Below are 105063 nucleotides of genomic sequence, written 5' to 3'. Positions count from 1 at the left end.
CATTTTTCATACTTATGAAACACAGACCCTCATCTGTGGCCAAACCACACTAAAGTGGTCTTATTCGTCAGTGCTGCATTAGTGTTTGTTTGTGCCTTTAAAATAAATGTTAAAATAAAAGGTATTTTGATCATTTCAGTAACAAAAATTACCTTAAACACCACACAATAAGGGCTATTGTAAAATATAATATTGTAACATTTTATACATCAATGTAGACTGTAATCTGTCAGCGGGTGCACAGCTGGAGGATCTGCGGTGGAAGTGGTCGACAGCTACAGGTACTTAGGGGTGCACCTGAGCAGCAACCTCACCTGGAGCAACAACACCTCCACTCTGGTCAGGAAGGCACATCAGCGGCTCTACTTCCTCAGGAGGCTGAGACGAGCTGGACTCGGGAGCGCAGTCCTCACCTCCTTCTACAGATGTGTGGTGGAGAGCGTCGTGTGCTCCAGCATCAACGTGTGGCATGGAAGCTGCTCTGCTGCAGACAGGAAAGCTCTGCAGAGGGTGGTGAAGGCTGCACAGAGGATTGTTGGAGTCAGCTTCCCCAGCACCATGGACATCTACACCTCCAGATGCAGGAAGAGGGCCACCTGCATCAGGAAGGATCCCACCCACCCAGCACATGCACTTTTTGTCCCGCTTCCCTCAGGACGGAGGCTGCGGAGCATCAAGTGCAAAACAACCAGACTGAGAAACAGTTTCATTCCGGAAGCTGTAAGACTCTTAAACTCCACTTAACAACACACTGCACTGACACACAAGGACAATTACTGCACAAACACGGTCACTTTACCCGCACTGAGACACTTTATTTTCTACTGCTCTAATTCATTTCATGCTGCTATAGCACATTTGCACTCTGGACTTGTTGTTGCAACCTGTCTACTCTTTCTATTTATTTCATTGGGGTATTTATCTTTAACTATTTTGTATATTCTATTTTTATTGTATTCCTTTATTGTACTTTTATCTATATATCTATTTAATAACAGCTCCTGGGTGTAAACTGGATCGTGAGATAACAATTTCGTTCCACCTCATGTACCACATAAGATGCGAATGACAATAAAATCTCCTTGAATCCTTGAATCCTTGAGCTAATCAGCCATTAAATACCTAAATTATCACTCAGTTTGGTGCTGGAATGCTGGTGCTTACTTACCGCCCAGTATACTGCAGACGTAGAAAAAACTGATTCAGTTGTTCATCTATGACAATAGGTTTGAAAATTTATTCTCATAACTATGAAATAATTGAGTAATGTAATTATAAAATAAAATACATTTTAATTACATTTTTTAAGGTAACTGCATCAAGACCCACTATGGGGAATACACCAAATGTTTACACCTACTGTAGGAATCAGATAGAACATCATTGATTTTACACAAGCTTTATAAAAAACAACAAACTAACACAAACCAGCCTCAACGCAGCGCTAATGAATAAGACCACTTTGCTGTGGTTTGGACTTGGGGGGCTGTAAATAAATATTTTGCCAATAGCTACATAATCAAAATACCTGAAATTTGTATTTTAACCGCACAAACGAGCAAACACATGGCTGACACGGCTGAGTTTGGCCACCATTGAGGGGCTGCGTGATGTCTCCCGGTAAATAATTTAACCTAATATCTCAATAACGATAAACGTGCAATTTGGTTACAGATGAGAGGCTGTGTTGCATAACAGGTAAGACATAAAACGTTTAATATCTCAATAAGGATAACAGCACAAACCAGCACTAATGCGGTACTAATGAATAGGAACATTTTTGTTTTGTTTCTGCTTATATGAGGGGCAACTTTACGGATACTTGAGTACTGGATCAGAGCGTTACTAAAATAGGGCTGTTCACTGTATAGCACCTATACCTCTTCAATACGCAACTGATCCTCTCAAACACATTAAGAGCAAGAAATGAAAGTAGTTATTGACTCATGACCAGTTCAGCACATCTTTTAACTGAATCATTCCTGGTACCTTATAAAGTTGACTGTAAATAAAATTGTGTCTGTCATTTGAGTTTGATGTTCCTAGTTTAAAGAACATAAAATATATTCTCGTTTGTTTACACTTTAAACATTTTTTTGCTTACTAAATAACTCCATATGTAAACAATGCATAACATAAAGAAATGTCACTGATTTTTATTAACCGTCCCTACTGACCAACTCAGCTAAAGACCAGCTTTTGCTGGTAGCTGGTTGTGGATGGTGCGTTTGTTGCTCGGGAAGTTTGTAACAATGCATTTGAAAACGCGCGACGTGCGTAAAAGTGCATGCCGTGCGCAAAAGTGCGTAAACGTGCATGCCGTGCGTAAATGTGCATTCCGTGCGTAAAAGCGCATACCGTTCGTAAATTCCCGCGCCGTGCGTAAAAACGTATTTTTTTCCTGGTAGCTGGTTGTGGATGGTGCGTTTGTTGCTGGGGAAGTTTGTATCAATGCATTTGAAAACGCGCAACGTGCGTAAAAGTGCATTCCATGCGTAAAAGTGCATTCCATGCGTAAAAGTGCATTCCGTGCGTAAAAGTGCATTCCGCGCGTAAAGGCGCGTGCCGTGCGTAAAGGCGCGTGCCGTGCGTAAAGGCGCGTGCCGTGCGTAAAGGCCCATTCCGTGCGTAAAAGTGCATGCCGTGCGTAAAAGCGCATTCCGTGCCTGAAAGCCCGCGCAGTGCGTAAAAGCGCATTCCGTGCTGCGTAAAAATGTATTGGGTACATAAAAGTCCGCGCCGTGCGTAAAAAATTATTGCTTGCGTAAAAAAGGCGCGAACACCATCCCAAACCCCAACAGAAAAAAATATAAATAGAGAATTTCTTCTCAAAAGTTGATTATTCAATTATATTTTATTTATACTGATATGTATTTACCTGTATACTTACTATAAACAAAAGATCTAGTTTACCAACCTGTAGCTCTAACTGGTGCCACATAGAATCACTTTAAAGGTTTTGTAGAGCTTTGTGAAGATTGACCAGCAGATAAGAATCTCCTAACCAGGCAAAAAAGTATTAAGATATCATTAAAGCATTCAGGTGATTCTTTGAGATGTCATGGTTCTGCACTGAACCGCTGTTTTTACTAAAGAACCTGTGAAGAATTGATTGCTTGAAGAACCTATCTGCTTTTCAAGAAAAAAGCATTAAAGGCTGGGGAGGCTAAAGAGACGGACTGAAGGAAGCTACAAACTTCAGCTGGTTAGACCAGAGAATTTTTACAGAGGAGAGCATCCACTTAACAATGTCTGCCAGGCCACAAGAGGGCACTCCAGAGTGAGTTCAAAATGAATGAATTCATATAAAGCAACTGAGACAAAGGTCGTTTATATAATGTAGTTTATAAATATATACGTATTTTAATTCTGAAAAAACACTTATTTCCTAAACAGAAACAACAATATCTAATGTTTGACTGCAGAAGACATCATTTTTATAGTTTTAAACTTATAAACCTGTTAAATGTGCATCAGTTCACCAACCAGTCAGCTCACAATAGCAGTAATGCCATACGAATCTTTACTGTTTAAAACCCGTTTGCTGTAGAAAAAAATGGACAAATGTAAGTTGCGTTTCTTTTCATTTTTAGCAAAATACATCATTATTTTTTATCATTTTAAAGGGATATTGGAATATACAAAAAAATTCATTATGAAATTACATATTTGTAAAGTATGACAGCATCCTGTATCATTGCTACATCTTTGCTGTTTGTAACAAACCAACCCGTGTGAAAATCAGATAAAAAAATTGTGATTTTGTGATTGTGGTTGTGTGTGAGTTGTGATTTTTATCATCGCATGGTTGACTCCTCTATGGAGGCCGGCTGTTAAGTCATATATGCGGCGTCTATTTATGTTTATGCTGTGAGAATCCGCTTTGAAAAACCGAAAAAAGGAAGAAGAAAAAAAGTTTCCTGAAGGTCCCAGAAGCACATTAAGGTGATCTTCCACAGTTTCAACAGTGAGCACTGCTTCAGTACTCAAGATAGTGATGTTAAACCTGGACATTTGGTGTTAATTCTGTTCCAAAGTAGAAACCTAACATAAAGTAGAAGAACCACCTCCAAGTGTCGTTTTGGACATCTCCAAGGAATAAACCGAATCAAAGCACAAAAAGAAAGATTTACCAGCAGAGAAACATCTTCTAACCAGTCAAAAAAGTGTTTCAGTTTTTTTCTCGAAAAGCGAAAAAGTCCTGTATATTGTATAATTCACACAGTAAGGGAGAAAACTAACCAACTGCATCGTTTGTCTCTGTTCCCTTTTGTGTTTCTCTACCTTATCAGACCCATAAACGTGTGCTGAGCGTAAAAACACATTCCGTGCCGGCTTTACGCACAGCATGTGCTTTTACAACGTTTTTAAAAGCGGAATGCGTTTTTACGAACGGCGCGCGCTTTTATGCACGGAATGCACTTTCACGCACGGCGCGCGTTTTAAAGCGGAATGCGCTTTTACGAATGGCCCGCGCTTTTACGCACGGAATGCGTTTTTACGCACGGCACGCGTTTTTAAACGCGGAATGCGTTTTTATGCATGGAATGCGGTTTTACGCACGTCACGCGTTTTTAAGACCACTTTACGATAACAGCAAATAAAATGATTAGTTTCTCAATAACGATATTTGCTGCACAAACCCAGCAAAAACTTACGAGATCACTTTGGTGCGATTTGACCACAAATGAGGGACTGTTACATAACAGATAGGAAATTAAATTGTTTAATTTCTCAACAAGGATACCAGCAAATAAAATGTTAAATATTTCAATAACGATATCAACACAAACGCTGATTTTTCAGCACAAACACAGCACTAACAAATTGATTTTTTTATTTAGTTTCTGATTTCGTGAGGGGCAGCTTCTCGCCAGGTTTGAAAGAACGCTTGAAGCTGGAGTGGTGGGCGTAAAGGGTAATTCATTGCCTCAAGTAATGCTTACCTAAAACTTAAGTAAATTACTCTGAAAACCTTTGGTTATTATTCGTAAATTCGTTAATTTAATTGATTATTTTTTGTTATATCAATCACTCTAATTCTACTTATTTTTCTAAAATATTTTTTAAAATTTTTTTAAGTTATCTTCAAAAGGATTAGAATCTCAACACCTTTCAGATTTACGAACAGATTTAAATACATTTTTTAAAAAGAAATACATAGCGTTCTTCAAAGATTCAAGTTACTGTTCAGTTGGGGTGGGGCAAACCTGCAAAATAATATTCATACTTGGTGAAAAATATCAAAATTTTATTGAAACATACAGTTCTGGAAAAAAATAAGAGACCACTTAAAAATGACAAATTTCTTTGATTTTACAAAATTGAAAACTAATTGCACCAGGAGTGGCATAAGGTCACCCAAAATCAGTGTGTAAGACTAGTGGAGAAGAACATGCCAAGAACAGGGTGGGTTATTTCACCAAATATTGTTTTCTGAACTCTTAAAGCTTTATAAATCTTTATGAATCTTTGCATCATTTGAGGTCTGAATGCTCTGCAAATAAATGCTCTAAATTACAATATGTTGTTACAATGGAATTTGGGAGAAATGTTGTCCGTAAGTTAATTGAATAAAACAACAATGTTCATTTTACTCAAACATAAACCTTTAAATAGCAAAATCAGAGAAACTGATTCAGAAACTGAAGTGGTCTTTTGTTTTCTTTATGGAGCTGTAGCACTCTTAACTCCCTTAGACCTGCCCCTAATGTGACTACCTAAAGTTACTGCTTCATTACTCCACGTGGTGGCGCTAATTAAGTGAACAGGGTAAACCTGCAGTAAAGATTACTGGCTGTCAAATTCTGTGAAACTGACACCAATAAAAACATAATTGCTGGTATTTGCTTATTTAGCCAATAGTAACACAGATGCTGTGAACTATAACAGGAAATGGCCTTGCAAAATATACATTCTAAAGCAAATCAACCACTTAAGCACCAAATATTCACATAATTTTCTAAATGGAAATAAAAAACACTTCTCAAAAGATTCTAAGAATCACAGTCACAATCTTTTAAAACTTTAATCCCCTTTCAAAATATTTTAATCACATTTCAAAAGACTCAAAACTCACTTTTAAAAAGATTAACAATTTCTATTCACTTTTCAAACGATTCAAATCACCTTTTAAAATATTTCTTTGAAACACTTGAAGATGATTTAAATCAGTTTAAGATTTTTGTCAATAACCAGTTTAAGACACCATAGTCTATTATTGGGCACACAAAGTTTTATCAGACCGAAACACTTCACAGCATCACTCAGCGACCCACAAGGGAATTTAACATCTGAATTTAACTCGGTTATGGCAGTAAAACCACTTTCTGTGAGATATTACAGTATTAAGTAAAATTTCTGCCATTTCTGATCATGAGCTTAAATCCAAGAAAGGGCTCAAAAGATGTTATGTGAGGGGGTCAGACCCTGTTATTGAGAGGGGTAGCGGTAGGTGAACTGGCAGTTCAGGGGAACTGTGGAGGTCAAGATGAGATCTTCTACAGGCTAACATATTAGACCATATGCTCAGATTTATACACAGATATTAAAACACATTACATACATGCAGTTCTTCCCTTGAACATGTTTGACATCAGTAACAAGTAGAATGTTGGTGCTTTATCTCAGCAGCTGTTTAAACTGACAGCAGCCTGTAGTTCCCTTAATGACTCTTCCTCAGTGGTTCTGCAGACTATAGCTGAAAGAAAGGCTGTTCCTTTGAGGCTTCCAAGAGTTTCAGATCATACATGTGACTTTACCCTCCACTCTACCATCAATAATACCAGTGTAAAGTCTTGTTCTCACGAGAGGACCTCACTGCCTTTACCTGCAAACATGACCTGCAGTCAAGAAAGAGGATCAACAGGTCTGATGACACTACTCTGAAAAAGATCCACACAGGCTCTCTCTTTCCCTTTCAGTCTCTTCTGATCTGACATATTAGAAAAATGCGTATACACATACTTCCTCATATCAAATACATACCTGCAGTATATTTGTTCTTCTTAATTATCTGGAAGTGCAGGATTTTAATAAGGATAATAGCAGTATGTGGGTTCAGGTATAAGAAGCTCATAAATCTTTAATTTTACATTGACATGGAAAGACTGATTTAAAACTTTTTTTTCTGTTAAATCATGTAAATGCTTTAATTAATCCAAACCCAAAGAACGTATGTGATTGGCCAGGACACAATTCAGCACACATTGTTAGGTTTACCATAGAACACTGCCCCTATAATTCTAATTCCTCAACTCTACACTAGGGCAACATGACATTGAAGAAAACTCACATTGCAGTATGTTTTTTTTTTCTGCAATATTTATTGCAATATTACACAAACACAAGAACTTTTCACCAGATATCTTTAGAAGTCAACATGAAGTCACTGATCTGTCATAATATTTATTATACACTATTATGTTTTTATCTGTTTGTTTGATAATAGGCTAGATCGAAAGACAAAACTGACTCAAAAATGTTTTTAAAGATATTTATTAGGCCACAAAACAAAATCATGTTTGTGTTATATTCCCTTTATAACTTTCCATTTTTTCATTAAAAGGTCCCTTATGCAAGATGATGTTCAGGAGAAACAGTGCTACTAAAGGCCCTGAAAATACATCCTCACTGTCCATTAAAACATATATTTCCATTGTTTTCCATTGTTTTGAACTGTCTATATCATATTGAGCTGCCATCTACCTTTTAAACTGACATAGCATTTCATATGACAGCACAAACACAAACGCTTTTAAAATACTTAAGAGACAAAATCTTGATACATCAACTTATATTGGGTTACTTTTATCGTGCCTCAATTGTGAAGTCCAAGTTTTTTTTTTTTTTAGACAGTGAGGAATGTTTAAAAAGTTAGTGGAATCTACAAACTGGCCAGTGCTTAAAATGTTTCCTTGATGGACCAGAGTAAAAAAAAAAAAGAAAATTAAGCTATACATAAAATGCCATATTTTGTAGAACATAAAGATCAAATTTAAATGCTAAAGATACAGTGCATCACATAAATGTAAAATGCTCAACTGACTAAAGAAACAGTCTTAAAGAAAAAAAAAAAAAAACCCTCCACCCAAATGACTGTATATCTGTATGTCTATGAATTACACTCTTAAAATAAAGGTTCTAAAATGTCTCTGTGGAGTGATAATACTGGATTCCCTAAACTAATGGTTCTCAAAGGAATCCCAGCCAGTCCAGATTTTTACTGCATCAAAACTGTCTACACACTGTGTAAAAAGTAGACTGTTGACACTTTAAAGAGTCTTTATATAATATAAAGCTCTTATACCAATTCAAGTTTTTATAAAGAAACATTTCACAACCCTTCTTACACTAAAATGTACATTAAATCACTTTTGCTTTGTTTACATGTAAAATAAATTCAAAAAGCATCTTTCTGCAAAACACTATTTGAGTGCCAAAAACATTAACACCGTTAACAATTTGGATATGGATGAAAATAAAATGTTTCATATAATCTAAAATACTATATTTTATGTGTAGGTATTCAAATATATAGTGCAGTTGATTATAGATTATAAGTGATTTTTTACAATTATATACAATAAATATATATACTTTGGGAGCACTCCAATTGGCCTTTTCATCATGTATTTTTTTATCCAAATATAAAGAACAACTGTCACATTCTGCCAAACTTAAAAAGCTGAAAATCAAAAAGAGATTATATTTTTAAGCTGTCAGTAAAGCAGTAGGCTATTCCTCATTGGAATTTTAGCTTCATTACCAAATTATTCTGTTAAATTATACTGGGCCTAGTCATAAAGGGGGAATTCAGACAACACTGCTAATGAAAAACAAAACAGTGCCATAAAACCTACAAAGGCATAAAAACACTTAAGCAAAGAAAGCACAAAAAAATCCCTTTGTGATTTGCCACAGGAGAACTGAAAGCACTTTTTGCATTACAATCTACGCTTTGTACCACATAACATGATTGCACAATTTTAAGTTAAGTACAAACTGTATCTGCCATAAAAGCAGCAGTGTTTGGTGCCTGAATTAAAGGTCGTCAGTTTTCACAGATCAGGTTTTACCAAACAAAAAAAAAAAAATCCCTTTTCTATCCTGTTCTGGAGTTCAAATTCATAAACACATGTAAATGTAAAATTGCTTGTTTTAAATGGCACTAAAGACAGAGGTGTATGCCTTTGTGAACTGGTGGAGCGTTTCAGAGAGTCTGGTACCCATCTGTTCTCTTTCTCCTGCTGATGATGTAAGCGATGACCACGATGACGATGAGGACGATTAGGACTATGCCTACAGCAATGGCCACGCTGTAGTTCGGCTGGTCAGCCTTGCACAGGTCAACTGTGGCAGACAGACAGAAAAATTTGATTAGACAAACATATCTATGGAGTTCTTTCACACAAATATATATTCTGATTCATTTGGCTACCAGAAAATGTAGTCTGGAATATCCTCATAACTTAAATTTTACAATTGTTGCACCAATTAAAAAATATTAGATAAGCTAAAATGTGATGTTGCAACTGGTGTGCTCTGGTTGTAGGCAATATTACACGTTATATCACAAACCTCAAGTGTATTACTATACCATTACAGATAAAGAGGACAGAAAAACATGATCTGTGTGTTTATCAATATTCTGCGAGGTAAAATAGTTCTATTATATCAGACAGTCTGCTGAAATAAGGGAGAAAGACCCCTAGATGTGGATGTGTGAGGGTGAAATGGGAGAATGTAGCTAGAAGTGTTCTTTCACTTTCACTTCTCCCAAACCGTTCCACTCAAGCAGCGCAGATAAAGCCCCCTATCTGAGATGCTGTGTATTTGGTATATGGAGGAGATCATGCTATGATTAATGTGTGCTGTCTTTATGCATTTATGTGATGGAGTGATACTGGGAAAGCTAACTGTTACAGTGCCATTATCGTGCACTAACGGCACTCAAAAAACCTTTCTCAGCCAATCACATTGCAGGGTCTGAACTAACTGTGGTATAACTGTCCCAATCGAAGTAGAAACTGTGCTTAAGCACATGATAAAATGAAACTTTAAAATTTGTCAAAATTTATCACTGCAAAATTACACATTATCTGAAAAAACAAGTGGACATTCACTTATAAAATCAACTTTTTTTTTTTTACAATTTTACACAAATTAGTAACTAGGGTGTGGAGAAGGGAGGAGCGATACATACAAGAAAACTTGACAGACAATCAAACAATAAACATGATCAAATTCAACAAATGAAATAAATGAATAATAATAGATAAAATAATAATAATTTTCAATTATTAACTGTACGGTTATTAAAAGTATGGTCCTTTCCAACTTTTAAATAATTTAAAATATTTCAAATTTTAAAAACATATTTTCTGAAAGTCTCTCTAAAATGTTCTTTTTATACAAGTTTTATATAAGTAATGTGAATTAAATGCTCCTATTGCAGCTTTTTTATTACTATTGCTTACTCTTCCAGAATGTATTGCCCTGCTCAACTTTTCTGAGATGAGCTGCTGCCAGCAAGTTCTAAATAAGTTATTTTTTTCATTAAACTGTGAAATGACTAACTTTCAACATCTGATCTGTGTTTTATACATTCTAATGTGAAGCAAATAAGCTCTAAGAGATTTGCAAATCAATGCATTTGTTTTTTATTTATATTTATTTACGTGAATAATAAAGCTACCGTGGAAGTTTTGTTACTTTGCAACATTCCCTAAACATATCTACAAATGTTGCAAAAATAACCAGAAATTTGTTTCATTTAGTATCTCCTACAGAGTGTCACATAAATTATTTTGTAGAAGATACACATTTTCTTTTTGAAGTTAATTAAAACCCAGTCCACAAACGGGCTCTCCAAAATAAAAATCATCATAATTATAACTGAAGGTTAGAAGTAGGACAGCATGAGGAACTAACTATTGTCTGTTTTTAAAGCAGTAGGTTGAGTTTCAGTGCAAGACCTAACATCTCATCAAACCGGACAGGCCAGGTAATAACAGTCTGAACAGTAAATGACATGACCCAGCAGGCCTTGGCTCTACAGGAGTTACAGGATATGAACAGAAAAAACCTGTCTACCAAACAACATGAGGGCACAATAAAAATCTATCTGTATGGGGGGAGGGGGTAACATGTTCTGACCTTATCAGGCAATCTCCAAGATTATGTCCTATAAAGTGTGTGCATAACTGGGCTGACTAGACTGATATCTGAAACCTGTTGCCATTAACGACAAGGAAATATGACAGCAAAAAAGGCTTGGTGAAGCCTTCTAAAACAAAGACTCAGAGAAAATATAGTGACGCAGGTGAACTGTAGGCTCCAAATACACTATATGGACAAAAGTGTTGGGACACCTGCTTAATCATTTTTTCTTCCTAAATCATGCATATTACAAAAAAAAAATGTAATTGTTTCTTCTACCCAATAAGGGTTTTCTACTATTTTATTCTCAATTTTGAAGCATTGCTGTAAGAATTTGACTGAATTCAGTGACAAGAGCATTAGTGAGGTCAGGACGCTGGATGGACCAACATTTAACATTGCAAATATATTGGAAAGTGCACAATCACTGCAGAGAGCACTCCACTGAGCTGCTCCACTGCCACACCTGACATGGCATGGTGCCAATATCTGTTACAGAGAGTTCTATTTTATTAACAATACTTTAACCTTTACAGGAACTAGACAAGCTGTGTGTGTGTGTGTGTGTGTGTGCGCGCATTTGCACGTATGTGTCAGAAATGGGTGCAACTTAAAATAGTAGCTGAATGCATTTATTATAAGGAATATTTATAAGCATTTGGACATACAGTGTAGTTATTGGATAAATGGATCATAGCAACAAATATGGTTGTTTTCCTTTTTGTTATTTTTCCTAATTCTCAACACTTATTTACAATGGAGATGTACCAGTAAATAAGTACATTTGTCCCTGTGTTCAGACTGCAGGCAATCAGATTGGTTTCTCAAATTAGATCTGTTGAAATGACTGTCTCCACTGTTAACTGCAAGTGATCAGATCTGATTAGGTGCTTACACTTTTTTCACTAGATTAAATTGTTGTTTGTCATGTGTCCTGTGTGGCACAAAAGACAAAATGAAATGCATCCAGACTGAGACGTATCTGTAGAAATCTAATTGTAATTTTCATGTGGATTATATGTGGTTTCTGGCTGTTCAGACAATCACAAATCATCCTGGATACAATCCAGACATACAAAAAAAGATTTGCGCTGACAGTCTGAACTAGGGGTGAAACGATTACTTGAGTAATTTGAGTTACTTGATTAAAAAAACTGATCATTTCATTGTATGTGCCTCGAGGAATCGTTTAATTAATTTTAAAACGCAGAGCATGGAATTTAGCGCGGACAAGAAGCAGGTGGAGGAGGCGGAGGTTTTTGGAGCAGTGGAGCCGAGAGCAGGTAAATTTAACTTATAATAAATCAACGATATTAACATTAATATACCTTAATAAAATATAACGACAGCACTGCGGAGTGCTGAGTATTAGGAATACTGTCTATTGTGTGTGGTTATTTTATTAGAACAGAGACAAGTTCTTGACTTAATATAAGCTTAATGAAATCAGTAAACACAGTGCTGTGGAGTTCAGAATATAAACAAATACAAGTTAAAGTTAGCTGAGCTAAAGTTACTCTGGACGGAATACACGGCCATTAAATTACGTATGTATTGTGTCATTTAGTATTATTTATGTAAATTAATTAGATATGAGTAGTAAAAAAATTGTTGTCACAAGTACTCCACGTCTTCCCCAGTCCAAGAAAGAGAATCCACTGACTTGGCGGGAAAAGAATGCAAGTCTCTGCTGTTGTGAAGCTAAGATGCACAGCATAAAGCCAATGTTTTTGCCTTTATTATTGATTTATGCCCTATATTTATTACTTACAAGAAATCCTATGCTGAAATAATTTAACTTAATTTATGAAATTATTAATTATAAATTATTACTTGTGGCATTTATGTTTATTTTGTGTTTTATTAATTTCTATTTGTGTTTGCAACCTGGAAATGTATGTTGTGAAATTAAAAATTAAACCAATTGGTCATTCATTATAAAGTGAAATTTCTTATTTTCTCTTGTGTATTTTGAATTGCTTTTTAAGCAAGCAAATATGTTTTGTCCGATTACTCGATTAATTAAATCGATTTTTTAGTAGAGTACTCGATTACTAAAATAATCGATAGCTGCAGCCCAGCTAGTCTGAACATAGTCTTTGTTTCATAAAAAACACACATTTTCACAAGTTTTCAGTTTATCAAGCTGTGTATAAATTGCATAGGCTACTTACTTGGGCCGAACTGTCCATCTTTGCCAAAGTCGAATGCCTGCAGCCTCTCCTGGCTGAACTCCAGATTGACGCCATTACCCATATACACCATCTCCGACTTGCAGGAGTAGGAGTGACTCGCACTCATAGTGAAAACCTGCGTTGATCCATTCACGTTACTAATAGTGGTCCTGACTGCAACGAAAGAAAGGAGGAAAAATGTAATAAAATAAATACAACATAATCTTTTTAAACCTTTATGCCAGGACAACAAGGGTGTAGGCATTGGTCCTCAGCTCTGAAAGGACTATCTGATTAAACTGTACAGGTTGAAACATGCTGGTATGGGTCAGATTTGGCCTTTGATAGGTGTCATTCAACCTGTATGTCAACTAATTTTATAATACAGTCAGATGTGACCTGAGAACTGTAACCTGATCCAATGCAGAGTGTGTTAAAATTTGTTTTAAATTATAGAATTTTGTTCTGTAATACTGTATCAATTTTCAAAAAAACACATGTTAAGATTGGTGTAAGACAGTGGTTGACTTGGTGTTGTGTTTAAACCTTGACCACTAGAAAGCAGTGTTTTACTTGTCGTTAGATACCACTGTTCTAGTTGCATTAAACATAAACTTTTCTTAAACTCAGATTGTATCAGTCTGAAAGTGTGTTTTTATACCATGACAATTTATATGAAGGCATATAAATTAATCATACAATCAATATATACTTAAGAATCCACAGCATGCTTATGAACTTTATATGAATGTTTATATATGTATGTGCAATAGGATTTTCAAAAATACCAGCTATCATGTCCTGTGATAAACTTTTACAAACACAATACTTTTTTTACCCTATGTAAAATTTTCTTCTGAATGTCATTTAATTATTTGAATTGATGGCAGGCGATATTTCAGGCAAGCATTTTTGTCTATTTTCTGCCTGATATTACACGCCTAAATCTTGAGGATTTCTATTCAAGCATTACATAAAAAGGTTTCATATTCGATAAGGAACATTATTGAAAGTATAATAAATGAAAAAAATAATAAATAAAATTGGAGCTTCTATAAATTCATTTCAAATCAATATTTATGTAAATAAAATCCAACAGCTCATGTCCTCCAACTCTTTTGTTTGGTTACAGTTGTCTTGTTTCTAATTTGTTTCCCATTTTCTCCAAATTTACCTGGCCAATCACCCGACCTGCTCATTAGGACTCCCCCTATGACTAGTAATGCCCCAACACACCAAGAGGGTGAAGACTAGCACATGCCTCCTCCGATACATGTGAAGTCAACCACCAGCTCTTTTTGATCTGCTGCTGATGCAGCATTGCCGAGTATCATCACTGCGCACTCGGAGGAAAGTGCAGCGACTCAGTTCTAATACATCAGCTCACAGACGCCTTGTGCTGCAGACATCACCCTTTAGAGTGATGTGAGAAGAGAGCGTCATCTACCCACCCAGAGAGAGCAAGGCCAATTGTTCTCTCTCAGGGCTCCGGTAGCCAATGGCAAGCTACATGAACAGGATTCGAATCTGTGATCTCTTGATCACAGTGGCAGCGCCTTAGTCTGCTGCACAACTCAGAGCCCCAGTTGTCTAGTTTCTATGTCTATTTTCAAACATGCAGAATTTGTCTCTCTTACTGATCTGAATTTAGTAAGTGAAGTAGAGAGTAGACAGGCAGCTTCTCCAAGTGTCCTGTAGGAATTTCCAAAGCCCTCAATATTTTCAGAATGTAAATAACTAAATTTAGTGCGTAAAAAAGGATTTTGTATCACCTACACTTGTAGCACGTATATGAACCAAGGCCTGGTAACAGGTTAACAATATCGTATCAAGAGAATTTTGGACCTTTTTACGATACCAAATATTCATCACAATATTTTATATGCAATCAAATACATTTGTATCAGCAGCAGATTCTTAAACAGTGCTAATTAAATTCTCTTTCATACTTAGTAGTGCACTTCCTTTATTTATACAGTATTAATGTCAGAGTTGTTTGATATGTGTGAAGTAAGTGTGAAGTTGGTCAGTGTTTTTAGGCACAGAAGTTATTTTTTTTACTTTGCCACCCTCTACTTTGAATAATTCGGTCGTTGCTATCCAAGTCAACATGTGAATTTTGCTACATGCAAATAACACTTGTGCACACTGAACTGACCTCACCAAAATACCCTAGAAAAACCTGCCAGCTGTGTAAAATGAGGTTATCATTCAAGTGGTTGTTAATGAGGTTGGTGTAAACTAGTAGATAAGAATGCTGTTGCTGATTCCCAGGGTTTCCCAGGGTTTGATTCCCAGGCTCTGCAAGTTCACAATGCTACAACGACAAAACAACTAGCCAGTCATAGTGCTTTGTTAAGACTCTTGTTCAGTTATACAGTACCAGTCAAAAGTCTGGACACAACACTTCTCATCCAATGTGTTTTCTATCTTTTTATGATGTTCTAAAAATGTTCTATAAAAATGTTAAAGACTATGTTAAAGCTATACAGGAACACATGTGGAATTATTTCGTAAACAAAAAGTGTTAAACAAAGCAGAATATGTTTTATACTTTAGATTCTTTTAAGTACCACATTTAGCCTTGATGAGTTTTGATTTGCAAACTCTTAGTATTTATATCTCAGTGTCTTCATGAGGTAGAGTCACCCGAAATAGTTTTGTCAGATTCTTGAAGTATAAGAGTTCCTGGAGGTGCTGAACCATATTTGGCTGCTTTTCTTTTTTGTGCCTTAAAGCTTCGGCTCATTCCAAATCACCTCAAATCACCATCTCAGTTTGGGTTTAGGTCAGGGAATTGTGGGGGAAAAAAAACGCTTTTTTGTTTACTATGTACATATGAGTCCCTTAATTGTTTTCATGTCTTTAATAATAATCTACAATGCAGAAAATAAATTCTTGTCAAGTGCTGACGTGAACTGCTGTTGTCGTCTATACTTGATGCTTTATTTATTTTTTTTAAATGCAGTATATACTTAAATAGCAGTTGATGTGCAGTTAAAAAAAGGACAATTTGAAAATAAAGAACAGCTGTTGCATAATGGTTGCACACCCTAGCTAGCATCATTTGCAATGTCTTAAGTATGAAGCTAGCTCAATGCGTCTTTTCACCTACCTGAGTAGCATGGTTCAAATGCAAGTCACTCTGGATAAGAGCTTCAGCCTAATGTCATAAAAGCTGTTGTTAACTATGACTCCAACAGTTGTAAAGCGTCTTTTTAGTAGCGCGTGTTATACAATACTGTTAAAGTTTAGTAGTTGACCTACATTCATGTGGCATCATGTCAATGTGGAGCTGTGTTTGCTTGCCTATTAATGATCCAGTGGAATAGACTACTGTTTTAATAGCCTCATAGTGCAAATGGAAAACCAATAAACCAATCTATTTGGGACTCAACAATATTTGTGGCAAGGGCACATTATATAGTTTTTAATTGTGTTTTTGTGCTGTTCAAGGTCTTTCGTAATCATTACATGTACTGTACACCTCCCTGTCCTTTTCAACAGATAGTGTCGTTAGTTACTGTATAGGTGCTGCCAAACTGGATAAACCGCATTGCAGCGTTTGCTAAAAAGAACAGTTAATTTCCTTCAATTCCTTGCAGTGATCACAACTGCAGTAAACACAACACAAAAAGCAGCTTTTTAAATTGATTGTCGACCTCCTACATGTTAGCTTCAGTTAAAACTTCAATGATCAGGTCCCACTTATAGCTGAAGTGATCTCATAGTTGAGAAAACGAACCACTTACACCATTATCTCAGTCACATTGTATCCAGCAAAAGATTCAGTTAAGATTGTTCTAATACCTCAAACTAGCCTGTCCTCATTTCACAGCGTGTTTACTCTGCTTAATCACGTCGGCGAGGTTCACACCCTCACGAAGCACGAATATAAAAACAAGCTAATAATGTTGCTCATGTGACCATGAGCCTCAGCGAGATGTTTTGAGCCATAAATGTGGTGTTATCATGATGTGCAGCCGAGGAGACACACCATACCTCTGGCCTATAAAATGTAATACTGATTTTAAAAAATGTAGCATTTTGAGTTCCTTTTTAATTCTTGCGTAATTGTGTAAAACCCCAAAAATGAAAAATGAAATGGTAAACAGCTGCAAAACAGTAAAGCTAAAAGAAACCATCTGTTCAACTGAAAAGCGTCAAGACAAGTTGTAGTATGATAATGCTATATTTTATATCAGCTGATTCACAAAGTAATAATAATAAACACAAGGTTTATTAAAAATGGTGTGTGTTTAATTTATGCATAGGGCTGTTACACCTACCTCCAGAAGTGAAGGCGTAGGTCAAGTTGACAGCCACAGAGTTAGCATAGACAGTCTTTGTGGTCTCATTCTGGAAAAAAAAAAACAAAAAAAAAAACGGATGAGCAGTTACCTACAGATCACAATGGCTCACACATACACACACACACACACACACACACACAGTGGATGATTCATACGAGAAGGACTTCATATGACATGTGACAAAGTCATGGTCAACTGAGATGTTGCAAAAGGCCTTTGATAAGACTGAGCACATTTGTGTGGGGGTTCTAATAATGATATGGTCATTAGTAGAACATAATAGTCAATCTAAATAAATTACCATATACATCAATCAAACATAACATTATATTTTTTTAACTTTCAACACCATTATTCACTTTAGCTCTCCAGTTTTAGCTCCACTGATCATTTAGGAGCACTTTGTAGTTCTGTAATTACAGAAGCTCATCTGTTGCTGCACAGTTTGTGTTGCTCATCCTCCAGTCTTTCATCAGTTGTCACAGGATACCGCCCACAGGTCAGTTGTGATGGATATTTCTGGTTGGTGGACTATATTTAGTCGAGCTGTGACACTGAGATGTTTAAAAACTACAGCAGCACTGCTGTGTCTGATCCACTCGTATCTGCACAACACGCACAAACACAAACTATCCACCACCTAAAAAAGACCTGCTTTGTGGTGGTCATGTGGGATCATGACCATTAAAGAACAGAGTAAAAGAAGGATAATAAACTATGAACAGAAACATACAGACTACAGTCTGTAATTATAATTATAGAATTACAAAGACCTCATATATGCTCAGTAGAGCTGACAAAGTGGATGATAGATGTAGAAACATAAATGTGGACATAATGTTATAAGTTACCATACATTGTAATCTATATGACTCCCTTTTATAACACAGAAACAAAGCACGTAATCACAAACGCAATGCTGTATGCCATCTGTGCTCAACTGGTTTCTGGTAGGTTGTTAAGGTGTGTTGGAGCGAGAGAAAAATAGCACTTTTATAGGCCTACTTCCTCTTTAGGGGACAAAGTTCCTTTTTTTATTTTACAGCACCCATCAGTGACTAATCAGCATCTACAGTGTTTAATGTTAGGATCGAGTGAAGAGTTTTACTTCTCCTCTAGACTTCTAAAAGAACATTCAGCTGTGCAGCGCCATTTTTACAAAGCACAGCATTACAGATTAATTCCTGTTTAGTCAAAATCCTTTAAAGCAGAAGAGAGTTTTGTGAAGTTACACTATTTAAACAAACTTATTGGAACAACTGTTTCTACATTGATTGTTCTGAAATCAATGGTTTTAAATAAAGTGTGGATGTTAAACGATCACTCCCTACCTCATCTACCTCCAACTCCCCAATCTCATCCATAAAGTATTGGATGGAGCACCATCGTTCCGGTGAATATAACTGCTCTACTGCTCAACTGTTGGGGTCTTTATACTCCTGTAGCCCACATCTGTGAACTTAGAATGGTGCTAACTGGTTCATGTCTATCTGCTCCACACAGTCCTGTTCTATTGTCAATACTTTACTTTTCTGCAGTGACAAGACAAGCTAAAACCTAAAAAATGTGGTGTATACTATGGTTTTGACACATTTTATTGTTTCCATTATGTAAAATTCAGCAAAAAGGCAGAAAGATCATTCGCTTTCCTTCTTATCAGAACAATGCCAACTATATATATTTATATATATGTGTGTTTTCCTGTTAAAGACTAAACTTAATTTCAGTTTGAAAGTCAACAAAACATGTAATTTCTCTAGGAATGGCCAAACTATGTACACACAACTGTATGGCAATGTGTCCTGATCCCGAACACATAATTGTTAGCATATTAAACTGTTCCACATGTGAGTAAAACATACTCTGTCCTACCTTCACGAAATTTAAGACGATGACTCCCTCATTGAAAGAAAGTCCCAGTTTGCCAGTTTTGTCATTTTGACACTGCCCGTAGGATGTAGTCATACTTGGCTGAACGATAAAAGTGCCATTCCCCTACAGAGAAGAAAAAAAAATTAGGGAGCTTTAATAAGTGTGTATTAATTGGTACACATCATTTTACATTTATAAGAATACTTCATAGATGAAGGTGATCTCTGCTAACTACAGTTACGACAGCTGGAGCATGCTGTTTTGACAAAACAGTCAAACTAATGATCTGATACTGCTATCTCTGCAGTCTGTTATCACCAGATCACCTGTACAGACAGCTCCATACCTTAGAGTTGTTCACGTGGATCTGAATTGCAGCCTTGAGCACAATGCACAGGAGGGATCCTTCACTAATGTTGTAGTTGCCCAGGGTGAGAGTGGTTGACTTTGTCGGTCCAGGTAGAGGAGTGGTTGTTGCGTGGGTGGTTGTTGTATTAGTGGGGGCGTGGGTTGTTGTATTAGTGGTGGTTGTTGTGTGGGTGGTTGTTGTATTAGTGGGGGCGTGGGTTGTTGTATTAGTGGTGGTTGTTGTGTGGGTGGTTGTTGTATTAGTGGGGGCGTGGGTTGTTGTATTAGTGGTGGTTGTTGTGTGGGTGGTTGTTGTATTAGTGTGGGCGGGGGTTGTTGTATTAGTGGTGGTTGTTGCATGGGTGGTTGTTGTATTAGTGGGGGCGTGGGTTGTTGCATGGGGGGTTGTAATAGGCTTATCAAATTTACCAGGGGGCACGATAGTGGCAACAGGACGCTTATTTTCCTGAGCTAAAGTGAGTGCTAGAGAGAGCGAGAGAAAAAGAGAGAGAGAGTCAATTGCAGTTACAGCTTTTTCATTCTGTGTAAAAAGGAAATGCAGATTAGACACATTCAATAATGGCAACTACACTCAGATTAAATAAAGCCACAATCATGTGACAAATAATTTGCTTATCTTAAAAATGAATCTTTATATGTCCATTTATATCTACCAGGCCTTGTTCAAATCATCCACCTATTTCACAAATATTAACTTGTAATATTCTTAAACCTTTACACTGACATGCCAGCAATCATCGAGCAGAATATAAATTGATCATGAGCTGTTATCTCAGGGGATGGCTTGGGAACAACCAGATCAATATTATTGTGAGGTGTTATCTTGTGACTGAGGTTGAACACTGGTAGGGAGAATTATTAAGCGAGGCCTGATAGTGGATGTCAAATAGATCCACACAGTACATTCCATTTCTGAAGTTGTTACAGGCAATTTAAGTTCCTCGATCCACAGTGTCACATGTGTACCAGGAATACGTCCTTGGAGGCATTACCACTCACAGTGGACAGCACAGTGGGTGGTAATGACTGTGACAGGTGGCATCTGCAAAGAATTGTCCATGCGAACAGATGAGCAACTCTTGCAGAAACCACGTGATCATTCAATACAGAACACCACACATGAATATCCCAAAGGTCAGTTTTGCATTCTTTTGCTTCCTTGAGACCTGACAAAAGTCATGGCACATGACATTACTTCATTTTCCATGTCCCGAGGCATGTCAGTGTTCTATTTATACATTTTGCTATTGATTTAACATTTGATTTGGCCCACTGGGAAGTTACTGTAACCTACACTTACCAAGCCTTCATTGAACTAAGAATATTCTTATATTTAATTTTTTTAATGCTTTTCTGAAGCAGTTAAACTAAAAAACACATTAATTACATCAAATATGATAAAACACAATTTTCAGACCAACCTACCTTCAATACATGTGTATTGTTTGATAAGAAAAGAAAAAATGAGGAAGCATAATGTTTATTCATGGTATAGTTACTACACTTACAGAAAAGAGAAAGGCTGTGTTACACACACACACACACACACACACACACATATATATATATATATATATATATATATATATATATATATATATATATATATATATGAATTACATTTTTTCAAGAATACATACTGCAAAAAAAAGAAAATTAAATGTATTATTACATACAACATGATATGGCACACCCCTAACTGAGATATAAAAAAATACAAGAAGTTTATCAGATTTGTAACAGAATGATACTGAACGATCCAGAATGTCATTAAGTAGCTCAATAAGTAGTATGTTTTCTCTTGATTTTGTTTTATCAGGGATGTAACCCTTAGCTCTGGAACAAATGTAGAGACCACTTCAGTTTCTGAATCAGTTTCTCTGTATATGTTTGAGTAAAATGAACATTGTTTTATTCTATAAACTACAGACAACATTTTTCCAAATATAATAAAAATATTGTCATTAAGAGCATTTATTTGCAGAAAATAAGAAATGTCTGAAATAACAAACAAGATGCAAAGCTTTCAGACCTGTAATAATGCAAAGAAAACAAGTTCATATTCATAAGGTTTTAAAAGTCCAGAATATTTTTTTTCTTAATTTCTTAAAAAAATGTTTTTTAAATCACAGTTTTCATGCATCTTGGCATGTTCTCCTCCACCAGTCTTACACACTGCTTTTGGATAACTTTATGCCACTCCTGGGTCAAAAATTTAAACAGTTCAGTTTGGTTTGATGGCTTGTGATCATCTATCTTCCTCTTGATTATTTTAAATCACAGTTTTCATGCATCTTGGCATGTTCTCCTCCACCAGTCTTACACACTGCTTTTGGATAACTTTATGCCACTCCTGGGTCAAAAATTTAAACAGTTCAGTTTGGTTTGATGGCTTGTGATCATCTATCTTCCTCTTGATTATATTCCAGAGGTTTTCAATTTGGCAAAATTAAAGAAACTCATCATCTTTAAGTGGTCTCTTATTTTTTTCAGAGCTGTATATATATATATCAGTCACATGAAACAAGCTGCACGTGATCTAGACGGAAACCTGCTGGACGGACCTGTTGTTACATGATCACCAGTTAAGATTTAATTCAGACCTCTGTACTTATTCTATATATTAATAATTACTATTTACTGTGCTTAATTATTAATAAACATTATTACAGCTAAATCTAAGAAAATTGTTCTCTTTCTCTCTCTTTCTCTCTTTTTCTCTCTCTCCCTATCGTTCTCGTTCTTTCTCTCTCCCCCCCCCCCCCTCCCCCCTCTTTCTCTCTATCTCTCTCCCTCTCTCTTTCTCTGTTTGAGGGAATGGAAAGTTTAGGCAGTTTTCGCAACACCTCTTCACGAGAAACTGAAACTGACCCCCAAATCTTAAAATATTTAGTTTAAAAAAGACTAAAACGCAGCATTAAAATAAAGTTATCTAGCTACGTTTTACCCGTTTTATTTATCAGCTTTATTAAGCACAGGCGGTCTGATTTTAGCCTAAATGTCAAAACCCTGTGTTAAATTGCTGTGTTAAACTGTTGCACAGCTGACAGACAGCTACAGCCTACTTCTGTTTTTTACTGTTTACTCTCAAACAGCAACATCAGTAACACCCAGTAAACCCACAGCAGCCCTGCAGCCATGCGCATTTCTCTCCTTCCCTTCAGTTTCCTGTCAGAAATGGAGTGTAAAACTGGAGTTTACCTGCAGCCAGAAGAAAGGTGGCCACCAGAAAGCTGACCGCTCGGTTCCTTGTCACAGCCATGGTCCTCAGTCAGTGTTCAGTCTCCTCTGCAGTAACTCCTGGTCTGAGGGTGAGGCAGGCTGGAGCTCCTGAAGTCTGCCGCGACAGAAACGAAACTGAAGAGTAAAGGAAGTGCAGACTGTCACATTACTGCCAGGAATTACCCAATCTCAGCCCAAGCTCAGCCCCAACAAACTGACCTCCAATCCACTGTGTTACTGCAGGAATACCAGTAAACCCACCCTCACACTGGGAGATGTGGTTAAAACCTGCTGTTTTATATAATAAGCAGTAAAGACAAAACTAAAAGGAGCTAAAGTCAACAGATTCAACTTCACTTTTTTTTAGCCACTGTGCTTTTTCATAGGGGGCGCCATTTTCTGTTTCACTGCGGTAACTCATGCGTTCTCAAGCCTTTTAGACAATGTAACTACAATGTAACTACATGATTTAAAACTTGCAAATACCCTGTAGAAAAAAACAATAACACAGAAACAGACTTCAGAGTCATACACATTTATACATACAACGCTGTATATAATATGACATCTCTTTTACCATTGGTTCATCAGTTGTGTTTGAGTTTGTCAACTTGTTTGAAATGTAGACGAATCAGACAATCAGTGGAGAAGTGAAAGCTTTATTGCTAGTTCTAGTTAGAAACGTACATTGACACCACTCATGTCTCAAAAAAAACATTACTGAATATACTGCATATATTCCGTGCAAGGACTAGTTCACAAAAATATGATTAACTGAGTTTTATTTATTATCCTGTTGTTCTGAAACATCAGGAACCAAACATCAGATTCCAAACATGTCCCAGAAAATCAATTACATTTAGGGTAAGTAACAAATAGTGCAATTTTTCAGTTAACTATTGCTTTAAAGAACATGTCCTGTCACACACCTTCCACACGTCTATTGACTGATACATGTGGCAGTATATTTAAATATCTACAATGAAAATATATGTCCAGCACTTTTTCTGAATTAACTATGATGAAGTCAGCAGGACAACTAAAGGCCGTAGAGTTAACTAATTTAAACTTGTCAAATTTTACTTAAATTCCCCTTTTAAATTGTAAATTTAACACTGGAAGGTTTGCAGAATATACTGTGTGTACGATGTACACTAGAATTTTCAATGCAATGTGGTAGTGTTGTGTCAAACTATATAGCAGTGCACACAGCTAGTCACCGACTGGTCTAGATATTAAACCTGCTAGATGTTTGCCATACATCTGTGACTCGTTTGCGACCAATTAGCGACGGCTCGGCAAGCATTGTTGAGCAGTTCACACTACGCGACTGAGTGAGCACTGGGTGATCGCTGATTAACCTCAGGGCTGAGGTTTTTGTCAATGAACTACAAAAAACAGTAGCATTTGAACTGGTCTGATACTGGCTGTTATTTCATATTTGACTAGCCAGAGGTGAGCCAGAGGTTTGTGCTGGCTGAGTTACACCATTGAAAAAATAGGAAAAATACCATATCATCACTGTCCTATGAAAACATGCAAAATAGCAACTTTACAATTTTTTTAAGTTAATTTAAAAAGAGTTTATTTAAGGTCCATTCATCAAGAAATTTTAACACAGTGCAAATGACAGCTTGTTTGTTATGTAGTTTATAAATTAGGTAGGAAACTAAAAATGTACAAAAATAGAGATACTTGTTTATTGAACAGCAATGATATGCAGTTATTTGAACGCTAGTATGATGGTCAACCTGAACCAGACCAGCTTATAACATTACATGATGGGTACCCAGAACAAAGCCAGCTCCAGACAAGCTTACATTAATATACAGGTGCTGGTCAACGAATTAGAATAATTTGAAATAGTGCAATCATGAAATTCTTTGAAAGCATTTTTTGTGCAGAAAGCAAATCAGGTGTTCACCGCACCGGTCCTACTCGTTAGACTAATCACAGAACTCGTTACCTGGAAAAAAATTTGCTCAGCTGAGCTTTCCAAAAGGCCCATTTAGGCCATTTAACTGTGACACTGTTGTTTTATTGAATTAGAATAATAGAGAAACCGTTTCATTGAATTAGAATAAATGCTCGAATTTTTTGTTTTCTGTGAAGAGTGTTCACTGTGCAGTATAAAGTCAGGGTTGAGTAGAATTTCTAAGTTGTAAACTCAATCATGGGTAAGCAGCGCGACCTCTCAACCGGAATAGTGACTCAAATTCAAGCCCTTCGCCAACAAGGCTTGACCCAAACTAAAATTGCTGAGCAGCTCGGCATCAGCCAGTCTTCCGTCTGCAAAGCTCTCAAGAAAAACTGCAGCAAGCGCACCAACTGTTCCGGCGTCCGAAAAACTTCTGCCCGCGACAACAAGCAGCTGAGAAAGATCGCAGTCAGCAACCGGTTCAAGTCCACTTCCGAGCTCACCGACTTGTGGAACAAGCAGACCGGCGCTGACGTCTCCAGATCAACCACTTACCGTCGTCTGCGCGAACTCAGCTTCAAATCTCGCGTTCCAGCAGTAAAACCGATGCTGAACAAGAAACAAATGGAGAAACGGCTGAAATGGGCCAAAGAACACGGCGAGTGGACTGCTGAAGACTGGCAGAAAGTGGTCTTCAGTGACGAATCACGCTTCTGCATCTCCTTCGGTGACCAAGGTCCTCGTGTCTGGCGTCATGGTGGCGAAACCTACAACCACGAGTGCGTGAAAAGATCCGTCAATTTTCCCCAGAGCGTTATGGTCTGGGGATGCATGTCCGCTCGAGGTGTAGGGAAACTCTGCTTCCTCAAGAAGACTGTCAATGCTGCCGTATATCAAGATGTTCTGGAAACGTTCCTGATTCCGACTGTTGAGGAACAGTTCGGCGAAGAAGACTTCATATTTCAACAGGATCTTGCACCGGCTCATGCGGCAAAGTCGACCAAAGATTGGTTCACTGAAAAACAGCTTGAAGTTTTGGCATGGCCGGCCAACTCGCCTGACCTCTATGTCATTGAAAACCTTTGGGCCATCGTCAAGCGGAAAATTCGCGACAGAAAGCCTACTACGCTGGACCAACTGAAGCAGAACATCGCCACTGCCTGGGAAGCTGTGAGTGCGGAAACTTGCGACAAGCTGGTCAAATCGATGCCGCGGAGACTTCAGGCAGTCATACAAGCCAAGGGGGCAGCCACAAAATACTGAGAAAGTGATGATTGTAATTATAATAAAAATTATTCTAATTCAATGAAACGGTTTCTCCATTATTCTAATTCAATAAAACAACAGTGTCACAGTTAAATGGCCTAAATGGGCCTTTTGGAAAGCTCAGCTGAGCAAATTTTTTTCCAGGTAACGAGTTCTGTGATTAGTCTAACGAGTAGGACAGGTGCGGTGAACACCTGATTTGCTTTCTGCACAAAAAATGCTTTCAAAGAATTTCATGATTGCACTATTTCAAATTATTCTAATTCGTTGACCAGCACCTGTATGATGTGTTCTGAAAAGTTGACTATCAGTGGAGATTTTAAAGCTTTATTGCAATATCAGGCTGGAAACCTGAATGAACATCATTCATTTCTTAATCACCAGCTTCCAACTGTCTTTTTAAGAACTCCTCTTATACACACTTTCAAACATTACTTTGTTCACCACCTCTAGTTTTCGTCTGTTGGCTACTTAGGGGTTAGCTTTGCCTCCTGCCTTCCACATGCGGCAGGATATGCGAGGATCTGGGCCAACAATGTTACAATAGTTGTTATCTATTACATTTCTTATAAATTTTTATTGCACACATGCAAACATGAGTTTTCCAGGTAGAACTGTTTAGTGCAAGGACTAGTTTAAAAATATTTTTAACTATGTTTTATTTATTATCATGTTGTTCTGAAACATCAGACACCAACCATCAGACTCCGGACATATCTCAGTCGATTGATTACATTTAGGGCAAATTAAAAATAGTGAACTTTTTTAGTTAACTATTCCTTTAATAAAGAGCATGTCCTGTCACACACCTTCCACAAGTCTATCGACTGAAACATGTGGCAGTATATTTTAATAACTACAAAGAAAATATATGTCCAGCAATTTTTCCGAATTAACTATGATGAATTCAGCAGGAAAACTAAAGGGCTGAGAGTAAACTAATTTAAACTTATCAAATTTATTTTGAATTTCCCTTTTAAATTTACTAAACAAAAGTAAAAAACATGAAGAAAAGCAGCTCACTTCCTAATATTATGATTACAGTCTACGTATTTGAAACCAATGGTTTAGAACAGGTCTGATCTGCTTGACTTATACAGCAGTGCTGAAGCACATGATAGGATGACTCTGTGTAAGACATTCATGTGACAAGAAACAGGAAAGCCTGGTTGCAGACCTGCACTTCTGGTGCACACACACACACACACATACTGACACACATTTTCAGAGCACACAAAACGTAATCACATATGAGACATTGTAATTAAAGTTCATTTCAATCAGAAGTTAAATTATTCAGTGATACCCTATGCATTCAAGTCACAAAAAGTGATTCAGGATGTCGCACTCTGCTATCTGAAATGACTTTGTGGCCGAGAGTGCTAGTTTCATTATAACCTCAGGGTCTTATGACCAATAGAGGAAACTGAGGTGACAAAATGATAAAGATTCTCACTGCTGACAAATACACTTTTCTGTTTCAGCTCCATTCCAAGCATGATTCACCCAAAGGCTACACTGTATTAAAGGACAAAGCATTTTTAACCCAACCCTAAATGACACATTTGTAGTGGATATATGCTGTCACAGTCAGAGACTACAGCTACAGCCTCAATAACAATAAAGGACCGTCAAATTTTCTCAGGATCTTTTATTCTGAAACCACCTAAAACATTTAAAAATTGTATCCACTTTTTGCTTTGCTAAATGCTAGAAAAAAAAAAAACATTTTGCCCAACCAGCAGTACCACTGGCTCATGGCCACAACCCACAGGTTGAAAACAAGTCATGCTTTGAGTTTGCAGGCTTTTTCTAGCTCAAACAAGATACACTTAAGTTAAATTGTGTTTTACTTCTATTACTATTTAACGATTGTTGTAGTTGGAGTATTTGTAACATTTGTACTCATATCCTTTTCGCCTGAATTGTTCGTAAACTGTAAGTGTCCACAACGACGTTTATATTTCTATTTGTATCATAGATACACAAGTTCCATGTACAACATATTATGTGCACCCTTTGAGATCTAAATTTTGTTAATAGTGCTTATTTGAAATACGTAATGATGTAAAACTCAAAAATAAGCTGAATTCTTCAGGTTCCTCAAAGATATTAGTGAATAATCTACATTATGTTTATATTTTTCTGAGAAGTAACTGCTTTGAGGAGAACAACCTGAACAGAACATCTATAACAAAAAGCATTGACATGGGTGCCAAGTGGTCCAGGGGTCTAAAGCGCTGCCACTATGATCGGGAGATCGCTGTTTTCGAATCCTGGTCCTGTAGCTTGGCATCAGCTGCCATAGCCCTGAGAGAGCACAACTGGTCTGGCTCTCTCTGGGTGGGTAGATGGTGCTCTTTTCACTCATCACTCGTAAGGTGATGATGTTGATCAGCTTAAGGCGTCTATGAGCTGATGTATTGGAACCGAGTCGCTGCACTTTGCTCCGAGCAAATGGTCAGTTACTGTGTTGGAAAATAGGCACGCTTTAGAATATAAGACATGGTGTCAGAGACCAAAATGATATAGCATGTCTGGCGGGAGTGTATTAGGTATGCAATTTCAACAGAAAGACAAAGAGTAAACGATTAAAAGGCTCACTAATGTACGGTATATAGAGGCCCCACCTCACAACTTTCATCACTCTTCCAGGATCTGCTGCTAACATATTGACAAATACCAAAAACACCTTCAGAAGTCTTGCAGAAAACATGCCTTAACAATATTAGTCAGGTGGGTTCAATGTTGTGGCTGATCATTGGAATGTTTACAAGCTTCAGCCTGCTTGACAAAATCTTCAGAAATTGAAAGTAGCTTAAGCAACATTTTAGTGTGCTGCTTCAGAAGGAACTAAAGTTGGCTAAACAAATTTTGACAGACACAGAGATCTATATTATTACATTGTTGTAGCTGTAGTTTTGGTTATGCAATCATACATTATATCATATAATATTAAATTATGGAATTCTGTAGGTAATCAATGTCTTCTTGACATCTTTTCTTTATTTATTCATTTCTAATTGTCTGGAAGGTCAACTGACCAATCCCCCTTTAATATGAACTTCTTTCATAACCAGATATGCCCTTAACACTAGGAGGGTAAAGACTAGCAGATGCCTCCTCTAACACATGTGAAGCCAGTCACCATCTGGTTTCCACTTTTCGCTGGACAACCAATGCGCTTGGAGGAAAGCGTCTGTTCTCCAGCTCCAATACATCAGGTAACAGGTGACTGTGCTATCCAACACAGATGAAACCAACAGAGGAACCCCCTAGAGAGCACAGTTTGTTTATGGCAAGCAACATTATCTTTAACTAAAATACATTTTCTTCTGTGCTAAGTCAATGTAACATCCGCAACTTTAGCTTGTGCAAGTGGCCTACACTGTTGTAAGCATTTATACTTATGTGTTGGTGTGTATGTGTACGCACTGCTCAGCCAAAACAGTAGTTCAAAGTGAAGGTTTGACCCGACAATAAAAATGAGTCTTTAGTCTGCTGGACCCAAGAAATTAGCTTTAAGTTAAGACATTTTGAGAACAGGGACACAAACCACAAGTTAAAACAAATGATTGTGGTGATCTACAGTACAATCAATATATATATACAGCAGACAAAGGCCAGAACAGTTCTTTTAGTGTGCACTACAGTCTCCTAAAAATCTTATTTGACCCTCTTCACTTCCGGTTCGTCCTCTTCCTCACTGCTGCTGGACTCGCCAAACACTCTGTCCTGGCGTTTGTCTTTGCTTGCTGCAGTCAGACCCTGTTTGCTGAGGGTCATTGAGATGAGGGTGGGAGTGTCACTAAAGCCCAGATGAAGAGTGCAGTTCTCATCACCCAGTACAGATACACACTGGATTCTGGAGTCCGGCGTGAAGACTGACAGGACTGTTCCTGCGTCCAGGTCCCAAACGCTCAGCTCATCTGTAAGAGTATTGATAGTTATTCACTGTGGCTCAGATCACACTTTGCATTAATAGGCTTTCTAATGATCAAAAAGAATGACCAAAATGCTAAATTGTATGTGTTTTTTGGTTTGATATATTTTTTATCTCTTGTCCTATTGTTCCTGTAAAGCTGCTTTGTAACAACGTCAGTATTAAAAGAAAAAAATTACACAAATAAAATAGACTTGACTGTCACCTCCTGCTTGAGTTCTTAACCCAAATTGAGAAAAAGCAACAGAGACATTTACCATATTTTTCGCACTTGTGCACCTTGTGTAGGAATTTTACCAGACAGGTTGTAAGGTGCAGTAAAGCAACTCTGCTGAAGTACAGTGTTATATAGGAGTTTTAGTTTAGTTCTCCAGCAGTGAGGCTGGAGTAGCATTAGCATTAGCCACTAACCGCTATTTCTCAGTTCAGAAGTGAGTATTATAGCCCTGCTGAAGCAGCATTAGCATTACCCACTAATGGTTAGTGGCTAATGCTAGTGCTCCAGCCTTAGTGCTGGAGAAATTCGGGAATCTAAGCTTAGTTTAAATAGACGGAAGCACTTTACTCGCCCAAATAAACAGTTTTCAGAAGAGAAATCTGTGTAGATTTACATCCAGCACTCTTTTTTAAAGTTTACAGTTTTGTGTACTTAGCTTAGCTTTACTTAACTTAGTTAGCTACCTGCCCACCACCACCACCCAGCGGCGAGACCTGCTGATTTACAAGTTCCTTATAGTGCCCTTATAGTGCCTTGTAATATGGTGCCTGGATGAGGACCTTGTTTAATTAATAATAAAAAAAACTTCAACATGCTTGAAGAAAACAATAAGCAACGCAAAGCAATCGAATGTACATTTAATTACAAAGAACTAGATGAAAGTAAATAGTTGTCACTGAATGAGAATTTAAGCCTTTACCATCTTAATCTCTTTTTGCCATGTGCATGATTTTTTTTAAGAATTTGTGTACATGTATCAAAAATCAGCAATAATTCACTGGAATTGCAGATGTGCAGAATTACAGATGGCAATATAATGCCTTTTCTTTTCCCCTACTCCACACACAATAAATGGTTAATGAATTAAGCTGTATTTACTGATGGAATTTTCTAGAGGAAACTGTTTGTGGTAAAGTGTGACTGACTCTGATATTGTGAAACTGGCAAGACAGGTTCCTGCATGACCATACAAGAATGCCAGACAACCTAAATGAAAGAGAAAGTAACTGGAACTTTTTTTTGCTGTTTACTGCTTTGTTGTTTAAGAGTTGGATAAACAATATATAACAAGAGTGTTGGTGGGCGATTCCCACTATGAACCCTGTAATTATAAAATAGAAATGCTATTGCATTGCATGTTATACCCTTGTCTGTTCACATGGACACTTCCAGCCAGACGCCACAGGTCACAATCATTACCACCCATTCCCCTGTCCACACTGTGGGTGGTAATACCTTTTACTTGTTTGCTTTTGCACACATAAGAACTTGAGTGACGTATCCCATTCTTAATGTATATTGTTTAATATGATATGGCCCACCCTTTGGAGCTATAACAGCTTCAACTCTTCTGGGAAGGCTTTCCACAAGGTTTAGGAGTGTGTTTATGGGAATTTTTGACCATTCCTTCAGAAATGCATTTGTGATGTCAGACACTGATGTTGGATGAGAAAGTCTGGCCTGCAATCTTATTAAAAAGGTATTCTATCGGGTTGAGGCCAGTCAAGTTCTTCCAAGTTTCTGTTCACATGAACTTTCTAGCTAGACACTGTTTGTAGACTAGAGTTTAAATTCTCTGCCCGAACCCGACTGAACCCGAGATTTTCCACCACTTTCCTCAGACCAGTTTGGGTCATGCTCAAGAAAATATTCTGTGACGTAGGCATCTGTTTTTAAATTATATATTTATTTTATATAAAGCTATGGCATGATGATAACAATATAGCAAAGTAACAAATCAAACTTTGTTTTAAAAAAGTTGCTCAAGTGCGCAGTGCACACTCCACTTGTCTGTATTACACACTTGACTTGCAGCGCTGTGCAGCCCAGTGTATAGCCTTATTACTGGTTAGACTTAATATAAAAAATGTGTTTTATTTTTTTTTTCTATTCCTAAACCATGTTAAATTATATTACATTAGAGAAAAGTCATTCAGACATCATTCTTGTATCCAAATTTACTGATGTTTAGGCCTGTGGATCATTGTTCGCATTGTTTGTATTTTAATCTTTCGGAGATCTGTTCTTAATAAATGTTGCAATGTTAATTAACAGCATTCGGAACAGATTTTGCTCATTCGAACAGTTTTAAAAAACTGAAAAGCTCAGTTTTAACACACTACTTACTAAAAAAATGTTGTGTCTAAATTGAGCTAAGGCTCATAATGACAATGTATGGGGTGGGTCAGGTTGGGCTCCGGAAGAACATGCACAGGCTCAGGCTGGGCTGGATATGTTGGGCCCGATCTAAGCTCTATTGTAGAAGCAGATTTTATAGAAGTAACTGAATTTGATTATTTGAATGATTGAGTGAATATTTTTGACAATATAGTGACATTGTGGATTAAGGAACATTAAATGATCTCACAACTTCTGTGGGTGTTCCCAAGCTCTTCCCAGACTATTGGTATGAGTGAGTTTCGCATTGTTTATATTAAGTTTGTAAAAATATTAATCTGTGATAAATACAGCAATTAAAAAGTGATAATAATAATAAATAATACAATGCGGCTGATTGATTTCTCCCTGACTAAAAAAAGGGAAACATGCCACTGAGTCCAAAGTTGAGAGATTATTTGATAAACATGCATGCCAATGATAACCCAGATAAAGCCTGACTCCACTCTCACACAGGTGCGTCCTGATAATACCTACCTGCTAGCAGAATGGCCTTGGTTCCTCCCTCAGTGACATACAGCTGGCTGGATACATCCAGTTTCAGGCCCCTGTATCCAGAGATGGTTTTGTGCTTTCTTCTAAAAGGCTCCCACACTTTCAGTCTGAGGAACAAGAAATCAGTACTTTGTTACATCAAACTTACAGGCTGAGTTTAGATTTGTAAAGACATGTGGTAATATTTTACCACACATTTCACTCTCTAGAACCCACATATATAAATAAAGAGATGTCTTCATATTTGTGGTGTATGTGATAAAACAAGCAACACATGTAATGTCACCATTTCTCCTATGGGGGACAAAGAAGTGCAATCAAAACTCACACACTGTGTGCTTTGTCTCTGCAGGTCATTCTGGAGTGTGATGCACTGAAATAAACAATACATTTAATTTAATTACTGAGGCAAAATAAAGATCTTACATACTTGTTACTTTTCATGATGCCGAAGGCGATTCTGCTGGCATCGTTTGTGATGGCTACACAGCAAATTCCAGGCTCATTCTTCAGCCTCTTTTGTACCTGGAGAAACAAAATCACACAGACTTATAAAAATAAAAAATAAAATAGAAAAACATATATCTTATTAATATTAATCTACCTTATTAATGTCACTTTAAAACCTCGTTAAACTACTTTCTCATAAACCAACAAACAAAACTTAAAATTTAATAGAGGTTGAGTAATTTTTTAGTATTTTTTTCATTACAAGATCTTATGTTGTCTTATGAAGTCAGTGCCGTATTTTGTTTTCTAACTTAGGCTGCAAAAACAGTACATCTAATTTCTTCAATAATCTAATACAATAATAGCAGAAAATTATTTACATTAACTAATTTCACAAGTTAATTTCAAATAATTACAACTAATAAGCAATAAGTAGTAAAATTATAAAAAAAAAATGTGTGTGGATTATAAAGAAAGTAGTATTTTAAAATGTATTCTGTCTAGAAATTTGTTTGGGATTAGTTATACATGGGCAGGGTGTAATTATTAGCAGTGTATCAATGTCCAAACTCAACATGTGAGCCATTTTTAGTAAATGATTTATTAGTAAATAAAGATTAAAATGAGCAATGACCCTTGGTTATATTAGTCCCAATCATATGGCATGATAGTTCATGTGGAAATATGGTTTGTAACTCTTGTAAGTTGCTTTTGAAGAGCCAATAAAGTGGTATCTTAGATTTGAGATGATAAAGATGAATTTAGTACACAAATGTATGTGTTTAAACTAAATTCTTCATGATATAAAATTCAATATTTAGCTGACTAACATTTGTTTATTTTGTTTAATATTTGACAATGTTTGTGACAACTCAGTGTCATTGTTTTTGGACATCCTACAGATCTCTGTAATTAGTGGGCAGATCTTCTGACAGGCATACAAATGTATTGAGGTCGCATTTATAGTTAAATAACTAATAAACACAATCCTCTGATAAGCAATTGAACATAGCATTCTTCCATTACATCCTGTGGAAACGTATTTAAAATTTCTGTGTGAAATACTTAAAAATATAAATACAAAAAGTGATACCAAACCTGAGTCTGTAGTATATCGTCGCTGTCCAATGAAATATATGCATCACCAAAATAGCACTAAAAACTAAAAATCTATAAAAATGGAGATACTTGTTTTTCATTGGACAGCGACAATATGTACATTTTCTTGATGAAGGTGGTGTCATACAAATGCCATTATACACAAAATGTGTTAGATGCTACTACCTGATGTCCTACTGCTTTACATACAGCAGGAATTTCTGATAACAGGGTGTATAGTGGTGTATCCTAATAAATTTCTTATTATTTTTAAGGCAACCCCATACCCTGCCATGCTGTGTGTCCCACAGGGTGAGGTAGGGAGACCGCTGCACTTCACTGTAGTTGGAGATGGCCAGGTGTCCTCCTGAGTGTGTGAGTGCTGCAGTACAGAGGCCCAGGAGGGACCAGCGATCTTCAAGTGTGTGCAGATGCTCCTGGGAATCTACGCTAAAAACATTCAGGTGATGCGCAAAGTAGGAGCATATCACCACCTGACCAAGACAGAGAGAGTGATACAAAGAGAGTGATACAGAGACAGATAAAGTGATACAGAAAGAGTGATATAGAGACAGTGATACAGAGAGAGTGACAGAGCAAAGGATACGTAGGGAGTGATACAGAGAGAGTGATACAGAGAGAGTGATACAGAGAGAGTGATACAGAGAGAGTGACAGAGCAAAGGATACATAGGGAGTGAAACAGAGAGAGTGATACAGAGAGTAATACAGAGAGTGATACAGAGACAGGGAGTGATATAGAGAGAGTGAAATCAGAGAGAGTGAAATTAGAGAGAGTGAAACAAAGAGAGTGATACAGAGACAGAGAGTCAGAGAGAAAAAAAATCATATCAGTATCCTGTACAACAGAGGTAACTTTTGATCTTCCTTTCTCAGGATGAGAGCTAGTTTCATCATAACATTTTTGAAGGTTAAATAATTCCATATGTTTTTCTTCATAGTTTGAATGACTTTAGTATTAATCTACAATGCAAAAAAAAAATCATAATGAAAAAATACCGGATTTAAGCTGTGTCTAAACTTTTGACTGTGTTTTTTATTAGCAACACTATTGTAAGAATTCCTTTCTATATTATTTAATTTGCCTTTGAATATCTGTAATCTGCCTCATAACGCCTATAATATAGCACAATTTAACACAGTTTAACACAGGGCTACATTTAAGCCTCCAAATGAAACATTAAGAGGAGTTCATCACCTAACTCCAACTCAAAAATAAATCAAGAGTTTTTACAAAAAAGAAACTGTTTACTTTTTCACTTGTAAAAGGGTTGTGTGGATCACTTTCTATATAGTTTTAATAAGTTCTTCTATAATGGTACCTTTTCGTCTCCACTGAGGAGATACTGGTCTATAGAGTTGTGTTTCTCTCTCTCTAAGTTGCGCTGCTCCTCTTTCTCTCTCCGCTCTTCAAACTGCTGCCTCCTCTTCTTGGCTGTGTGGCTCTCTGTGCGCCAGTCCCACGGCATCATCAGACCTGCAGAGACACACCAACAATACACAGGAGATACATGTGTTACATACATACAAAAGGCTTTTTAACAAATTTCAGGAAGCACAAACACTTGAAGGTTAGCAAGTTTTCAAAAGGGACAATTGCCAAGATGTAGTTTATGTTCTTGTTTACTCTATATTAGGGTCTCAAACTTGCGGCCTTAAAATTTTGTGACCCACTACTTGAAATCTAATTTCAGTGTTAGTGCATGCCACGGTGCATGCTGGGTTGCTTTGGGATGAACATGGAAAAAGAGCTCAACTTTATTTAAATGAACCTGGCCGCCACACTGCGTCCATCCAATCGGGGAAGAACAGGCTGCTAGGTCAAACACATGCAACTGTGCCATCAGCATCCCCCAGATACAATGAATTTGAGACCCCTGGTCTATATCTATTGGATCACATTTACAAAGATTTAGGATTACACACACAGGTAGTCATGCTTGTGTTGTAACCCATAGTGTCTCCATTCTCTTTTATTATATCTATTATCTGTGACTGCTGTAAAGCAGAAGGAGAGTAACATAATTTCAATTCTCTGTATGTCCTGTACATATGCAGTATTGACAATTTAACTACTTGACTAATAGGTATGTGGAGGGAGATCTTAGGTTAAAGGGATGGGGTATTCGTGTTGCCTAGGGGATGGATTTAAGAGGTTTTACATTTTTTACATTAGTTTTACATTTTAAGATATAATGTTTTTTTTTTGTAAAAAAATGGTACATAAGATGTACACCTGTATGCTTTCTATAAAGCATTGATCATAAAAGAAAAAAAATTGGATTAGCTGCTGTCTTTAAAGCTGCATTATGTGACAATATTTTTGCTCCTGGGCTCAATCTACAGTCTGGAGAGTCAATTTTAATGTTGGTTCACTTTATATATGCATTACAGTAATATTATATAGTATTTCACGCAAATATGCCTGTTTCACCAGAGTTACATAGTGTATTTCTGTCATGTTCAGCCTGAAATAGATAAAAAACCAGTGCTATTCTCACTATAACAGGTCAGCTGAGCATTAACCTATTTTTGAAGATGGTATTTTAAAATAAAACAATGCTACATACCACTGCTTTAAGGTAAGCTAAGTGGTTGGTGTGTTTGCAACTGCATGCCTTTATGTTTTCTATAAAATGAGCAATAGTACACAACCACAACAATACTGCTTATTACTCCTTCATTACAAAAAAGGCAATTCTCTATGAGCATGTAATAATACAATGATTTTTGTGTAACAAAAACTTATTTGCTATTTAAAAGCCTCTTCAAATATGTGATAGTGCTAAGTCTCTATAACTATGTCATAAAGCCTCTATTACTATATAACAAACTTCTATTACCATGTATAAGCCTTTATTACTTTTATGGTGATTAAATAGCACCTTTTCTCTCTCCGGTGAGCACCGTCTGGGACTGTTGGTCTTTGAGTGGTGAGCTGGTCAGCAAAGACTCTTTGTGGTATGTTTTAATGCGTCCTTTAATGTAGCCAGAGTCCAGATCCCACACTATAAGATGGTCACTGTAATTAAACATTCAGAACATACATTACATTTCATTTATTTCCCTTAAACTGAAATATATAAGACTGGATAGCTTCAGTGAAAACATTATCAAGTGACTCTGACCGGTTCTCAGACAGGCCGAGCAGCAGCTCCCCCCTCAGGAGTCGGTAGTCCTGCTGAGGACAAGGCACAATGAAGAGACCAGACTGCCTCTTAACGTAGCTTCTGGTCAGGAGATCATACACCAGCAGGGTCTAAGTCCAAAATGAAAACAACTATATTAATATACAGGCATATTCAAATTTAGATATATTAATTTTCATTTTCCTTTAAATGAAGTTTCAAATAAATATATAAAGTACATTTTTGTCTTGATTAAAAGGTAGTAAAACTTCCATTACACTGTAAAAAAGGTCTGAATAATAAAAAATTAAATAAAAAGCCTGTATTGTACATATTAAGCTGTATTACTAGGTAATAAGTCTTTATTGTTTTCTAATAAAGCCAAATATTATTTCTATGTAATAAAACACCTATTAGTACTTACTACTTCTTAATAAAATACAGATTAAAATGAAATAAAGCATCTATTATGATGTAATAAAACATCTAGAACTCTTTAACTAAGGATGCATTACTTTGTAATAAAGCAAAATCTGTATTACATGTAATTACTATGTAATAAAGCATTTATTACTATGCAGTAAAGACAAAGACTACTACATAATAAAACAATTGCTATTGCTATGTAGTTAAATCTTTACTAATATATAGTAAAGCATATGTTACAATGTTATAAGGTCATACCTTTATTATCAGGTAATCAAGCCTTTATAACTGTGTAATAAAGCAAACTCTCTTTTACAATGTCAAATATAATACATTACAAACCATGTAATACTATGTAAAAAAGCATCTGCTAGTGTGTTGTAAAGTCAAACTTCAATTACTAGGTAATAAATCCTCTATTAGTAGTTAATTGATCTAATATAATTGATTTATTTATTCTTCATGAAATGTTCACACAATGAACATGTAGTATTTCAAAATCAAGTAAATGAAAACAAATACATGAATATAAACTTAAGAGGTCTTTCTATAATATATCCTCCTGAGACCCAGACTTTTTGACTTTTAATTTCTGATTAATAGGGCCTAACAAGTATATTGAACGTTTTTGTACAGGAAAAAAAATAAAAAAACTTTTCAAAAAACAATGTCCACATACGGAGACAGTAGTTTATTTCATCGTTTAAAAATATCCTTGCCATTTGGGATCAGAAGGACCCATTAACTGTCCAAAAACACAATTTTAGCTTCCTACAGTAAGTAAATAAACTATTTTCAAACATAAAATTGGATGAGATTTCTTTATCTGGCCCATGTTTCTGTCAAGCCTAGCTGTAGAAACTTTTGACTGGGATTTCTGCCCTCTCTATTGAGTTTAATGTTGTCACTGGAGACTAGATGGTATGGGTAGTGTTTTCATATGAGGTCAAAGGGTCAAGGTTTTAAAAAGTGCAGTATCATGGTGCAGAGAAGTTGAAATGTAATGTCCCCTTATGAGGAGGCAAGGTCTCAGGAGGATATGACAATTGTTGTTCTGTGTTGCTGTGTAAACTGTACCTGGTAGACTGGAGTGGGTGTATCGGTGAAGGTGGCCGTGCCGCGGTCGGTCAGAATGTACAGTTTGAGGTCTTGAGCCAAAACTACATCAGAACTGGAGAACAAGCTGTGCTCCACCCGAACGGGCCGTCCCCTGAAGTGTGCTCGGCTTACGTTCCACACTCGCACCGTACCAGTCCGAATCCCACGACACACCACATAGCTAACCATAGTGACAACAGAACATTCATTATATATTATATTCACTACATCTTAACCTGCTCTCTAATGTGATTGATAGTCAATAATGAAACATATTGGGTCTCAAAGGAGAAATTCTGAATTCATTTTTAACTAACTCAAAAGTGAAAATTTTTATATAGACCTCCATTGGAGGTGTTTTGCTGTAAAGGTGCCATTTTGGGAACATAATTTAGGACAGTGATATAAATTTAAAAAGGTTGAACTCAGTCCTATGTGACCTATGCCATCTGACATAACACATAATTGGACATAGAATGGAATGTTTATCACAGCTGTGCTTCTACCTGGGATATTTATCCATGGGAATAATCTCCTGAGTGCCGTCCCTCTGTACTCTGTGGATGTTGTATGTGAGAGTCTGGTCGTTGATTCTAGAAATCAGGTTCCACAGGCGAAGGTACCTCTCTCCAGAACAGAACCCCAGACAGAACCGCAGGTCAGGACATATACCTACAACATACATAACAAGTACAAACAAAAAGAAAGAAAGTTTAATCACCACTGTTTTTGTTATAGTTAGCTAATAAAGTATTGTAAGAGTAAATCTAAAGCAACTGTGGTTCCTAGTATATTGTTTTTGACACAATAACAAAACGTATACATTTTCATAGTCAATATACCCACTTCTGGTTTGGTTGCACCAGAAACTGTGCAAAATATTTTACTGAATCTACACACTGTGCACAATACACACATCCAGGGATGTGGTGCAGCGATAAGTTTATGCAAATTAATTTGTCAAATGCAATGCGTCTATCCAATCCGAAAAAAACTGCCGTTTGCCTGATCCGTGTCCTCAGTGCAATGTGAGACACATTTGCTCCATATTTGGTGAAGCATGAATGGAAAATTAGCTGTTTCAGGGTTCCCTTTCCTTTATGATCCATCCCTGCCAAATTACAGGGACGCAGTTCAACATAATACAGTGCAGAGAAAAGTCACAAAGAATGTTGGGGTCTCTGGTGGGATTTAAAATTATTAATATATATATTACTTATTAAAGAACTTAGCCTTTGTTAGCCCTTTTGTCAAAGGCTGTTCACTAGAAAATATTATGAAGCATCAAACATTTATAGACTAAGATTTACAGGCCTATAAAAATATAGCTTGTATAAAACAAAAAAACTTCCCATTTAAACACAGACGTATGATTTAATTTTAATGACGCAGGGAACACAGTTCTTTACACCCGCATGTGACCAGCTACAGGAGGAAGTGTGTTCTTGTCCCTTGACGTGACAGAGCAGTTTAAATACAGTGTGAGCCCATGCCATTCAAGAATCGTCGGGTACTACTGCTTGCCTTCAGCAGCCAGAGTCCGAGACCAGAAAATTAAAAGGCGCTAATAAGACAGTAGATAGTCCTCTCTAGGCATCTGTTGACTGATGCTGTGGAGCTGGGGACCTGGCACTTTCCTCCAAACATGCTGTCACAGTGGTGCTACATTAGTGGCAGTTGGAAAACAGGAGATGGCTAACTTCACATGTATCAGAGGAGGCATGTGCTGGCCTTTATCCTTCTAGTCTTTGGGGCTTTACTAGAGATAGGGGGTCCTAATGAGTGGGTTAGGTAACTGGCCTTCCAAATAGGAAATAAAATTGGTTAACACTAAAAACAAATAGAAACAAATATTTTAGCAACACACAATACATAAATACACTTATAATTTTAATAAAGCAGTATGTTCCTAAAATTGTAATGGGTAGCATACATGTTGTAAAGTGTGGTTCTCTAACTGACCTGCAGTCAGGAGGCCTGGAAAGCGTGCCATGTGTTTATGATCCTCTGTCTCCAGATTCCAGGTGATGATCTCTGTGGAAACTGTGCGATTGGAGGGGCAAAAGGCGATAACGTGGGTTCCACCCCTGTTGATGGTAACCTGGGAAATGTAGTCCTGACTGCAGCCCAGAATGGAGCGCAGGTACTGGAAGGAAGCAGGGCAGTAGAGCTCGATGTGAATTATTTCAGTGTCCCTTTTATAGGGGTACCTTAGATCAGAAAGGAGAAAAGGGATTTCAAGTAAAACTGAGAAACTCCAAGAGATTTAATATCTGGCAACAAGAGATAGAATGACTATATAATGACTAATGGCTAAATATGTGTAATAAGCATACATTATTCGTATTAGCATTAAAATGAATTCCAAGGAAATTCCATGATTTAAGTTCATTTTTAAGTGATTGACACCACTAATAAAATTTTATTTTAACAATTCAGTGCTGATATTTCTTAAAAAGAACTCAAACACTGAAATGCTCCAGTAACATGCTTAGAAAAAAAAATATTTGTAGTTTAGGCAGTTAATAAATCTTAATAAAGCGCCACAGTCATGCTCACTGTTTCACGAACCATGAATTTACACCCCTACTACACAATGTAGAAAATTTAACAGGCTCCATTTAAAATAAATACACAGCATAACAGTCTATCAGTTTCAAACTCTGTGTGACAGACACTATTAATATATGCATGTTTGGTTTCAAAACATGACGTCCATTAATTTGTCTGTAAAATTTGGAGCATTTCAAGCATTCATTGCCTTATACAGTGCAGTTAGAAGTGTGCTGAGCCTGTAGTGACAGTCATAGAGACAATCATTTTCCTATTACATTGCAGTGGAGCATCAACATGATTTTACAACTGTTAGACAACTGTAGACAATAAATGCTTTATTATGCTGCTTTAACTTTAGGAAAAAACTGTGCTGGACTCAGGTACTGCCTTCATTTTTGCAGCCCTTGTTTACACAAATCCTAAACACATCCTATATCCAATATTTAGGTTAAAACTTTGGACAACATGTGTGGTTTAAAGCAACATGTATGGTAAAATGAGTACAGATCACTGCATATCAAACCCCTAACTTATAAATGTCAGTATAAAGCCTCAATGTCTGCTGTTACCTGCAGAAAAGCAGTAAATACTGAGAGCTCATTTCCACAGCCTGTATGGAGGCAGCCTGTTCCTGTGCTTTTACTACAGACAGTACTGTCCCTGAATTCGCACTGAAAACAGCAGCTTCTCCACCACTCCTGAGAAACAGACAGAGAGAAAGAGAGATTTCATTAAAAACCACATCAGTGCAGTCGGTGTTGGTGAAGTCTATAATAAAGTTTAGCACAATGCCTCTGTTCCCACAGCAGCTCAGAGGCATCTAGCAGATCAAGTTCTAAACTCAAACAGCCTACTAATAAGCCTTACTGAGCACTTTTCATTCTCTCCTCCACCACCACAGTGTTTCCATATCAACACCTCTCTATTTATTCATAACAACAGAACAACAGGACAATGCTTCTGCTTCTTAAGCTGCTTCAAAGTACCACACACAATGTGCCACACACCTATTTCTGGCTAGACACAATAATACAGTTAATGCCGTTTGATTTAATATAATGCACTGTCATGAAAAAAAAAAGTTTTTCAAAAGCCAGTCAAAATTATTTTGGATTTTTTTCACTGACACTAACTTTTGCTTTTATGTTTCATGGAAGCTAAATAATGTAGCATATAGCTGTGGGATATATGTCTAGACCTACCAAGTTGCAAAAATGAATTTCAGGGAGTGACCCCTGGACCTGGATTTGGACCCCCAGATGTGAAATGGGTTTTGATGGGAGCCATGATGCTCCTGAACGCATCCAGTCCAGGAGGGGAAAAAAACACTGCCCGCCCACACTAAAAACTGATTGGCTGACTCACGGACTCTTTGCAGAGAACAGGCCAGTCAGAACACTCTTTGTTTTGCATGCGCTTCAAGAATATGCACTCTCCCTCTCCCTCTACTTCCCATATGTGATTGGGTAAAAAAAAGTCTGTCAACTTCCGGGAAACTTGGGAAGTGTGGGGGTTTGCTTGGCTGTTTCGTAGTCAATTCTAACCAAATGCTGCAACTCACAAACATTACCACCCACTACACTATCCACTGTGGGTAGTAATGCTTTCTATGATGTCTTTCCAGTACACATGTGACACTGTGGATCAAGGAATTTTAACTGTTCGTACAACATGGCACCCACTATCAGGCCTCGATCAAACTCGCTTAATAATTCAAGCTGCCTTGCCAGGAGCCCCACTCACAAGATAATACCTCAAAACAAATACAGGAGTCCCCTGGGGTAACACTCCATAATCAGTTTACATGCTAATAGAGCACTTTTTGGCAATCCAGTGTATTGGTTCACTCATCATGAATTTCTGACACAATATAAAGCTGTCAGATATATATAAAATTGTGATATAGAACTATATACTACATGTAAAACGTTTTACAACACCCCCAATTATTTCAGTAGTAATCTGGCAGTGTTTCAAGGCCTGAGCAAGCCTATGTTTCTTGTTTTGACATCTTAGGAATGGCTTATCTTGTAAAACCTGCAGCTCCAATTCTTCTCTTCACAGTTGAAACTGAGACTCAGCCCAGGGATAAGCTGAGCTACAAGGTGTCGTCATGTGAGCTGCCTATCACACAAACTGTGGACTCTTTTGATGCTATTCTGGATTTGGGTCAACCAGACCTCTTCCTGTTCAAGGACCCTTTAGTTTTCTCCTGTTTGCAAGTCATTTGATTGATGTATGGAACTGTACTCACGGCACTCTTAAAGTCTTATTGTGCTGTACTTACTGTAACTTTTGGGAAGGGAAAGAGTATCGTAATTTAAATTCTCTGTTTGTCCTATACATATACAGTATTGGCAATACAACTACTTGACTTGTTTTTATAATTTACATATTTTTTTCAGAATTTAGATAATTGGGTAATTTCAGGCTGTTTAGAGCTTACCTTTGTGTCATTCAAGGTCTCTTGACTACTTAAATGTCATTTAAAATGGAAAATTTGGCAGTGTTCTAAATCTTTTGACCGGTAGTGTGTACTAATCTAAAGTGGACGACTTGGCACTGACATCACTGGGCAGCCTATTTGACCTAATTAGCCTCTACTTGTCAATGACAGACACTGTCTCACATTACCTGCCAACCCAGTGATCCGGTTTATAGTGGGTATGTGTGTGTGTGTGTGTGTGTGTGTGTTTGTATGTAAGAGAGATACCTCCAGACTAATTACATTAAGATAGAAGGTTTAATCCATCATGTGATCATCCCTACTCTCAATCTGCTGTCTGAACGAGAGTAGATCATCCTATCAATCATTCACAGACACCAGAGAAAGACAAATAACTGCTGGAAACAGAGTTGCTCTGTTTTCAGTGTCAGGTCTACAAGCAGGCAGAAGTGTCTGGGAGAGATGGGCTGACACTCATGCACACACACACACACAGAAACACACACACACACACACACACAGGCAGGATGAGGAGATGAATGCTTTTTAATAATAGAGCAGATCTGCCTGACCAGACAATGGAAATCAGTCCAGAAACTGCGCCGGTGTCATTCCACACATGGCTGCCGATTGGATATGTGATATTACTTAAGATCAAAATGCCATGTGGTGATTAATAATTAATTAATTAATTGTGTCTGTTTGGGAGACATGAATGGATCACATGTGACAATAGCTATTATAAAATTAGATTTTAATATATGTTACTTGCTTTCTTTAGAGATTACATTTCCCATCATTTTAAACCTACAATTCAATTTCTCCCTTTCGAAACTTTATATTTTAAAGAGGCTCTAGAATGTCAAAATGTAAATATATTGTGTCATAATTATATGATGAGAACATGCTACATGGTAATGGCATCCCATGAACTTCATACACTTCAAAACACTTTGATAAACATGATTAATCTTAAAATTGTGTTAATTAATTTTACCCATTCTGACATTAACGTCATTCTGTAATTCACTCGCAGCCTGGTGACATATTCGTTTATTTATTGGTTTTTAGCTGTTTTTTGCAGTACAAATGTCAACACATCTACTGCTCAGGTATTCAGAAGGAAGATTAATTTCTATTTATATAGAATTATGCATCAAATACGGATATACGTCCTGCTACTGCCCACACATACACACACACACCCACATGTTGATTTTTCTGTGTGGACGATTTTTCTCCTGTCTGTTTAATCCATCCATTTATCTCCAAAAGACGAGTCTTTTTTTCTTCCTTTTTTATATATTTTGCATTGATATTGCAACTTTTTAGAAATTAAGCTGGGATATAAACACAGTTCACAAAAGACACTCTGTGTTCAAAGTTAAATAATACAATTAAACACAAATATTCTAATATTATAAAACTCTCACTGTTATTATCTTACATTGATTATTTTATTTTATATTTAAATATCCATTATTAAAGGATTCAGTGTTAAAAGTTAAAAATGTAAAATATTGTTTTCTAATGATTGACAGCCCTAATTAACACCCATCTCACTAGCAAAAGCCACAGTCACAGCTGTAAAAACAGGAAAACACTTATGTAGAATATGTAGTATACAATGTTGGTAACACTGGGGAGCAACACATCACCTTCACCATTTCCAGTCTCTGCAGAAGTGGAGCAAACAGGATCTGTGCTAGATTAGAAGCTTACACTAGCAAAGTGGCTTTAACCACTTCTTCTGTCCATCATCTACTTGTTTAAAAAAACAAACTGGACAACCAACTAACTATCAAACTAGACCTAAAAACACATCAAAAAGAAAAGTACTGGCATATTTGTAACTGATGAAACTTAAGAAGGCTAAAAGCAAGTTGAGACTAAGCTTAAAGCAAACAGTCCATTCTTCAGATTGCTGACAGTATATTAAGGGGATTACAACAAATTATTTAAGATACCAGCAAGACTTTACTAAAGGGAGAACTACAGGGTTTATATTGCAATGCTTAAACTATGTTACAATAAGAAGAGTCTGTGTCATAAACTAGACATTCTTTTTCCACACGCCCTCTAGAATAGGTTTGTAAATAGGCCTGTTAAACACATCTGAGCACTTTTACCCCAACCACATAATTTGTAATAGTTACTGTATAATTTTAACATTACCTAAATGTACACAGACACTAACCTGTATGCAAAGAAGACATGGTCTTTGATAGAGTTGTGGGAGAGCAGAATGGAGTTGTCTTTGTGGATGGGCTCACTCTCCAGGGTAACATTAACACAGCGCAGTAGTGAGCATGATGCAGCTAAATCAAACACCTGATGGAGAGATACAACAGGAGGAGAAACACAGACACAGATAAAAAAAAACTCTCATCTCAAAGCAATCTCATCAGAACAGATACTGCAAGATTTTAACAGTTAACAAAATGTGAGAAATTCTGAAAATGTGACTATTATACAATTTCTAAAATACAGACAAACCACAACACCAGCATAGAGTAAAGAAAGAAGGAAAGCAGGGCTTTGACTGGATAATATTCAGTACAAAATGATTCAGTCCAATATTTAAGTCTTGAGAATTGGCTTAAAGCTTACAAAAAAGGACAGAACACAACATAAGTCTGTGGGCAACATTTAAAACTAAAATATTTATTTTGGTACACAAAGGACCTGGTTCTAGGTACTATAGGTTATGGATTTGCGTAATGGAACAGCAAAAAAGCAGAGAGGAATCAAGTCAAGTACTGCAGAACCTATATGCAGTGGAAGAGTGTCTAAATGCACTAGATAAAGGGTTCTGTGCCTGGTTAAAAGGTTCTTCACATTGGTGGAACCCTTGCATAAACAAATATAATCATGCAAATATATGGTTCTTAGATAGAAAAAAATGTTCTAGCAAATCAATCAGTTGTTAGGATGCATAAAATTAGTTTTTGTTTAAACTGGCATTAAGTGACTTTAAAGTATTTATAACTTATTATTTACCAATAATAAACTCATTTATAAACTATGTATAAACCTTTTATAATAGCAGTCACATTTTAAGTGGTACCAAATCTTTCTCACCTTTTTTGTACTTGTCTTTTATATTGAGGAAAAAAGAGGAGGGAGTTTCTTACTAATGTTCTTTGAATGCATAGATATTCAGAGAAGTGAAACTAGGGTTAGTAATTTTGTGGCCTTATTTATTTTGTGCAATTTTGATATTTAATTTTAATGTAGTAACTTTTATACATGTAGTTGTCTTGTTCCCCCTCAGTTTCTTAAAACATCCGGTTAAATTCAATTGCATGCATATGTATGTTTAAATGGGTTTTTGAAGGAATTTTTTAAAAATGTTGGTTTAGTTTGTATTCTATAAAAGGGGGTTGTGACTTAATGGCCATGAGAAAATGAGACCAGTTCAGAACCCCTGCTATAGAACCTTGTTGCTAAAGGTCAATTACAGCAGAACTCACTAGAACAAGAAATACAGATGTAGTGGAGTAATATTTTACAACAAAAAAACTGAAGGAAATATATTTGTACCAATCATGTCTTACTTTGACTTTGTGGCTCCCATCATAGAAGACCACGAGCAGTCGTCCTTCACCCGTAGAAGTAACTACAGGAACATCGAGTGACTCGCTCTCTGTATAGAACACCTTCCCAGAATCCACCTCCCGCACCTGCAGACGGTGACCCTTCCTCAGCACTAACACGCTGTCCTTCAGGCACAGAGTGAGGGAGTCCGCTGCCCAGCCTGAGGTGAAGCCCTCTGACCTGGGTAAGGTTCTGGCCAGTGCCACAGTGTCATCCAGCTTCCAGAGTTTAAGAGTCCCGTCTACAGAACAGGATACTGCATGATCCTGACCAAAGGCCAACGCTGTTACAGGACTTAGGTGACCTAGATGAGAATAAGTAATCAGTAAAATGTAAATAACATAGCTGTCAATGATGTGAAATGATGTTTTAGGTCAGTTTCTTTTCGCCACTAAACATAGCACAAAAAGTAAATTTGTGTTTGGTAGAATATCTTTTTACTGGCTCAATGTTTATTTTCAATAAATCTTATACTGTTGGAAAGCCTGTTAATTTTCCTTTTAATGGTTTTACATTTTTAAGGAACATGCATTTGCCAAACCTTCTCTGCCATTGCCAAACAGCTTAATTTGCAGTTGCTATTGACACTTGTTTTGAGCTTCTGGTATCCCTAGGTGCTACCAATCAGGCGCCTGATTGGAACCTGACCTGACCAGTGGTCAGTAGCAAGGGTATAATAGTTTTTTTTATTTAATTTTACCTTTTTGTCCTCCATTTCAGTTAGTTTTAATTGTTTTTTAGAGTGGGTTTGCTAGTTTTTATTTTTTTTATTAGTGTTTAGTTTTAGTCTATTCTATTTTTATTCAATTTTTTTATTAATTCTAGTATTTAGTTTTAGTTTTTTTCATCTTTGGGTTAATTGTGAGGTGCAGGAGTCAAAAAGGTGTTATGTAATAAAACTCAACAAACAAAACCATAAACAAATATATATAGTGACTGTGAAACAACCAACTGTCCACAAAAACTGTAACAATCCACAAGCTAGCAGCCTTAAGTGCCAAATTTATTAAATATTGCTGCTTAAGACACACATGAACATGGAACAAACATGACATCAGAGAGCTTAATCTGAGAAACACATAAACATACGCAGAAACCCAAATAAAATCTACAGGCTTCACTCATTTCCCCCAAAATTATCAACTCAGGAATAAAGCAGAAAATAGACACCCAGTACTAGATACAGATACAGCTTTTTACCATATCAGTGCAGATCTAACTATACTGTACCTCACATATATATATAACATCAGAAAGTGAACACAGCTGTCTGAAATACAGTGATTTTAACGTATATGTGTGTGAGAGAGAGAGATTTATCAATTCTGGTTTATGAGCTAGTCGCAGATAAAGGTTCTCACAGTTAGCGCTCTTATGCTGCTTCTCAAATGGGATTTTCAGCTGTGTGGAGTTTATTCCACATACTGTATCTTCTGTTTCACTACACGTTATTTTATCTCCCTCGTGCTCATATTCTAATCCCATACGAAATGTTCTGCAGCTTTCTAAGTGTTTTCTGTCATTATTTTGCGGCTAGATGGCGATTGTAAACAATCAAACAGCCGCTCGCTGTAAAACTGCTTGAGTGGAAACAGCGCTTATTAATAAATTAACAAACATGAAAACGAAGCGTATTCTAATGGCTATGTAAAATTCTTTAAAGCATCATAATTCATTATTCTCTGCATCAACCATATTTAAGCATGATGATCACATGCTTAAATTAGCACAAAAAAGCAAAACATTAACCAAAACTCAGTCATACCTGTGAGAAGCGTGTGTGTAAGTCCTCCTGGGGGCATGAGGCAGCTGTAAGAGGGCACGAGTACAGGCAGAGTAGAGCGCTGGCATTGTGCCATAAGGGTGTGCAGATAAGTGTAGCGCAGAGGGTCACCTACAGAGATATGATAGAAGTATAGACATATGATGTGACAGGAACACATACAGTATATACACATACGAATGCCACATTTATTTATTTTAAGTTGTTATTTGCTAAAAACTTGATAAAAATGTTTTAATGTGGTTTTACACACCTATTTACAATCATGCTTTTGCAAACTTTAAGATATGATGGCTCATTTAGCATGTAGCAGTTCAACTGTCAGTTTACACTGAAGCCATAAGCAGTTGTTGCTGATTTTGGCACATTAAACCAAACCAAATTTAGAAGTTAAGCCCAGATTACAACTTAAAATAAATTTAATTTAAGGACAACCTTAATACAATATACACATTTGTTTTGGTTGAATGCATTTTACCGGGAGCAACAGGCTTATCCTGGGTGGTTATATGCAGCAGACGCCCCAACAGCTGAGACGCCAGCTGACAGGGGTCCTTCAGCAGGACTGAACGGGAGAGACAGAGGGCCTGGACCAACATGTCTTTGTCCACCAGGTCTCTGAAAAACATACATGTATTTTAAATTTGACTGATTTTTTTGACCGTTTTTTTAATCATGCATGATATGTTGGCAAATGCTGCTCTAGGAGGTGGGATTCCCAGAGAGGCAATCAAACCCAAATCAGTTTCAGCTTCAGTTATATAAAAAAATATAAGAGCTTGTGACATTAATATCAATATACAGCTCTGGATAAAATGAAGAGACCACTTAAGTTTCTGAATCAGTTTCTCTGATTTTGCTATTTATAGGTTTATGTTTGAGTAAAATGAACATTGTTGTTTTATTCTATAAACTACGGACAACATTTCTCCCAAATTCCAAATAAAAATATTGTCATTTACAGCATTTATTTGCAGAAAATGGCTGAAAGAGTTCAGCCATTTCAGTTTAAGAGTTCAGAAATTAATATTTGGTGGAATAACCTTGGTTTTTAATCACATTTTTTAAGCATCTTGGCATGTTCTCCTCCATCAGTCTTACACACTGCTTTTGGATAACTTTATGCCACTACTGGTACAAGAATTCAAGCAGCTCAGCTTGGTTTGATGGATTGTGATCATCCAGCTTCCTCTTGATTATATTCCAAAGGTTTTCAATTTGGTAAAATCAAAGAAACTCATCATTTTTAAGTGGTCTCTTATTTTCACCAGAGCTGTACAGTCTCCAATTATCTAATCAGCCAGTCGTATGGCAGTACAGAACCATGCAGGTACAGACAAGCAGCTACAAGTTGTGTTCCCATCAACCTTTATATAGGGAAAAAAGTGATTGTTGTTCCCAGAAGAGCCAAAAGTATTTATAGAACTGCAGATATCCTGGAAATTTCATGCAAAAGAAAACCTCCAGAGAGTGACAGTTCTGTGAATAAATCACCTTGTTTGTTAAGAGAGAAACGGATAATAGCAAGACTGGGTTAAGCTGACAGAGTTTAGTGCCAAAAGCTCAAGAATGTCCAAAGTCCAGAATGGACTTTGAGCCTATATATTTAATTATAGCTTGAATATCAGTGAATATCACAGTCACCAGACCTGACTCCAATACAGCACATTTGAAATGTAGGAGAAAGTGAGATTTGCGGCATAAAAGTGCTCCTATTGGATGACGCAACCATGTGAATATGTTTCACAGGGGTCGGCAATAGGCGGCTCATGTCTGGCCCATGAGTTTGTTTGAACTATCATGAACGATAAGGAAAAAATAAATAAATAAAATGCTTCTCTGTTGACCTTTGTTTACTTTCCTCCTCTGTCTCTCTGTCGAGCTCGGCGTGACTTTAGTTTCTGCCCGTTTTCGTTTTTCTCCACGTTCTTGGGCTCCCTATCTCATTATAAGGGTGTTTTTCCCCAGCCGTGTCCGAAACGGGTTTGATTCCGTGTGAGGAGCAGTGTTTTTATTTATTCATGTATTTATTCCTTTCTTCTTGGGTTTACCTGCAACTGCAATTGGGTTCAACAACCCTCTGGGCTGGAGAGCTACTAGTCTGTAGCACTCCATCCCATTACACTTAATTTTCCAAAACAGTGGCTTGGAAAATATCTGGCTTGGGCCAAGTTTAACTGCCAACCCCTGGTGTAACAGACTCTCAAAAGAATGTTTGCAGCATATTTTGGAATCAATGGCATGAAAAATGAATGCCGGTTTTAGGAGAGCAATGGGAGGCTCTACCCAAGATAAATCACATGATTTAGTTGTGGCAGTTCTACTGGTGGAGCGTAATTTACCATCCTGGTGTTGGGTTAAAAGGTGGACATGGGTTTCTACCAGTGACCCACCGTTTTATGAAAGAACTACTGCTTGTTTGACAAGATTTCATGCTCTCTAAATAACAGTTGCTCCTGTTAAGGCAACAATATGGCAAATGAAGATTAGCAAACAGCACCACACATGACACAAAGGCCCACACATGACTGTGATCTTACTTATCTGGGATGATGGCAGCTTTGAGGTCCTCTTCTATGTGGCAGAAGGAAAGACCCCAGAGCTTGTGCAGCAGGAACTCGTAGTTAAAGATACACTGGCTAAAGAGAGGCAGAATCTGGCCTGAGCGTATGAGGTGGTATGGCAGTCCATGAAGTTTGCGCAGATTAAAGACGTAACTCCTCTTGCCTCCCTCCTCTCTGCTCCAGGCGAGTGGCTGGAAGATGCTACTATCAGGGCCATCAGCACCATAATATTCTGCAAAGTCTGCATGGACAGCTCTCGTTGTATCTTCTGTCTTCAAATATCGCTGGGTAGCAACCTGGCCAAATTCACTGTGAGTCCAGTGAAGGACCCACGTTCCGTCACTTTCCACTTGAGTAAGGTGATATCCAATGTCATGTCTGAGTCGGGCCCAAAGTACGAAAGGCACACTGTCATATCCTGAAGTAGTCTGAGTCTGGTTGTGTAATTTTGCTATCTCCTGGGCGACACGTTCATCTCGCCCTAAAAGCCGCAGGAGCTCCTCTTCCGTCACTCCACAGCGCGAGAGACAGAGCAGAGAGGCAGCACGCCGCAGCAGATGTTCTCCATGTTTTCGTTCCAGACTGGCAAATATGCCCTGAAAGAGCGACTGCAGCTGCCCTGGCAGAGTGGTCTGCTCTGGGGGAGTGAAGGAGCTCCAGGAGAGGCTCAGGCTGTAGGCTGTGCTGAGATAGAGAGGGTTAGGGCAGGACAGGCAGCGCTGCAGTAACAGATTCCACTGAGCTGTCTGAAGACGACGAGCGTCAGACGCCAGCCTGGACCTCAAACCTGCAGTGATCTCCTCACTGCTCAGAGGAGGCAGAGAGAGGAGTGAGACCTTAGCATGGGACTGAGGGAAAAGAAAGAAAAAGAAGAACCAATTAGGCAAACGGATTGAAAAATGCAGAAGAACTCATTGACATATACTGTATCTTCCAAAAAATATTTATTTCATTTGTTCTTAAGGGTTTTTTTTACTTATTAAACTTGCACAACTGATAATTGATGATGAATATAGTCGACACAACATGTCAGAATTTTCACGAAAACTGAATACATTGGTTGTAAAAAGAAATGTCTTTATAAGAATGACTGGGTAATAAGGCCCAATAATTAAAAACAAATGTAATTTACACAATTTTTTCCCCTTGTTGAGCAGTTAGACATGTTCAGAGTCCAAAAAATTAAGCGGCCACTTCAGTGAATCTGTTGATTTTGCTATTTATAGGTATATGTTTAAGGAAAATGAACATTTTGTTTTATTCTATAAACTACAGAGAACATTTCTCCCAAATTCCAAATTAAAATACTGTCATTTAGAGCATTTATTTGCAGAAAAAAAGAGAAATGGCTGAAATAACAAAGAAGATGCAGAGCTTTTAGACCTCAAATAATGCAAAGAAAACAAGTTCATGTTCATAAAGTTTTAAGAGTTCAGAATTTTAATCAGTTTTTATGCATCTTGGCATGTTCTCCTCCACCAGTCTTACACACTGTTTTAGGATAACTTCATGCCACTCCTGGTGCAAAATTCAAGCAGTTCAGCTTGGTTTGATGGCTTGTGATCATTCATCTTCCTCTTGATTATTCCTGAATTATATTCCAGGGTTTTCAATTTGGTAAAATCAAAGAAACTCATCATTTTTAATTGGTCTCTTATTTTTTTTACAGAGCTGTGTATAATATAGGAATGGTTCATTTGGTCAAATGACCTCACTTTCCATCCCATTTTCTCAATTAACCCATCCACTCATTAGGACTTCATGCCTCCTCTGACACATGAAGGTAGCCTCTACCTGTAAAAGACTGCTCAATCCTAATCGGTAGAGTAAAAGTGATGATCACGACACACAAACAATTGTTTTATGCCCAATTTCCCTTATTTCTACACTCATCTTCAGAAAGTCAGTAAGATAACCTTTAGCACTTGATAGGCGGACGACTCTTTGCTTGCGGACAGTAAGATGTAGACATGTGGGGGTGGAGGGGTGTAGAGCCAGCTCAGATCTGCCTCATGTTCTTCACTCAGCTCATCCAAACCATCCAGCACTAGAGCCAGAGGCCTGTCCTCACTCACCAACATCAGCAATGAGTGCAGCTCTCTGATCAGCTGAGGTAAAGACTGAGAATGAGAAGCACAAATTAACATACTGAAATAAAAATGTGTCAAATTACTGTCAACTACTATTGCACTTCACTCATACCCACTATAGGCAAAATACATGGAGATATTAGTAGGTTGACTATATTTGGATTTCTATAAAGAAAGACTGGGAATAAACTGGCATCTAGCGTGTTTAGGATGATGTGGCTGTGGAGCTTCAAGTACTAGTGCATCTCAAATTGGAATATCATTGAAAAGTTACTTTATTTCAGTAATTCAGATCATAATGTAAAATATATAGATGTATTACACACAGAGTGATCTATTTTAAGCCTTTATTTCTTTTATCGTGGATGTTTATAGATTACAGCCAATGAAAACCCAAAATTCAGTGTTTCACAAAATTAGAATATTATATAAGACCAATTGGTACTTTTGGTAGTGTGGGCAGTGTGCCAACTCCTGCTAGAAAATGAAATCCGCATCTTCATAAAAGAGGGCAGCATGAAGTGAAGTGATATTGGGCATATAAAACCTGTCTCTATTAAATCATGTAAATCAAGAAGAATGCTTGTATTTAATGTATGTGCCCTTCCTGTGATATAACTACAATGTGTATGCCACATTTAGTTTTTTCGATGCTGAACCAATTTATTGTGCAGTCATAATGTATGGCCAGCTTAAATTTAATCAACTTACCAGCAACCAGCATGACCTGTTTATTGACATCTAGTTTATAGCAACTCAATAAACAGTTCATTTGTTGGGAGTTGATTTTTTTAGTTTATAAAATACAACTAATATATCAAGCCATCTATCTCTATGTGAGAATCAGGTTGTGAAAACATCAGTTGTAAAAAACGTTATTCAAACAAATTTGATTTGATTGAAGATTTAAGTGTAATAAAAATCAGCTGGTCAGTGCTTTTAGCCAAACTCATACTTATGTTTATGTCAAAAAGCATTTTTGGAAAATTACTGTTGATTCCATACCTTTAAAGACATCATTGCTTAACCTGAAAATATAAGTGACTTTTTAATTGATCAATCATATTGTTACTATGTTAAAAGTATCTAAGTAACCTCAGATATTTCTGTGTGTTTGCAGTAGATGTCGGCCATCTGTGTACAAATCATCTGCAGGAGAAGACGCACGTTCCTGCTGTCAGACGCCAGTCCCACAAAACACACCAGCACCTTCACTTTTCTAAGAGTAAACAAAAACATGGTTTAGAAGAACATGTTTAAACAGACCCCAGACATCACATATGCTTTAAGGTCTAAGTTTAGCCATGCCCTTTGCTTACTTACCCTGATATCCAGGTGGGCAAGAGCTGCACCACTTTGGCCATGAGGGTGCTCTTTCCAGAGCCTGGCTCCCCCAGTAGTAGCAAAGCATTCTGGGAGGAAGCTGATATCTCCAGAGAATCTTTCACTTCCAACAAGAAGTTCTGCCTGAACTCAAAACTCTGTGCTCTATAAAGGAAAACTGCATCTGATTAAAGAGCCCATATGTTGTATTTTTCCTGCATTTTCCCCAGAAGTTAATTTGTAACATTTCAGAGTGTAATGTTTTTGTTATCTTTTGCCAGACAATTATACAACTCTTGCCCTGCAATTAAACAGCTGTTTTAATTAATCAACATGTAAGACTGGTATTTACTGATTATTTACAAAATGGCATTTTATGGCTTCTGATGTACAACAATAACAACACTTCTTTTTAATAAAAACATGAAATCTCTAGTTAAAATGCTGTATTGTGATTAGGTAAGCATATAATACATTGTTCTGAAATCCCACATCAAAATGGATTAAGGACAAAGTGGAAGACAAAATCAGCATTTTTGGATTGTGATGATGTATGGCTTCTTCTTTGCATGATACAGCTTGTACCTGCATTTGTGGATTGCAAAGTAAATTGTGTTCACAGACAGTGATTTCTGTGACAAAGTGTTCTTGAGACAATGCAGTGATTTCCAGTACATTCCAGTTCAGCCTATTTTGAATGCAGGGCCTGAAGATCACCAGCATCCAATACTGACTGCTAGCCTTCTTTTGCGCACAAGGATTCCTCCAAATTCTCTAAGTCTTTTGATGATAAAAGTCTTTTTCATATTTTTCCCCAATTTTAGACACATTTTTTGTAGATTTGGGAACTTGTGACCATATTTGCTTCCAAGAGACCCTGCCACTTTTAAAGGCTCTTTTCAAACCTGTTTTTATTTACAGTTATTTACGTTTTGCACAGCATCCCAACTTTTTTTGGAATCAGAGTTGTAGTTTTTACATTAAATGAGATCTTCAATGTATGTTTATGATTATGTGATTAAAATAATTCATTCACCAACTCACAGTGATTTTCCATGTCTGAGGTGGAGCTGCATTTCCTCATGAAGTCGAGTCCGGGAAGCTTCTCTTCTCCTCACGTCAAAAGAGCGTTTAACTGGTTTAACCTGCATCACCCTGCGACAAATGCGACTGTATTAATATGACACATTTCAATATGACACAGGCACTTTTGTTTCCTTATATATATATATATATATATATATATATATATATATATTACCTGTTGAGGGCTGTTGTGACTATGCGCTGGAAATGGGAGCAGAGGCGTTCTGTGTAGAACTGATGAGATCTGTTGTGTTTGGGACTGAGGCCTTTCCTTCCCCAGCTAACGTTGGTCTCATAGATATTAGTGTGTCTGAGCTTAAGAATAAAAGGCACAGGGTCACATCTGTACAATTAGATGTACAATTCTTAAAATAATTATATTCATTTCAACTCAGTCAGATACAATTACAATGAGTTTTACATTTGTGGTAACACTTTATTTGGCTGGTTTATTATCAATGCCTCATAGATGCTCAACTAACAATCAACTGAATGTCTATTAAATGTAATGTAAATGATTTTCTACAGAACCTAACCCTAAACCTAACCCTAACTCTAACTGTAAATCAATATTAAATTTAATCATAATCCTAAAATCTTAAGATTGGAGTTAGGGTTAGGTTTAGTTGTAGGGTCATATTCAATAGAGCATAATTTATTTTCATCTTAGAGTTTAGTTGCATTTAATAGACATGCAGTTGAAAGTAAGCTGAATGTTAGTTGAGCATCTGTGAGACATCTATTATGAACCATTCAAATAAAGAAAACACTTTTTTTTTTTTTACAAATTTACATTTATAAACAACAGCTACGGTATTCAATTAGTGTGTTTTGTCAACATAAAAAAATTGACCAATTTTAATATTAAACTTTTTTTATTCAAACAACTACATAATTTCCATGTTAATACTTCCATGTATTTTGTCTTCCAGTTTACCTAGATATTTCGGGCACTATCTAATATATATATATATATATATATATATATATATATATATATATATATATATATATTAGATTAATGGGACACTTAACCCCATTTTACTCTTCCTCCTCTTGTTTCCTCACCTTGCTGTGGATGTTGTGGATGAAGCTTTGCTGGGATCGATGAAGAGTTTGGTTGATTTCGGGTCTGCCTTTGTGCAGGTCGATGAACTGTTGTGCGTATTCACTTCTCAGATTATATAGCAGATCTGTGATGATGCGCTTATAGCAGTGGCTGTACTCCTCTGCAGGGAGTTTCGCTCCTAGACCCTGCTCCATCTCCCAGTCCAGAACTGGAACACACACACAGACAGAAACATGCAAATACATGAACATTGTATAACAGAAAGGATTCACAATCCGAAGCATAACAGGTTATCTGTAAAACATGGTGGAGGCAGTTTAGTGGCATGGATATATATGGCTGTAATTAATAAATTAATTACTTGATTTAGACAAAAATGATTACAAGTTACTTTATTAGTTACATTCATTAGCTGCCGACAACACCCAATATGGCAAACAACAATGACACTCACACACACACACACACACACACACACACAGACACACCTGTCCTGAGTAAGTGGGATGTAGCTGTTTCTCCGATGGCCTCTGGGCCATTGCATTGTAGCACCCCCCATATGTGCAAACACGTAGATCGCCATGCTTTCTTTGCTGCTTTCCTGCGCTGCCCATCCCGACTCAGGAAGTCTGGGAGGTGTGTGCTGATAATAGACAAAACACCAGGGAATAAACACAACACAATTTTAAATTAATCTGTTAATCCCTGTCCTGTACCCATGTAAATAGAACAGTGGCCCTCAGAAAATAGTCAAATATACAAATATTACTACTACAACACCTGTCCAGGGATGGCTGTCTACTAGATTCTGCATCATCACCAAACCATCACTGACCGTCAGTAAATTTTGCATTTAATTTGTAAATCAAGAGAGCAGAGTCTGGATGAAGAGTGGAGAGACACACAGTCCAAACTGCTTGAGGTCTAGTGTGAAGTTTCTACAATCAGTGATGGTTTGGAGAGTCATGTCATCTGCTGGTGTTGATCCACTGTGTTATATCAAGTATAAAGTCAGTGCAGTGTTTTCCTAAAAAAAATCTTACAGCACTTCATGCTTCCCTCTGCTGACAACTTTTATGAAGATGCAGATTTCATTTTCCAGCAGGACTTGGCACACTGCCCACACTGCCAAAAGTACCAATTGGTCTTACGAAAAATTATAATTTTCAGAGGCACTGATTTTTGGGTTTTCATTGACTGTAAGCCATAATCATCAACAATAAAAGAAACAAACGCTTAAAAAAAGATCACTCTGTGTGTAATACATCGATATAATATAAGAGTTTCACATTTTCAACTGAGTTACTAAAATAAAGTAACTTTTCAATGATATTCAATTTTTTTTAAAAAGAACTAGCACATTTATTTGTACCTCACAGGCAGCAGACGATACACAGGAGGCACTGTGTTTTCATCCAGCTGGTACCACGTCTGCAAAAGTCCCAAATCCTGATCGTTATCTGCCTCTGTCTTCTCTCCATCTGAAAATGAACTGAGGGATTTTGAGTTTTCACTCATTAAGGCGGAGCTTCCTGTATGCTCCTCCTCCTCCCCAGGTCTGTGCTCTAGAGTGAAACTCCCGTCATTGCTGATGCCAAGACTGGATTGTGATTTAACAGTCACATCATCCACTTCTGACTCTCTCTTGGATTGCTTTTTCCTATCTCTTGTGACAGTTCTCAAAATGGCCTCAAAGTCTCCTTGGGAGATGGTGGTGGGTAGTGACTGGACTTCGTGCTTCTGACCTGTGAACATCTGCAGAAGAAAACAGCCTTTTACATTTTGTTGTTAGACATGTTAGACAACTTAGAACTGAGAAAATGTTACACATGTTAAGGAAATTAATTTCAGATAAAATATGGTCACACAACATGACATTTTGTAAGGCCACAAAAACTTGTATGTAAAAAAAAAACTCTTAAAATTTTAATATGCATGTTAAGTGTATGTACACAATATTCTTTATATTTGAACCACTACAAACTATATTCTAAAACTTTATAATGTCATAGACCCTTTTACTGTCCAAAAATGATTGGGAAGTATATACACACATAGTACACAATACTGGAAGTGTGTTTATTTTATCCTTTCCATTTGTACATATTGCAACTGTCATAGAAGAGCAACTTGTCCATGTCCAACATGTGCATGTCATTTAATGTAAGGATTAATGTACAGATTTTTTTATGTAAAGTATGTCTGTGGTCATATAATGAGAAAAAAAATAGGGCATTGCGTGCTTTGAGAAAATAACTCACAAAAAAGCTTGGTCCCTCTGTCTCTTGGCATTTCTTAAGCAGCTCTATATGTAACTCTGCCGAATCATTATAGTCAGAAATAGGATCTGTCACTCCTCTGCGCAGATCCACCATCCTAAAATCATAGCCCCTCTGCTTACAGTACAGGTACAACTGAGGATACACTCTCTCCATCAACGCTGAACGCTCTGCAACGGTATCTACACACAAACACACACACTTAAACATAATCGGAAAAAATCACTGAACTTCTGGAAATTCTATGAAACTATGAAACATTTTTTATATATTGTTACATATGCATATTTGTATTTTTTGCACTATAAGGCACACTTAAAATCCTTTAATTTACCCAAACATCGGGTTTGCACCATATAATCCGGTGCTCCTTATGTATGTATTTCACCAGTCAGGTTGTAAGGAGCAGTAAAGCCACAGTTCCGGGCCTGGAGTAGCATTAGCATTAGCCGCATTAGCATTCAGAGGTGAGTATTATCGGCCTGTAGCCTGCTCCCAACCCCAGCTAGCACTGCTGGAACAGCATTTGCTTTACCTGCTAAACACGCTAGCTCTTTTGTTGTTCAGAGGTGAGTCTATCCTGCATGTTTACAGTGATAAACAAGCTACTTGGGACAAACTGTTGGCTAATATCACCCTGGCATACCAGAACACTCGGGGTTCCTCAGTGTAGCTCTGTCAGGCGGCATTAACCACTAGCAGTTAGCCGCTAATGCTAACGCTCCAGCCTTAGTGCTGAATAAATTTGTGAATTTTATTGTATCTTAACTTAGTTAGCTTAGTTAGAACATTTTATTTATTTGCTTATTAAAAAAAAAAATCTATAAACATAACATATAAAATGTGCCATTGTCTGTCAGTGGTATTAAAACCTTACCTAAGTATCCTCCACACAGGTAGATCATGAATCTTCTTTGTTTGATGTGACAAAGCCTGTCTGTGTCTTCTTGCATGTTGTTTGTCTTAATATAGTCCAGAAGATCCTGATTTATTTCATCATACTGTTTAGAAAACAAGCTCTCTTTTTTTTCAGCCTCAGAGCCTGCACATGTTCCCTCAGAGGAGCCTCTGTCTGGAGCCTCGTCGGTACAAGATGACAAAGCAGGAAGAATCTTTCTGTCCTGATTGTTCTCCTCCACATTCTCCTCTTCTTCTTCCTTTTCATTCTCTTTTAGTATTTGCAGTAACTGAGGAGCATCATCCCGAGAATTTAAAGGCCCACTGACATTAAACAGGGCCTTCAGAGCCTGGTCCTGAAATTTTAAGGTTGTTTATTAATATACTAGATGTCTCATAAGATCTTCTTAGACCCAAGTAAATGCTTTGTACTCTGCCACACTCTGCCTTTTTTAGCCATGCCTCTCTTCTCCTGTTCAAATTCTTAGCAAGGTATTGCACAGCCCAGAGAAAATGGATGCTAACCACAGACAAAAGCACAACAGCACACCTAAAATTTTGATAAAGTCAAGTTACACACAGTTGTTGCTGCTAACCAGTTATTAGGTTTAGGGGGCAAATACTTTTTTTAAACAGGGTCTCCCTTAAAAATAAAAACCCTAATTTATTTTTTTCTGTTTACATGTGCTGTCTTTGACTAATATTTGTGACAAACATGCAATAAAATAAGAAATTATGAAAACACTTTTTCACACCACTGTATATTATTGCAACTTATTTTGTTTGATTGATTTATTAGGTTAGATATTTAATATTAAACTGTGTATAAACACTCTAAAATCTTTCTCAGAAATGTAAATTTTATCTCAACTAGAGGCTTTAAGCACAGTCCAAACAGATCAAAATTTGCCAGTGTAGTAAATCATTTAATTTATTTGAGTGAATGTATGAGCACTAAAGATAAGCAGGATCTTACCTTTAACTGAAATGTTTTACTTCTCAAAAAGTTCAACAGTTCAGCTTCCTTCTCTCCAGCGGATGAATCTTGGAGAAGCTTGAAATGATGTTGTTGCAGATTGTTCTGAGGAAAGAAAATGTCTTTGATTTCTTGTTTCCTTGAAAAAGAGTTTAAAACAGGAATTGATCATTACAGAAGTACATAAGCATTTTAAAACAGTTCTTACTTTTAGGTGAGCTGTGATCTCCAGGTCTGTCTCTACACTCAGTTTGGCATAAGAAACAACCTGGTGACCTGAGGTTTTCTGCAAATACACAATAAAGCCTTTTTAATACATTTATGTGTACACAAAAAATATTTACAAATACTGGTTGGATTTTTTTCAAAATTCAAGATTTATGTTCCATTATCCATATCTGACAACAGAACACATCATATATTTAGAACATAGGCCATTTTAATACTGTCACAATGTAACTATGTCAGCTCAATTTAAGTTACAAAACTATGTTTAGTTATTTTATATGTTATATGTTTAAAAAAGGGTAAAGAGAATAGTAACGAATAGTTCTCAAAGTTTAGCTTAAGATTCATAACATTTATATTCATCAAATCATTCTTTCTTGACCACCTAAATATTTTAATTTATTTATTAAACATATTGTTAAATCTGGTAATTTTATAATGTTTGCCACTAATAAAAAAATCACAGATGTTCACAGATGGTTTTAAATGTATAGAAAATATAATTAAAGTATGTTTTATCTATTCCTGTTCCCAAACTTTGTTATGCATACAATGTTTAGACCAGTTATCCAGAGATACATATTGCATTGCTGTTGATATTAGACATCTAAGTCTGGAGTGTGCCAGCAAAATAATACTAATAGGATGTTTTGAGAACTGTTAACGAAAGCTTAGCCTTACTTTTTATATTCATTATATTCATTCAATGGTTATCTAAATAACATTATATCTTATAGTTTCTTACTTTTAAACTAGACATTTTATTATTTTTATTATACAAGATTACAATTTATGTAAACGGTTTCTGTTCTTATCTGTTGTGTTCTGTTCTGTATGATCTATTAAAAAACAACCCAGAAAAAAACACTCCTTTTAACTTCACTGTGAATAGGAGGAGCTGCTGAGCCTGTGGCATGCTGTAGGCTGAAAAGGCAGATATATGTATATGTATATAAAAATTGTCACTTCACACATCACTTCACAAGAGCTGTGAATTAAAGGCTGTTGATTCTGTTTAGATTTCACATATGGATGGTATGGTATATTGAATAAATTATTGTATAGGTTATATGTATTGTATATCTGTCAATTTATTTTTCCATGATATGAACCTTCTAAGTCTATTATTCATACACAACTATAAATGATTTAGTAACTGTAATTGGTGTAATATGTGTGTTATATACTTATAAGAGTGAGAAACTTTCTCAGACTGAGTTTGGGTAAATTTCTTATTTGTTGTGTACCTTGTTCTTGATTGTCCTGTCGAGAGGGCCGTAATCACTCAGGGTCTGGGAGAAGAAAAGCTCTTGAAGGCGTTGAGATGTAGTTAGCCTGGTCTTCTGATCCTGAAGAAGTCATGCATTTTCAATGAGGGAACAACAAAGTGTCTCACACACACAAACCTGCTCAAGTGATTGATTTTCAGGACAAGTAGCCTAATTAGTGCTGCTAAATTAACAGATAGTGTTACTGTAGAGGCCGAGACACAGGGTGGCTTTAAAGAAGACACCGGCAGCTTTAAGATCCTGCTGTATTCACAACTGTGAATGACCGGATTAACAGAAACAATCACATGGTTACAGGAGAGGATCAGAGGTTAACTCACCTGTGCTGGTGGCTTAAAGGGACTGCTGGAAATGGGTGGAAAGCTTACTGCTTCTTTCTTCTGTGTAAAAAAACAGTGTGAGAAATACATGCTTTCATTCAACTAGATTCTGATTACCTGTTTATAATGTTAGTTTTTATTTAACCTGACCTGTTTAATATAGGAATAACAATAAATAGATTTTTTGTAGTATTTAAAATCTATGCAGAATCAGACACACAGGGATTACACACAAATATGACAGAAATTTAGAAATGCTAGTTGCACTAAGCCCTGTCATAATAACACTTTGATTTGGAGAATGTACTGTCCCATAAATAACTGCAATGATATAATTGTAATTTAAGACCATGCCATTGATAATAATAATATAAGAAAATTATAGTGTAATTACACCCCTTTAAAGAGGATTGAACTTATTCTGTCATTCTAATTAGGACATATATTTTTAGCATCTTAACTATTAAATAAAACCTAAATAAATGAAAGTAGTCCTAGCTTACGACACAAATCAGCAAACATTATTATGATCATGTCCATATATTGTACATATATAAATTAATAACATGATAGGCCTAGTTCTTTGTATTCCTAGTATCCTAGTATTTTTCAATTGCTATCTAATTAATTAAGCTGAGTAAAAACACACTTTTGAAACTTACCTTTTTCTTCTTTTTTTTAGGTGTAATTCCATTTCTGTAAACAGTCCACATTGTAAAATTCCTGTTTCTTACGATAAAAGTTAAATACTCAGTATTAGTATCACACACTGAAGCACTCCAGCCATCAGAGAGAGAGCAGCTCAGCTCAGCTCAACTCAGCTCTCCAGCCTGCAGCTCAATGAGCTCCTCCTCCTCATCACTCATTTTCATTCACAGCCTTTCACAGCTTCACTATGGAAACAAAACTACACACGAACACCTACAAAACAGAACAGCCATGTAGTATTAAACAAATTAAGACAGGGAGACAAAAAACACACAATTTGCACAATGTTGTCTAATTTCTAACATTCTCTATAGGTCACACTGCTTATGTTTCAATAACTGTCATTTAACAGCCTCATAATTAAGAAAAACTCCCTCTGGGTCAAAAAACAAATCTTGTGACAACTTTTCAAAATTACAGAAATGTACTAATATCTAACAGTATGTTAGATGTACTAACAGTAGACTTCATAATTATATACTTCTATTGTATACTGTACTTTCAGAGTTGTGATAATGTTGTGAAAACCAATAGCCTGTAACAACACTGCCACAATGTGACAGTGTTTGCTGGGAATAACCTTATAGTAAATTATATTTAAATGTATATATTGATAACTAAAAGCTATAAAGTGACCGGAATCTTGTTGATGGTCAAATGATTAATTCTTACCAAAGACACATTCCTCCTATATTTATTTTATTTTATTTTTTTAACTAACTTTGTGTATTCATTTTGTAACTTGTGTATTATACCTGCTGCTGGATGTCTAGAATTTCCCCTCGGGATCAATAAAGTACCTACCTACCTACCTACCTACCTACCTACCTACCTAACTACCTACCTACCTACCTACCTACCTACCTACCTACCTACCTACCTACCTACCTACCTACCTATCTATCTATGTAGTGTGAAGCCAACTGACATTTAGGAAATCATTCAGGACCCATCACTTCAGAAACCCGCCAATTTCTGTCAATGTGTAAATAGCCTATGTTCAGAGCTGCTGGAGTTTCTGCAATGCTTTTAGAAAGCAGCAGTAGAGCCTAAAGTGTATGGCGTTAAAATGATTTTAAATGTTTTAGAATCAAAAGGTATAATCCATAACCAAGAAATTTACATTAGAAAAGTGAGGACAATTTTTGATATAAAAAAAATGTAAATCATGTTTGTAAATGGAATATTTAATATTGAATAGAGAGTATAATATTCCACTTGGTGTTTTACCTTCATAATAAATCTTTTTCTGTAAACTGTTTTTTTTTTTTTTTGTCTTGCTTTAAGTTTGAGAATTTTCTTGCATTTAGTTTTGACCCTGTTTTTACAGGTGGGTGGGGACTAGTCGGTCATTGGCGGCTAAAAATAAACCCCACCAGTATTTTAATTTTACCAATTTAACATTGATTATTTTACTTTAAAACTTAAATACCTACTATTAAATTTTAAGTCTTAAAAAGAAGAAAAAGTGTGATAAATCTAGGTTATAAAACATACTATTGCTGTAGTTAAGTTAATCTGATTTATTTTTTAACTAATTTTAATTATTAATTGAAATTATGAGGTATGACTACATGATATGCATTTTTAAAATACGTCCCAAAGTGAGAAAACAGGGTTGAGTTGACTATTTACTTTATACTGCTAAATATAAGTGAATAAAAATTCAAATAAAAAGTGTTCAGTCTTTTTTATCCCGCTCGTTTTCGCAGCTCCTACACTACAACTCCCGTCATGCTCTGCTTTATTGTTGTGATGAGAGCGGTTGAAAATGGCGGCGGCGTCGGGCGACTCTGGTTGCTGTTCTCTGGAGAGATGTGTGAACAGGCTGATAGCGGCTGGTTCTCCCTCAGTCAGGACTAAATCCCAGGCCGAGCCGCTGTACCTGCTCTCCCTGCAGCGCTACGGCCGGGACCCGGACTCCAGCCTGCTGTTTCCGGACAGCGTGTCCGTGTCCGAGAGCCTGTTCGACGCCATGGTGACGGAGGGTCACTGCAGACTGCGGGTCTCTCTGGACCCCAGCCTGAACAGACTGGTGCACAGGAACCAGCTGCGCTGCGGCAGCGCTCTGAGGAGCGTGGTGTTCTCAGGGGGAGGAGGAGGAGACCCTCGGACTGAGGGCAGGACCTTTCATATCTGCAGTCTGGAGGTGGACAGTGCGAGCGGGGGGGACGCAGCCCTCAGAGCGCTGTCCTCAGTGTCCGTTACCTCCTTGCCCTGGCTGGGCTCTGAACCCAGCCTGCTGCCCCTCAGAGCCCGCAGGAGCTCCTACCTCCCACTGTGGAACAACCACGACTTCACTGGGGAGGTGTGGAAGGACACGCCCCCCTGCGAGCACGGGGAAGATGAGTCTGAGGATGAGCAGCAGGTGGAAGGTAGATAAATACACTCCCTGAAAAACACTTTAGTTTAACATCACTGGAGAGCTTCTTCAGAGACAGGGTGCTTTACACTGTTTAAGTGTCATTACAGTGATTCAAATAAAGGTTTTGGAGCTCCTTTTTGCCTACAGTGGGCCTATAGTAGACCACAAGCTCCACTGACTTATAGAAGCATGTTGTACTTCTATAATTACAGACTCAATCTCTGCATACTTCATTATCCTCCTTTCACCCTGTTCTTCACTTGCCAGGATGACCACCACAGAGCAGTGACTGCACTGGCATAGTGGTGGTGTGTTAGCATGTGTTGTGCTGGAACAAGTGGATCAGAGACAGCAGTGCTGCTGGAGTTTTTAAACACTATGTCCAAACACTGTCCACACTGTTAGACACTCCTACCAAGCTGGTAGATATGCAGATATCAGATAAGTCAGGGACAGAATATAATTTGTTGCTGCAGAAAACAATAAAGGGACATATATGGAATTTTGAAGTAAACACAATCCCCTGACCTAAACCCAAAGGAGGTGGATGATTTGTGATGAGCTAGAACATAGTACCAAGGAAAAGCAGCAACTATTGTTCAGCACCTCCAGGAACTCTTTCAAGACTCTAAGAAAAATATTCTAGGTGACTCTACCTTATGAAGAAACTGAGAAAATACTAAGAGAATTAAATTCTGTCCTTAAAGCTAAATGTGCTACTTAGAAGAATCTAAAATATAAAACATACTTTTTGTTTACAAAATAATTCAGCATGTGTTCCTGTAGAACATTAATATAGTCTTTAGTGTTAAATTTACAATGTAAAACAGCAATACAAAAAAACACATTGAATGAGAAGAGATGTGGTCAAATAATTTTTGACTGGTACTTTGTAATTATACATACATAGATTGTGAATTATATTGCAACTTTGGTTCAGTATTTGTGTAACATACTTTCATATATCCTACTATTTTGTAATATAAAACAAATGTTTGTTTAGTTGTTTTCAAGCTTTTTTAAAGCTCTTTTAAAGCTTATTTAGATTTTTTTTTTCTTTTTCACAGACAGTCGGCCGGTAGTGTCTCTGGCAGCGCTGCGTCGACATTTCCTAAATGGCTCACGGCGTCCAAGAGGTTCTCTTTGTGTGCGGATTCTACACAAGTCCAGGCTCATGTATTATGGGAAAGCAGAGCAGAGTAGTGAATGTCCATATAAGGTAACCAAATTAATCTGTAAATATTAAATGTTAAATATAAATCAAATCAAAACTGACAACAAATGTATTCCACATTGTGCATTATGCAATATCCTACAGCCCTGATCAAGCTGTTCATGCAATTTAAATATTACCTGAAACACTCTCTCTCTCTCTCTTTCTTTCTCTCAGGCAGAGCTACAAGTCGCGGATGGCTCCTTAAGTGTATCAGTGGTGCTGTGGAACACTGTGTGTTTAGACTGGTACCGTTGCCTGCAACCTGGTCAAGTTTTGAGGCTAAGCCGCTATCGAGTCAAGGAGAGCTACGGCAGTCGTAGTGGACAAGACACAGAGCCAAACATTGGTACAGTCAAACTACAACTACACAAGCTATGGAACACTATCTGCACAGACAGACATCCCATATCCTATATCTAAGAATGTGAACTTTGCAGCTTGTTGTTGCACATTTTCTCATTTTGTGACATAAATTTTCAAATCTTTTTCTCTCATTTATTTAGAGATCAGTCTGAACTCAAGAAATCCAGCGGCCAAAATCTCCATTGTTCCAAAGCAGCACATTTCTTCAGAGTGGAGTTTACCAGACCTGCCTCATAACTTCCTCTGCGGGTAAACACATTACTTGTTTTTATAGAATTTTGATCTACACGTTTCACATAAAGTAGGGCTGCACAATATTGGAAAAATTTTACATAGCAAATGTTCTTTTTTCGACTATATATATCGCGATATTAAACAAATGCAGGGCCCATTCCGTCACCAGCCCCGTCACCAGCCCCGCCACCAGCCCCGCCCCCAACCTTGCGCTGTCTCACATACAGATCTGAGTCAGCGCTGAGCACTCAAAACCTGAGGAAAACAGCAAAACAACAGTAATCGGCCCTTTAACCAGGCATTTAAATGGCTTTTTAAAAGGTAAATAAGAGCATTTTTCTGGGATTAAAAGCGTGAATTCAGCTGTAACTGGAAATATCTGCGCAAAACTGTGCAGAACTGAAGTGCACAGCTTTCAACACGTGCGTTTACAAGCACGTGCCCAACCATGTGGATGGAGGCCATGTGGTAACCTCGTGTTTACTCCTGCCTATGTGCACATCGCAATGGCGATATATATCGTGCAGCCCTAACATAGAGCCAATCACAAATTTCAGTAGTAGCAATCAGAAACAAGAAATTTAAATGGTATAGATCCCCACTTTTGATTCTCTCTTACTCATATCATGCCTCTGTAAGACGTCTCCACTGTCTTTTGAAGCTTATACTCATATATCTGCTGTTGTAATTGTGAGTTAATTAAGTAATTTTTGCATGCAGCATATCTGTTATTTTATCTATCATTGTGTTCAGTTGTGTTTTGCATCTTATTTTTGCAGACAGGAGCTGCCAAATTGCCCCGATAGAGATATCTGTGATGTGATTGGTGTGGTTACTTTTGTGGGTCGACAGGAGCGCATCAGGAGGAAAGGTGAGACATAGATGCAGCACTTTCACACCCTATACCCCAGAATGTGGAAGCTGTTTCCGCTTGTTTGCAGCATTGTCATTATTAATACTGAAATGTTTATTTTATTACAAGATGGGCAGAGGACAGACTTTGAAGAGTATCGGTGGCTTCAATTGGAAGATGGGACATCGGAACAGCCAATCACAGTCAAGTTATTTTCTACGTCGCAGACGGATATACAGTCTCGAATCCAGCCAAGTAAGCTGTTTTTATCATTCTGTGGTGAGTGATTTGCATTCTTGTATTATTAAATGCACTATGAAGCATTTTTTCTTCTCCTTTCAGTGGCACTGGTTGTTTGTACTCGGCTCAAGCTATTAAGGAAAACAATTGGCACAACAACGTCTTTTGAATATCTGACCAACACTCTGCTTACCCAGGTGTACTGTACAGGTAATGCACACACAGACACAATGGATGGGACTATGGATGTCCTGATCACATTTTTTGACTCATAGTCTTTTGATTTTTTATAATCTTTTGATACAGAGTCCTGATCCAATCCTTAGTCAGTGCAGTAAAAAAAAAGAAAGAACACATACAAGTTGTCTTTTAAGTAAAAAAAAAAAAATATATATATATATTATTATTATTATTGAAACAGTGGTATCAAAAGTGCAAATTTTTATGTAACAAAAAATGGCACACAACAACAAGTCTTTGATTAATCATAATTCAAAATCACATTTCATTTTTTAAAATGCTGCAATTTCCCTATATATTTAGGAGGGAGATAGTAATACTAGTGTTGTATGGTTTAGGCCTCTCAAAATAGACTCTATTACTGTAGTTGTAATGCTTTTTTTAGTTTAGGATATTTAAATTTTTTAATGAGAATTTAAATAAGAGTTTTAATGGTGGACATAACACTTGTGTATCCACATATATATTTCTTTTTTTTCTTCCTTTTTTTCTTTTGGAAAGAAAAACGTGTGTGTGTGTGTGTGTGTGTGAGAGAGCGCCCGACAGCCTTTATCATGAAGTAACAACGTAATGTTTCTTAATTGATAATCAGTGATCTGGATCTTTTTCACCTGATTCTGATCCTTTAAAAATTGAGTGATTGGCCCTGAATTCCGATCAGGTGATCAGATCAGGGACATTCCTAGATGGGACCTGTTATTTTGTATATACAGATGCTCAGATTGCTGACATAGTTGTGCACACATAGATGCACACAAAGCTTGTCTAGCTACTGAAAATAAGTTCTTTTCAATAGAACAGATAAATATAAAGGGCTAGAGGGGTAAAAAGTACCCATCATTGAGCTGTGGAGCAGTGAAACTGTGTTCTCTGAAGTGATTGCGCTCCATCCAGTACATTGGAGATGTTTTATAGAGTTGGGCATACAACATCCTAACCTCACTAAGCTCTTGTTGCTGAATTCAGTCAATGTTCCACCTACCAAATTCACTATGTACAAAGTTTGGCATAAACGATTGTTGTTTTAGATTAAATAGTTTAAATGAGGTCTGTAAATGTTTAACATTTACAGAATATATTGTTAATACAGTTATTCTCTACAAAATAGCTTAGAAAAATTACATAAAATTATACATTATACATAATATAATGAAATCAACTGATAAGAATCATTTTATGTCAACTTTTCAGCCTCATTAATGAATCACCATGATTTAAACCATTTTAAATATGAGGCCATAAGTTATTTGCATAGTTTGCATTGCATAGTTTCCGCAGTCAACTAAATGAGTTAATTGCATTAATTATAATAACTAAACACATAAAAAAAAAGTTGTTCACTAAATCAGTCTGATCAGTCTGTTGATCTGATCTACTTTTGCAAGCTTTGATTTAAGATGTGATTGATATTTAGTTAATTTTGTTTGCAAAACTAAACATTTTTAGGTCAAGCTTGTTGATTGGTTTCTTGGATGAATAGTTGGGTCTTTGTTTTTCTCTATTTTGTTTTGAACAGCAGCAGCAGCAAATAAAAAAAGTTTTGCACTAATGCATGAACCAGCAGCTGCATAGTTGCATTAATGAAGTGTGTCTGGCTTTCGACCCTCAGGTACCGGATCCCACCCTGTCATGCCTTACAGAGGCCTCCGACCAATCAGGCAGTTCCTGCAGTGGCTAAAACAGGTGGATGAGGCCAGCATACTTGACAGGGCTGTGATGGGAGGATATTTTAGCTACCCACCCATTTCTGTTTCCCTGCAAAGCTTCATGAACAACAGAGAAGGTAAACAAAAATCTCACTTATCTGATAGTAACTAACCTCTCCAGTTCTCAGGAAAATCTAACTAGTTTACATTTTGAACTTTTAACTTGCCTGAACCATGAAATCAGCATATCAGCATTCTGCAGCTTAGAATAGATGCTGCATGTGACAGAACCGGTTTTAATCATGCTGCTTTTCACTTGTTTTGAAACACTACCAGTGGTCATGTTGCTGGATCACATGGTGACAAAAACAACAAACAAACTTGCTGAGACACAGATTGGAATGGAATATGAAAATGTTTTACAGATCAGTGTTTGCTGCTCCCTTGTGGTAAATAATGGAACTTGTAGCACGCTATATAAGTATGAATGGCCATTTATGTTGTGGGTTCTGCTTTTGGATGCATTGTCTGTGTTCAGGTGATGCTGGTTTGATCAGTGGGAGAGAAATGAAGCTGCAGTGTGACCGACTTCACTACAGAGAGAGACGACGCTTCGCTATTCAGTGCACCATCACTGCAGCCTGCTACCACAACAGAGAGGTACACACACACACACACATTGTAAAGCAAGGCAAGTTTATTTATACAGCACCTTTTATACAAAATTTTCATTCAAAGTGCTTTACAAATTAGAAAACACAAAAAGAAGTCCAATTAAAAACATGTAAAAGAATAGCAATAAAAATAGAAATAATAAAAAAAAAGAATAAAGTGTGAACAAACATGATTCAAACATAATTAAAACAATATATTTAAAAGAAAGAAAAATATTAAAATGAGTTTAAATAAAAGTGCCGTTACAGAACAAAAGTGTGGCCTATTAAATCCAACTTACGTTTATTTGTAATCTTCTTCTTCTTCTTTTTCTTATTATTTTATTCGCAAAGTTTAATAAAGTGGGTGCGATAAAAGTTTGCAGAATTGTCAGATTATACCTGATTAGGTTGCTTTTGCTTTTTGGAGCGATACCTCAAACATTTTTTGTACAGAGGACGTTTTTCAGCTCAGATTTTTCCATAGGAATCCATTCAAAAGTGTTCGCAGATATTTGTCAAAAATTTCAAACAGCTCTAAAGGTCACAGGTTTTTTTTTTAGCTAGAACCACAAAATTCCATGATACCTTAGGGTTTTGATTAGCAACAGCCTAGCAACCAATTGGCAACAGCTTAGCAACTACTTGGAATACATAAGCAACTGTCTAGCAACACCTTACTAACTTAGAGCAAGATAAATACTTTTAAATACACTTGATTTAAGAAGAAACAGTAAATGATCAGGCTTCCTAATATTTTTGTCTGTAAAGTGTATGATATGCTGTAAGATGGGTCAGGCAGCCTTGGGCCCAGTTAAAAGTAGAATCTGCTTGCACACAGATAAATAAGGTAGCACAAATGATTCAGTCCAGTATTAAATATCAATTTTATGATATGATGAATCTTTCTTTTTTCTTTTTCATTCTCTCTCTCAGGACTCTGGGAGGATACGATATTCAGACCCACCGTCTGCTCAGCTCAGCCCAAGGGTGCCAAGACAAAGAGAGGGGTGTGTTTATATGTGTGTCAATTTGTGCATTCTTGTGAGCTAATAATAATTAAGTGTAATTTAATGTATATTATATTAACTTCATATTTGCTGTATTCTTTATGTTGCAGTTCTGACATTTTTAAAACTCCAGCAAAGAGGAAATTGCTCTTCACCACTGGCACTCCCGGCAGCGCCAGGAAAAGGTAACGTGTGCTTTAGAGAGAATGAAGGTAAATGCCGGCTACTTTATAGGGCTGCTGTCAGTGTTAAACAGTATGTGTCTCTTTTGTCAGATTGGCCCCACCTATTCCACAGTCATCAACAGACGTGGATGCAGAGAACGGTGAGTGAACTGTGAGTTGTCTATTAAGTGAGTTTCTTAGTGTTCTATATGGTCAATTAACACTGACAGCTAATTAATTGTGTGTCCTTGTACTTTAGAAAGAGCAGAGAACTTATTTACTCAAAACACAAACTTTTAAAAGACACCATTGGGCAGTTTGCTGTATTTGATCAGTGTTTGCAGAGCACTTTTATGTCAGTACGTAGCAAATAACGTAGAGCCGCAGTTAACAACTATTTTGACAACTATAATTGATTAATCTGATTATTTTTTCGATTAATCATTTATTAATCGGATAAAAAAGGGGATTTTTTTCTTTTACTATACTTTATTTTATAATTATCATTATTTAATAACACATTAACAATGTACAGTAAATATACACTTGGCTGTGATTCTCAAACACTTCCATGCAACGTCAGAATCAGAAAGAACCTTGGAAAAAAATGCTAGAATTGTTGCCACATGTGGAACGGAAAATCACTAAATGCTTGTCACTAACACAGGCATGTCAAACATACGGCCCGCGGGCCGGACCAGGCATAAATTTCTGAGTATGTCAAAAAAAGAAGCGAGTTTCTAGCTCATTTCTATCAAAAGTTGTGATTTTTTTTAAATGAATACAAATTAAATGCTCTCTCCGGTCGCTAGAGGGCAGTAAATGTCCCGCATGCAGCACAGACACGACAATCTTGCTTCACCACAGCAGCAAGTAGACTGCAGGAATGCAGTGAGAGAGAGAGAGAGAGAGAGAGAGAGAGAGAGAGAGAGAGAGAGAGAGAGAGAGAAAAAAAGTGTGATGACACGAAATTTGTTTGCACTCATGAATACAGATCATTAAAAATAAGATTCATCTGGTTTCATATTAAAGACAGTTAATATTGTGCAGTATGTTCTCAGCTTCAGTAGGCCCAGCCTAGTAGTTTGATCTGATGTAGTCTAATCTTATTGCCCATGCACTGCTATAACTTTTATTTTGTATTTCTTTTTTTTATTTATTTCAAAGCAGTATGACAATTAAGGTGAAAATATTTTTTTTCATAGCTCCCACTTGAGTTTGTTGATGTGGTGAGTTGGTTCAGGTGTAAAACTGCATTCACTCAACTGTTAAAATAAACCAGCTGTTAACACATTCACCGCCAAACATGAAAATAATTTTTTTCCATTGTTTTATGAATAAATGTGTTGTGCTTAGAAAAGATCCCTTTTCATCCATGATTATAATATGTAGGGTAGGCTAAAAATGTAGGCTGAATAATAAAGCATAGTACTGAAAAACAAAGCTAAATATTTGGAGTTGACATTCTTTTACTGATCCGGCCCACCTGAGAACAGAAAGTCTGGATCCGGCCCCAGAGCCAAACTGAGTTTGACATGCCTGCACTAACATAAGCTTGACTAAAACAACAGCTTGTTTTGGAACTGCTGGTCAAGCTTCCACATTTAAGGTGGAATTTAAGGTAGAAGTAAAAAAAAAATGCTAATGCTTGTTCACGAAATGAGTGAGACATAAATTTAAGAGAATGACACACATCTTGTTTAACTACTCCAGCGGGCTCTGGGAACATTGAGTGAGGAAAAAATATATCAATAATTTACTGCAAACTTACCATGAATTTCTTTTACCCACTGCTCCAACACATATCCAGCTTATTTGTGTTTTACTTCTTTTGTTTGGCTTAATGCCCCACATTAGGGGGAAGCAACTGTATTTATGTGTGTATAACGTAGACTCAACTAATTGGTTATTAAATTAGTTGCCATCTATTTTTAGTAATCAATTTTAATCAATCTAATCAATTAGTTGTTGCAACCCTAAAGTAATGTGCGAGTGTGCAGAACATTCTAAAAGGAAGAGGAAGTTTTCATTAATTTTGCCATGTTTTTCATCACTGAATATATAAATTAAACTAACTGTATTTTGTTTTTTAAATGCAATTACAGAACTACAATTTCGAAATATGTTTATTGAACACTGGCCATTTTTATTTTCCCAGCAGACATAGCAAAACAGCACAATATAGTTACCTCAGAAATGCAATTTCAGTCCACAATAGTGAAATTTTAATCATAAATTTACTTCATCTGTTCTACTCTAGTTACATATTTACTTCAGCAGTGCCATTCTTATCACGTATTTACCTCAACAGGGCTACTCTAGCAACGTGTAACTTTAAACATTACAGAGAAGGCAGCCAGTCTTTAGGTAAACAAGTAAATGTTAAAGCCGTACAGCTCATATCTTTTAGCTGAAAAACAGCCAGTTTGTGAAGAGATATTGTAAGTGATGAATGCTTTATTTCATTTAAGTTGTGCAAGTAGAGCCTAAAAATGAACTTGCCAACTCCCTGACAACTCACTGTCTTTCTGCTGACTCTGTACACAACACTGTTGATGTTGCTGGGGGAGGGTATTGGGAGGAGTGTGAATCAGCTACTGCTGCTGAAAATATATTAAGAGTAATATAAAGTTAGAGGAAACAATCCAGTATGCTTTCACATAAACCAGTCATTGTTCTGTATAAATTATTCGCCTTTTTAACTTTTTTTCGCCTAAGCACGGAAAGAGCTTCTAAGATAATTTCGGTTGCCAAATTTGCGCATTCCTTGTAAAGATTCCTTAACAAAATTAAAGATTCTTTACACTCGCACATCTCTGTTGCAAAAGTAGTGGAATTTGGAGCTTTGTGCTGAGTTTCTCTTTCTTTCTTCAGAGTTTTCTCTGTTTGATGGAGCTATGGAGTTTCTGGTTGGAGAGGATGATGACGAAGATGAAGATGAGGCTTTCCACATTGCACCCACCAGCCCTATGTCTTCCCACCTTGGCATACCCAGTGTCGCCATGGAGACATTACCACGGAGCTTCTGTTACGAACGCAGACATGTCCAGGCGGCTGCCATGGGAATGCAGACCAACAGCTTCCATAAACTCCTCCCACAAAGAGAGCTGGAGACATTTAGCCCTGCCTCCTGCTATACCGGCTACTTCACATTAACAATGAGAGGTATGGAACTAATTAACAAACACTTGCATAAAGTTACTGATTGGAAATACAAATGTTCCTACTTGAAAATTGTATTCAAACCAATATAAAAATTAATCAGTCAACTTTTATTTCACTCTGGAATACATTGAGGGTGACCCTCATTTAAAATGCTGCCGAGCATTTACAGTATAAAAGGGATTAAAACCATTTAAAAAGAAAGTACTTAATAATAAAATATTTAAAAAATTATACATAAAAGAAATACAAATTTTAAAACAACATTTAATATAGATTAATAAAATATATATGTAAAAAGAGAAAAATAGGAACTTCTAAAAAGACCATAAAAAAATCGACACACAAAAAGTAAAATGATAAGCAATAATAAAATGATTAATAATAAACTAAGAACATAGAAATCAAAATAAACATAAGAATAAAAAAACTAATAAAAAAACTAATTAGATAAATAAAAATAAATAAAACAAATAAAAAATTAAAATATTTAAAACAATTACAGGCTTTCTGATGGTACTATAAAATAAATGTTACCTTTCCAGCAACAATTCACCAAATATGCGGTGAAGCAATATTTTAAATGTTAAAAATGTTTGAATCTGATATTAATTTAACTTTTAAATTAATTTCTTGTACTGTTTGAACAAAGTGGACATTAAGCGCACTTCTGAGAAACAAGAATATGAAGTTTATGATTTAAAAAAATATTTTATCAACTTTATTTTAAATGTTATTTTTTCGTAAATAGTGTGTAAATATATTACACCACTATAATAGTAGCACATTTTTATTCTGAGCCTAGTATAGTAGTGTGTGTTTGTGGTACATATGTGCTGCAGCTTATAGTTTTTGTGGCATGGTACACACTTATTTGCGATGCCAGATTACTAGTACTTTAACCCAGTCTGCACAAGATGCCGTGCTTAACACAAAATTTATTGTCTTCTTTCCTTTACAACTCAACAATGTTTCAACACAACAGCAAAAATATTACTAGCTATATGGCTAAAAAGAGCTAAAATGAAATCCTTGCATTTGAAAAAAAAAGCAGCATCCACACTCTCCAGTGTGGATCCATGATTAATTCATTAAGGAAGACGCTCAGTAATAAACTCTCCTTTAAAGTTTATTTTAAAAAATGTGTGACTTCTTTTTCTTTTTTTATTCCATTACTTTCTGAAGTTGTTTGGTTTTAGTGTCGATATTGAGATATTTAGGCAGGTATCATATCAGAAGTCATAATTTAGGTATTGCGATAACAATACTGCCTAATATTGCAGGAATTAAAATTGTCGCAGCGCTGTAACTTCCTGAAAGGTTAACAATATTTTATTATTGAAGTATTTTATAAATTTTAGTCTACCATATTCAGTCTAAATTGTATTGGAATTTTTTTTAGCTTTACACTAAGTGAATATTAGAATCCAAATATTAGATCAAGACACCGCAGAATTAAGGAATTCTTCAGGACCACATGCATGGTTTATATTAGATATCTAGTGCACACACATTCATATCTTGCTGATTTATTACTAATGTATATGCATGTGTCTGTTTGTGTGTAGCTCTGTCAGATGGAGTTATGTTGGATGTCCTCTTCTTCCCTGCAACCCCTGGGAACCTCCACTGGAGGCCACTCCCAGTGACACATGACAACACCTGGGAATCTGTCCTATCACATGGTGGCTTCTCACCACATGCTCCACCCCCGACTCCAGGTAACATCAAAAAAACGCATTAATGATTATCATGATAATACAGCTCTGACAAAAAATAAGAGACCACTTAAAAATGATGAGTTTCTTTTATTTTACCAAATTGAAAACCTCTGGAATATAATCAAGAGAAAGATGGATGATCACAAGCCATCAAACCAAACTGAACTGCTTGAATTTTTGCACCAGGAGTGGCATAAAGTTATCCAAAAGCAGTGCGTAAGACTGGTGGAGGAGAACATGCCAAGATGCATGAAAACTATGATTAAAAACCAGGGTTATTCCACCAAATATTAAAACTTAATGATATTAAATATTAAAACTTTATGAATATGAACATTCTTTGCATTATTTGAGGTCTGAAAAAAGGTCTGCATCTTTTTTGTTATTTCAGCCATTTCTCATTTCTTGCAAATAAATGATCAATATTTAATAATATTTCTATTGAAATTTGGGAGAAATCTTGTCTGTAGTTTATAGAATAAAACAGCAATGTTCATATTACTCAAACATACACCTATACAAAGCAAAATCAGAGAAACTGATTCAGAAACTGAAGTGATCTCTTAATTTTTCCCAGAGCTGTACTGATACACAACATGTTTGGTCATTCAGTTTGAAAAAACTGGTATATCTTTTTTTCCTCTTTCCACAGTTGACTTGATTGCCACAGCAACACAGCTGACCAATCAGAGACTCGTGTGCATTTTAGATGCATGTGCACTGGGCGAAGACAAAGTGGAACTGGTTTTAAACCGTGCCTTTCCTTTACGAAGCTGACTGTCCTCTACAAAAAAGTAGATATCCAGATTTTCAGTAGTTAATTTATAAAAAAAAATATATAATCTAACTACCCCAAATTCTGGCTATGTATACGCTATATTTAAACAGCTTAGTTGAGGGAACATCTTGTTGTATATATGTAACATAAATGATTTATTATTTGTTTTGTATTGAATATTTTGAACGCATTTTCCAGCTTGCAAATGCTTTTAAAGATGGTATGTTGGACCCATTAAAGCCATCTAATGAAGGACTTTCAGTTTGGACAACTCTAAACACCTGTATTTTTAACAATTGTTTTAGAAAAGTATTTATATTATTTATGTCAGAGATAAACAGTGCTGTAGATTGCTTCATAAAGTCTGTTTATTTTTTTAAATAAATCATTGTTTGTACAGTTAGACACCCAAAACTTTGTCATTCTCATAAACGATGTTGCCTTTGATGATGACTGATCTGATCAGCTCCTGGTGACTTCCAAACTGATAGATAAGATGCTCCCATCTGCAAAAAGTGAACACAAGGATGAGTAGGAGTGATGAGTTTCTGTAATCCACGCTTTAATCCTAATTAATCACCATACTATGGGTTTTAAAAAACCATATGATCATCTCTCTTAATCCTAATCCAGTATTATAGATAATCCTTATCATTATCTTAATTCTAATAATAGGCTTTAAAGGACAGATCAGTCCCCCCTAACCTTTCATTTGAATGTATTTTAAATTTTAAGACAGTTATTCTGGTGATTCACTTTACAATCAATTGTTTGGGCTTTATCTCTGTGCTTGTGTGTGTTTACCTTGGTGCATTGATTATGAGCAGATCTCCTTGTTTGCCGGGCTCCACTGATCCGTGTGTGTGTGAGCAATTAAGAGCATAGGCTGCGTTTATGGTGGCGGCTGCCAGAGCTTCAGGCATGGACATTTTCAGAGTCACACAGGCCAAGTGCATCACCATAGGCTAGTAAAGAGTGGTATGTTAAACACGGCACAATGTAGCACATCTAAATCTGGTTTACAGCCCAGCACAGTATGTTGGGTTAACTGCTTAGGCACTGATATTAAGTGTAGTTATTAAATAATCAGGAATGTATGACTATAAAATCATGAAATCACTTTGGTATGTCTAAATTTTTTGCATATAAATACAGCTCTGGAAAAAATTAAGAGACCACTTCAGTTTCTGAATCAATCTCTCTGATTTTGCTATTTATAGGTTTATGTTTGAGTAACATTGTTGTTTTATTCTATAAACCACGGACAATTCTCCCAAATTCCAAATAAAAATATTGTCCTTTAGAGCATTTATTTGCAGAAAATGAGAAATGGCTGAAATAACAAAAAAGAGGCAGAGCTTTTAGACCCCAAATCATACAAAGAAAACAAGTTCATAATCATAAAGAGTTTAGAAATCAATATTTGGTGGAATAACCCTGTTTTTTTAATCAAATTTTTTATGCATCTTGCATGTTCTCCTCCACCAGTCTTACACACTTCTTTTGGATAACTTTATGCCACTCCTGGTGCAAAACAGTCAAGCAGTTCAGCTTGGTTTGATGGCTTGTGATCATCTATCTTCCTCTTGATTATATTCCAGAGGTTTTAAATTTGGTAAAATCAAAGAAACTCATCATTTTTATATGGTCTCTTATTTTTTCCAGAGCTGTATATATACATATACAATCATTTTTAAAAGGACATCCTATTTAATAAGTTCTTTATTAAGAAATATAGATATGTGAATATTAAATCTTCTTTCAAACACTATATATAAAAGTAATTTCCTTTGCAAAAACAAAATAATTTTGACTATTATGTATCAAATGCCAGTTCATACTGAGGGAAACATAAGGACACCTTGTGCTCTGGTATTTCTCCCTGAAATAACCACAAAGACGCATTTCCTCTAAATGTCTGTCAGTTTCTGATACTGATAAGAAGTTTTTCCCTGTCCTCCATGCATCATTCTTTCAGCTGTGTGATGTTTGATGGGTTTGATAGAATCAAGATCTGAGCTTTCCATTTCAAAACTTCTTTTCCTGTATTTTTTTAGTAATTTCTTGGTGGATTTAATGTCTGTTTTTGGATCATTGTCATGTTGCATGATTCGTCTTCTCTTCAGCTACAGTTTTTATACAATTGTGTTGTTTTAATCCAAATGGTTAAAATCGTATCAGGATACAATCCAGATACTGTTTACATGAAATGACCAGTTATAAACGGGGTCTGATACAATGGGGAAATGTAGACCCCAAACAAAGACATTTCAACCTCTATGCTTCACCGTTGGTATGAGTGCTCAAATGCTGTTTAAATGAGTTTAAACGCATAACGCGTGTGTGTGTGTGTGTGTGTGTGTGTGTGTGTATGTGTATATTAATTACCATTGAACAGCAGTAAGCATTAGGATTGAAGTCACTCCCCAGTGAAACTATAACTCCAGCATCCAGCATGTCTCTGGCACGAGGACATGGAAGCCTGTTCAGATGATAGAAATGTTCATTTCTGCTCATTCATTTTAGTTTTTTTTTATAAGTTTGCAGTTAAATGCAGTAAAGATGCCACACATGCAAAAACAACACAATGATTTACCTGAGAATATAGGCAGTAGTGGGTAGAAGGACAGCTGATGTCTGGGAAGCAGCCATGGCAGCAATGCCCTCATCAGTCACCTCCTCCAGATGGCTTATGGCTAAAGCACCAAGCTCCGCCCCAAGCTGAGATTAGGAAGAATAGTGTAAGTTAGTAACTCAAGTAAGTAAATTTACCATGGAGATGGATCACATTTGGAGCTGTACTTGGTCGATTGGAGATGTTATTTACTAATTATTTGTTTAGCAAATACAATAAACGCTACTGGCTACTGCCTCAAGATATAAGTTGCATTTTCATCTAAACTGCATGGCTTGCCAGTTTTTTGGGCATTAAATGCTGCAATTGCACACAAATGCGCATATGTATTCATGTGAATAGTCAGTCAACCTCTTATACTTCAATAGTGTTTTCATGAATAATGCGTTTTCATTATTCAGGAGTTTTTCATTATTTTAACAAAAGATTAATACTACAGTCATCAAAACTATGAAGAAAAACGTGTGGAACTAAGGTGTTCAACAAACCAATATATATATATATATATATATATATATATATATATATATTAGGGGTGTCACGATCTCGATATTTTATCGAAATCGAATCGAAATGAGGTCATGGTCTCGAGTATCGAAGTCAAAAAGAGGATCGACGATCCCTCCCGCGCGCGCTACGCAAATGGCGCGGTGTTCTGTCGAATTCTGCTACCTTGTCGAACCGTGCTGCCCCAATGAATATTTAACTGTAAAAATACAAAAGAAGCACTATTTTAGGGCATGTACCCAGTGATATTCCAGTAGATGTACGTTATTAGATTTGGAGTGCATAATTCATTGTACCATGGCAAAGTTATAGTAAATATAGCTCATTACAAACTGCTTTTGTATTTATTTATGATAATAAGTGTAATTTTTAGTTTCCATTTACACTTCTGTGCAATGATAGTGCGTCCAGGTTGTTTAATGCACATAACGCCCCCTAAACCAGATTAATTATACATAAAACACGAGAAAGAATTAAATTGTGTAGGTCGGCGCATGCGCAGTACCTTTGGGAAGCATGTATCGATGGGTAGGAAAATTCGACAGAACAGCGGCACCAACACAGCGCATCCTATTCATTTAAATAGAGAGCCGCTGCATGAGCGCAGCCCCGCCCTCAGTTCTGCTGTGTGAGAGACAGCTGCCTTTCAACCACGGAGGAGAAACTGAAAACGGATTTATAGAAATATAGACAGGGCTCTCAAGTTCTGAGTGTCGGCGGGAGTGTGATCACTGTTTTTTATCTGTCCAACGGGGGAGGGGGGGCGGGGGTTGGGCGCGCAGGTTTTGTATCTGTATCTGACGGAGGGGTGGGTGCGCGCAGGTGAGAGCGTGTGAACTCGCTGAAATGCGTGTGTCAGTGTGAGAACACTGACTATAGATCACAGTGAGGTGGATTAAAAATCTTAAACTTATAATTGACTACACCTGTTGCTTTCCATTTAATTAAAAAAACATCTTTCTCTCAGATAAAGTAAACACAAGCGTGTTTCTGACTAAAATAAAAGCTTTTCAGGAGAGATATAAGTTATGTGTAAATATTTATAAGACAATACCTGACAAAATCTGTTTTAATGACGTTAATAAACATCACTGTGACAGCGCTAGTCACAGTTTCACCACATCACTTATCTAACCAGCCTGTACTGATTTCTGCCCCCCAATAATGCTTTCAATAACCTCTAATAGCCTTTAATAGTCTTCAGTAGCCTTTAAAAGACTTACCTGGCGGCCGTGGTGTGTCCACTAAACTCCGTAGTTATAAACATCCTGAGGTTAGCAGCGTGCTAACTGACCTGTTTATAATGTAATCCGAGCAGTGACTCCGTGTCGGCTGTTCTAACCTGCTGCTGTTAGCTGCTTGGGCTGAAAGATGAACTGTAGTGAGCTGTATTATCCGGTTAGTGGGGTTAAAACCTTTATTTGTTTACAGAAACAGTAAAAACGGACTGGCTGAGCTCTGTAGCCCGTGGCTGGGCTCTACTGAAGTAGTGACTGAGTGAAGAGAGCGGGGCTTGTGCTGCTGCAGCTCCGACTAGTGGTTAGATGAAGAACTGCAGCTTCATGTAAGTGAGCAGTTTCACCAGCCATCCACACACAGCTCTGATAAACTGCTTGTTTTAATAGTGCACACTGTTGCTACCAAAATAAGTCACTAGATGGCATTACCATATATATCTTAATAAATAATAATAATAATATTTATAATATTTATAATAATAATAATAAATATATTATTTAAATTTTATGAGGCATAAAATAATAACAAGAAAAAAAAACAAGAAAATCGAGAATCGAATCGAATCGTGACCCTCAAATCGAAAATGAAATCGAATCGAGGATTTAGAGAATCGTGACACCCCTAATATATATATATATATATATATATATATATATATATATATATATATATATATATATATATATATATATATTTTTTTTTTTTTTTTTTCTAATTAGCACCTCTTGTTTAGCTGATGGCTTTGGACATCTCTGCATTTTCTCAGTCAGATTTATGAGGTAGTCACTTAAAATAGCTTTCAGTTAACAGCTGTGCTGAACCTAACTTAAAGTTAATTTCTTGATTTTTTTTGCCCAGTTGTCAGTTGTAAAGTTGTGAAGAGGTAGAGTTGGTATACAGTGAATAGCTCTATTTGAGTAATGTAAAAACTACTTAACTAATTAAATAAAAAAATACTTTACAAAAAGGACAGACAATCTAAAAAAAAATAAATTTTGACTGTTTAACACTTTTTTTCATAGTCTGGATGACTTCAGTATTTATTTACAACATGGGGGAAAAAAACATTAAATGAAAAGGTGTATCCAAACTTTTGACTGGCGCTGTATTTATGTATTTATTGACTATTAATGCACTTTTTCTGATTAATTGAAATCATAACGGACATCCACAATTGACTATGACAGCCCAGTCACATTAAAGTCAGTGTTTTGAAAAATGTGTTCTGATCTTGGAGAATATTAAAACACAAAGCACAATGCTGATTCCTTTGCCCAGGCATTCCTACTAGGTTTTAGAGTAATGAACTAACAGTGATGTATTTTAGCTCTCTATTAGATATAGAAACTTCATTCTTGTCACCTGTGCAGAGTTCATAGGATGAAGTTCATCTCCGTGAAAGTTGATGTTGAGGCCCATGTCTTTACCAGCCTGCAGAATTCGACGTGTAGAGTTGAGGTCGAAAACTCCTTTTTCACAGAACACATCAATGTTGTCCACCTGAAGGCTGCCTGCAGAAATGTGCTTCTGTATCGCAGGGAGCTGCACAGCTAGAATGTCCTCAGTAGCTTGCTCCATAGTTTTTCCTCTGAACACAAAAAGGAGAGAAGGGTAAGTGATGTAGTGGCTGAACCCACCTGGGCTCCCTTCAGTTTTCTTTTTTACACATCTGTACAACCTCAAAAAAACTCGGTTACTTGTTAATAACATAACCCAGCTATGTATTTGAAGCTATAGCATTTTTTAAAATTATTATTTACTATGTTCTTTAAAGTACTATGTTTTCACCGTCATGCAAAAATAATATGAATTATGTAAATCTTGCACTTGCATATTATCAAATGTTCATGATGACAGGACTAATAGAAATGCTCCAAAATGACTTTACATTGCTATCCATTGAAAGTAAAAAAAACAAAACAATTTTTTGTGTGATCTATAGCACTAAAACCTTTTAAGCCACCATTAGGTCAAAATATGATCAGGCTGTGTCTTTACAACAGTTAAAAAAAGAATATGGCCCACAAAATGGGTATTATTAGTATTCTAATAGCTTCTGCTGATTCACATCAATGCCACTGTGTGTCCTTGTTCCCCTACTCCAGTCTTAATGTGCTAAATCTCTATTATATAGTCAATTTTTAAGGATTGGTACAATGACAGACTACCGATTGCCTCATTAGAGGCCTATTAGCAGGTGTTGAAGAGATGCAGAAAATCAAGTTTAGGTTGAAAAACACGATAGTATTCTTTTATTTAATGTGCAGTGTGTATGAAAAAGAGACTAGTGTTAAGTGTGTTTAACCTGGGCACAGCATGCGCTCCACAGTATGTTGAAGATATCCCAATAGGCGAGCTCTTCCGTGCAGAATCTATAACACTCAGCATTTTCAGCTCTGTCTCGAGCTCCAGTCCGTATCCGCTCTTACACTCCACCAGTGTTGTGCCAGCTCTCAGCATACGCTCCAAACGACCCTTTAACCCCTGCAGTAGAGTTTCTGAATCCGCTGCATGTGTGTGTCTCACTGTGAAGTGAATGCCTCCTCCTGCCTCATGCACCTCCATGTACGTGGCTCCAGCAAGCTGCAAACAAATGCACACATCATTAAAGACTGACCTCCTTGTTAATGGGGCACTGCCATAGGATATAGACACTTTTTCCCCATTTACACCTGCTTGCTTCATGCGTTTTGATGATCCATATTTTTTTCTGGTGTAAACAGTGTAATCTCACCTGTCTTGCCAATTGAGACTGAAACCCAAAATGTCTTGTTGGACAGAGTATGCAAACCTGCCCATTGCACTGCAATTTTTACTGGTGTTTCAGTTGTCCAGTGTGTCTTGAGACAGATGTGGCTAAAATCTGATCCGGATACAGTCCAGATACTTCTCACACAAAGTGTTCAGGTGTAAATGGGTTCAGTGTGGTGATGGGTAAATTTTTTCATTATAAAGTGCTCATTTTACCCCTGTCCAGGAAACTGGCCCTAAATATAGGGCCCATTTTTCTTGTGCACAAAAGTACTGGAACATGTGACTGTCAGGTATGATACATAAATTATTCAAACAATAAACAGCATTCAGTTTCAGATTTAGGTTTTATCTGTGCAGACTGTGCATTTATAGTTATTGCACAAATACTGTCCATAGTCAGATGTTTGGAATGTCCTGAAGAAGAAAGTCGTCACTGGTGTACTAAATAACAGATGTTGAACAGGTAGACCAAGGAAAACCACAGCAGTTGATGACAGAAACATTGTGAGTGATGTAAAGAAAAACCCTAAAACAACTGTTAGTGACATCCGCAACAACCAACAGAGGGCAGTAGTGAAGTTATCACAATCTACTGTTCCCAGAAGACTTCATAATCAAAAGCACAGAGGCTTCACCGGACAATAAAAAACACTATTAACAAGGTGGATAGGAAGGTCAGGCTGGAATTGACCAAGAGGTACATAGACACCCCTATGGACTTATCATGGACTGGTGAGACAAAGATGAACCTTTACCAATGTCATGGACAGGCTAAAGTTGTGAGAAAGAACGGATCTGCTCATGATCTTAAGCATACCAGCTCATCTATGAAACACAGTGGAGGTAGTGTCATGATTCTGGGATGGGGTTTGAGGTAGTTTTGAGGAGTTTATTATGTTTAGTAGAAGTTTAATGGTTAACTTTACCTAGCACTCAGTGCTATGTCTTTAACTAAGGCTGCATTTCTAAAAACATGTCCTTTAAGTTTTAGAGCTGTAAAATTGACTGGGGGAAGGCAGGTAGCATTCTCTGCTGCAGTGCTGTTAGCCAATCAGAGGTGATATATTTGCATGAACGAATGTTCATTAGTTCATTAGTTTTTTTCAGAGACCAGTAATTCAGTGATCTAAAGCAGGGCTAAATAGAAACACCTGAGCACACAAAAACGGCTCACATGGCATTCATTCATACTAGAGACGACAACTAGATATTTTAAAATGAAATTAAAAAACGATAGAACGAGACCTTTAAGGAAAGATAAAACCAAACTGATTGAGAGATTCTTCATCATGCAGCAACATCTTTTAATGTCAACCCAAATGTTTTCAGTCTACAGCAGAAATAAAAAGATCGGCCTCACTATTCCAATAATTTTGGAGGGGACTGTGTGCTTTATTGCAATCCTTGCCCCTTAATAGGCTTTTAATAAAGCAAATAAAGTAATCTATGCAAAATTAGATTAAAAACAGTACTCGACTAGCAGCCCTTTAGAACCTCTATATTGTAATAAAAAAAAAACAGATGAATGTATCCTGATTTAATTTTTTTTTTATTCAGCTTTAGGATCTTTTAAGAATGTTTGAACATTTTAAATTCTACCTTCATTGCAAACTCATGCACTCTGTCTCCAGCCCAAACCGGATGAGTGTGCGCATCCACCAAACCTAACAAATAAAAAATTGAAGTGTTAAGATGTTACATTTTGAATATCTAATCAAGAGAATATAAAACGATAGTAATTACTTACCAGGCAGAACACACATCCCAGTAGCATCTAAAACCTTATCAAACACAGCTCTTCTGAACTGAGACTCAATAGAGTCTGCTGGGCCCACAGCTTTTATTAGTCCATCACTGCACACATACACAACATTTACCTTTATAAAGCAACTCAAACTTGTAGCATAACTAACATTTACATTCACTCAGACCTTTTAAATACTGTAAGAAAAGATAAAAATTACTTACTGTCCGATTACTACACTCCCATTCTCAATAACTGCCAAGTTCTGCATCCCATCTTTGGTCAGAAATTTTTCACCATTTTTACTCACTAAAACTACCTGTTTAGCACCCTTCACTAGAAGCTTGAAGCTTGACATTTTCAGTATGTGTTCGTTGAAACCTGAACAAGGATAGATCCCAGACGAAAAGACAGGTAAATATTTAGCAAAGGCCGAAATCAGGCTTCTGGGCAAAGGTCAATCATGGGAGGCTCCCACAGGAGACAGGTAACTGGTCAGTGGTCTTGGTGGGAGGAAGTCTGAGTTTAAAAAAAATGTTTAAACCAGTCAGGCTCTAACTCTGTGAATCCAAATACCCATGCTGCTTTTAAAGACACTGAATGGCACTAGAGAACTGTGTTAATGGCCAAAATGACAGCCTCTTCTTTTTGAGTACACATTTGAGATTGAGTTTTATTAGGACCACTGTGCTAAAACAGGGTGCAACCTGTTTTGTATCTCACAAAACCTTAAATTCTGCCCGAGACCAGCTGGAGGAGGTGGTCTTGATTCGTTTCAAAATGAACTCTTGTGGCTTGTGGTGAGAATGTGATCTGGTGTCAATAGAACCCAGCTTTCAAATATACTCCTTTTATTTGATCTAAACTGCTAAGGTACTGATATATTAGCCAGATAACGCCAACTATCACAGCTATGAACAAACACTGTCTGTTTCATGTTTACACACTGAGTGTGGTATATTCTGCGTTCACTGCTCGCAGCCACATGACTGTTTACATGCACCTCAGCACTACACGTTCTATTAAAAACACTGTTTGAAAGCGCATCGTTTCAGGGTTTAGTGTTAAAGCGGCTTCTCTATGTACAGATATACACAATGGAACACAGAATTTTCTCGCTATATTTACTTTCTTGCTCCCACGCCACACAGCTTTGACCAATATGCTCACATGCTCACAATGTGCTCACATGCTTTATTGGTGCTTATTTTGATGCCTTTATATGTTTGTGCCTGTGTATAACCAAACCAAATAGAGGGAGAAGTAGTCATTAGAAGAAGTGTCTACAACACATTCCACACTTTGAAACGTTGCAAAGATGCTGGTATCGAATTTTGCCCGTAATATCTGGATCCAAGCATACCCTATTGAGGATGATCAAGCTGACCAAGCTAGTGTATACCAGCATGACCAGGCTTGATCATGGTTATTTTTTTTTTTTAATATTTACATTTTATTTGGGAAAGAAAAAGATTACAAAGATTTTACATTTTCACATCCCATCAGAGAAAACCTCTGGTACATTAATACAAAGCATTTCCCTATACTTCAAGGATTATAAGACTTATATACATAAATGTAAAGAAATACAAACACACAAAAAAAAAAAAAAAAAAAACACCCTACACACATCCAAGGAGGTTTTGTTATACATGCGTACTCCACTTAAGTATTGCATCATTAAATATGGTGGTATTATTACTAAGACCAATAATAATTTGGTCTTATTGGTTCAATGTACTCAATGAATCGTTTCCATATCCTATTAAATTTACCAGAGTTTAACCATCTTCTTGTTGTCGCTTTCTTGCTGGCTGCTAGGAGAACAAGCATTAGTTTCCTATCCTTTTCATTAAGTTTTAAAGTAGAGATATTACCCAGGTACAGGACTTCGCACATTAGCGAGATTTCACACTATAAAATTTGTTCCAAATTCCAGCGTATGTCATTCCAATATGACACAAGAATTTTAAAATTCCAAAATATATGAGGTTGATTGGCATCCTTTTGCCCACATCTCCAGCATTCTGTACCAGTGTCCAGATGTTGTTTTTGCAAAGGGGAAATAAAATACCGCATGATGTTCTTCCAGTTAAATTCAATCCACATGGCTGAGCGAGTTACTTCCATCGTAATTCGCATATCCTGTGCCATCCATCCTCACTAATAGAAAAATTACCTTCTCTCTCCCATTTCTCCTTAACATATAGTGTATTATCAAATTTGGCCTGCTGAAAACCATTGTACATCCTAGAAATTATTTTATTACTTATACCTGAATCATTTGCTGATAAGAATAATTTAAAAATTCCCTCCTCTCTTTTTTCTATTAATTTTGGCATGCTTTGATCGAAATAATGTCGTACCTGTAAGTATCTATAGAAGTCATCCCGCTCAAGACCGTGCTTTAGTTGTAATGAGTTAAAACTCATAAAAGGTTCCTTTGTCCAAAAAGGTAAAATATTTTTTTGATTCAAAGTCTAAATCGATAATCAAGCCCATGTGGAAAGAAGTCTATATCAAATGCACACCATCTTAGCATTCTAGATGATTTTTGTATATTATATACTCTGGCTACCTCACGCCATGTTTTCAATGCAACATTTATCCAAGGATTATTTTCATCAATTAACTTACTTTCCTATTTTCATCAGCAATTAAAGCTGCTATTGGTCCTATCTGAATCAATGATCTCTCAATTTCAATCCATCTTGATGAATACATTGGGCTACACCAACAAACTATTGGTCTTAATTGAGCTGCATGGTAATAGTCCCGTAAGCAAGGGAGGTTCAGTCCTCCTCTGTCTTTCTCAGAATCATTGTTTTAAATCTGATCCTAGGTTTTTTCCCGTTCCACAAAAATATTGATATTAACTTATTCCATTCATCAAACTGTTGGCATGGAACCTCCACTGGTAGAGTTTGAAAGAGGTAGAGCAGTTTTGGCAACATATTCATTTTAATAGCCTCCACTCTAGAATGTAAGCCTAAATAAGGCACAGTATTCCATCTCTGTATATCTAACTTTATACTTGCATTTATGGGTAGGAAATTTAGGCTGTATAATTTAGAGATGTCCTTAGGTAAATGGCTTGATCATGGTTAAACACCAAGACCACCTCAGTCCAACATAAAATGCTGTTAGACATAATATTGGCTTGAAGAAAGTGAATTATAATATTATATTATATTAGAATATAATAGCAAAACATATTAGAAAAAATAGCAAATCTACCTAAAGCTAACTTTAAACTTGACAATTTTAATTGTGATTGTAGCTTGCCTGAGGCTCATGTATAGCAATAAACTTCCATTAAATGTTAAATATTAGCCCCACAGATATAGTAAAAGTATACATACATTGTATTTTACCCTAACCCATTTGTAGTTTAAACGAAAACATCCATACATCTTGAAATAAATTTGGAACACAAGCAAATACAAAATGCATAATTTTATTTGCACACTTGTGCCATCATAATTATGCTTCTATAGTGTACAAAACATTTTAACACATGAATTACAAAAGGGGGAGAAAAAAAAACAATGTTTCACATACAACTAAAACTAAATTATACATCTTTAACTGTAAGCATACTCCTCATTCCCTCATCTCCCCATCTTCTTCCTCCTCTTCTACACCTCTTATATACAAAACATTGTTACACCTGTGAAGGACAAGAAAACAATTAGTTAATTTACATTCTCTCCCCAGTTTACAGATAATTAATTAGTACAGATCTTATATCTCTGTTCCTGGTACATCTGACACAGTTCTATTCATTATACATTTCACAATAATTTGTTTTTGGAAACAGAACCAAAACAATGGATTGGCTCAGGCCAAATTGCTATCTAGCAAACAATTAACATAAAACAGGTTGAGGTTAAAGAAATGCACAATCAACTTAAGAATAAGAGATACATTTTCCACATTGATTGACTGTTGTAGCGAACAAATGCACTACAGTGGTTATATTGTATATGCACTATGCAGCAATATCATCAGTACAGCCACTCACCTGACAAGCACCTCGCCAAGGTGACCTGCTAAAGCTCCATCCACATACTCCTCTGTGTTTGCCAACTAAAGACAAAAATAGAAATATGTTGAATAATTGTAATGTTTATCTACTAAACTAAGCACTTTTTAACTGTCACAATTATGCCCTTGAAGTCATTATAAATACGTAAGATGTTTTTTTTTACTCTGAAGTAAAGCGAAATACACTCTAATCAAATGTACAATCAGTGTTCTTAAAGAATTGAAGGCATACTCAAATAGGTTTAAAAAAAAATACTGTAGGAAAAAAGTATGATAAGAATCTTATTGCCAACCTCTAAAGCATACTGTCAACTCCTGGCACACAATAAGTAAACAAACTTAAGATTTAAGAGTCAAATTAAGAGAACAATGTAAACTGTAGACACTCAAATTTACTCAATACTTCCATTATGGTAACCATAGTTGAACAGCCAAGACATGTTTGATGCCTGAAGTTTGCTTTGCTAGATTTGCTGCTCACCAGCAGAGACACTTATTTCACCCACTACCACAACATTGTGAGGGTGAATAATGCTCTACTATAGGGGTGAATAAAAAAAAAATACCATGAAATACTGTGATATTATTTTAGGGCCATATCACCATATGGCCCTAAAATAATATCACAGTATTTCATGGTATTTTCGCGATAACGATACTCTTGGCGATATAACGAAATACTGAATTTAAAAAATGATTTCAAGAATACACTAATGCACCAAAATAAATATTAAATTTTCTTATTGCACGTGATATGATATGGCACACCCTTAACTGAGATTTTAAAAAATACCAGAAATTACTCAGATTTGTAACAGAAGTCAATGATCCAGAATGTCACGGTACTAATAATGCGTTCTACACATCTCAATATATCCAGGATTAAAGTAAAATAAATGACACTGGACAGATATAATCTGTCTCTACTAGAAATAAAATGGAAAATGAGAACAGTGTGAATTTTCTTTTGCTAAAAACAGCATAAAAGTAGTACCCTGATGTGATAATTGGGGGTGGGTGATATGGCACGATATTTCAGGGTATAATATCGCTCACAATATCGTATTATCGCGTGCGAAACGATATGGCACACCTCTACTAGTAGAAGAGCCCCAACTACCCAACATAACAAATTAGCGGGTGAAGATTCAGTGTTACAAATGTAAATAATTACGTAAATGGCAGTTCATAATAAAAGCAATAAAACTACTCACCCCGCTTCCCTGAACTGTATCATAATATATAGAATCAGGCTTTCCAAATCCTACCGAGACTTCTGCCGCGAGAATTTTCAAATATGGCGTTTTTTCTCGTATTTTTAAATACGTTAAATATACACCGCGGTAGCGCGGTTTCACATGGTAGCACAACTCGTCAAAACACCGGCTCTTTTTAGTGAGCCGAACCAAAAGAACCGATTCTCTAGCTAAAAAGAGTCGGAATTTCGAATCACTAACACAAACTCCAAAATAATCCTACACCAAGAAGGGTAACAAAAACATGCTGGAGATATTGTATAGCTAGACAATTATTCTCTAAATTACTGTACATCAGTTATGGACCAGGGTAAAGTGTATTTAGAATAACGTTACCTGCATGTTCATGTATCCATCCACTGATACCAGGTAACCCTTGTACTCCATACCCCACTTCAGCTTCACCATCACGGGCTTTCCGGTCAGACCGTTCAGGAACGGCTTCGGGTTCAGCGGTAAACTCTGTGGAACAGAAGGGGAGTACAGCGGTTCAGTCTATAGTTAATAAACATAGTGGGGCTTTACTCCAGCAGACTGAGCAAGCTGTAGTAGCTAGCTAACGCTAACACTAGCTTCGCTAAAGTTCATTCACGAACACTACGTTTCTCTAACGTAAGTTAGCTACTGCTACACAGCTAGCTAAAGCTAACTTGCTAAGACTATTACAAACTGAATATATTGTTACACAAGCAAAGACTTCAGACTTAAACCACATTCAGTTCACCCATAACACAGCATTAACTAGTGAAAGTCTCATCTGTATGGTATTTTACTTCAGTCGCTTTAAACTAACTTACTTTAAATGAATGAACTGCTGCAGCGGGTCAAAGCAACCGGTTAGCATTAGCATGCTAGCTAACCACAGCACTCAGGTCCTCATCACTGTAATCACAGTTTTAAACTAAACCCGACCGTGTGGTTAAAGGCGGTCACGCTGAGTACTCACCATGTTTAATCAAAAAATATCAGGCTTCGGAAAACCTTCAAAAGTGTTTCATTCAGACGCTTGTGTTTCAGAAGCTCACTCGCACGCCTTGCCGCCAGGAAAGGGAAGGACCACGAGTGAAGAGTCGAGCTCTGACCCGCAAACAATAGAGCCGCCCGTACCACAGCGCCCCCGCGCCGCGCCGGAGGAGCTTTACAGCGGCTACACTTCATCACGACCAACAGGGGGCGCCCGGTACAGAGTATAGAGGAGTGAAAGATAACTCACTTATTATACAGCTCTAGAACAAACATTACGAGACCTCTTCAGTTTCAGAATCGGTTTATCTGATTTTTCTATTTATAGGTATATGTTTCAGTAAAATGAACATTGTTGTTTTATTCTATAAACTACGGACAACATTTCTCCCAAATTCCAAATAAATTATCGTAATTTACAGCATTTATTTGCAAAAAATGAGAAATGGCTGAAATAACAAAAAAGATGCAGAGCTTTCAGAACTCAAATAATGCAAAGAAAACAAGTTCATATTCATAAAGTTAAAGTGGAATAATTCTTCTCCACCAGTCTTACACACTGCTTTTAGATAACTTTATGCCACTCCTGGAGCAAAAAGTTCAAGCAGTTCAGCTCGGTTTGATAAGCTTTGGCTTGTTATAAGGTTTTCAGTTTGGTAAAATCAAAGAAACCCATCATTTTTAAGTGGTTTCTTTTTTTTCCAGAGCTGTATATCTGCAGTGAACGGAGCCACATGACAGGGCACGAGGGAAAACATTACATTGGATTTTACATGGGTGACAGGGGGAGAGGAAAGTCGTCTGAGTTTTTTTCTTAGATTAATAAATTAGATAAAAATATATAATACTTTACTGTACATTCCCACTCCTGCACACTATTAACACTTACATACAGCAGTATTTTGTATATATCCTATAAGGTATAGTTTATTTTTCAAGCCTCAGTTAGCATTTTCTATAGTTTTAGGTTTCTCACGGTGCTTGTACTATCTATCTATCTATCTATCTATCTATCTATCTATCTATCTATCTATCTATCTATCTATCTATCTATCTATCTATCTATCTATCTATCTATCTATCTATCTATCTAATGTTGTTCTCTTCAACCGCATTACCCGCTCTGGCCTTTAGATGGCACTGCCATTCAAAAAAATGAATTCGCCGTTCAACATTTTTATTATTATTTTAAAACTCAGTCCCAAAGGCAAAGTGAGTAAATAAAGACTAAATAACAAAATGCTTAATTTACGGTTTTACAGTAGGGACATTTACGAGATGCATTATGCTGGGTAGTACTTATGAAGAATCTAAAGCCACCTACTTAGCCTGGTAATTACGTGAGGAGTTGAATCAGGTGTGCTTGAGTAGTCCACCTTCCGAACACTGGAGGGTGACCCTCCAGGTCTAGAGCTGCACTACTTTTGGGAACTTAAACAACGACCCAGATGGGACTCAAACCCACAATCCCCAGCTCCGGAGGCTGATGCCTTATCCATTAGGCCACTGGGCCACAAACACAGTGTGTTTCACTGCCCCTTAAGGCTAAAACCTTTTCAAACAACTATTTTATGAAAATAATGTAATATCTTATCTTATTGTTTCATGTAATGGGACAGTTATTAAGATATTTTAGTGCTACTTGTATCATGTATGTTTGAATATGAAAATTATTTATAATCATACATTTAAATGGCTTAAATGTAATTCCCAGCACATTTCAATCTTGTTTACACTTGTTGGAGCACCACCTTAAATCATATACCTATCCAGTTGTTCAAATTGGTAAACCAAAAATACCACATTCATGAACATTTAAGTATTTTCCTCTTTTAAAACATGCAATTCCTGACTGGTCGAGTCACATGTGTTAGAGCAGGAAAAACACAAAAGATCAGCCCCATTAGACCTTCCATGTATTTTCCTGATCGTTTCCACAGATTACTAGTACAATTATACAGGGGACACCTTCTTAAACATGTAGTTATTTATCATTTATACGTGGCCTTCAAACACATTTCTCAGTGGTAACTTAAACAACAACCCAGATGGGATTCAAACCCACAATTTCCAGCTCCGGAGGCTGATGCCTTATCCATTAGGCCACTGGGCCACAAACACATGTTGATTCACAGCCTCTTGAGTGCAAAAACCTGTTAAAAATTATTCATTACCCTTATGCCCTTACCTTGTACTCATTATAGTCCTGCACCCTGAGGGTAAAGAGGCAAAAATTTACCCAAAATATTTTTGAGTGGGAACAACTATACAAATAAACAACGAACTGTTTAACGTTCTGTTTTACAGAAGGGACATTTAGGAGATACACTATAAAATTACTTACACTGGAAATCATTGCATGGCTGCGTCCAGAAACCCCAAAAGTGTCTCAAGAGGCTGATGCCTTATCCGTTAGGCCACTGGGCCACAAACACATGTTGATTCACAGCCTCTTGAGTGCAAAACCCATGCCAAACTATTTTTATTACCCTTATTCCATTACCATATACTCTTTTCTGCACCCTTAGGGTAAACAGGCAAAATATACATTGAAATTGAGGTTTATTGAAACAAAAAAATCTCAAAACATAAGTATTTAACCAAAATGTTTATGAGTGGGAGCAATTATACAATGAACTGTTTAATCGTCTGTTTTACAGAAAGAACATATAGAAGATAAATTATAAAAAATACACATATCATTGCATGGGTATTACTTATGATGAATCTTAAAGTGAGTTTGGCAGTTGACCTACTTAAAGCCACCTACTTTGCCTGGTAATTCACTGAGGAGTTAAATCAGGTGTGCTCTGGTCTGGAACTGTGCACCCCTGTTGGGAACCTAAACAACGACCCAGGTGGGACTCGAACCCACAATCCCCAGCTCCGGAGGCTGATGCCTTATTCATTAGGTCACCGGGCCACAATGTCTTGGTAATTAACAGCCTCTAGAGTGCCAAACCCTGTCAAGTAATTATTTTTTTCCCTTATGCTCTTACCTTATACTCTTTACAGTCCTGCACCCTAGGGTAAACGGGATAAAAGGATAAATTAAAATTGAGGTTTATTGAAACATCAATCACAACACAGAAGTATTTACCCAAAATGTTTATGAGTGGGAGCAGCAATAAAATAAAAAAATAATTACACTGGAAATCATTCCAGGGGTAGTACTTATGAAAAATCTAAAAGTGAGTTTGGTTGCTGGCCTACTTAAAACCACTGACTTTGCCTGGTAATTAACTGAGGAGTTAAGTTTGGTGTGTTTTGACTATAGTCCAAGGGCCAAAGTCTAGAACTGTTCACTCCTATGTGGAACCTAAACATCGACCCAGGTGGGACTCAAACCCACAATGGCCAGCTCCTAGAACTGTTCACTCCTATGTGGAACCTAAACATCGACCCAGGTGGGACTCGAACCCACAATCCCCAGCTCCGGAGGCTGATGCCTTATCCATTAGGCCACTGGGCCACAAAGACATGTTGATTCACAGCCTCTTGAGTCCAAAATCTTAAAAAAAAGATATTTTATTACCCTCTAATACCCTTATGTTCATATTAATGCTAGTTTTTTGAAGTATGTTTGACTGTGTATTCGAAATGTAATTTGATTTGACTTTTATTTATTTATAAGGAAAACAATTTCAGTATCTGCATATTATATTTAAGAACTAACAGTATGTTGCTGTGCAAAAAAAAAACAATTGTCTTGATTTCTGTAGATTTTTAGTTTACTACATAATTTGGACACACAAATTTTCCCTTATTTCCCTTATATGTCAACATTCCTTGATGTATGCACAAATAGAAAATCTCCAAAATTACCAAAAAAAACCTCTTTTTACATTGACTTCCATATTAAAAGTTAAGATGGTTTCACCTCTTTTCTGAAAAGTTGCTGTTTTGGAGATACTTGTTTTTATTGGACAGTAACAGTATATGGAATATATAGAACCAACAGTGAAGTTACTTTTTATCTTATGAGTTTATGAGTTTTATACGTAATTTGGAATCAGGTTTGCACCCACAATGTGACTTATTTATGTTCTAGGATACATAAGTAACACACAGATGATTGTGCTACAAGGATCTTCAGCAGCAACAAAGAGATTGTCAAAAATATGCCATTTTGATTACATTTGATAACTATAATTATACATTTATGTCATTCCAATTACATTTCAATCTGCTTTACAACTTAATGACTGAACATGAGGATTCACAGCCTCTTGAGTTCAAAGCCCTATTAAACAATCATTTATTATACTTATTAACCTTACTCTTTTCTGCACCCTGAGGATAATCTGGCATAAATCAACCCATTTATCAAAAATTCAGCATGTTTCAGGACAATCCAGAGTGCAGCATCACGTCTGGTCTTCAATCAGCCAAAATGGGCACATCACCCCACTGCTCATTGAGCTCCACTGGCTACCAGTTGATGCTCGTATCAAATTCAAAGCTCTTACAATCGCCTACAAGGTGATGACAGAACAGCTCCTTCCTACCTGAAGACAGAGCTCTTCAAAGAGCACTTACTCTCTTAACACCTATAACACACTAACTACTGCTAACCTCATTTCCTTTTCCTTTCCTCTACTCCTCTGTCCCATTATTTCCCTTTGACCTCCTTCAGGCCCTGTCTAAAGATGTTTTACCTTTAACGTCTGTTACTTTTGTACTTCATTAGTGTAAGTCACTTTGGACAAAAGCGTCTGCCAAATGTAATGTAATGTAATATAATGTTAAAAATGTAGCTCGGAATTAGATTTGGCTCTTTTACATGTTTTTTACATTGTATACTTTCCAATGACAATCTAAGACATTGTGCTGAAATACAGAAGCACTGCAGGAAGGTTATGCATAAAAGGCCAAGAGTAAACAAATTGACCAATCGGATGCTTATAAAGCCTGGTCTGAAGTGATCTTCTTAATGTCTGCATTTGAGAAGATAAGAGCTTCTGAGGTGTTCAGGTTTTAAAATATTTTTTTGTAAATTAATTTATGTTTTCAATTTTCATTTAAAAAGTACTTGTCCCTTCATCCATTTTTGTACATTTGTGACACTATATGGTTTCAAAAGGAGAATACATTTTTAAAATATGATTTCATCTATTAGAAAAGGAATCACAGTGTGCAGCACCTATATAATCAAACTTAATAACTGGTTGTGTCACTGCAACAACTTCATTTCACATTCCTGTGCAGGAATTTTGGCCCACTCTTCATTTCCGAATTGCTTTAATTTAGCCACACTGGAGGTCTTTGGAGCATGAGCTGCCTGTGTAAAGCCTTGTCACAGCATCTAAATGGGGTTCAAGTCAGGTCTTTGGCTAGGCCACTCCAGAACCTTCTTTTTGTTTCTTTTGAGCCATTCATGTGCGATTGCTCTTGTGCTTTGGGTTCACTTGATCCTTGATCAAAATTCACTTGATCAAAATTTAGGGTTCTGTAAGATGTCAAAGGCAAGTTGTAGCAAAGCTTTCATACAACATTACCTTACTATCATTTTAGGCTGCTGATACACTGTGTTCTGAGACATCTTCTTATTCTGCGTTTCTTTCAAAATAAAAAATAATCTATTCTGCTTTTGTTGGAGTAACAGTCTCTACTGTCGAGGGAAGGATTTCTACTGCTTTCCATATCATTTTTGTGAGGATTTGTTTGCATTCAGCAACAGGAGCATTAGTGAGGCCATGTTTTTGGATCAACATCCTAATTCGTTCCAAAAATATTGGAAGGAGAAATTCATACTCGATTGGCAATGCTGCTGTGAGCTGACAGGTAATGACATCACCAAGTGCAATTCAAAGCGTTGGATGTAGTAGTGTAAAAAAATTGGGAGCAATATTGTCTGTAGTTTATAGAATAAAACAACAATGATCTTTTTATTCAAACATATCAGAGAAACTGATCCAGAAACTGAGGTGGTCTCTTTTTTTTCCAGAGCTTTATACAAGGAAATATTATGCAAAAGTTGCACCATTGCAAATCTGTTGTAATGACATACTGCACTTGTTGTACTCACTTCAATCACATTTGTATTTAATCAGCTGCTAGCTAGTTCCTTCTATCTCAAGAAGCAGATCCAAATGATATTTTTCTTTAAATAAGCTGTGTGACACACAATGGACACTTGTTTGGATAAATGGAATGAAAGGAATGGTACACAGTGTTGCTTCATGATGTCCTTTCAGGTGTGTAAAGAGAATGGAAGATCTGTTGGAGGGGGTTGCTGTAGTCTGAGCACCTGACCCAAGAAAAACATCAAGAAAATGAAATGTCAGCTTCATTCCCCAATATTGGAACTTCCCTCCAATATGAGTGGGGGTGTTTGGTCTTGAAGGGGATTCCCCTGAGTAGACTTGTCACAGTTTTTGTATGCTCATCACATTCATCTTCTCTCTATCCTGAAAGTTCCCTTTTATCCACCCTGTCAAGGTGTTAAAGGCAAAAATATGCTGAAATTGCTTGTTGAAAAGCAATTTTAAACACAAAGCACAATTTACATGGTACCATATTGAGGACATTTGTCTCTTTTTTATATAAAAGTTAAAACTAGTGCTTACTTCTTGTCTAGATGTAAAAGCTATAAAAAACATCAACTTTAACTAATTCTTTTTGTGAGGTTACACATCTACCTATTCAGCCTACAGCAGTATAGCCCCGCCCATTTATACTGAAGTTAAATGAGTGTGTCACTTCTATTTTTGGAACGAGACAATTAAGATACAGAGCAGCAAATCAGAGGATATTTCCCTATACTGGATTACAGAAAGAGCTAATTTAATTGTTAGATATTACATAGGTTGGACAATTTGAGGCAAGCAAACATTTACAATATTACAATAAGTTTATTGGGAAAACGTTACAGTTGAAGGAAGGCTCAGGTTCCCTGTTGGGCCATTGCTAGCCTGGACACAAAATGAGATAAAATTGTAGAACCTGCAGATGGTTCCTTACAATAAATCTGGCAACCAAGCAAACCAAAGAAGTGTTGCAGTCTGTGGGAGGGCATTATCTTGCTGAAAAATGCCAGTTGGAAGCCCAGTCATGAAAAACACAGTTGTAACTAGGATTTTCGGCACATACTGTTGAGCTGTCATTGTCCCTCGTATTACTACTATGGGTGACTGACTGTCATATTCGATGGCTTCCTAGATTATTACACAAGCAGTGGAGGCAGTGTGTTACTCCACTCCTCCAGATATTTGTGGACATCCCCTCTAATGGATACTTTTATTATCTGTTGCTGAAAAAGATGTTCAAATATACACACACAGCTCACCTAGTGTCTGTAGAGAAGTACTGTCAGTAGAATCGGGCTCTCTGGAGCAAATGAACACGAACCTTTTGGCACCATGTTATTGATGGGACTAAGTAATTATAGATTCTAAAAACAAGTCTTTTTCAAAGTTCTAAAATATGGCTAAGTAAACTAAAAAATAACGACACTCAATTCTCAAAGAAGCCAGACGCGAAGATCGTATGAAGAGAAGATGCAGGTTCTTCTTTATTGGAGGTGTTTCCGCTTTGAAGTACAAAAAGCACACACACAAAATACAGAATTTTACAGAAATATTCATACAGAGCAGAGAGGCGTGAAATCCTATTGACCATTTACTGAGAGCTACCTATAAATCTTGTGTTCTTCTGTCCTGCTGACCTACAGACTTTTTTATATTACTCATACATTTTCTTCTTCTGTACTGCCGACAAGGATATTCCCCACTCTAGACTCTTTGGCTTTAAAACCCAAAAAGATGTCACCTGTTTTGGTGCTACATGAAACTTTTTTTGACCTACAACTAGGGCTGCCACGATTAGTCGACTAGTCACGATTATGTCGACTATTAAAATAGTCGACGACTAATTTAATAGTCGATTAGTCGTTTTTTTTTTTTTCTTTGTTTTTCTCTCCAAACTGCTGCGACTGCCTTTCTGTCCTGGACGCACATGCGCAGTAGTGGAAACCGGGGTAGGTAGTGGACGACATCTCAGGACATTATACAGACAGGCTCTGGTTTCATGGCTACCCCGCTACAGAACTCAAAAGTGTGGGATCACCAAGAAAATAAAAGTGAAACGCGTGCAATGCAATATCTGCAATGAAGAACTTGCCTTCCTCGGCAGCACAACCGCGATGCACGAGCACCTGAAAAGGAAGGCATGTTGTGGCTGATTAAATGACGAAGAAGCTAAATTGCTATTTAGCTGCTAAAATTAGCGTAAACAGAGCGTTAACTTAGTACTTAACTTACTCATCTTGATAGCTTTAAAACAGAGGTCACTAATAGGCGGACCGCGATCCGGATCCGGACCCAGACGTTGTCACAAATGCCGTCCCAAACCGATAAACTACAGAGAAGGATTTCATTCTGACAGTGGCTTCTGTTTTCAGTGCTTTTCGGTGCAGTAAACTCACAGATCAGTCATGTGTGGTGTAAAATCACCAAACGCTCTCCTCTGCCAATCAGATCTGTGCAGACCGCTGCCCTGTGTACGGTAATGTACACAATATCTGGACAGAGAGGCATTTTTTATTAATATACTTTTTTTTCATAATAGTTCAAACAACCTCACGGTTGAGATGTTTCATAAATGCCAGTGCCTTATCCTTATTTTACACAGTTGTTTACACTTTATGCTAAACAGTAAAATAATTGTCTGTTACAACAAGCTGCATATTTCATTAAAGGTTTAATGAACTATGATTGTTGTATGAATTGTTTTTATTTTTAGTTAGCATATAGCTGAAATCTAATGTTGGTTGTATAATAGCAGCTGCATTCTATTGTGATAAACTGTGTTTTATATTCAATTAACGTATGATCCGATTAGTCGACTAATCATAAAAAATAATCGGTGATTAGTCGACTATAAAAATAATCGTTTGTGGCAGCCCTACCTACAACCTTAATGAGCACAAAATGTATAACCCACAACCTTAACTATCACAAAACCCATTTTGGCTGGAGAAGCTTTTCAACTTTAACGCTGAGGTCAGACTGTTCAGAAAAACATATAATTGTATACCTTATTAATGGCAAATTTCCACTTATATATATAATAAGCAAAGCATCCAATTATACTGAATTAAAAAGAACGCTTGGAAACATTGAGAATGGGGTTGTGGTCATCAAACATCCTGAGCTCACTAATGCTCTGGTCACTAATTGCAATCAAATCCTTACAGCAATAGTCCTAAATCAAGTAGAACGTTTTTCTTGGACAATATAAAAAGTTATTTTTTACAAGCGCTAGATAAACCCTTTTTAAGACCTGATTTTGGAAGAATATGAATAAGGAATGAACAGATGTCTCAATATTTTTCCCCTATATAATGTGTGAAACACACTAATACCTACTGTATGAGGTGTATAATCATAAAGTGTTGCTAAGTGGTTGATAGCCAGGTGTCATATCTGATGTGGTTACTAAGGTGTTGTTAGGCTGTTGCAACACCAAGTTGTCTAATGCATACTGTATGAGGTGTATAATCATGTATCCAGAGACAAAATGTATTTATTTATTCTTATTTATTCATTAAGTGCAGGGCAGGAATACCCCTGGATAGGCCAGCAATCTATCACAGTGTACCACACACACCAAAGAGGGCAAGTTAGCAAAGCCATCTCATCTATGATGTGTTTTTGGGACCTGTGCGACACACACTACCTGCAGCACCACTGTGAAGGCTTTAAAAACAACTAATAATAAAATAAATATTGAACACTTCAGCTTCTAAAATAAACAATTCATAGTATAATTAATTAAACTAGAGGAAGGTATGTGGGCTCCTAATCTTAAGTGCTTTTAAAATATTTCATTCTTGAGGAATAAGAGCCAACGATTAGTTTCTAAAAGCGGATGATTCCGGGGTTTGCTTGAAGGCAGTCTGCAAATCCTCACTAACGGATTAGGAACGGAAATCTTTTCACCCAGCCGCATTCCACACTACCAGGAAAAGTTCAGTGAACGGCTGCGGTTTATCCGCTCACGCTTCTCCACAGCCCCCTTACCACCTTCAAAGCCCACACAGTCGACAACATCCCTCACTCTCACATGAAGAAAACGGAAGAGAAAAGCCAAACACTCACTGAAACACACCTCCTATACACTCCCACTGAAACACACATCCAACACACTCTCATTAATGCACACCTCCAACACATTCCTACTAAAACACACCAGCTAATACACCTCTTCACCTCTTCACACCAGATAGTTCCACTGTAAGAAAACACTATATAACTTCTAAATTTCCCTTAGTTTATAGATATAGGAGTCCCTTAGAGTCTTACAGTACCTGTAATAACAAACTGCAGCATTTTTTTCTTAAACTAGTACCTTCAAAATCATTGTAATGCTGTGCTAACTTGAAACAGGAGGAATGAAGTTTCTATTATTGCTGTGCCGGACTCAGTACATTACTAACTACACTTTGAAACTCTGGTGAAGCAGGCAGGGCAATGCTTACAAGAGGTGTGTAACAGTGTAATTTGAGTCATATTTGTGAAAAATCCTGCAATGTAACTTTACATTGGCTTTCCAGATGCTGTTTTTAACGTTTAGTACTTTTTGGTTCTATTTTGCTCAGCTTGTCCAGAAATGCATGTGTGGTGGTGGCTCAAAGTGCCCACTACATTTCCTGATTTATCAGTACTTTTGGGTTTTAGACCACCCAAAATTATTGTGTTGAGCAATTGAACATT

The 105063-nt window shown here is 36.8% G+C and overlaps 5 protein-coding genes and 2 non-coding genes across 7 annotated transcripts; 1 reads left to right on the top strand and 6 right to left on the bottom strand.

Annotated features, from left to right (window-relative positions):
- Positions 1–7481: 7481 nt before the first annotated feature.
- Positions 7482–23269, bottom strand: cd68 (CD68 molecule). The gene is made up of 6 exons (XM_022662676.2): positions 23090–23269; positions 19866–20350; positions 19520–19642; positions 17624–17693; positions 13335–13508; positions 7482–9351 (listed from the first exon to the last, which is right to left on the bottom strand). The coding sequence occupies exons 1-6, from the start codon at positions 23148–23150 to the stop codon at positions 9212–9214; spliced, it is 1053 nt and encodes a 350-aa protein (XP_022518397.2). The 5' UTR covers positions 23151–23269; the 3' UTR covers positions 7482–9211.
- Positions 23270–27930: 4661 nt separating this feature from the next.
- Positions 27931–66329, bottom strand: LOC103042302 (uncharacterized). The gene is made up of 31 exons (XM_007255742.3): positions 64513–66329; positions 63851–63910; positions 63489–63590; positions 62222–62299; positions 62014–62118; positions 61018–61393; positions 60123–60322; positions 59234–59616; positions 58350–58504; positions 57861–58069; positions 56968–57107; positions 56751–56861; positions 55707–55871; positions 55479–55602; positions 54210–54413; positions 52270–53141; positions 50208–50347; positions 49712–49840; positions 47907–48250; positions 46547–46680; positions 42473–42601; positions 41310–41557; positions 39854–40019; positions 39327–39528; positions 37824–37954; positions 37581–37717; positions 36018–36172; positions 34963–35169; positions 33558–33652; positions 33110–33234; positions 27931–30223 (listed from the first exon to the last, which is right to left on the bottom strand). The coding sequence occupies exons 1-31, from the start codon at positions 64561–64563 to the stop codon at positions 29961–29963; spliced, it is 5940 nt and encodes a 1979-aa protein (XP_007255804.3). The 5' UTR covers positions 64564–66329; the 3' UTR covers positions 27931–29960.
- si:ch73-71d17.2 (RPA-related protein RADX) lies at positions 66324–79606 on the top strand. The gene is made up of 15 exons (XM_015607463.3): positions 66324–66933; positions 67991–68142; positions 68314–68485; positions 68643–68751; positions 69516–69607; positions 69719–69844; positions 69932–70039; positions 71679–71852; positions 72254–72375; positions 73305–73378; positions 73489–73563; positions 73654–73703; positions 76417–76707; positions 78273–78425; positions 79078–79606. The coding sequence occupies exons 1-15, from the start codon at positions 66330–66332 to the stop codon at positions 79200–79202; spliced, it is 2427 nt and encodes an 808-aa protein (XP_015462949.3). The 5' UTR covers positions 66324–66329; the 3' UTR covers positions 79203–79606.
- Positions 79550–88537, bottom strand: amdhd1 (amidohydrolase domain containing 1; the record flags this gene model as incomplete). The annotated part of the gene is given in 11 exon segments (XM_022662675.2): positions 79550–79709; positions 80008–80168; positions 81592–81685; positions 81800–81924; positions 84947–85172; positions 85890–86167; positions 87938–88002; positions 88086–88192; positions 88307–88467; positions 88470–88516; positions 88519–88537. Coding segments are annotated over 11 exon segments (1389 nt in total), but the record flags the coding sequence as incomplete, so codon positions are not given.
- A 2986-nt stretch (positions 88538–91523) lies between these two features.
- snrpf (small nuclear ribonucleoprotein polypeptide F) lies at positions 91524–94498 on the bottom strand. The gene is made up of 4 exons (XM_015607464.3): positions 94332–94498; positions 93722–93847; positions 92107–92171; positions 91524–91752 (listed from the first exon to the last, which is right to left on the bottom strand). Exons 1-4 carry the CDS (start codon positions 94332–94334, stop codon positions 91686–91688), a joined length of 261 nt encoding a protein of 86 aa, XP_015462950.1. The 5' UTR covers positions 94335–94498; the 3' UTR covers positions 91524–91685.
- Positions 94499–95788: 1290 nt separating this feature from the next.
- Positions 95789–95861, bottom strand: trnar-ccg (transfer RNA arginine (anticodon CCG)). Its single transcript has one exon. It is a non-coding gene; the product is annotated as a tRNA-Arg (tRNA).
- Positions 95862–97747: 1886 nt separating this feature from the next.
- trnar-ccg (transfer RNA arginine (anticodon CCG)) lies at positions 97748–97820 on the bottom strand. The gene has a single exon. It is a non-coding gene; the product is annotated as a tRNA-Arg (tRNA).
- Positions 97821–105063: the final 7243 nt, after the last annotated feature.

The sequence above is a fragment of the Astyanax mexicanus genome, chromosome 8, assembly GCF_023375975.1.
Source record: "Astyanax mexicanus isolate ESR-SI-001 chromosome 8, AstMex3_surface, whole genome shotgun sequence".
Taxonomy (NCBI): domain Eukaryota; kingdom Metazoa; phylum Chordata; class Actinopteri; order Characiformes; family Acestrorhamphidae; genus Astyanax; species Astyanax mexicanus.
This window is presented reverse-complemented; position numbering and strand designations above follow the sequence as displayed.

Bases quoted from the DNA above. Each gene is read 5' to 3' on its own strand.
- cd68 (XM_022662676.2), bottom strand. From the start codon at position 23,150: ATGGCTGTGACAAGGAACCGAGCGGTCAGCTTTCTGGTGGCCACCTTT. The intron at 13,509-17,623 runs GTAGGTGTAACA...CTTTCGTTGCAG, and splicing joins CTACGCCTTCACTTCTGGAG to TCAGGACCACTATTAGTAAC. The intron at 9,352-13,334 runs GTAAGTAGCCTA...TGTCTGCCACAG, and splicing joins AGATGGACAGTTCGGCCCAA to TTGACCTGTGCAAGGCTGAC.
- snrpf (XM_015607464.3), bottom strand. The intron at 92,172-93,721 runs GTAACGTTATTC...TTTTGTCTTTAG, and splicing joins ATGGATACATGAACATGCAG to TTGGCAAACACAGAGGAGTA. The intron at 91,753-92,106 runs GTGAGTGGCTGT...TGTCCTTCACAG, and splicing joins CTTGGCGAGGTGCTTGTCAG to GTGTAACAATGTTTTGTATA.
- LOC103042302 (XM_007255742.3), bottom strand. From the start codon at position 64,563: ATGTGGACTGTTTACAGAAATGGAATTACACCTAAAAAAAAGAAGAAA. The intron at 56,862-56,967 runs GTAATATATATA...CATTTGTCGCAG, and splicing joins GTCACAACAGCCCTCAACAG to GGTGATGCAGGTTAAACCAG. The intron at 33,235-33,557 runs GTATGTAAGATC...CTTGTTCCTCAG, and splicing joins GGCATCATGAAAAGTAACAA to ACTGAAAGTGTGGGAGCCTT.
- si:ch73-71d17.2 (XM_015607463.3), top strand. From the start codon at position 66,330: ATGGCGGCGGCGTCGGGCGACTCTGGTTGCTGTTCTCTGGAGAGATGT. The intron at 68,486-68,642 runs GTACAGTCAAAC...TCATTTATTTAG, and splicing joins AGACACAGAGCCAAACATTG to AGATCAGTCTGAACTCAAGA. The intron at 73,564-73,653 runs GTAACGTGTGCT...CTCTTTTGTCAG, and splicing joins CCCGGCAGCGCCAGGAAAAG to ATTGGCCCCACCTATTCCAC.